The sequence below is a fragment of the Melitaea cinxia genome, chromosome 19, assembly GCF_905220565.1.
Source record: "Melitaea cinxia chromosome 19, ilMelCinx1.1, whole genome shotgun sequence".
Classification (NCBI taxonomy): Eukaryota; Metazoa; Arthropoda; class Insecta; order Lepidoptera; family Nymphalidae; genus Melitaea; species Melitaea cinxia.
The window spans coordinates 7,184,120-7,328,298 of record NC_059412.1 but is presented as its reverse complement, the minus strand read 5'-3'; the positions used below and the strand labels follow the sequence as shown (position 1 = coordinate 7,328,298).

Below are 144,179 nucleotides of genomic sequence, written 5' to 3'. Positions count from 1 at the left end.
GGAATTATATCACAGGAATATTTTCTTGGATAAATAGTGTCATGATCTACCTACATACAAAATATCAAAATCCATGCAGTTCATTTATGATTTTACTCTTAACCTACCTACTCGTAGTTATGTATGCAAAAAAATATCAACCTGTATATGGCACAGTTTGCTACTGTGAACGCCCGTGGACGCGATATCGTGCATATCGGTTGTCGACGGCGCGCGGACCTCGGGATGCAGTGAACTTTGACATTTTGCGTTAGCGGGACGTGAGAGGTTAAAAACCAAATATGCAATCGAATGCGAAAAATGGACGAACCATCACCCTGGAAGAGGTATAACCCAATTTCAAGTGGCCGGTCTATTCAATAATGCTTTTAAAAATGCAGCGACTATAGCCAACGCTGAGTCTGGCTTTAAAGCAACAGGAATATATCCGTTCGCAGATGATTTGTTTGATGATACAGATTTCGCTCCGGCTTCAGTTACTAACCAGGTTGTAGAAATAACTGAAAGGCCAGAAAGTCCTGTTCTGCAAAATAATAATATGATTGATAATAATGATAATATTCAACCCTTGTCAAGCTGTATCTCGGACAAACGAGATGATCAACCAACATCTGTTGACAACATAGTTTTGCCAGAAAGTCCTTCAATGCTACAAACATCTGATGCAGATTGTATAGAAACTTGTATTGATTCAGATATAACAATTATAAATGATGAAAGTAAGAACCAAAATGAAGTGACTGCTCGGTTTAATATGTCTGCTTGCCACGAGGCTAGTAATAATGCTTCCAGCAATAAAGAACAAGGAGATTTATCACAAAAAGATGATAACGATTTCAACGTTCAGAATATTGCTGATTTACAAAGAGATGACCCTGATTTGGCAACAACAACGGCACAAAAAGATGATCCAATTGTTACTGTGGCTCAATTAAGTCCATTACCGCGCATGAAAGAAAAGAAGAATAGAACAAGACCTTGCTTAAAATCAGAAATTATAACATCCAGTCCATATAAAAAGCAATTGGAAGAAAAAAAGAAATTGATGGAACAAAAGACACGCCATGTTTAAGCAAGTCAATTTTGATGATTTAGGTTCCCCTGGACCATCAGGTACTCAAAAGCGCAAAACACGCCTTACGGGTAAAACTAAAGCCACGGAATCGCAACCGAAACCTTCAACATCTCGATCACAATCTAAAAGAAGATCTCTGAAAGAAGTTGAAGAGTATTTTTGTCCAGTTTGTGATGAAAAATATGAAGAGCCTCTGTACGAAGACTGGATTATATGTATTATGTGTAGAAGATGGTTCCATGAAAAATGCACAGCAAACGAACCAGGCATGAGTAATTACGTCTTTATGGTATTTTGTTGTAAGATTTTTTTTTAAAGTTCCTGTTTTGATTAGATATTAGGTATTACACAAAGTTTTTGAGACTGATTTTCACCAATTAGAAATGTAAGAAAATGTTATTTTAAAAGCTGTTGAGACTTTTTTGTTTATTTTTTTTGTTAGATTATGATGTTACCTTTTATATGCTAGATATATAGTTATGTATATTTGTATTTTGTATATGTTTATATATATGTATTTATGTATATGTTTATGTATGTATAAACGTTTATGTCTCAATTTGTACACTTACACTGACACAATACCATCTCCTCTGCCCCTAGGTTGCCTGGAAGAGATTGCTTTTTAGCGATAAGGCCGCCCTTTGTGCCTGATGATACTCTGTTTAAGTTCATAATATGTATTATTTCTGTTTTGGTGTACAATAAAGTGTATTGTTATGTTATGTTATATAGGTTATCACATTAACTGCCAGAGTAATAATGACAAAATTCACAAAAAAATAATTATGCCAATTGATGTTATAGGTCTAAATATACATATATTAAATTTTGGGGTCAATCGGAGGCAGGGTTCCGTAGAAAATTAAAAAAAACTTCACGAGGTCACCGGTACCCTACATGGCGCACAGAAGTAATTATGTTGATTTCTGTTACCAAGGCGCCGTGCGGTCATCTCTCCGGGCACCCGCGCACCTCAGTCGCTTACACGCGCTATCACGGAACGGATGTTACGTTATGTCATTTTGCGATTACCACTTTCTTTTGTCGTACTGTTATATCCCATTTTACAACGCAGTAAAAGCTTCATAAGCATTAATATTATACACTGTATTTTTCCTATAGTTTTATCATTACTCAGCAATTGAATTATATTGTTTCTTCGTTAATATTATTTTTTATTTTAAAACAGTCAGTTAGACTCAGAGCCCCGAGTAGATCGGACATCAATTAAAGTTCGGAAGTCAATTATCCAACATTGTGTCCAATCTTTTTGAATAAAGCAGTTAGCGGTGTAGTATAGTTTTTTTTTAAAAAGACAAACAGGGTCGGCATCCTAACAAATTGGTGTCAGAAGTGGGATACCAGAGAAGTCTGACGACATAGAGTCAAATAACAGACGCTGGTATCCGAACAGAGCCACCCTTAATTTTTGACCGACAGTAAGACTTAACCAAAGGTTAAGCCTGCGTCAACTACAAAGGACGACGATAAGCCTCCGCTCTTAAGCGTGAGCCCGCTCCAGCCGCTCAAAGGACGACGATCAGCCTCCGCTCTTAAGCGTGAGCCCGCTCCAGCTACTGCATCCAGGACGACGGTCAGCCTCAGCATATCGTCTGAGCCCGCTCCAAGTCTCCGGGTCTCCAGGTCTAGCTCACCACACCAAGCGAAAAAGTTCCATCCGCTCCAGTTACAAGAGACGTCACCGCAACGCGACACCGGTTCCCACGCGACGACATGCGAGTGTGTATTGCCGTTTTCTTGTAAGTGTTTTGTGATATTTATAAAGTATTAAGTAAATCAAAAATTTTAAGAGCTAAAAGTGCTGAAATTAGTAAAGTTTTCTAAATTAGTGTTCTAAATCAGTGTTCTAAATCGTAATTATAAACTCTGAATCTACTTAATTTTATATTTAAGCATTTTAATTCTACCATTGTCATATTGTACTTATTGTATTTTTTTGTCCTATTATAAGCTCAGCATACCATAATAGTATTTCAAGCTAATGTCTCTTAAAGCGGAATCATTAAAAAGAACCGAAATGTCTGAAAAAATAACATTATCCTTTTTAACAAAATTTATCAAATCATATAGTGGGGATAGAGAATCACTCCCTGCATTTCTCACTAATTGTGAGAATGCGATGTCACTGGCTAATTCAGACCAACAACAAATTTTATGTAAATTCATATTATCGCAGTTAGAAGGTAAAGCTCAGATTGCATGCAGTTTAAAACATTTTTCAAATTGGACGGACTTAAAAACATTTCTAAGGTCTACATTCGGAGAAAAGAAACATGCGACTCATTTACTATCCGATTTACAACATTCTAAACAATTGCCAAATGAAGACGTAACAAAATATTCATTAAGGATAGAGCAAATTTTAACGCGAATACATTCAGATATCCATTATAGCTGTAAGGACGAGAGCGAGCTCCCAGGCCGTATAGCTGCTATGGAAGACCTTGCTTTAAATTCATTTTTATTAGGGCTTAACCCTTCAATTTCTAATATCGTCAGGTGTAAAAACCCTCTAACTCTCAGTGATGCGATACAATATGCAACTGACGAGGAAAAATTATTTAATTTATACAAAATTAATTCAAGACCTCAGAAACAGTGCTCGATATGTAATAAGGTAGGACATAGTTCCTCAGATTGCTATAAAAATAAAGAGCCTAAATATTCGCGAAAACTATTTCACATAAATCCAAAAAATAATTTAAATAGAAACTCTAATATATTTTATAATAAAACGTGTAATTATTGTAAACACGTCGGTCATACGATCATGGAATGTCGCAAGCGTCAATTTAATATGAAACGCCGTGTGAATACAAGCAACGTGCAACATGACACGTCAAATGCTAATTCTAATATTGCCGGTGCACATACATGTGAAAATGAATCACATAATTATATAAATGATTCTCAATCGATTAATCGTCACGAAGATTTAAATTAAAAAGGATTTTGGTTCCGTGTCTGCCAAAATCCATTCAAGGTCATAAGGACACGCCATATTCTAACTTTTCTACTAATTTTACTAAATCTAAATTTCAACACAAAATGTTGAATCCTAATACGAGTAACTCTACTAAATCCAAATCTCAACCAAAAGTGTTGAGTCATACTAAATCTACTAAATGTAAATTTCAACAAAAAATGTTGAATCCTACTAACTCTACTAAATCCAAATCTCAACCAAAAGTGTTGAGTCATACTAACTCTACTAAATCTAAATTTCAACAAAAAAAGTTGAATCCTACTAACTCTACTAAATCCAAATCTCAACTAAAAGTGTTGAGTCATACTAACTCTACTAAATCTAAATCTCAACCAAAAATGTTGAGTCCTACTTATTCTACTAAATCTAAATTTCAACTAAAAATGTTGAATCCCAACTTTACTAAATCTATATCTCAGCCAGAAGAGCCGAGTCCTACTATTTTTAAGGGCAAAACTAATCATTATAAATGTCAAAATGTTACTAACTCTAAGAATATATCATTCAAATCTAACTTAAATAACTCTAAATGTATGTCTCGATCAAATGAACTTAATTCTACTATTTCTAGTGGTAAAATTAATTGCCAAAATAATGCCCAAAATACTAACTCTAATATTAAAACTATGTTACATACATGTGACTTAAATACTAATTGCAAATCCAAACTTATTTATGAAATTAACAATTATAGCAAAAAGGTGTCTTTACCTCATATTTACTTAAATTCGAAACTTGCCTCGAATAAATTGTGTTTCCTTGTCGATACAGGATCATCTATCAGTATTATAAAAGGTTCCTGTCTTTTACAAATACCAAATTTATCAAATGAAATTGTCAAATTAAAAGGAATTAACAGTTCTGAAAATCCTGTGGAAACCTTAGGTACTTTTCAAATGGAATTTAATATCTCTAACGAAACATTTAAATATAAATTTCACGTAACAGGAGATAATATTAATTTAAATCATTATGATGGAATTATCGGTAGCGATTTTTGCAATTATTTTAAGTCAAATATTAATTATTATTCTAAATTTATGACTATAATGAATTATTCTATTCCGATTATCTATACACAGCCAACTTATATCATTCCGGCTCGTGCCGAAGCCGTTATCGAGTGCACTGTATCAAATTACTCGCCCGACTTATATCATAACAATGAAGCTCTCGTATTAAATCACACCTTAAGTGAAGGTGTTTATGTCGCTAATTGTATAGTAAAGGTAAAACCAAATAAGAAAATAAATCTTTCTATTTTAAATACAACTGAAAATGATATTGAAGTAAAGAATTATAATGTAAAGTTAACGCCAATTGAACGTGATTGTTTCGATTCGGAATCTTGTTTTAATATTAATTCTATTTCGACTAATAAATTTGATCGTGCAAATAAAGTTTTAAGCCTTATACGCTGTTCACATCTAAATGATGAAGAGCGAAAAGCTCTCTTAGAGTGTTGTTCTTTATATACAGATATTTTTCATATAGACGGTGAACCCTTAACCTTCACGAATGCTATTGAACACACTATTAATACAGGTGATGCACCTCCTCCTATTCATGTCAAATCTTATCGGTTTCCCGAGTGCCATAAAGAGGAAGTCGATTCCCAAATTCGAAAGATGTTGGACCAAGATATTATCCAACCTTCTATTTCGCCATGGAGCGCCCCGGTATGGGTAGTTCCGAAAAAGATGGATGCTTCTGGCAAACAAAAGTGGAGAATAGTAATTGATTACCGTCGCCTTAATGACGTCACCGTTTCCGAAACTTATCCACTACCTCTTATCACCGACATTCTTGACCAACTAGGTCATTGCAAGTATTTTAGTACTCTGGATCTTACAAGTGGCTTTCATCAGTTAAAGACATGTCCCAAAGATGCTCCAAAAACAGGATTCACAATAAGCACAAATTCGAGCATGTCTGGACACTACGAGTTTACTAGAATGCCTTTTGGGTTAAAAAATGCCCCAGCCACGTTTCAAAGGCTAATGAACACCGTATTATCAGGGTTACAAGGCTTACATTGTTATATTTATTTAGATGATTGTATAATATACAGTCAAAATTTACAAGATCACATGATTAAATTAAAACTTGTATTCGACAAATTTCGCCAATTTAACTTAAAGCTTCAGCCAGACAAATGCGAGTTCCTAAGACACGAAGTCACTTACCTTGGCCATATTATCACCGACAAAGGTGTTTCCCCAAATCCTGATAAAGTAAAGGCCGTTTCACAATTCCCAGTTCCTAAAAATCCTAAAGAAATTAAGTCTTTCTTAGGTCTAGTAGGCTATTATCGCCGATTTATCGAAAATTTCTCCAAATTAACTAAACCACTTACTTCTTTATTAAAAAAAGACGCCACATTTCACTGGTCTCAGGAACAACAGATTGCTTTCGATGTTTTGAAAGGAAAATTAATTAATGCCCCGCTGCTTCAATACCCAGATTTTTCTCAACCGTTTATAGTAACCACGGACGCAAGTAATTACGCCGTAGGTGCAGTTTTATCCCAAGGTCCTGTAGGTAAAGATAAGCCGATAGCTTACGCGTCACGTACTTTAAATCGTCCTGAAGGTAATTATTCGACCACTGAAAAAGAACTTTTAGCAATTTTATTCGCAGTCAAGACGTTCCGTCCCTATCTTTATGGTAACAAATTTAAAATTGTCACCGATCATAGACCATTAGTATGGTTATTTAACGTTAAAGATCCCGGTAGTAGACTCATTCGTTGGCGCCTAAAACTCGAAGAGTATGATTACGAAATCGTTTATAAACAAGGTCGCCTTAACTCTAACGCCGATGCGTTATCTCGCTGTCCCGTCAATGTTATAAATATTAACACTTTAAATAATTCTAGTTATGAAAAATATTTTAAGGATCAATTTACTAATAAACTTTCTACTTCGAATACTACAATTTTGGAATGCACAGAAGGATTACATTTATCTAAACAAAAAACCATTGTCTGTCCTGTCTCCTTAGATTTCGACTCATCGATACCTCACTGCGAAGAAATATTAGCGCAGTTAGAAAAGCCCGAGGACTTATTAAGTTCTGAACGCGAACCTTTTACAATTCAATGCGTAAATGATATGAATAAATCTTACTATTTTCTGTTTACTAAAGTTCATCATTATGAAGAAACTAAATTTAAAGATATTTACAATTTACTAATAAAACTTAGAAATAAAATTGTAATTGAGAATCCTGATATTACAGATCTCGCTTTATCCGACTTTTCAGATCCATTTTCTAAACTAGCTTATATTAAAATATATAACATGATTGCTTATATTTTCCATAACACTAATATTAAAATTCATATATATAAGAACCAACTAATTTATCCTACTCCCGTGGAAATCCCTAAAATTTTAAAAGAAAATCACGACTCACCTATTGCGGGTCACCCAGGGTCAAATCGTATGTATAATCGAATTAAAGCTGCCTATTACTGGAAAGGTATGCGCTCTGATATCGTAGATTATGTAAAGAAATGTCAATTATGTCAAATTAATAAACCATTGAGAATGTCCAATAAGGCTCCAATGGAGATAACTTCTACTTCCACTAGACCATTTGAACGTTTAGCTCTCGATATCGTTGGTCCCTTACCTGAAGCAGGTTATCAAAAATTTAAATTTATCCTTACACTACAAGATGATTTAACGAAATTTTCTAGTGCCTATCCCATGGTCACGGCTACCAGTGAAGAAATAGCCAGAAATCTTGTACATTTTATGTCCCTTTTCGGTTTCCCTAAAACAATTCTAACGGATTTAGGTACTTGTTTTACGTCTGAATTATTCAAAGAATTAACTCAAATCCTAAAAGTTAAAGCCCTATTTACTACACCTTATCATCCACAAACAAATGGAGCTCTAGAACGCACATATGCTACATTAAAAGAATATTTAAAATCATTCGTAAACGAAAACCAGAACGATTGGCATTGCTATTTATTTACCGCAATACTAGCTATTAATACTACCCCTCATTGCACTACTAATTTCACCCCTTATGAATTATTATATGGTCATAAACCTAACATTCCTAATTCTCTATATGAAAGCAATAATAATACTTATAATGAATATATTCGTTCTTTGCAATATCGAATGCGTCTTAGTAGGGAAAAGGCTATTCAAAACATAATTAACAGCAAAGAAAAATCTAAACAATACTACGATGCTAGTTCACGCGAAATTTCGTATAAAACTGGTGACTCAGTATATGTAAAATACCATCACCGACTCCGTAAGGCTCTATCACCGATATGGAAAGGTCCATATAAAATCATAAAAGTACACAATAAACATAATGTAACCATACAAATAGGTCGTAAACATGTTAAATATCACACAAACGAGATTAAGCCTGCTATTTCTACACCTTAAATTTATTCATTTTTAATATTTTTCAGAGCTTTATGCTATGGAAGCCGAAGCCACGCTGAATCGAGTATTATTCCTATATCTCATAGTCCTGGAATTTATTTTGAACCTATTACGAATATTAATTTTTATAACGATTATTGGAAAGTCATAACATATATAGACCTTATATCTTTAAATCCGTATCTCAATAAAATTGAAAATTTATTATACGATACCTTAAACCTTTGTTCAAAAATAAATACTGACGAATTTTCTCAATGTAAAGATTTTTCAAATCCCGTTGAAATTTTAATAAAATACAATTACATTAAACTACAATCTTTAGAGCATATAATAATTAATAATCAATCGTCAAATAAAGTTAAAAGATCTCTAGAATTTGGAGGGGAAATCCTTAAATTTTTCTTTGGTACTCTAGACGCAGATGACGCGAGAAAATATGACGCCGCGATAGAATCTTGTCGGAAAAGTGAATCAGAATTATTCAATTTGTTTCGAGATAATATTCACATAATTAAATCAACAATAAATAATTTTAACGCCACGATTTATAAATTAAACCAGAATGAGTTAAGATTAAATAACCAAATTAATAACATGAATGAAATATTTTCGCAAGTTACAAAAACTAATAATTTGCTTCTTCATATTTCTAGAATAAATAATTTGCTAAATATAATTGAAAGTTCCTTACTTTCTATTTCTAACTTGCTAGATACAACTGTAAACGCTATTTTATTCTCAAAGTTAAATATTTTGCACCCTAGTGTAATAAGCCCCTTAAGTCTTTATAATGAATTAACTAAGCATATTAATCAAATAAACAAACACTTACGCCCGGTTTCCGAAAGGCTGATCAACGCAGAAATTAACAAATCATCTGTCAAATCTCTTGTTAAGCATGAAATGAGTTGCTAAAAACAAGGTTAAACTAATTAATTTGTCATACTGTCAGTTGACATAGCTGTTAAATTTGACTTTGGTATCGTATGATAATCGCCATTTTGGGTTTCTGGAACGCGAATTAAGCTAATCATTGATCAAACGTCTGTCAAATTTAATTAACTTAAGGAAAACAATTATTTTCTACGTAAAACTACATTTTTCTTTAACGGTATATAAAACATATTTATAATCAAGTGTTATAAATGTAATATATGTTTTTTCTTAATAAAGTCTGCATTTTGGTCACGTTAAACTAAAAATTTTTGTTCTTTGTTGTAGGTTACACAGATGTCTATTTTTTGCAAAATCAGTCTATATTCTGATAATTTAATCCTTTCTTCTAAAGATGCACTCTTCATTTAATTTTCATAGTATTGTTTTTTTTTTAAAATAAATAATAAATAAATATAAATGTCTTATATACACATGGTCGTCTGTTCCTATGGTAAGCAACTTAATGCTTGTGTTACAGGTAACAGTCAACTATTATAACTATTTTCTTTGATGAATATACATAGAAATAATAGATATATAAATATATAAATACAAATATTACACCCAGACTTAGACGGGAATCGAACCCGCAATGCGCGGTACAGAAAGCAGGGCCACTACAAACTGGCTAGTCAACGGGCTAGTCACTTACACCCGATTTCCGAAAGGCTGATCAACGCAAAAATTAACAAAACATCTATCAAATCTCATGTTAAGTATCAAATGAGTTGCTAAAAGCACGGTTAAACTACTTAATTTATTCATACTGTCAGTTGACATAGCTGTCAAATTTGAATCTGGGATCGTATGTTAACCGCCATTTTTGGTTTCTGAAACGCGAATTAAGCTATAATCATTGATCAAACGTCTGTCAAATACTCGATCAACTAATCGGTGTATATCGGCGAATTAACTTAAAGAAAACAATTATTTTCTACGTGAATATAAATTTTGTTTCTTTAAAGGTATGTAAAACATATTTATAACCAAGTGTTATAAATGTGATATATGCTTTTTCTTATAAAAGTCTATATTTTGATCTTGTTAAACTAAATTTTTTTGTTTTTTTTTTTTGTTGTAGGTTACGCAGATGTCTATTATTATCACCAAGAAGAAAATTGTCAAAGTTCAATAAAAAATGAAAACACTTCTGTGCGGTCATTTCTATTATTGACACTTTTTAACTGTTATTTTTTAAATTTTATTAGTAACAGTATATAAATAATACTTAGGTAATTTAGAAAAAAGGTCATAAAAATTTAAATTTCAATCAAATCTATACTTATTATAAAAATAAGTCCCCCGGCCGCGTCTTTCTGTGTTCCTGTCTGTCCTCCTGTCTGTCTGAACGCGATAAACTCGAAAACTACTGAACGGATTTTTATACGGTTTTCAACAATAGAAAGAGTAATTCTTGAGGAAGGTTTAGGTATATAATTTATTATGCTTTTATGTAAATTAGCTGAAATACGGCGACAAATGTTGAAGAGGTCGCAAAAAATCTCGCCAAATGGGAACTTTCCACGCGAACGCCGCGTAAACTAGCAAAGATACAGTTAAGTAATGTACTAGAGAACTCAAAATCTATAAAAATGCTACAAAAAAGTCCGCGATAGCATATCTCTATCTCTTACGGTTGACTTACAATAACCACTTTTATGTTAACATTTTTAATTAAAAACATTACGTTATTTTCAAAGCTATTTTCTTTAGTTCGGTATTAATCCTTATCCAAATGAATATGTTAGTTAGCTTAGTCATTTAATGCAGATTAAAATTGCTATTTACACTAAATCAATCAGATGAATAGTTTTTGAGATATCGTTGTTAGAAGTAATTAGTAGCGAAACATTTTTAATGCTTGGCGAGCATTGAGATGCCTACGGCGAGTCCATCCCCTCTGCCCCGCATCGCTCGACCGCCTGCTCAAGCTATATAAACCGGGCGATGTAGCGCGCGATCCGCCATAGTAAACAGACTTTGGTAGCAACTGAACGCATTGCGTATATCGACTGTCATCGGCTTACTACGGGTATTGCTGTTCGGCATTAAATCTTGCTATTGGTTCCTATTATTATGCTATTGTTAGTTTTAATTAATTATTTTCATACTTAGTAGGTGGTGTAAGAAACCTTTCAGTTTACTTTCTTCTTTTCGTTTGGTTATTTCGTTACTTTTTAAATAACCAAGTACCTTACTTTTCCGTACTTGGTTGCTATAAATAGATTTTTGTAAATAATTTTCGTGAGTCTATTTAAGTTCATGTATATTCCTTAATTAATTATTTTCATACTTAGTAGGTGGTGTAAGAAACCTTTCAGTTTACTTTCTTCTTTTCGTTTGGTTCTTTCGTTACTTTTTAAATAACCAAGTACTTTACTTTTCCGTACTTAGTTGTTATAAATAGATTTTTGTAAATAATTTTCGTGAGTATTTAAGTTCATGTATATTACTTTTTTGTTACTTGGGTGTTGTAGGGAAGTTGTTGTAAATAAATATTATTTAGATTCATTAAACTGTTTCTATTAAGTACCTCTTTATTCAATTTCTTATTAAACTTAGGTAGATAATCATGCCGAGAAGAAGGCCAAATATAGGACGCAGTACGTCTGCTGCTAAAAGACTTCGTTTGAATCGGAATAGTGAAAATAATGAAGAGAGAGAACTGCGTTTATCATTGGACCGTGAAAGACATATTTCGCAAAGACTGCGAGAGTCTTCTGCGGAACGTAACGCACGTTTGTCGTTGGATCGTGAAAGACATGTTTCACAAAGACTGCGCGAATCCTCTGCTGAACGTAACGTACGTTTGTCGTTGGACCGTGAAAGGTATGTTTCGCAAAGACTGCGTGAATCCTCGGCAGAACGTGATTTACGTTTGTCGTTGGATCGTGAAAGACATGTTTCACAAAAACTGCGTGAATCCTCTGCTGAACGTAACGTACGTTTGTCGTTGGACCGTGAAAGACATGTTTTACAAAGACTGCGCGAATCCTCTGCTGAACGTAACGTACGTTTGTCGTTGGATCGTGAAAGGTATGTTTCGCAAAGACTGCGCGAATCCTCGGCGGAACGTGATGTACGTTTGTCGTTAGATCGTGAAAGACATGTTTCACAAAGACTGCGTGAATCCTCTGCTGAACGTAACGTACGTTTGTCGTTGGACCGTGAAAGACATGTTTCACAAAGACTGCGCGAATCCTCTGCTGAACGTAACGTACGTTTGTCGTTGGACCGTGAAAGGTATGTTTCGCAAAGACTGCGCGAATCCTCGGCGGAACGTGATTTACGTTTGTCGTTGGATCGCGAAAGACATGTTTCTCAGAGGCTACGCGAATCCTCTGCTGAACGTAACCTACGTTTATCTTTAGATCGTGATAGACACAATGCTTTAATGGAAACTGAAACATCTGAGAGAAGACAACTCCGACTACAAAACGATCGTATTCGGCACATAAATTTTAGGAATAATATGCCAACTAATGGAACACAAAATAATAATAGATGGTCCAATAAAGAGTACTCGGCAATGAATTACAGTACAACAATTGATTATCAAAATTATCGTATCGTTTGTATAGGTTCTCCTTCCATTGTTTGTCAATACTGTTCGGCACTGAGATGGAAAGATGAGTCAAAAGGTTTATGTTGTTCAAATGGTAAGGTAAAATTAGATGAAATAGGTGCTCCACCTGAACCTTTAAATTCTCTACTTGATGAAAATCATCCAAAGCATACAGAATTTATGCGTCATATTCGGCGGTATAATAATGCGTTCCAGATGACTTCATTCAAAAGTCAACGAGTAGTTGAAAACGGCTTGTATGGTACAGTCTATGGTTGAGTGAGAGATGACATGTGAGGGAAGGTTACGAGGGAAACCAAACCCAATGAAAGTCGATCTAACACTAAATTTATTCAGATTATTTTGAGTATATATAGGCAGAAGTACAGACGTCATTTGACGTCAATCGTAGCAAACAAATATCAATTTCATTAGAAATCTGCATAAGAAAAATAACAATTTCGTAATAAATCAGCTAAATTAAAGAGGTTACTAATTAGCAAAACAATCATATTGCTCAATGTGCGTTGACCCGTACATCCTGCCGACTCAAAGAAGAAAGATAATTTTGATATTAAAATCTACAATAACAATAATAACAATACAATTAAAATTTAAGTACCTAGATTTAAATAACTTATATAATAATCATCACTGCACTACTCTTTAATTGGTATGTCCAGTCGAACGAATCGCGGTCGCGCGCTCGGGGGAGCAGGGGCCTCCTGGTCTTCGTTCTTATCTGCTGCAACTGGAACTGCGGTCGTGGAGACGTCTTTCACAGCACTGCGCTGTATAATTTTGTTTCTGCGATATCGCATGGTACCGTAGAGACATCCCGCAACAATGATAGACCCTAAGATTATATACAAGACAGAGTACTGATGTATATCGTGTATACTGAGTGATGCGTTTTCCTGCTCCTTGAGGTTAATGATCTGAGACTTCATCCGGCGCCACAAGTCTTCATGATCCTCGGGTGTGAATAGTTGGAAATCCGAAGTATTTATTATGGAATTTAATATTGAATAATCGGCTGGGATCGGTATGTTTTCTTGGACCTTAACTTGGCTCATATAACTATTTTGAGTGAATATAGAGAAGGTGTCACCTTTTATTGTACAACCTTGACCGATTTGTAAAAGGCCATTCCCGGTCAGTGTTGTCAATACAACTCCAGTGTCAATGCAAAATATGCGCACTGTGCATTTCCCACAGCAGGAATAAAGCCACATGTTATTGTTATGTAACTTGACCCAGCGCACGCGACATGGTGCCTCCTTTGTTTTACATATTGTTGTATTGTGTATACTCAAGTTACACATTCCGCTGGTTATTTGTAATTCGTATATCGGCTTATCGAGAGCGCATAATAATTTGTTTGTCTGTATGTGGACACAATTTTCTACATCTGATTCTGTCAAGATGAGTAGTAAGTCCTTTTGTAGATTGAATGCAATGTATGGTGCGATAAATTCTACGTTATAATGCTGCTGAGGAAGGGTTATTACTCTATCCAGTTCAAAATTTTCCTTAATTACCAAGGGGATCTTGATTTCGATTATCAAATAAGAAGAACCAATGTCGCCGTTAACCTTCATTAGCTTATAAAGTTCTTTAAAATCGTTTTTATCGGCAGGCAAAGTCAGGTCATTCGGTATATGTCGGTATATGATATTTAATTGTTCTTCCAATTGTTCAGGCGGCAACAAATGTGCATCTAAATGACCGTTTGCGAGGCTTGTTAAAGTGTTTATAACGCTTTCTTGCAAGTGTCGTAGGTTTGATATAATCATAGCTGAGACTGAGGATGACAAAATGTGTAATTCATTGTTAGCTATCTTCTCAGTTCGATTACTAGCAAAAGAAAGATTCGTTAGACATTTCTGTAGTATTCCGAATTGCTTGTTTAATATTTCTTCATTCCTCTGAAGAATGTTATATTGCGCTTCTATGACACTTGTTTGATTTTTTAATAAGGATCGTAGAAGTTCCTCGTTTACAGAAAATTTGGTTTTGTCCTTTTCATATTTCTTATTACCTTTTTCATGTTTCTTATTAACACCCCTCTTATTCAGCACACAGGAGGAAACTTGATATTTTTGCGGAGTTTGAGTATTCAGCTGGATTGATGACCCACTGGACATGTCAGTCAGCGAGTTTGTAGACTGCTTATTAATGTTTATAGCATAGGCGTCATGTAACATTGTGTTATGACTCTTTTTACATACTTTGCATTTTTTCATTGACGTACATAAATTTTTGTTATGTGCGTACAAACAATTATGACAAAAGTTAAAATCTTCGATAATTCGATAACGTTCGCCCGGTGTTAATTTGATAAACTTCTCGCATTTGTATAAGGGATGTTTCTTGTTACAAATCGGGCAATTTGACATGTATGTCGCAACGCTTTGATATTCTTTATTTATTAATTTTCCATACCGATGTTCCTTTTGAAATTGAGGCTTGTAAGTCTTGTTATTAACTGATTTTTGTTGATTATATTTTTTGAATGATGACAACATTTCTCTATCTCTTATGCCACTTGGTTCTAAAGCGATGAATTTGCTCTCTAAGAAGTCCATTAGCTCCGAGAGTGAAGGTAATTCTCGTGGCATTTTCCTGGCTTCCTTGTAGTCGTTATAGGTGACTGTATCCAGCTTTTTTGTAATAATATGAACTAGTAATGGGTCCCAGGTACTTGTATCGATACCCAGGTTTTTAATAGCGTAGATACATTCCATTGACGTGTCGTAAATACGTCTAATCTCGTACGCTGATTGTTTTTGAGCGGCTGGCTGATTAATAAAGATTTCGATTTGTTTAGTAAATAACAATTGTGGATTGTTATATCTGTGTGTCAACAATTCCCACGCTGTGTCGTAGTTGTCCGCTGAGATAGTTAGATGTTGGATGATTCGTTCAGCATCTCCTCGTAATTTGCTCTTTAGGTGTTGCATCTTCTGAGTTTTTGTAATCAAATTGTTATTATGAATACTTTCTACGTATAAGTCATAAAACGTAGGCCATTGCGTATATTTGCCTGTAAACGTAGGCAAGTCGATCTGTGGTGTCGATTTTTCGTGATGAATGGTCGATGTGAGTTTAAGATTCAACGCCTTTTTGATTGACTTGTATGAATCTTCGTAGGCGTAAAACTCACTATCGTACTGGGTATCCGATCCTTGTAGGATATTATCTATTTGCAAGTGCAACGCGTCTATTGCGTTCCAGCGCGTTTGTATGTTGCGTAACTCGTCTTCCAGCTCCCATTTGTCTTGGATTTCATCTACTTTCAAGCGATTTATTTGTCGATGAAAAGCTCGGAAGTTTGTTCTTTGCAGTGACATCAATTCTGTTGCGTGACCTCGATCCGTCGTTGAGATCTTAGTGGCATTTGAACTTGTTGGCAATGTGAGTCTTGGCTGCAGCTTTGGTGTTGTCGGAATCGCAGGTGATTCCAGTGGTTTGCCAGCTCCTGGTGTCGGTGACACAGAAGTCTCCCTTGCTGGCGAAAATGACGCTACCTTGATGCGTACAGAATCAAAGTACTCTCTTGCCTGTACGTATTGATTTTCTTTAAAATAAGGATCAGTATCGTTATGGTAGAGCGACAACCGTTGGTCGTTACCTTGGAACTCGGCCCATAATTTGTCAAGGACATCGAGTCGCTCGTCCAAGTATTTACGGGTCTTCCGGGATACGGAATCTTTGTTGAAGTTCCTCTCTATCTTTTTTATTGCTTCGACAATTTCTTGTTGTCGTTGCAGGATATTTTCCATATTTATTTTTTAATGCTGACGTTGATGTAAAATTGATAGGACCGTCTTCAGGGGTCCAGGCCAATCTCTCAGTGGATAGTGCGACCTTGATTGCGCCTTCTCAATTTAACTGGTGGAACCCGCTTCTGGGAAGCCAGTCAACCGATTCGCAGTCACACAAATTCCACGTGAGCGTTGTGGCCACTGTATGTGGATTCTCCAAATGTCGATGGAAATCCGTAGAGTTTATAGTCTTGATTGACTGTTTTCTTGAGCGATTTCTCGAAGGAATATTTATTTTTTCTCGAAGGATCAACGACTGTATGTATCCTCGAAGTAAGACTGTTGTCTTGTAGCTTGCAGGTTCAGAATGACTGCGCAGCTTGTCAGCAGTAAGGCTGTATTCTCGAAGGACCAAAAAACTGTATGATCCTCGAAGAAAGACTGTTGTCTTATAGAAAGCTTGTATTTTGCTTGAAGTTGCTGTATTATCTTCCAAACGTCGATGGAAATCCACAGCTTGTCAACAGCAAGGCTGTATTCTCGAAGGACCAAAAAACTGTATGATCCTCGAAGTAAGACTGTTGTCTTCTAGCTTGTAGGTTCAGAATGACTGCGCAGCTTGTCAGCAGCAAGGCTGTATTCTCGAAGGACCAAAAAACTGTATGTATCCTCGAAGTAAGACTGTTGTCTTCTAGCTTGCAGGTTCAGAATGACTGCGCAGCTTGTCAGCAGCAAGGCTGTATTCTCGAAGGACCAAAAAACTGTATGGTACAGTCTATGGTTGTGTGAGAGACGACATGTGAGGGAAGGTTACGAGGGAAACCAAACCCAATGAAAGTCGATCTAACACTAAATTTATTCAGATTATTTTGAGTATATATAGGCAGAAGTACAGACGTCATTTGACGTCAATCGTAGCAAACAAATATCAATTTCATTAGAAATCTGCATAAGAAAAATAACAATTTCGTAATAAATCAGCTAAATTAAAGAGGTTACTAATTAGCAAAACAATCATATTGCTCAATGTGCGTTGACCCGTACACGGCTTCATGCCAACATTTAAAGTCCAGGGCCAGGTTTACCACCTTGCAGGTAGTCTTCTTCCACAAGTTCCTGACGACCATAAGTTTTTGCAGATATATTTTATTTCCGATCCTGAAGTTCAAGCAACGACTCGATGTAATATTAGTAATAGTAATTCAAGAACACCACTTGATAACTCTATAGTCAGGTCATTGCAAAACATGTTGCATTTGCATAATAGATACGTACAATCTTTTAAAACTGCAATGGAAAGTATCTCTCTCGATGTCCCAGATTACAATGTAGTAATTCATGCCAGCAGGGTACCTGACGGTGAACACCGTGGACGGTATAATGCTCCTTCTACCAGTGAAGTAGCAGTTGTCATTGCTGGACAACAATTTGACAAAAGGGATATCGTTCTTCGAAGCCGCGACGAAAATCTCCACAAAATTTCCGAACTACATCGTTCATATGACAGTCTTCAATATCCATTGATGTTTTGTCGAGGTGAAGACGGATACACAATTGATATTCCCCAAGTTAATCCTTCTACAGGAGACAGAGTACAGAAGAAAGTTTCATGTATGAATTATTATTGCTATCGTTTAATGGAACGCCATAATCATTATAATGTTTTACTAAGGTACGGAATGTTACTGAATCAATATGTTGTAGATCAGTATGCTAAACTAGAATCAGAACGTTTAGCTTTTATACGAAATAACCAAACACAATTACGCGCAGAAAATTATATACACTTACAGGATGCTTTACATTCTAATGAACACACGACAAACAATATTGGGCAGCTGGTAATATTACCGTCATCTTTTACTGGCGGACCAAGATACTTACACGAAAAAACTCAAGATGCCATGACCTATGTCAGGAATTACGGGAAACCTGACCTCTTCATTACTATGACCTGTAATCCTAATTGGAAAGAAATAAAAGATAATCTGCATTCCACCGCAACACCTCAAGACCGATATGACATTTTAAATCGTGTGTTTCATTTAAAAGTACAAAAACTATTACACTTAATAAATAAGGTAAACGTATTTGGTCCGACACGCTGTCACATGTATACGGTGGAGTGGCAAAAACGTGGGCTGCCACATATACATTTGCTTTTGTGGCTGACAAATAAAATCAGGCCCGACCAAATTGACACAGTTATAACGGCAGAATTACCAGACCAAGACGAAGACCCAACATTGTATGACATCGTGGTAAGGAACATGATTCACGGACCCTGTGGAGCTTTAAACCCTAACTCGCCATGCATGCATGAGGGAAAATATTCAAAAAAATTCCCAAAACCATATCAGAGTCAAACTTCAGCTGGTGATGATGGCTATCCAAAGTATAGAAGATTATCACCAGAGGAAGGAGGACGCAAGGCTGCTATTCGTAATTACGAAATTGATAACAGATGGGTAGTGCCTTACAATAAACTATTATTAAAAATTTTCGAGGCGCATGTTAATGTAGAACTTTGCAGTTCCGTGAAATCAATAAAATATGTCACTAAATACATCAATAAAGGAAGTGACCAGGCTACGTTTAGTTTACATTCTACAAATGAAGTAGAACAATTTCAATCTGGCCGCTACATTTGTAGTTCTGAAGCACTATGGCGGATTATGTCCTTCAATATTCATGAAAGAGCACCAACTGTCACACACCTCGCTGTTCATTTAGAAAACGGACAGCGGGTGTATTTCACTGAAAATAATGTAAATGACATTGTGAATAATCCAAGAGATACTACTTTAACAGCGTTTTTCAAACTATGTGCAGAGGACGACTTCGCAAAAACTCTGACCTACGACAAGGTGCCTGCCTATTATACCTGGAATCAAAATACGAAAAAATTCCAACGACGAAAGCAGGGGGCGGTAGTTCTCGGGTACCCTGGCGTGAGAAAAACAGATGCTCTTGGAAGGGTGTACGTGGTACACCCTAATAATGCAGAATGTTTTCATTTGCGGTTGTTACTCCACGTTATAAAAGGCCCTACTTCGTTTAGAAGTCTCCGCACTTTTGAAGGTGTAACTTACGACACATTCCAAGGGGCTTGCAAAGCTATGGGCCTCCTCGAAGATGACAGTCACTGGGAGAGTACGCTCTCTGAAGCAGCCATATGCTGTTCAACAAAATCACTTAGGTGCCTTTTTGCCATTATGATATCGTTCTGCCAAATCACGGACCCGCATCTTCTTTGGCAAAACTATCAGGAAAGTATGTCCGAAGATATACTGCAACGCAGACGACAAGAACTGTCATCAGATGATTTAGAGTACGACCAAAATATTTTTGATGAAGCTTTAAATGAATTAAATAAAGAGGTCGAATCTCTATCAGGTAAAAGTATAAAAGATTTTGGTTTTAACTTGCCGTTAAATTCAAATCTTTATGCAATGAACAACATCGAGGATTTACGAGAGACTGACTATGATTGCACCCAACTCTTACAGACAATTCAAGATGAACATCGCTTAAATCCAGAACAAAAAATTGTTTACGACCAAATATTGTCATCAGTTAATAGTAATGAAGGGAAAATGTTCTTTCTAGATGCACCCGGGGGCACGGGTAAAACATTTATAATTAATTTATTATTAGCAAAAGTAAGGTCTGACAGAAAAATTGCTCTTGCCGTGGCGTCGTCCGGTATTGCAGCCACACTTTTGAAAGGCGGGCGAACTGCACATTCCACTTTCAAACTACCTTTAAAAATTTGCAGTGACGACGTCTCTAGCGTTTGTAACATCTCAAAACAGAGTAAAACAGGTAAATTAATGCAGGATTGTAGCTTGATTATTTGGGACGAAGCTTCCATGTCCCATAAAGCATCAGTTGAGGCATTAGACAGGACAATGCGCGATTTACGCAACAGAAATTGCCCAATGGGTGGCTGCACCGTTTTGTTTTCTGGAGACTTTCGTCAAATTTTGCCAGTCATAGCAAGGGGGACTAGAGCTGACGAAGTCAATGCATCACTCAAAAGATCTTATCTTTGGCCACATATTACAAAATGTGAACTTAATACAAATATGAGAATTTTGTCCTCCAGTGAAGACAATAAACAATTTTCAAATAACTTACTTCAAATAGGTAATGGTGCATTTCAATCCGGAAATGTTAAAATCAATCTTAGTAACCTATGTGCTTTGGTTCAAAATGTGGAAGAATTGGTTGAGACCGTATATCCCGATATTACTAATATAACTACAAAGACTTTATGTTGGTTTAAGGAAAGGGCTATATTGGCACCTACTAATGAACAGGTTGATAAAATTAATCATTTAATTATTTCCAAGTTTGAAGCACCATCACAGATATACTATTCAGTTGATACAGTTTTGGATACCGCAGAGGCAGTACATTATCCAACTGAATTTTTGAATTCTTTAGTTCCTCCCGGAATTCCTCCACACAAGTTAATATTAAAAGTGGGTTCACCAGTGATATTACTTAGAAATTTAAATCCCCCAAAATTGTGTAATGGCACGAGACTCAAAATAGTTAAATTAAAAAACTTTCTAATCGAATGCACTATTTTAACTGGCTGTGGTACTGGTGATACTGTTTTAATTCCCAGAATACCGATGATTCCCTCCGAATTACCCTTCCAATTCAAAAGACTGCAATTTCCAATCAAATTAGCCTTTGGTATTACTATTAATAAGGCACAAGGCCAAACTTTAAAAGTTGCAGGAATAGATTTAACTGATCAATGTTTTTCTCACGGCCAGTTATATGTTGCCCTTTCAAGGGTGACATGTAAAAATAATCTGTTTGTGTTTACTAACAATCCGTCAGAAGTAATGGACGTTGTGTATAAGGAAATATTTCAATAGAAATATTCCTTATACACAACGTTTCAAGTAAAAAGTATTCACTTTTAAATATCCGGTGCCTACCTTACAGCTTCATCATCAACAATGTGTAGATATCTTTGTCATCACATATACTTCTTTATCTATACCTAAAACACTGGATGTGTCTATAATATGCGAGGAGTTATTTCAATTACTCTAGGCTCCCATCACCACATCCTGACCTGGTTACTATAGGACCAGCTGCAATGTTTACTCTTTCAAACATAATAAGAATTATCCAAGTCGATACACTGGCCTCGAAGTAATAGGGAAACATAGTCATTATTGGGGAGTTTCGACGATGATATGATATACCTAATCATCGTATTTTTAAAAACAGACAAACAAGTTACACATAAAAATACCAAAATCGTCATAGGTTTGCCTATAATATTTAAGAAGTTCCTGCGATTTCACCAGGATCCCATCATCAGATCCTAACTGGACAATGGGACCACCTGCATACGCACCATATATTAAAAAACATCCCTACGAATTGAGAACCTCCTCCATTTTTGAAGTCCGAAATCCACACGGGCGAAGCTGCGGGCGGAAGCTATATATATAAATAAAAATGAATGTTGTTAAGCGCATAACTCGAGAATGGCTCGGCTAATTTATTTTTTTGTATGTTCCTTAAGGCCCACGAAAGGTGTTAATACAAAAAAAAAATTTACTATTGACAGAACGAAGTCTGTCCGGGCAGCTAGTATATACATAAATATAGATTTATAGGAACGATTTAAAAAAAAATACTTATAATTACTTAATAACTAGAATTTAAATAAGCTATTATAATTATAATTACTTTATCATATTTACATACTCCTTCTGTTTAATTTTTTTTTTTTTATATCTAATGACGGATGTTTTTTTTTTTAAATCAGTCTATATTCTGATAATTTAATTTTTTCTTCTAAAGATGCACTCTTCATCTTTTTTTCATAATATTGTTTTTTTTTTAAATTATATTATGGTTTTTAGGAACTATTTTCTTTTTCTGTATATTCGTTTATATGATGCTTTATTGGATGTATCAGTATTATCAGAATTATTAAATAGCATCACAACTAACAGTTTCAGTAGGTTTTGATACATCACAAATATAAAATAATATTTAATTATAATGTTACATCACCACATGTTACAAAACGAATATCAAATCAAACTAATCGAGGACTGGCTAATTTTGCTGTGAATGACGTTTCAGCAACTCAAATTTATTTGACAGCCGAATTAAATCTAACAGTCGTTTAGCAGACCTATGCTTTGACAAACGTTTCAGAAACCGGGCGTTATTGTTTTTAGGAAGTATTTCCTTTTTTTTTCTTCCTTAGATGTTTGTGTGAAGCTTTATTGGATGTATCAGTATTATCAGATGTATTAAATAACATCACAACTAACAGTTTCTGTAGGTTTTGATACATCACAAATATATAAAATAATATTTAATTATAAATGTTACATGACCACATGTTACAAATCGAATGTCAAATCAAACAAACCGAGGACTAGCTAATTTTGCTGGGAATGACGTTTCAGCAACTCAAATTGATTTGACAGCCGTGTTAAACTAACAGCCGCTTAGTAGACCTATTATTTTATTACTTTGATAAACGTTTCAGAAACCGGGCGTAAGGCCAATAGATTTTGACGAAACTAACGAGAGGTAATAACTCGGAAAGGTAATCAAGTTTTGATAACATTCACAATATGACATTGACAGTTGTTTTTTCGAATTTCTGCTTGGTTTTGATGAGTACTGACGTGCGCCAGCCTCTCCAGCGTTAGAGGACAGTGTAGTGTGAGATAGTGCAGAGAGAGGTGTGCGGGCGGGGCACTGACCTGCGCGCGAGTACGTCCCGCACGCGGGCGGGGGGCAGTAGGGCGGGCGGCAGCGCCTCGCCGACGTGCGCCAGCCTCTCCAGCGTTAGAGGACAGTGTAGTGTGAGATAGTGCGGAGAGAGGTGAGCGGGCGGGGCACTGACCTGCGCGCGAGTACGTCCCGCACGCGGGCGGGGGCAGTAGGGCGGGCGGCAGCGCCTCGCCGACGTGCGCCAGCCTCTCCAGCGTTAGAGGACAGTGTAGTGTGAGATAGTGCAGAGAGAGGTGTGCGGGCGGGGCACTGACCTGCGCGCGAGTACGTCCCGCACGCGGGCGGGGGGCAGTAGGGCGGGCGGCAGCGCCTCGCCGACGTGCGCCAGCCTCTCCAGCGCCAGCAACGCGCCACACGCGGCCAGCGCGCCCACCCTCTCCCTCGCGGCGGGCGCGTTCCCGCCCGCCCAGGCCGCCAGCCGCCGCGCGCGCCGCTCAACGCACAGACCGCCGCGCTGGAATATAGCACGTGATTTATTATGAGTGACGGGTTGACAGTTTTTAGATGTCTCATTTTAATTTCAACGAACTGTGCACAATTAACAACATTAATGCAACCAATAAGTTCGAATACGAGTAGTTTTCACCCTGTCGTAGCGGTTCCGCAGCAGCGCGTCCTCCGCGCGCGCCAGCAGCTCGGCCAGCAGGTCCGCCAGCAGCGCGTCCGCGCAGCCGGGCAGCGCCGCGCGCGCCGCGTCCGCCAGCCCGTCCAGGGCGGTCGGGAGCGCGTCCGCCTCCTCTTCCAACTCCTCTGTTAACCAAGCAGGTTACCAACTAAGCGGGTTAGTGTGTGACATTTTGTGACGTACGTATATATGAAGAATTAGCAAAAACGAGTTCCAATATTACGCGTATAAGTAAGTATTATTTATTGATTTATTAATTTATATCTCGAACTAAATTGACAAAATTCGAACTTCAGGATGGTCTGACTTGTCTGACTAACGCCCGGTTTCCGAAAAGGCTGATCAAAGCAGAAATTAACAAATCATCTGTCAAATCTCTTGTTAACTATGAAATAAGTTGCTAAAACATGGTTAAACTAATTAATTTAATCATCCTGTCAGTTGACATAACTGTCAAATTTTTCAAACCACCATTTTGGGTTTCTGAAACACGAATTAAGCTATAATCATTGATCAATCGTCTGTCAAATACTCTGTCAACTAATCGGTTTATATCGACGAATTAACTTAAGGAAAACAATTATTTCCTACGTGAAACTACATTTTGTTTCTTTATATATATTCTTTATTGCACTAAGTAAATTTTACAATAGTCATAATAATAAAGGAAGTTGGCAAGGGCGAACTTATCTCTAAAGGTATGTAACTTTAAAGGTATGTAAGGTATGTAACTTTAAAGGTATGTAAAACATATTTACAACCAAGTGTTATAAATGTAATATATGTTTTTTCTTATAAAAGTCTACTTCTTGTAACAGTCTTTTTTAAATAATAAATATCTTATAACATACACACGATCGTCTGTTCCGATGGTAAGCAACTTTGTGCTTGTTAACAGCAGACTGTTATAACTAATTTTTTTTGATAAATATACATAGAAATAATACATATATAAATACAAATATTACACCCAGACTCAGGCAGGAATCGAATCTGCAACCCATGGACACCAACGGGCAGTTATAGTCAGTTATTGTTTTTAGGAACTATTTTCTTTTTTTGTTGTATCTTCCTTAGATATTATGCTTTATTGAATGTATCAGTATTATCAGATTTATTAAATAACATCACAACTAACAGTTTCTGTAGGTTTTGATACATCACAAATATGACCACATGTTACTGACTGTCAAATCCAACTAATCGAAGATTAGTTAATTTTGCTGTGAATGATGTTTCAGCAACTCAAATTGATTTGACAGCTATGTTAAATCTAACAGCCGTTTAGTAGACCTATACTTTGACAAACGTTTTAGAAACCGGGCGTTAGACTTTCCAGTTCAATTAAATATACATAATATTCATTCATTGATTGATGTTTCGAAACTTAGTTCATATTATTATAACAATAAGATTGTTTTCAGTTTGCAAATTCCGTTAATAACACCGGATAAGTTCACTGTTTATAAAAATATCCCATTACCGACTCCTCACGATGACTCACATGTACAAACTTTTGCGCTTATCCAACCTTCTGATTCTTATACCGCTTTAAGTGACGACAGAATACATTATGCTATGCTTAATAATTTAAATGATTGTAAATTTATTAACAGGTTGAATGCCGGAATCCCCGCGCGGAGTTGGCATGAAATCCGTTACAGTGCCGCCGACTCCGCGCGGGGGTGCCTAGCCGTTACGTTTCTAAACCTCAGTTTGCCGCCGGCATCGTAGGTGGGCGGTTGTTTCACGGTTGGCGTGAGCCTATAGCCTAGCGTACGTCGTAAAATAATTTTGGTTTTTTATTTGCTTATTTTTTATGAGAGCCATGGACGCTGAAACTCCGCGTTCATCATTTGGCAAACAGCGACGTAAACGCCGTCTTGTGTTTGTTTCATCACCCGAAACATCAGAAAATGAAGAGCCTGCAACGACCTTGGTACGTACTAAGTATACATTAGGAACTGAAATATCGAAAAATGAAGAATCTGCGACTACTACCTTACCACGTACTCGTAAATTAGGAAAGGAAAATACAGCAATTCCAGATTCTGAGATTACAGAGATTCTTGAACAAATTGACTCTGACTTTAGTGACTCGTCTTTGGATAACTATCAACCACATTCAACTGATTCGTCGTCTTCAGACTCTGAAAATACAGACTTTGAAGATAGTCAAGCCGAGTGCTCTGCCCCAGACGAACAGCCTCAATCGTCAGCGTCTCTCCAAGTTGAGCAGTATTTGGCATCAAAAATAAATGTTCCTGGACCGTCTCAAGGGCAAAGAGCGCTAGAAAGACCATCTGTACCTTGGTCAACAATAAATGAAGGTATGAAGACTTTTGATTTCCTGGAAACGGAAAACGTTGGTTTGAAAGTGCTGGTTTCTAATGAGTCAAAAGCTATAGATTTTTTAAGTTTATTTCTGGATGATGAATTTCTGACATGTATTGTTCGAGAAACTAATAAGCATGCTATTGATGTTTTGACGAAGCCAGGAGTTACGCTAAAATCAAGAATAACGGACTGGAAAGACACAAATGTCGCTGAGATAAAAGTATTTTTTGGCATAATTTTACATATGGGCATTATTCGTCTTAATCGTTTGACGGACTACTGGAAAACGGATCGATTATTCAACATTCCAATTTTCAGACAGTATATGTCGCGGAACAGGTTTTTGTTGCTGTTCAGATGCTTGCATTTTTCCAGCTCATCAGCTGGGGGATTGAGCAAAGTCGAGAAATTGATCGAACGATTTAATGACAAGATGAATTATCTAATATGCGCTCAGAAAGAATTATCACTTGACGAAAGCATGATTCTCTACAGAGGTCGTTTATTTTTTAGACAATTTATAAAAAACAAAAAACACAAATATGGAATGAAGCTGTACATGCTTACAGAACCCGATGGCCTTGTTCTAAGACTGCATCTGTATGGAGGCTCGGCCGATATAACAAGTGGAAAAGGCCACACAGAAAAGGTGGTGCTACATCTATTGAAAGATTTCCTAGGGAAAGGCCATTCAGTTTATATGGACAATTTTTACAATAGCTATAATTTAGCCGCGAAGTTGCTTACTCACAAGACTTACTGTACTGGAACTCTGAGAAAAAAACGTGAATTCAATCCTGAGATTGTGAATAGTAAAATGAAAAAGGGAGATAATAAATCTGTATTTCATAATGGCATTCACATTGGATGCTACAGGGATAAACGATACATTCCCTACATATCAACAGAACATGATGATGAAATGGTTACGGTGACCAATAAAAGGGGAATCTCAAAAGAGAAACCAAAAGCTTTAGCTTTTTATAATCGGTTTATGTCTGGCATTGACAGGCAAGATCAAATGTTGTCGTACTACCCGTGTGAAAGGAAAACGCTGCGGTGGTATAAAAAGTTCCTCATACATGTATTTCAAATACAAATTTTGAATGCCTACATTTTATACAACAGATTTTCTGGGAAACACTTGAATATGTACGACTTCAGGATGTCCCTCATAAATGAGTTATTACCTCCAAAAGAGTGTTCAGTTTCAACAAGCTCACTGGTTCCCACTCGTTCGGAACGTGTTCACAAATTAACTAAAATAGAAAATAAAACTGAAGAAACTAAAAAAGATGCACCTGGACACGTTCGAAAAATTAATAGAGTAAAACGAAAAGTTTGTCGGCAATGTACCGCTGTAAGAAAAATTCGCAAGCAGACACGCTACCACTGTGTTTTGTGCTTAGAGCAGCCTGGGCTATGTGATCAGCAGTGCTTCGATGCATATCATGCTGGTCGATTTACGACGAATTAAATTTTGAAGTTTTATTTTTTAATTTTTTTTTAAATTATGATAAGTTTTGTAATTTTATTACTTATTTCAATTTTCTGATTTTATTTTTTCTAAAAATGATACTAATTGGACACTTAAATTGACGTTTTGTTACTAATTATTGATTTTCTCAATTTTAATATAATTGCTAAGAATAGTATATGTTCATGAAAATCTTTTATTTCAAAATAAAAGCATTCTGTAATAATGTGTCATGTGTTTTATTTCAAAACTGATCTTAAACAGTATTGTTTAGTGCCGAGTGACTCCACGGGGAGTCGACTCCGCGTGGAGTTTCACGGCGTCGTATCTAGAAAAATGTTTGCGCTATGCCGACGACTCCGCGTGGGTACTTGTATATATATATAACTTATATATATACTATATGCTTTGTAACAATGTTTTTACTTTTTTTATATGTATAGGTGCATATTTTTAAAAAAAACAGTAACCGGCATCGCGGATACTTTTTTTTTATATGAAGCTAAATTCCGGCATTCAACCTGTTAATAATAACTATTCTATTTGTGAACAAATTACTATATTGTCTAGCATAACTAATCCTAATTGTGAATCGAAATTATTAACAGAAGTAACTCTTTCTTTACCTTCTGAATGTAACGCCAAGTTATTATTCGGCCAAATCGATATATGGCATAAATTAAAAAATAACAGATGGATTTATGTACAATCCGATATTAATAAATTAATAATAAAATGTAATGATGATATCACTGATCATTCTATTATTGGCACAGGCATTGTCAAATTAACTGAAAATTGTATTGGTTATTCTAAAACTATTCAACTAGTGCCAACAATTACGTATCAATTTTCTGTTAAATCAGCTATAGATATAAGTTTTGATATAACAAAAGACGATTGTTGTAAAAAGAGCATATTTAATAAAAGTTTACCATATTTAACGCCAATTTCTTTAAGTAAAATTAATTTAGATTCTTTGAAATACGCGAATCATCAGCTGAATAATTTAGAATTAGAATTAAATAATCTTCAAAATGAATCACATTTTATTAAATATGGCTCATACTATTCCGCATTCACGTATATTTTAATTGTATTCCTATTTTTATTCTTAACCTATAAGCTATTTAAGTGTTTAAGAAATCGTCAAGGTAAAGATAGATATTGTATACAAATATTTAACCAGTGTCATAATAAAAAAGTCATCGAAACATAGTTCTAAAATTACAAATTCAATTGAGATGACTGATATGTCAACTTCTGAAGAAGATAATAAATCGGTAAAATCATTACCAAATTGTAACAATTATGAACCTTATAAAACTGTAGGCAAGGTTCACTATTCCTCTGCACGAAATCTTAATAACTAATTCATGTTCTATTTTATTTGTCAAGTTTTATTTTGTTAATACTAAGAAATGAATTTTAATTACTATAAAATTTTAATTTCTATGTCATACTATTTTACTATTTCTACTATATCATTTTTATTAATGTGATTTACTAAATCCTAAATCTTTTGTAAAACGACTTGTTTTACTTATTTAATAAATGTTATATTATAATAAGTTAATAAATGTAATTGCTACATTTTACTATTTCGCTAAGCATACTATGTTATTTGCAAAATTCATTATTTTTGTTTAATACATGTTTTACATTTTAGTTTAATTTCTAATTTTACTATTTCATAAAAAAAAAACTAACATTTACTATTTCTTTTTGTACAATTTTGTTTAATTTTTATACAATTTTACTATTCAATTGTACACTAATTGTTTGTTAAATTTTACTCTGTTTCTTTTATACGATTTAATTGTAAAACTGTTCGAAGTTTTATGCTGTTACAAAATTATTTTGCAATATTTTACTAAAATTTTTATTTTCTATTTCTATATTTTGTAATGACTTCTGAACTCTAATGATTTTTCTATTTCGAAACTTCGCTTCATCTTAATTTAGAAAAAGCTCAGTCAAAAGGGGGGGGCTGTTATATCCCATTTTACAACGCAGTAAAAGCTTCATAAGCATTAATATTATACACTGTATTTTTCCTATAGTTTTATCATTACTCAGCAATTGAATTATATTGTTTCTTCGTTAATATTATTTTTTATTTTAAAACAGTCAGTTAGACTCAGAGCCCCGAGTAGATCGGACATCAATTAAAGTTCGGAAGTCAATTATCCAACATTGTGTCCAATCTTTTTGAATAAAGCAGTTAGCGGTGTAGTATAGTTTTTTTTTAAAAAGACAAACAGGGTCGGCATCCTAACAGTACGTACTTAGTAAACAATGTCCGAGTTAGATATAAACTCTGAGGACTTATTTTTTACCCAGGATAATTTATATGAAATTGATTTACTGAAAAAGTCATTGTTGGATAAAGTAGATACGTTATGTGATAATGTATACGATTTAGAGGAAGATTTGTGTACGGAGAGTGGGGATGAGAATATCTATCCCCCAAAAAATAGAAGGCGTCTTTATATAAGAAGCGATTCGGAAAGTGAATGTGATTCGGTGGAAAATTTTGTCACTCAAAATGTGGCTCTTATGTCGTCAAGTAGGCCACAAAAATGGAGAGAGCCAAGAGGATTCCAACCATCAGTGATTGCATTTACGGAGCCAACAGGTATTTATAATGATATTAATATAATAATATATCATTTATGTGCTATAAGTTTGTGTTTTATTCATTAACCAACTTAAAAAAGAAGGAGGTTCTCAATTCACCTGTATGTTTTCTATGGTTAATGCTCAACAGTCAAGAATATTTTTACTCTTTTTAAATAGTCTACTGCCTATTTATGTCCTTTTATAACCAAAGTACGGATTTGTTCTAGGTATCAAGAAACCGTATGATATTGAACTACGAAATGCAGACCCAGGAGCCTATTTTTCATTATTAGTCTCAGACGAAATTTTTGAGGAAATAGCTGTGCAAACCAACTTGTATGCTGAGCGACGCGAAAGCTCAAAGCCGTCATCGCGTTTGAATAGTTAGAAGCCAACAAACAAAAATGAAGTCAAGGCTCTTTTTGGACTTATTATGTACATGGGACTAATCAAACTCCCAAAAATAAGTTTATATTGAAGCACAGACAGAGTTTTCAAACAATCTTTTGCACCTTCGATCATGAGTCGTAATAGATTCGAACTGTTATTGCAGAATCTGCATTTCGTTGACAACGAAACTGCAGATACCACCGATAGAATCTATAAAATACGCAGTCTGATAGATACGTTAAATAACTCATTTCGACGGTACTATTCGCCTAAAGAAGTAGTTTGTGTCGACGAAAGTCAAGTGCCTTACCGCGGGCGATTGATCTTTAGGCAATATAATAAGAGCAAACGGCACAAATATGGAATAAAGCTGTTCAAACTGTGCACAACACCAGGTTATACTTGTAAATTAGAACTTTACGCTGTTAAAAACCACGAACAGCTGAATACAACGCCTAAAAACGTTGTCATGTCACTGTGTAAAGAAATACTTGATTTGGGGCACACCTTAGCTACGGATAATTGGTATACGAGTTTGGATTTAGCCAATGAACTTCTAGATAGGTATACTCATTTAGTAGGCACACTGAGAAAAAATAGAAAGGGCTTGCCCAAACAAGTTATTGATGCAAAACTCAAACCAGGCGAATCTGTAGCAATGGAAAACGAACGCGGTATAACAGTGTTGCACTGGAAGGATAAACGAAGTGTATTCATGCTCTCCACTAAACACTCTAAAGGATTTGCTAGTGTGCATAAAAAAGGAAAAGTGATTCGAAAACCGAAGATGGTTATAGCATATAATAAAGCAAAAGAATCTGTAGACGTGAGCGATCAGATGAGCGCGTATTCATCACCATTGAGAAAAACCATAAAATGGTATAAGAAATTAGGCATCGAATTAATTTTAAATACGGCTGTGGTAAATGCCTGGATCATGTTTTGCGAAAATATAACTCAACAAGGAATTGTAGAATTCCGACGTCAATTAGTGGAATATCTAGTAGACTCTGGTAAAAATGAAACCGAAAATGAATCTATTTCTAAGACACCAAAAAGACTAAAACATGCATTAAAAGCAAAGGAAGGCAAAGTAAGGCAATCCAGGCGCTTCTGTGTAGAATGCCACAAAACCAGTGTCACGACGTTTGGATCAAGACTTGCTAAAAACAAGGCAAAAAAGTGGCAACCTATTGTCCTGAATGTCCTGGACTAACCCACTATTGTCTTCAATGTTTTAATAAGTGCCATCGGTATTTGTAATTGTAACTTCATTTTCATATATATTGTTTCCTTTCTTTTTTTGTTTTTTTTTTTTCAGATTAGTGGGCGATTTTATACTAAAAGGTAAAAAAGTTTAATTTTACTACTCGTTTTATTATTCTTCCCATACCATTTATAAATACGTTTGAATTTTAAAAAAATGTTAATTTCTGGAATTTTTGACGTTATTGTTATAGGTTTATCTTTAATAATTAAAAATATTTTTACGTTACATAGAAACCATGCGAAAGTATTACTCCTGAGCGCCATTCCGGTCACTTACTAATAGGAAATCTATAGAAAACGCGTCCTACGGCGCGTAAATAAACTCTGAAAACAGGTTTACCGTGAGGTCACCGGTGTCCTACGTGGCGCCTTGATACAAGACCGCCTCCGGTCACCGGTGCCCTACATGGCGGTCAATGTGTTATAGATTCAAAGCTTTATCAACAAGTCTGGAAAATTAATAAAAAAGTAACTTTGAGACTGACTGCTAAACTTAAGATCTGATTGCCATATTATTTGTAAGAAGCCTTTTGTTAATTGTTTTAGATAATTTCAAGTTTTAAATAGTATGTATCGTCTGTTAAACGTTATAGTTAGAAGAGTATCATGTTATGTTTGTTTTTTGGGGTGTAGGGCAGGGAGTGAGTAGGCTTAAGGGTGCGGCGATAAGCTGGCTTGCCCCTGTCAAGTCTGTCATACGCGTCCACGTCGCCCTCAGCTCGCCGACGTACGGGCTTGGGGGCGAACCCATTCCTGGGGCGTCAGCTCCTCTGGAGTGGGTCGCACACCCTGGAAATGCAGCAGTCATAACGGGCGCCGCAACTACCATCTACCCCGGACTGCTGTAGCCAAGTATGACAGGCCATCTGCCGGGTATAGTAGGTGACCCGGTAGATCAACTACAATTGCCTACCTGCGTGTGTCCTGCGCAGTCGATCGCCGTACGCAGGGATGAAGGAGTCCTGGGGGGCTGAGTCGAACGGAGTCTGGGTTCGTTACCGCGGGAGACAACACGCCCTCTTTGGTCCGGATTTCAGGCTAAACGGTAGGCCCGTAGCTAGCCACTGCGGGGAAATGGACATGCGTAACTGCACGGATGAGCCGGGTGCTTTACGCTGGCGAGATGGGGTGGGGTCCTCTGGGAGGACGCGGAGACCGGCCATGCTGACGGGGCAAGGGTGTTCGGAACCACTGGGGGCCGTGGGATCGCGGTCACCAGCCGGGCATCTGTAGCTCCCGATGTCGCGTTTGGAATCCAACCTACCACATCTATATCTACTGCGTAGCCCCGGTGTCGATACGGCATCCCCAACGTTGCGGGCTCCATGGAGGGTAGGGAGCGCAGTGGATGAAATTTCTTTCTTATTAAACATGGACAACAATAGATCCAAACCCTCACAGGGACCTGAAGGGAAACCGGATGGTACCACACTGGTGGCGGGTACCGCGAATGCGGGGCCGTCTACCAAACACCCATTACGGGTCCAACAAACACAACAGGGGTGCGGCACCATGAAGTTGGGACAGCCCTCTTTCACTAGCGGAGGCAAGGCAGCGAAGTCGACCTTGACCTCAGCAAACACACACACACGCGGGGGTGGTGCCACCAAGGTGGCGCCACCACACACAAAGCGCAGGTCCGTGGGTGGCCGAGGGGAAACCGGGAAACCGGAGGAACCGAGGCCGTCCACGTCGACGGCGCCTTCAACAGGCGCTATCCTCGACGCCGACAGGGCACTGGGGCAACCCGGAGCCCGGTCGGCAGGAGAGGTGGCTGCCCTAAAACGCTTTGACGAGGCGTGGACCCTGGTCGACCGCCGACAAGCCAAGGGGAAACCCGGCAAGTCGGCGGGACGTGCAGGGGGTACAGGGTCCTCCCAACCAGGGAGTGAACCTAAGCCCCGGCGCATGAACAGGAAGCTACGCCAACGTCAGAGGAGGCGTGCATCGAGGCGGGAGCCCCCAAGCGCGATATAACAACCCAAGCCGAAGAACCCAAAACCAAGGGGTTCGTCAAGTTCGCGAAGGAGGCGGCAGGTGGCCAGGGTAACCAGGCAACCGGTCGCGCCCAACGCGGCAAGGCGCAGGCGAAGGGTAAAGCGGGCAATGGATGTGCATCCCAGGTACCGGCTAAAAGGGCTCGCCTCGACGACTCTCAGTCACCGAGGGGTGGTCCCAAAAAGCCGAGGCTGGCTGATGGTACCCATGTCCCCTACTCAGCGGCAGTGCAGTCGGACTTACTGGTTGCGGTGACAACTGTGACCGGAGAGCACCTGACTGCACAGGCCGCAAATGAAGTACAGGTCCTTCTACAAGAGCGCCTTCTCAAGGATCTTGTAGAAGCGACCGATGATGAACCGGTGAACCCTGTTTTTCAGGGTAAACCGATATACGCCGACGGAGCTCTGAAACTGTGGTGTGAGAACCGCGAAACCGTGGGGTACCTCACACGTATAGTTTCGGAGCTCGCCCTGCCCACGGGCACCAAATTAATGGTCAAACGGCAGTGCGACCTTGTCAGGCTGGTCCGCTGCGGCGTCCTCCTTCCGGGTGAACAACCGGACATCTGGAAGGTGGGACGCGCGCTGCGGCTCCAGAATGTGTGGGCCAAGGTAGACAGCTGGATCCTCCATAAGGTTGACAGACAGGACGGTAACACGTTCCTGATCTTCAGCGCTCCTGAGGACGTGGTGCAGACCCTGGTGGAACGTGAGCGCCGACTCTGCTATTTGCTGGGGTCGGTGTACGTGAAGTTCCAGGGTCCGAAAGGTAAATTTACCAAGCACCTGCCAACGGAGCATGACGACCTCATGGAGGATCAAAACAACGGAGAACAGGCGAAGGGTGAAGGGTCGGGAGCAATCCCGGCTATCCCCGAGCCACCCCCTGTGAGGCGGTCGAGCCCCAAACCCCAGACCGAAGAGGCAGTGGTCGTGGAGGAGCTGCTTCTGGAGTCGGAGGAGGGGGCTTGCCTGGCAAGCCTGGACAACCTGGCCATAGGGGAGACAGTGATGGAGGAGGCAGGGGTGCTGTCTGACGATGGCTTACCCAGCTCACCCATCCTGTAAAGTCCTCCAAGCAAACCTCCACCATAGCATGACAGCAACGGCTCAAATGCGAAAATGGTTGGAGGTTAACACAACAGCCATTGCACTGATCCAGGAGCCGTGGGTCAGGAATGGCACTGTATGCGGACTCCGGAACTATGGAGGTAAGCTAATTACACATACAGGCTCGGAAAACAGCAGGGCCTGTATTTACATCACCAACAATATACAGGCGCAAACATTAACGAGATTCTGTTCTAGAGATGTGTGCGCCATACAGCTGCATAGTACGCAAGACCACAGCCTGCCGGAGATGGTGATCGCGTCGGCCTACATGCCGGAGGCTGATGCGCCACCGCCGCACGACATGGCACGGCTGATAACATACTGCGAAGAGGCCAGGCTGCAACTAATTATAGGCACTGACTCCAACGCACATCACACCCTATGGGGAATGAAAACAACAAACGAAAGAGGTAAGCTCTTAGTTGAATATCTGATGACGACAAACCTACAGATCATGAATGTGGGCTCTGAACCCACTTTCGTGAACAGACGTAGCAGGACAATCATCGACCTAACTCTTGCCACAGAAGCGGCCTCCGAGACCATCTCCAACTGGCACGTATCCGATGAGGCATCGTGCTCAGATCACAGATGGATACGCTTCGATGTGCAGGTAAATACAGTTCCAGCAACCCCTAGGCGTAACCCACGCAAAACTGACCGCGTGCACTACGCTGAGAGACTGGAGCAGCTGCTCAGTGAGCAGGCATGCCCAGACCGGCTTGTGGGAACAGAACATATAGAACAGCAGGTAGATACGTTGACTAGCAACATTATAGACTCCTACCAAACTGCATGTCCCTTATCATTGCCACCGGAGAATAAAATAATCTGGTGGGGGCCTGAACTGGAAAGACTCAGGAAAAAGGTAAGGCGACTTCTAAACAGAGCAATGAATACATGCGCCGATCTGGACTGGGACAGGTATAAGAAAGCCAAGTCCAGATACAAGAAACGACTAAGGTACAGAAGCACCGACTCGTGGCGCAAATTCTGCAGCAGCGTGGAAACCTGCGAACAGGCCAATAGGGTAAGGAAGGTCCTAGCTAACCAATCCAGCCAGCTGAAGGGCTCCCTAAGAAAGCCTGACAACACCTTCACGAGCACGCCGGAAGAAGCAGAGTGCATCCTGGTTCAGACACATTTCCCAGGGTGCCACATCATGCAGTCGGTGGACTGGCCCGAGGAGGACGTAGCCCCAACAGAGGAGCATTGGGAATATGCACTCAAGGTAGTAAGCCCATCAAAAGTCAGATGGGCTATCAACAGCTTTGACTCCTTTGAAATCCCCAGGGTTGGACGGGGTCTTCCCGGCACTTCTAAAGTGGGGAAGTAACCGACTGATCCAGAGGCTTACCACTGTTTTGGCGGCCTGTTTAGCTCACAGCTACGTGCCGAGGCAGTGGAGGGAGGTAAAGGTAATCTTCATCCCCAAACCGGGAAAAAGTGACTACTCTGAACCCAAATCCCACAGACCTATAAGTCTTACATCTTTTCTGCTGAAGACTCTGGAAAGGCTGTGCGAACGGGATCTGAGAGAAAACGCCCTAGCTACAGTACGCCTACATCCAAACCAACATGCGTACAGCCAAGGTAAATCAGAACAGAGTCAGCTCTACATGCAGTGGTCAGTAAAATAGAAGAGGCCATTGAAAACAAAGCTATGTGTCTTGGCACCTTCATCGACATAGAAGGGGCCTTTGACAAGACTAACTTCAACAGCATCTCGTCGGCCCTAGTTAAGCACGGGGTACACCCGATGATGATTGACTGGATAGGTAACATGCTCAGAAAAAGAGTCATCAAACTTACATCAATTGAGGCACAACATGCACTGGTAGCCAGAGGATGTCCACAAGGAGGGGTGCTTTCCCCATTACTGTGGAACCTAGTGGTAAACGACCTTATAACCAGACTGAACCAGCACAACTACTTCACGATCGGGTACGCTGATGATATCGCTATTCTAATCAGCGGCAGAGTCAGCAGTACCGTGTGCAATGTTACACAGCAGGCGCTACGAATTGTGGAGAGATGGTGCATAGATAACGAACTCACCGTCAATCCTGGAAAGACGGAACAGGTAATGTTTACTAACAAACGGCAATTGGGGAGCTACAAACCCCCTAGACTGTTCGGTACGGAGCTACAGTTCAGCTCGGAGGTAAAGTATCTAGGAATTATTCTAGATAGCAAACTGAACTGGAGCAAGCATCTCAACAGCAAAATTGACAAGGCTACAATAGCCTTCTGGCAGTGCCGCAGAATGATAGGTAAGAAATGGGGTCTATCCCCAAAAGTCACTCTGTGGCTGTACCAGTCCGTCATCAGGCCAATTATCAGCTACGGTGCTGTGGTTTGGTGGCCGAGAACCAGACTAATCACCGGTGAAGCAAAATTACAACGACTTCAAAGGCTAGCTTGCATGGCGACTACGGGCTGCATGAGGACTACCCGACAGCCGCCCTGGAAGCCCTACTGAACCTGCCGCCGCTGCACCTGTTTATCCAACAGGAGGCGGGAGCGGCTGCGGTAAGACTCAGGAAGCTAAACCTTTGGAGGAACGTAAAGGTAGCACATACAGGAATACTTGGCGAACTGGCAAACAGGGAACCGCTCGTCGAAGCGGTTACCGACAGGATACCCAAACAGTACGTATTCGACAAAAAATACAGAATACAATTACACGAAGACCCAGGTGAAGGCCTCAACCCTAGAGAGTTAAGAATCTTCACAGACGGGTCGAAAACATCAACAGGTACAGGTTCTGGGGTCTACTCAGAAGACCTGAATATCCACATCTCATCGCCATTAGGAATCCACAACACCGTCTTCCAGGCGGAATGTATGGGAATCATAATGGCAGCAACAGCGATCAAGTCTAGAGAGGTACAGGGTTTTCCAATCCGTATACTTTCCGATAGCAGATCGGTCCTGCAAGCCCTACAGAGCGACATTATGACATCAGGGCTAATATACGAATGCCATCGAGCTCTGACGAAGGTAAGTGAAACAAACACCATTACCCTTCAATGGATAAAGGGACACAGTGGATCGCGAGGCAATGACGCGGCCGACCGACTGGCGAGGAATGGATCGGAGATGAGGGTCCACGGACCCGAACCCATTCTGCCTCTGCCATTCGGATGGCTGCGCAGCCAGCTGCGACACAACACCAAGGTAATGCACCAAGAATATTGGACAAACCTAACTACCTGCAGGCAGACCAAGGAAGCTCTTCCGACGATCAACCCAGGATTGTCCCGCAAACTTCGCGGTTATGGAAGAGCCCAGCTCCGACTACTGGTCGGGGCGCTTACGGGACATGCCTTGCTTAACAAGCACTTACACAATCTAGGTGTTACAGACAGCCCCCTGTGCAGAGCGTGCCTGGAGGCAGAGGAAACGGCCTCACATATCCTGCTGGAATGCGGTGGTGTGGCGAACTACAGGGCACTACACCTTGGGACACCGAGGTTGCTCCAGGAAGTCGTCGGCAACGTGAAGGGTCTGCTAGGCTTCCTCAAGGAGCTTGGCTGGCACGAATAGTGCCCACCAGCCGATCACGCAAAAAAGGCGCATCAAGACGTCGAGTTGCGGAAAATAGCCCGTGTACAACATACACATACATACATACATCATGTTATGTTTCGATAATTGAAAAAAATATTTTATCATGTTATAAGTAGACTGCTTTTAACATAACTTTTTGAAATGTTTATTATTAAAATAAGTTTTTTTATTGATGAATATCAATCAGATATAGATTTGTCTGTGTTTGATTTTAATAAAAAGAGCTTTCAGACAAAGAACGTTTACAAATTATTTGATGCATCTGTATGCGTTTTTTTACCCGCAACGGGTACTCGTACCCCAAAGGGCTGCGTACGTTTACCCAAAAGTTGAGGTAAGAGTACGCAGAAGGAAAAAAATAAAATTGCTAATTATGGATTAACGGGAACCAAAATGGTCCCAAACTCTTCATTTACATAAGGTGTAATGCGTGTGCTTAATCATAAAATAGAAGGCATACTGCGTACGCCAAAGTCCCTAAGTCCATACAATGTGCTAAATGCTCATTTAAATGTACTGAAAAGTTTTCTTTTGAAGAAAGAAATGATTTGTGTCGTCATTATTACAGTTTGGACTTTATTTCTAAGAAAAACTTTACTCTTTCATGCCTAAAAATTTAGCCAGTAAGACCAGAAAATAGCAGAAAACCTCCAATAAAAAATATCGTATGACCAGCAAAAAATACTTTTCTAGAAAGAATCATGAAAATATTCAAGCCTGCCTGAATTTTTTTCAAAGCAACCTTATGTATTAGTGTAGATGTTATTACTGATGCTGTAAACAAATCAGACTCACTTGGAGTTTATAATAGTGCTGATCAACGTGAAAAAAAAAGAACCGCCTAATAAAACTAACCCAGAAGACATTGCATTTGTCCAACAACATATAGAATCTTTTCCTGTGATGGAGTCTCACTACTGTCGTAAAGATAGCAAAAGATATTTGGCTCCTGATGTAAAATCTATGAATAACATGTACAGATTATACCAAGAATTATGCAAAGATTCAGGTAGGATAGCAGTTTCATCGTTTATGTATCGTAACGTATTTAATAAGTCGTATAATTTTAGCTTTTTTCAACCTAAAAAAGATCTATGCACTATTTGCGTAAAATATGATAAAGCTGAGTCAAAAGAAGATTTGGAAGAAGAATACCAGGAGCATTTACAAAAAAATATGTCAAGCAGAAAAAGATGCCGACAAAGTTGCGCTAATACAGACGAGTCGTTTATGTCTATTACCATGGATTTGCAGGCAGTATTACAGAATCCAAGTAGAGGGGAAAGCATATTATATTAAATGGGGAAGTTAGTGCTGTCTGTATAAATTTACTATTTATGAAGCAAAATTACCTAACAACGCATACTGTCTGTGTTGGAGCGAAGTAAATGGTAAAAAAGGTAGTTGTAAGATAGGTACGTGCCTTTATTATTTTTTATCAAAGGAGCATTTTTTTCTGATACCTGCAGTGGGCAAAATAGGAATCAAAACATTTCAGCACTTTTGCTCTGGGCTGTTCAAAAAATTGATCAACTTGAATATAATTGAACAGAAATTTTTGGAAAGTGGCCATACTCATATTGAGGTCGACTCCATGCATGCAGCTATTGAAGCAGCGTCTAAAAATAAAACCATTAATAGTGTGAGTGAATGGAAGAACATTTTTACAGCCGCTAGGAAGAAGAGGTCGAAAATTATCACAAAAGAAGAGGTAAAGCAAACAATAGAGATTAATAATTATAAAGTCAGAGAATTTAAGTTCAATGAGATGTTAGACTTGAAAAACCTAAGCGCTGCTATAATAAAAAACAAAAATAAGGATATTATGAATGAAACTTTAAACTGGCTAAAAATAAAACGAATTAAATACATGAATGAAAGGCGACCTAAACCTGTATTAGAATTATGATATGTCTAACAATTTTCAAAGTATTGATATTTCGAAGAATTATATCAATACACCAAAAACCAGAGCAAAACGATATTCGAACCCACCTTCAGTTAATTTACCTGAAATAGAGCTTTTATATTCTACTCGTATTCCTATAAGTATCACAAAAAAGACGGATCTCATGAAAATCTGCAAAAAACTTATTATACCCGAAGAACTCCATGTGTGGATACGAGATATGAAGACCCACAGCCAACAACCGGCTTTTGAGAGGGAGGAGGAGTAATAAATACTGTTTTTTTTTTTGTTAAATTTCTTCAAAATAAATTGTTTAAAATACAAAATATGTATTATTTGTTTGGGCGAAAACCCAATAAGTCGGTACCCTACATAAGTTATATATTTTTTATAAAAAAAATTAACCACTTTAGAGACTTAAAAATATGTTTTTATTTTAAAAGAATGTATACGCTTTTAAAACAAATATTAATTTTAATGTTTTTAATTGAATTTAAATATTTATTTTTGTTCTTGAACCTTTAACATCAAATATCTCATAAGTAACAATTTCACACTTATTGGGTTTTAGCACTATACCCTCGATATACGTAGGCAAAATGAATATAATGATATAATAAATCTGTTCTTGTTTTGACCACAGCAGTTATCCAAATAAAATTTGAAATCAAGATCTGGGCCTTCATAATGCCATATGCCATGTGGTTCCTGTGTATTTCAAAGAAAGCAGTTAGATGGTTATCCCGCCAACTCTGCCAACAAGACTGATTTCATCATCATCATCATTTCAGCCTATTACAGTCCACTGCTGGACATAGGCCTCCTCAAGTTTGCGCCAAAAATGGAGTGAACTCATGTGTTTTGCCCATAGTCACCACGCTGGGCAGGCTACCGCAGAACTGGCTTTGTCGCACCGAAGACTTGTCTTCGGCCTGTGTATTTCAACGCCTGCAGTTGGATGGGTATCCCACCATCGATCAGCTTTTTAAGTTCCAAGGCGGTAGTGAAACTGTGTTATCTCTTAGTCGACTCTTACGAGACCCACGTGAAGAGAGAGGGTGGCTATATTCTTAATACCGTAACCACACAGACTGATTCAATTTAGGTAAATAGAGGCCTACAGTATTTGTTTAAGTGTTTATTTATTTAAGTACATTAAGTGTTACCAAAAAGTTAAAATTATTATTATAATAATTTAAGTTTAAAATTTGAAGGCCTTATAATGTTATTACTTTAAGATTTGCTATATAATTAAGAAGTGTTTTATTTGATTTAAATATTAATTTAATTTAGTTACATTGATCTATGAATAAAAACAACAAATTGTGTTTTGTTTCTTTTAATATAAAGAAATGAACATGTAAGGCTGTTAAAACTGTTCTTTTATATAAGTTATTAGGTATAACACTCTGAATTTGATTTAAGATTTAAGTTCTTTTAAAACTAAAGTAAATATTGTTAATTACATAGAAAAATAAAAAGTTAAACAAGTTTTCATTTAATTTTGTTAACTGAGTAATATTGGGTTTGTTTATCTTTTATTTCATACCTAAGAAAGTTAAAGAATAAACCAAAATTACTCACTTGTCGCCACAAGAACGATTATACACTATTTCATGCAACAAGAGGCTTAAAATTAAAGTGTTCTTCTATCAAGTACAGAGAAAAATATATTTTAATCAAGGTATAAGTTAGTGAAAAAAGTATTGAAATGTCCGGGGTGAAAGCTCCAAAGTCCGGGGAACTTACGCTTTCGGTCCTGATGTAATAAGCGTATATTTTTTTGAATATGTGACACCCGTGTATTTGGGATGACAGATATTTTGAACAAAACGCATTTAACAATTAACGCAACGAATTGCTTAAATGCACAAACTTTCTAAATATTAGAAATTCAATAAAAAAATAGTTAAACACATAATCTCTTACAAATTACTCAAAAAAATTGACAAATATTTTTGTCTATAAATCATCTAAATGGTGTCTATGGATTACCTTCGCTTAGCGTTGGGCGTTATTTAACGTAATCGGTTTCAGTAACTAGTTACGAAGCTAATAACCATGTACGTAGTTTCGCCGATACGAATGTAACGATTATTTTACGTACGCAGTTTTTCTACGTACGCAGTTATATCAAAAACTTGACACAAGGACCGGCGCATAAGCGTTTTACCTAATAACGTAACAGGTTACTAATATTAATCATTACAATACGCAGATACGCTTACGCGTAGGATAAAAAGAGATGGCTATAAGTACTATAGATGCATCTTTGTTTTAGAATATGCTCATGGGATTTTGTACGCATTTGACTATGAGCTTAAGTTTATTTTAATACGCACAGTTTTTTTTAAAGAAATTTTAATTTCGGTCGTTTCTTTTTAAATATTTTCGAATTTACTATTTAGTATTAAGACAGTTGACGAGTGATTAATTATTAACGATTAATGTTATTGTCTCGTGTTGAAGTATGTACTAAAAAGTATGGGTTTTTTGTTGTATTTTTAATTATATGTGTGTATGTATTTCGAAAAATAATTAAAAACTGTACATAAAATCAAATGAACTTCTAAATACGCCTGCATCGATTATTGTCTATACAAAAATCAAAAAAGTAATTTAAATAACATGTTTTGCAGCCAGTCGTAAGCCTGGATAAAATATGAAGGGAAGTTAATTTTATTATACTATCCATCAATATTAACGTACGTAACGGCATTCGTATGTGTTACAAGTTATAACATATAACTACTTCATAACCATAATACAAACAAAAGTAATATAACGTAGCCATCCCGTACTGATACAGAAATAACTAGTTACGAAAAATAAGCAGTTTTGAAACTAGTTACGCGTATCCGCGAAACTACGTATAACCGATAACACATAAAAGACGTTACGACCATGGAGCATAGAGATCCATGGTTACGACCCACGACTACCTTCGCTAGAGAATGAGAGTTATAACCATAGAATATACACCTATATACGGTTATACTTATAACCACAAAACAACATCACAGATGTTCTGTTAGTCCGAAGTTATTATAGGGATGTGAAAAATAATCGATTTTTATAATAATTAGACAATTTTTATGTATTCTTATCAATCGGTTTTTAGTATTCTAACATCGAAGCATGCAAAATAGTTATTGCAATAATTTTATTGGAACTTGACCTAAAATAAAAGGTCAGCCGAAACACTAATTGTTTTATTTTTATTTTTTCAGTAACTGATAATTTTATGGAAAGACAAGCTAAAAATTCTCATTTCATTACAATATAGAAGCCAGAAGCTAAGGTACTAAGCAAAAGTCCCTAAAGATGACGGTCTACATGTTGGCCTCAAACAACTCAAAAGTAAATTTAATAAGTGACGTATTACCTTAAGAGTATATATACCATTTGGATAAAGGAAATTTTACAACAATTTGAAAAGTATTATACGTATTTTTCTTAGTAACACTACTCAAAAAATATATTTTTTTTAACACCAAGCAAAACAGATACTTAACTATTTGAAAAAGTACCGAAGAATTCACGCAAAATAGGCGCATTAAGGCGTCGAGTTGCGGAAAACAGCCCGTGTTTATCAACATCAACAAGTACCGAAGTTATTTACGAAACGTATATATAGCTATATTTTTTTAAATAAGATTACCGTTTTCGAGAAACAACCAACTAAAAAAAAAACAAATTTTTTATCGTTGACCTTGAGCTACCTTTTTAAAACACATTGAATCTATGGCGACTTTTGACTTTTTTTGTACTGGCTTAGCCAAAACAATGATAATTATAATAACCTACCTATACAAAAATCGTGTAATACTACATTTTTTAACACAACATTTTGCGACGACGACGACGACGACGACGGCAGTCGCGGGTTCAATATCCGTTCACGACAGACATTTGTATCGGCCATATAGATGTTTGTCGTGGTCTGGACGTTGTGCTTGTGCATTGTGTGTTTCCGGACCCCCAACACAGGAGAAAATCCTACTGGGGGCCGTTGAGTGTGAAGCGTTTATATAATTATTATTTTTAGAACATTAAATGGCCGCCTTTTTAGTGATGTACAATTTAAGTTTTTCTTTATCCGATCTATTATCATCGATTAATTAAAAAAAGAACGGGTTCTTGATTTGTTGAGATTAAAATAATTTAAAAAATATTTTAGGGTAGCTAACTAAGTCAAAAGTTGACTTTTTGTATCTTTAATCGCAACAATACACGTCTAGTTCTACGGTTTTTAGAAATATAAATAACAATTTCAATAATTGTGTTTGCAGGCAAACGAAGAAAAACCGACTTCAATTATATCGACAAGTAATACAACGTAGGTAGACGAAAAAATTGTCGAGTAAATACGCATTATCAAAGATTACCCTAAAAATTGTAATCAGATCTCGATGAAATTTAAATGTGACAACATGATTAACATCTGTTTTCGATTAAATCGAAAAATCATCAAAATCGGTACACCCAGTAAAAAGTTATGCGGATTTTCGAGGGTTTCCCTCAAAAATTCACACTTAAGATATCTCCTTTCCAACAAAAAAAAAAAAGAATTATCAAGATCGGTTCATAAACGACGGAGTTATCTCCGAACATACATAATATATATATATATATATATATTATATATATATATTATATATACATATAATATAATTGAGTAACCTCCTCCTTTTTTGCAGTCGGTTAAAAATTAAAACAAAACGCTATAATAAAAATCAAAATTAAAAAGGAGAAAATAATAAATAATTTTAAAACAGATACGGATATAGAAAAAGAAAAACATTTATTGTATTCTTTCTCTTTATCTATTTCTAAACAGAATTAATTTAGTATAAAAGTTCCTATATGATATTTTATGTTGTTTTGTATCATATCAATATAATTTCTAATTACGGATTATATATGTAGCAATCTGTGGCTTGTATTGTGATCTGCGTTGTCTGGCTCTGGCACATATAAAATATTGCCAGTTTCGTAAAATCCGTTAAAAATCTGAAAATTTACAAGTAATAATTTTAAGTTTTTTTTTGGTTATTCAGATTTTGCTTGATACATTTTTCTGTCTTATTTACAATATCGACGACTCCAGATAACGCATGTTTAAGGCCAGTTTTCTTGCTTATAAGACTCCTAGAATTTTCTTCACCAATCAAAAGCGCCAGACACATCTCACTTTTTATCTGCTGTGATAATTTACGGGTTACAAAACCTGACATATATTCTAGAACACTTTTTGTGTGTGTATGAGTGTGTGTGTGTGTGTGAGTGCGTGTGTGTGTGTTGTGAACCCATGTGTTGCCCATAGTCACCACGCACCGAAGACTGTTTGGCCAATACAATCTAAATATTCAATGTATCATACAGATCGCTGTCATCTTCTGTGATTTCTGCTAATCCGGTTTGCAATAAGTGATTTATCGAAGTTATTGGATTTGTGCTGGAGCATGTTAGTATGTTCATCTTTTAATTTGTTGCAGTGATATACAGTACCCAAACACTCCACCTTCTCTTAATTCATCTCTATGATTATTTTTGACATTTTTTTTCTATAATTTTATTTGTAGAAGTCTGTAAAATAAAGGTATGTTGTAAAAAAGTATGTATTTTTGCTATGTAAATGAAAATATTATTATCGGTTTTAGCTTATAGTAACACATCAATATTCAATGTTTGTAAACAAATAAGTCAGAATAAGAATACCCTTTATAGCCCTCGTCACTGTAACAGCGGCTGTCATCTAGGCTGTAACGATATTTACGCTTAGAGAATTGCACAGCAGGCTCCATGTATAAAATTATAACTTTATAGCCTCAAACCCAATGCAAACCAGTAGCATAATCTTTCACTGTCTTCGAAAATATTATTTTGTAACCAAACACTGTATATTAACCAACAAAATTGAAAAAAATTGTTACTAACCTATGTAAAGTCAATGTCGGTTGATTATCGTGCACTGCGCTGTTTTATACAACACGAAGGCATAATAATAGTCTTTAAGCAAAGCCCTAACACCAAAAGCACTCTTGTTTTTATGTGTAGGTACTTTTCGATAAAATTTATAAAAATACCACTAGCGAACACCGACTCAGAGCATATCTACCGTGATCTACCACAGAACACGTACTTAACATTGGCGGCACCGGGCACGTTCAACCATAAGTCAGACATTACCATGGACCTTGCCATGGACGTAATATTCATGACATTCATGGAAATTACAGAAAAATGTTGCCAAAATTCGAAAAGACCAAATACCTATTATTTACTTTTTATGAAGCATCATTCAATAATTGCTTCGTTAGAACGAGACAACACGATATTTCACAGTTGGTCTTACACCTTCTCAGAAACTTTTACTGTACAGTTGAAACTGAACTCACTTACGCCGTAACAAACACGGACAATACACAAGACATTTATCAACATCCTCATCCGTATGTTTTTGGCTGTTTTGTTAACGTTTTGTATCACATCTGACTATTTAGCCTGTTTTCAAAATTAAATTCTAATTAAAATTGATTAAATAAATTTAATTAAAATATGTAATAAGTGATGTTTCGCGTTTAGTTGTGTTTTAATTTGAAATTTAATTTGTCATTTTAAGATTTGCGTAATAGAAATAAAAACAAAAGTCACATTGTATTTAGGTTGTTTATTTATAAGAATCTAATTTAAAATGTCAATAAAACAATTATTTAAGTAATCAAACATCGGACGGAGATTAGTAATATACAATTTAAAGTAAACTAAATTTATAATAAGAAATTCTCGAAAAAAAACATAATGGTATATATATTGGTATATAAATAAAATAATATAATTTTTTTTCATAATTCAAATCAACAAAGGCTTAATCCGAAAAACATTGCTTTGCAAAAAGTTAAAGTTTCTAACAATACAAAATAACAATGATAAAATTCTGGTTTTTGATAATTTTTCACTTACATGACTACGGCATTATAAAAAGGACATAAACGAAATAAAGACCAGAACTTGGACGGATAAATAACTTAGGATGTAGAAGTATTTCATACTTTATCTAATTTTTTGTCTATAGACCTTTTGACAAACATTTTACACTTATATTGAATTGAATACATACAATACATATTTTAGAGTAACATAACGTAATACTTTCTCAAAATAATACATTGATGGGAGAGGCAAAAGTCAAGGCACATATTATTAGAGGCACAAATTTCAATTAATAATAAATATTTTACAATAAAAAAAAAATTGTTCCCTTTAAATAATCAATTAATAACTAAATTAATGTGATGGTCTTGGAAAGAGCTTGGTGGGTTTCTCTTATAATATGAACATGTATTTACAATAATCTAGTTATAAACTAAACTTTAAACCTATTTATATTGCATTTGTGTGTATAATTAACGTCAAATTATTTCATAATTTCCATCAAGCATAGTGACTTGAAAACATTTGCATAATTATATGAAAAAACTACATTTATTGTTTTATTTCCTCAAAAGTCAATATCAATATCGTAAAAAAAATTAATCAAGACAGCAGTAAACCAATAAAACACGCTCGAAACACACTTTAATTAATAGGCACATTTATATTTACATAATCCATGGTTTTAAAACGGTACCTTAAAATGATATTACGAAATTTTATTATGAATAAAAATAAACAATCAACGTGAAAACGTGTAGAAATATTTTTTTTATTCTTATAATAAACACTTTGTGCTTGTATTTATGTACATGTGTACAACAAAATATATTTAGACCTACGTTTAAAACAACATATACATAAAAAGGTGGTGCTATATTTATTTATTATTACTTTTCATTTAATTACACGGTTTGTCGTTCATCTTTGAGTTTTTTTAATACATGTAACTTAATTTTGTGTGAGAAATGAACAAAAAGATTTAAATATTTCTAAACCTTTTTGAAGTAGGTAGGTATGTTGATTCTTATGTTGATGATACCGATACCGATACCGATGTGATAAGCTGCCGTAAAATATTACATAATTTACGTAAAACTGTGTCATCTTATACTTACAATAAATTCTACTACTTAGAACTTAATTTAATGGAATTAATACTTAAATTAATACTTACATCGAATATAATTTAAAAGAAATTGGATCTTTCACGAACTTACATTTAAATACTAATGACTATTTTATACTTTTGTTAATAAATGAAAAACAAGTCTCGAGACGTGACTACGTGTGTCAAAAATTGTTTTTTCTTAATGTTTAATTTTAATTGATATAAATTTTTATGTTGTAGTTTTGTTCAGTTTTTATTGTGTGAATATTTTGTGCTTTTTAATTTTATTTTGTTACATTTGAATTGAAATTTTAAGACGACGAAAAATAGGAAAAATGACACGAAATCATAAGAATAAAAAAATTAACATAAGTCATAATATCGCTGTGAGTACATAAATTTACTTTTTTTACCAATACTAGCCGTTATAATCACACGAATATGAGATTGTTAGAAGAGAGAAATTATTTGTTTTATATTTTTTTATTAAAAAAATTGTGATATTCCTCAGTTTGATAAATGGTAAGCTTGAGCAGTTATTTAACATTTAAAATTCTTTTAAATATGTTTCAAACAGCGTGTAAAGTTTTCTTATAGTTAAATTAAATAAATTTATGTTTAAATTAATAACAGTTGATATTCTTGAAAGAAAATGTGTTGTTTAATTGTGTAATAGGGAAATATCTAATAATGCAATTTATATAATTATGTCTTTATGTGACCGGCTTTTAGAAGTAGTAACAATATGTAGTGTCTATGTAATTTTTTTTTTGTATAAAGTCTATATTAAAATCGTTATTGTTGGTTAGTCATTTGCTTTATTAATTTTGTCATTTAAACTTTTTAAAGATTATTTAACTTCATTTAGTTTTTTATATATAACATGTAACATGTAAAGATAGGGTTATTTACTAATTAACACTCGTCATCAGTGAATTGGGCTAATATAACTTACATACTATAAGAAAAAATGTCTGTATATGTATATATATATACACACATCATATTTTTAAGCTTATTTTTGTTACAGCAAATTCAAATGACAATCACGGATACTTGTAGTCCCTTTTTATATTCAAAAAACGTTTTTATTTTCCTAAATTGTGAATATGTTCGAAATTGAACTGGTCATAATCAAATTGAATTGTTTTCTTTAAAATATGAATCGGGCAGATAGTTATAGACCAATACGTCAATCTTGCATATATATGACATACAGCAAGCGGTATAGTGTAGGATGGTACTTAAAGCTACAATAACTATATTACACTTCAGTACTGTGTGTTTGTATGCGTACCTTTTTCTGACTACCGTTCCTATTTAATGGTGGTGAGTGACCCGAGTAGCCGGGGTTCTGTATACCCATTCCCCCCGGTTCCCCTTCTCTTGGCCTTGGTTTCTTTAATGAGGATCTTAGAGGCGATCTCGTGATAGTACTAGCATCAGATAAGCCGGTTAGGGTAGTCGCCGTTGTGTTCATAGAGGCAACACTGCCATGACCGTTTGTGCTGTAGGGTTTCCCGGAGGCATCTGTCATTGATATACCTGAAATTTATTAGTTTTTCGTTATTTTATGATATTAAATGATTGTATAAATAATAAGCCCAGTAGTGGGATATTACAGGCTGCTTTCAGGTAGCTTTTATGTTCTAAATATTAATTTTTATCAGATAATTTTGTACCGAATTGCAAAATATATATAGGTGGAGATTGATTGGACATACCCGACTAAGCCTGCTTGTCAGTCAATTTAATAGTTTTTTTTTTGTTTCTAATGAAGGCTTTACACAGAGATTAGATATCATAAGGTTAGTGATTTTGACGATTGGAAAAGTATTTGTATGGGTTAAATAACATAATATCATTAATACGACAAATTAGGGAGATATCGCACCCTTAATAAAACAAAGATGTAACTCAAAAATCGCAATTTGTGGGAATTGGCGTTTGAAGTTTAGCACTTTTTCCGCATTGTGTTTGATTAAAAATTACCAATTATTTGTAATGCTTTTAATGACTTTTATTATTGATATCAGTAGTTTAAAGTACAGAGATTAATAGAATAATAGAAAAACAACTGTGTTAAAATCTATAATAGCTGTAAAATGGAGATGAAAAAAAAGTTCCGACTTAAATCTCTTTATGCCAAAAATTACTTAATATTTTAGGTAGTATTTCAAAAAAATTCTCTTTGGTATTAAAACATAACAAAAAGTTTTAAAAATAAATCACAATGTTTCGTTTTATGATTATTTAATTGTAATTATGATGCTGTATGTACTAATGCATCATTTTTTTATAAAACGAAAACTGAAATTTATCACCTTTTTTTTAAATTAAACAAATTTTTATTAATCTTTCGATATTTATATATCTCTTTATGGCTACAAATATTGTTTTTTAAACAAAACAAAAACTATACACTATTATAAGAATTAGGTACAATTAGTCTCTAGTACTGTGTGGCTACGGGTACTGTGTGGCTACGGTACCAAAGAATATAGCCACCCCCTCTCTTCCCGTGGGTGTCGTAAGAGGCGACTAAGGGATAACACAGTTCCACTACCACCTTAGAACTTAAAAAGCCGACCGGTGGCGGGATAACCACCCAACTGCTGACTTTGAAATACACAGGCCGAAGACGGGCAGCAGCGTCTTCGGTGCGACAAAGCCAGTACTGCGGTCACCAACCCGCCTGCCCAGCGTGGTGACTATGGGCAAAACACATGAGTTCACGCTATTTTTGGCGTAAACTTGTGGAGGCCTATGTCCAGCAGTAGACTGTATAGGCTGTAATGATGATGATGAGTCTCTAGTAAATATCTCCTAAAATCACAAATAATTACTAACCACAAATAATCTAATATATAAAATTCTCGTGTCGCGGTGTTTGTAGTTAAACTCCTCCGAAACGGATAGACAGATTCACACGAAATTTTGTGTGCATATCGGGTAGGTCTGAGAATCGAACAACATCTATTTTTCATACCCCTAAGTTATCATATATGGCAAAACAACGTTTGCGGGGTCAGCTAGTAAATAGTATAGAAAATCAGCAGTCTCTTCTTTCTTATATTGTCTATCATCTTGTTTTTGCTCATTGTTTGAATTATCATATGATACACATATATCACCCTGACCTTTTTTTGGTTGGTGAAACCCTAAGTTAAATACCGTCGCAATCAATATTTTCTGCACATTTGAATCGTCTCGCCATAAGACTCGACGAATTCCAGCCACTAGAGCAGGTTGGGTTTCGAAATGACTACAACACCGTAGACCACATCCATACTGTTCGACAGATTATTCAAAAGACAGAGACATATAATCAGCCGCTGTGTATGGAATTTGTGAACTGCGAGAAAGCCTTCAACTGTGTCGAGACCTGGGCTGTCCTGGACTTTCTGCAGAGATGTCATATCGACTGGCGATATATCCTGGTACTGAGATGTATGTACGACGCAACGACGATGACCGTTCATGTCCAGGACCAGAGAACAAGACCTATTTCTCTGCGGCGTGGGGTAAGACAGCAAGATGTAATATCACCGAAACTGTTTACCACTGCGCTGGAGGATATCTTTAAGACCTTGAACAAGGCATCAATGTCAACGGTGAATACATCTCACCTTCATTTCGCCGACGATATCGTCATCTTTGCGGACACGTTAGATGAGTTAGGCCAAATGCTAGCCGGTCTAAACGAGTCCTCCCGACGTGTCGTTCTCTGTATGAACTTGGACAAAACGAAAGTTATGTCTAACAACCAAGTCATACCGAGACAGGTATCGGTCGATGGTACCCTTCTCTAAGTTGTTCAGGATTATATTTACTTAGGCCATACTATCCAACTAGGCCGCAACAACTTTGAGAAGGAGGCCGATAGGAGAATTCGGTGGGGCTGGGCGGCATTTGGCAGGCTTCGTCGAGTCTTCACTTCGAAGATTCCGCAATGCTTGAAGACAAAAATCTTCGAGCAATACGTCCTGCCTGTGTTAACATTACCGAGCCGAGACATGGACACTGACGAAGGGACTGGTCCACAAACATAAAGTCCCTCAACGTGCAATGGAACTGGCCATGCTTGGGGTTTCCCTCAAAGATAGGATTAGAAACGAGACTACCGCGAGAGAACGAAAGTAACCGATGTAGCCCACAGAATTAGCAAGTTGAAGTGGCAGTGGGCTGGTCATCTGTGGCGCAGGACCGGTGGCTGTTGGAGCAGACGCGTCCTGGAGAAGAGATCGCGTCTTGGCAAACACAGTGTGTGACGTCCTCTGGCCCGTTGGACCGACGATCTACCTAAGATTGCCGGTGTAAGCTGGATGAGGATTGCGGAAAACCGGGATGTCTAGCGCGAACTTGGGGAGGCCTATGTCCAGCAGTGCATTGCAATAGGCTGAACTGACTGACAAATATTTGGTTTATTATTGCAGTCAGAGTCAGAAGAACTTTGATTTTCAAACATAAAATTTCTTCTGTTGACAGGCTTATTAAACAACGTATTAAAATCTACAGTGCATCGTCGTCACTCAGGTCGACGTCACTTAGATCTGTGTATTGTACTGGAGAAATATTGTAAATGGCCACACTATTGTAATTTCGTCGCTCTCTCAGCTGAATTTGCTCATATTTTGCTCAGTATTTTGTGGTGAATTGGTGTAAGACGTCTTTTCTTCACAATCCGTTGTAAAGTTTTGTGGGGCAGGGTTTTGGGTAGGCATTGAACTATTGGAGCTTGAAAAACTGGATGAAGATGAGCTAGAAGAGCTTGACGATGATGAGCTAGATGAATCGGAACTAGATTAAGATGATCTTGAAGACGAACTAGAGGACTGTAAATGGCTAGTATTATTTAGGTGTCATTTTTCTCGTCAACTCATAAGTGACAGTAAAATATTGCAGTTTGCTCTGCAGTTACATTTTTGGCCTCTGGAGATATATGTATTTTGTTGATTTTCCTCTTCAACCTGCATAACTTCTTTAGTCTAAAATAACAATAATTCATAACACTGTAGTATATTTTAAGGATGAATAATAATCATAATTATTTAACGTCAAAATAGCAGCATTGTTGAATGACAATGATCTATTCAGTCGTTTTGCCATAAAAGAGTAACAATCATCCATCCATACGTCATCCTCATAAACTTTCACATTAATTACAGTAATCAGATGAAAAAAAATTATAACTTATTACACTATTATTATATTACTTAAAAAGCCGACCGGTGGCGGGATAACCATCCAACTGCTGGCTTTGAAATACACAGGCCGAAGACGGGCAGCAGCGTCTTCGGAGTGACAAAGCCAGCCCTGCGGTCACCAACCCGCCTGCCCAGCGTGGTGACTATGGGCAAAACACATAAGTTCACGCTATTTTTGGCGAAAGCTTATGGAGGCCTATGTCCAGCAGTGGACTGTATAGGTTGTAATGAATGATACACTATTATGTTTATCTTATAACTTTTACGCTCGATACGCTGAAACTTAACAAAAATTGTGAGCTCTAAGACGACTCCGTTTTCAAAACCTATACAAATAAGCACAACAGTTACAAGTTATTCTTAACTTTTACACGAAAAGGGAATTAATGTTGAAAGTTTTTACTTATCTTTCGTCATTCTAAATAATAAAAAGAAGTAAACAAAAGTGACTTTTATAAATAGCCTTATTTATTACAATAAAGTGATACTTAACCAATTACTCCAACAACTAAGGCTTATATTTCAATATAAAACTGAAGTGTTAGGCGTTAACTTTGTAAAATTTGTCAATTTTTAAAACAAAACCGAAGTAAATCCAAATGTTACACATCATTATCAAATGCGTTTTCTGAGAGAATGAAGTATAACAAAAATCATCTTTTTATTTTAAATCCCTTTTAATCTAATATCGAATTATTTGATGTTACTCAAAACGGCAGCACTTTAATCTCCGTTCACTGCCGGTGCATCTCTGAATCACGCCACTTTATAAGAACTGACTTGTCAGTTCCAGTTCATAGAAAAGAGAGCAACAGTCGCGTATCTCTCTGTATCTTATAGTTAAAACGCCGGAGTCGAAGTCTACCTATTCTTTACGCGACGAAGACGGGTTTTCTTGTAAAATCTCCAAATCCACAAATTTTGAGTTACATCTTTGTTTTATTAAAGGTGCGATATATATATTATATATCGCACCCTTAATAAAACAAAGATGTAACTCAAAAATCGCAAATTGTGGGAATTGGCGTTTGAAGTTTAGCACTTTTTCCGCATTGTGTTTGATTAAAAATTACCAATTATTTGTAATGCTCTTAATGACTTTTACTATTGATATCAGTAGTTTAAAGTACAGAGATTAATAGAATAATAGAAAAACAACTGTGTTACAGTCTATAATAGCTGTAAAATGGAGATGAAAAAAAAGTTCCGACTTAAATCTCTTTATGCCAAAAATTACTTAATATTTTAGGTAGTATTTCAAAAAAATTCTCTTTGGTATTAAAACATAACAAAAAGTTTTAAAAATAAATCACAATGTTTCGTTTTATGATTATTTAATTGTAATTATGGCGTTGTATGTATTAATGCATCATTTTTTTATAAAACGAAAACTGAAATTTATCACCTTTTTTTTTAAATTAAACAAATTTTTATTAATCATCTCATATTTATATAATCTCTTTATGGCTACAAATATTGTTTTTTAAACAAAACAAAAACTATACACTATTATAAGAATTAGGTACAATTAGTCTCTAGTAAATATCTTCTAAAATCACAAATAATTACTAACCACAAATGATCTAATATATAAAATTCTCGTGTCGCGGTGTTTGTAGTTAAACTCCTCCGAAACGGCTAGACCGATTCACACGAAATTTTGTGTGCATATCGGGTAGGTCTGAGAATCGAACAACATCTATTTTTCATACCCCTAAGTTAAAAGGGGGGGGGGGATTAAGGGGTTTAATAACATATATGGCAAAACAAAGTTTGCGGGGTCAGCTAGTAAATAGTATAAAAATCAGCAGTCTCTTCTTTCTTATAATGTCTATCATCTTGTTTTTGCTCATTGTTTGAATTATCATATGATACACATAGATCACACTGACCTGTTTTTGGTTGGTGAAACCCTAAGTTAAATACCGTCGGAATCAATATTTTCTGCACATTTGAATCGTCTCGCCATAAGACTCGACGAATTCCAACCACCAGAGCAGGTTGGGTTTCGAAATGGCTACAACACCGTAGACCACATCCATACTGTTCAACAGATTATTCAAAAGACAGAGACATATAATCAGCTGCTGTGTATGGAATTTGTGGACTGCGAGAAAGCCTGTGTCGAGACCTGGGCTGTCCTGAACTCTCTGCAGAGATGTCATATCGACTGGCGATATATCGTGGTACTGAGATGTATGTACGACGCAACGACGATGACCGTTCATGTTCAGGACCAGAGAACAATACCTATTTCCCTGCGGCGTGGGGTAAGACAGCAAGATGTAATATCACCGAAACTGTTTACCACTGCGCTGGAGGATATCTTTAAGATCTTGAACAAGGCATCAATGTCAACGGTGAATACATCTCTCACCTTCGTTTCGCCGACGATATCGTCATCTTTGCGGACACGTTAGATGAGTTAGGCCAAATGCTAGCCGGTCTAAACGAGTCCTCCCGACGTGTCGTTCTCTGTATGAACTTGAACAAAACGAAAGTTATGTCTAACAACCAAGTCATACCGAGACAGGTATCGGTCGATGGTACCCTTCTCTAAGTTGTTCAGGATTATATTTACTTAGGCCATACTATCCAACTAGGCCGCAACAACTTTGAGAAGGAGGCCGATAGGAGGATTCGGTGGGGCTGGGCGGCATTTGGCAGGCTTCGTCGAGTCTTTACTTCGAAGATTCCGCAATGCTTGAAGACAAAAGTCTTCGAGCAATACGTCCTGCCTGTGTTAACATACCGAGCCGAGACATGGACACTGACGAAGGGACTGGTCCACAAATATAAAGTCCCTCAACGTGCAATGGAACTGGCCATGCTTGGGGTTTCCCTCAAAGATAGGATTAGAAACGAGACTACCGCGAGAGAACGAAAGTAACCGATATAGCCCACAGAATTAGCAAGTTGAAGTGGCAGTGGGCTGGTCATCTGTAGCACAGGACCGGTGGCTGTTGGATCAGACGCGTCCTGGAGTAGAGATCGCGTCTTGGCAAACACAGTGTGTGACGTCCTCTGGCCCGTTGGACCGACAATCTACCTAAGATTGCCGGTGTAAGCTGGATGAGGATTGCGGAAAACCGGGATGTCTAGCGCGAACTTGGGGAGGCCTATGTCCAGCAGTGCATTGCAATAGGCTGAACTGACTGACAAATATTTGGTTTATTATTGCAGTCAGAGTCAGAAGAACTTTGATTTTCAAACATAAAATTTCTTCTGTTAACAGGTTTATTAAAGAACGTATTAAAATCTACAGTGCATCGTCGTCACTCAGGTCGACGTCACTTAGATCTGTGTATTATACTGGAGAAATATTGTAACTGGCCACACTATTGTAATTTCGTCGCTCTCTCAGCTGAATTTGCTCATATTTTGTGTTGAATTGGTGTAAGACGTCTTTTCTTCACAATCCGTTGTAACGTTTTGTGGGGCAGGGTTTTGGGTAGGCATTGAACTATTGGAGCTTGAAAAACTGGATGAAGATGAGCTAGAAGAGCTTGACGATGATGAGCTAGATGAATCGGAACTAGATGAAGATGATCTTGAAGACGAACTAGAGGACTGTAAATGGCTAGTATTATTTAGGTGTCATTTTTCTCGTCAACTCATAAGTGACAGTAAAATATTGAGTCGGTGTCATCATTTTCGTCAGCTCTGCAGTTACATTTTTGGGCTCTGGAGATATATGTATTTTGTTGATTTTCCTCTTCAACCTGCATAACTTCTTTAGTCTAAAATACCAATAATTCATAACACTGTAGTATATTTTAAGGATGAATAATAATCATAATTATTTAACGTCAAAATAGCAGCATTGTTGAATGACAATGATCTATTCAGTCGTTTTGCCATAAAAGAGTAACAATCATCCATCCATACGTCATCCTCATAAACTTTCACATTTATTACAGTAATCAGATGAAAAAAAATTTATAACTTATTACACTATTATTATATTACTTAAAAAGCCGACCGGTGGCGGGATAACCATCCAATTGCTGGCTTTGAAATACACAGGCCGAAGACGGGCAGCAGCGTCATCGGAGCGACAAAGCCAGCCCTGCGGTCACCAACCGCCTGCCCAGCGTGGTGACTATGGGCAAAACACATAAGTTCACGCTATTTTTGGCGAAAGCTTGTGGAGGCCTATGTCCAGCAGTGGACTGTATAGGTTGTAGTGTGTAGTTGGTAGTAAAACCTATACAAATAAGCACAACAGTTACAAGTTATTCTTAACTTTTACACGAAATGGGAATTAATGTTGAAAGTTTTTACTTATCTTTCGTCATTCTAAATAATAAAAAGAAGTAAACAAAAGTGACTTTTATAAATAGCCTTATTTATTACAATAAAGTGATACCTAACCAATTACTCCAACAACTAAGGCATATATTTCAATATAAAACTGAAGTGTTAGGCGTTAACTTTGTAAAATTTGTCAATTTTTAAAACAAAACCGAAGTAAATCCAAATGTTACACATCATTATCAAATGCGTTTTCTGAGAGAATGAAGTATAACAAAAATCATCTTTTTATTTTAAATCCCTTTTAATCTAATATCGAATTATTTGATGTTACTCAAAACGGCAGCACTTCAATCTCCGCTCACTACCGGTGCATCTCTGAATCACGCCACTTTATAAGAACTGACTTGTCACTTCCAGTTGATAGGAAAGAGAGCAACAGTCGCGTATCTCTCTGTATCTTATAGTTAAAACGCCGGAGTCGAAGTCTAACTATTCTTTACGCGACGAAGACGGGTTTTATTGTAAAATCTCCAAATCCACAAATTTTGAGTTACATCTTTGTTTTATTAAAGGTGCGATATCTTGTCGTGATTTGTATATTAATGTTGTGTAAGAGAACTTCGGGACGCAGTATTTCACTCAATTAGTACTATATAAGATCATTTATTTTTAAATAAAAAAATAATCGCTGTGGCGTTTATTTTGTACCGTCGTATTTACCTCTTCCTTCTTTAAAACCTGGGTTATTTATCGTAGTACTACGTTCGTTTTCTGCCAATGGATTTGTCGGGTCGCCCCCAACTCTTCTTGAGAATAATGTATCGTACAGCGACATTATGAACAACGCTGAGTTTATCACTATGCATACTATCTGTAAATCAGTGATATGTTTTAATTAGCAATTTTATTATATGTATATATAATTTTAATACGGTGTAGAAAACATTGTTAAGAAATAATTATATAATATTTTAGTTAAAAAATATTTTATGACTATTTTAGTTTAATAGTTAAGAGTTAACTTTTTTTGCAAATAACTAGATATACAAATATAAAACTTATAGCAATAAATCAATAGAATGCCAGTAACATTTCCCTTTTGAACCACAAATCAGATTCTTTGGGAAAGAATGAACCAGGCCTTGTCAGAAGTGTAGATTATGTAACGGAAAATGTTTAAGTATGTTATTTTGTACCTGTACGTAGAAAGCTTCGCCTCTAACGAGATAAAATCCCCTGTCATCGCCCTGCACAGCGAATAAGCCGGCTGCGGCTATGGACAGTAATGCTGAAAAAGTACAATTTTTTTTAATGTTAATTATATTTAACTAAACAGAATACAAGTGTCATTTCAGTTGTAAACCTATCTAGCATTTATAACAGATGTTTGATTTTTTGCATTCATCATTAGCCTATTACAGTCCAGTGCTGGACGTAAACCTCCTCCAGGGAACGCCACAAGACCCGATTAATATTATGTATTAATAAATAATGATTCAGCAAAATGATGGAAACCGCCCGCCTCAAAGATAATTTCATATTCTAGTTTTTATTAGAAACGAGAAAGTGATTGGTTTAATAAGTAAAGGAAAACATTTGGTAATTACAACAAAACGGTGAAAATAATAGAAAACATTTGGTGTACATGATAACAACCGGGACCGACGGCTTAACGTGCTCTTCGAGGCACGATAGGGAGACCTCCAAGGACTGCATAAACACCTAGACCACATCAAACATCTGTATGGCAAATAAAAATGTTTGTCATGTGCGGGGATCGAATAAGCAACCGCCAGCGCAACAGCCAGTGCTGTGACCGTTGCACCAACGCGAACAATAAAACTTAGTTTAATTTTTACCCCGACCAGTAATCGAAAACGCCTCAGCCTGTAATATCCCACTACTGGGCATAGGCCTCTTTCCCCACGTAGGAGAAGGATCAGAGCTTAATCCACCACGCTGCTCCAATGCGGGTTGGCGGATATATTCCCTACTATGAGTAACGATCGCTATCAGGTGTACATGATAACAACCGGGACCGACGGCTTAACGTGCTCTCCGAGGCACGGTGGGGAGACCCACTAGGACTGCACAAACCTGTATGGCCAATACAAATGTTTGTCATGTGCGGGGATCGAACCCGCAACCGCCAGCCCAACAGATACAATCCAATAATAGTAATCGAAAAGATAAAATTAAAAAGTACTTCCCTTTCACAAGCGAGGTAGGATGGATATGATGAAAGAATCAAATTATTATATTACTAGAAATTACACCGAAGACAGTTATTTCACTCCAAACTAATAGTAAAAAATAATGTTCCTCACTTGCTAGAAGCGACATAGCCAGCTTCGTCATCACAAGATGGGTGTATTTGAATCCAACTTTCTCTTTCGACGATATCATGGCCAATTGCAGTACTGATAGAATGCAGAATATTCCCAAGACAGACACGCCGACAGACGCGACGACTCCTGCTATATACACCGCCGCTGTAACAAAAGATTTAAAGAACAATAACTAAATGTTACTATCAAAAGGTAAAAATAATATTTAACACATCAATAAGTACCAATAGGGCGAGCGGTTGGAGGTTTCTTTATTTAGTTACGTATTATAGGTAAAAACTGTTCATGCTTCAAAGATAGCCTTCTTTGCACCATTAAGATTTGGTACTACATCTTATATTTTTATTATATATTTTTTAGAAACAAAGCTAAAAGATGGCCGGACTTTTACCTATTCAGCTGTTTCTTTCAGAGAACCCAACACAATTAATCGTTTCACAATAAAAAAATACTTGTTACGACTTCAACCGGTGGTTCGGAAACAAAACAAACAAAAACAGTTATATTACCACAATCATCCGTATGGTTTATACACATACTCGTACTTATCTTGAACAGAGATCACAACTGCGAGTGGAAGTGTAACAATTTCCAACACTTGCTTGTGATCAGTATGCGTCTGATATTTAGAAACATACACGTATTTGTTTATTAGTGTGAGAATAATTTGAGCAAATGCTTAGATTTTTGTTACACGATACTCTCAAGCAATGTAACATCCTTCGACTTGTTTATTCTTCTATCATCGGTACGCGAAAAGCGCGAGGAAGAAAATCGTAATATGTTCTAATTTCTGCATTAATATTTTTACATATATACGGGTCATTCGTTAAATGCAAAAAATGACAACTAACTGATAGATTTAATACAAAGTACCTGGGTGACCGAGCTTAGCTCGGTATTTTTAGTAAATCGTGTTTCTTGGAAATCATTATTTATAAAATATGAATAATATTTTTCAATTTAACATACATCATTTAATAAAAAATAACGAGTGCAATTAGAAAAAGAAAGAAAAAAATAATAATCGATCTGGAAATCTGAGGATTTGAACCGTGGTCTTTTCGATCGCGACCGGTCGATTTCCCATCTGAGCTATTACAAATTTACTGATAGTTGTGAAATTTACCTTCGTATTTTTTCATTGTTTGAAAACTGGGATAAAACGACATTTCCTAAAAATAAATCCTAGCTAGATTTATTTACCTCACCCGAAATTCCCTGCATACTAAATTTCATGAAAATCGTGAGAGCCGTTTCCGAGATTCAGATTATATATACCTATAAGAATTGCTCGTTTAATACTATAAGATAATTATGAATAGATTTGCGCTACTGAGACAGGAAAATTGAATGACAGACCCTGAAAAATCTGAGTCATTCGTAGAAACTTCCCTTCTTACTCACAACTCCACAAATTATTTATACGACCGCGTATCCTGACGAGTGAAGCTCATGCATACGAAATTATTACAATTGTATTTCGATACATTAGATGTGGTTGGCAGACAGTTTTCGATTTTGTCGTGGAAACAAGTGGTTTTTTCTACTTTTATATAAATTATAAGTGCAAGCGTCGAAATTTGCGTCAATGAAAAAAGTATGTGGAGAAATAATTAGCATTGGCTAAGTCTCTAACTTATCCGCCGACCCGCATTGTAACAACGTAGTGGATTAAACTCAAATCCTTCTCGTATATGGAGAAAGAGGACTATGCCCAGCGGTGGGCTGTTATGATTATAATAATAATTTTATTTTACATAAATGTTACAAGCTACAAATCGTGAAATCTCTAACTTATTAACATTTAAATTTTAAAAGGCATTTTTGTCATTGCTACTTTGGCGAAAGAATATATCAATTCTAATATATTTAAATATAACTTACGTACTACTAAAAATAAATTAATTACAAACTCTGTTCTTGAAAGTACTCTTCATTTGTATTCATAGTAAACCGTTTTATTCAGATTAAATATATTGATATCTTCTTATTTATAGTAAACACGTGCTATAATAATAATTTACATTTTTTCTGGCACATTAGTCATCTTATAAAATACATATCTTTTTCATAATTATTTCAATTTAATTTTCAAGAAAAGAGCAAAAGCGCTATTAAAAATGGAATCTTTTCTTAATATTAAATGAAAGCAAAAAATCTTACATATAAAATTCTTGTGTCACAGTGTTAGTTACCATACTCTTCTAAAATGGCTGGGCCGTTTTTAGGGAGGAAGATTAAGAGGGTTAATAACATATACGGCAAAACAACGTTTGCGGGGTCTGCTAGTATATATGATAGTAGGTTATATATGATACGAAAGTTTAAAAGCAATGTGTATGTAATATTTTTTTTAATTAAAAAATTCCGTTAGTAAAAAAAATGTCTAAACAACGTAATTTAACATACTAAATACACATAAGTCACATAACAAGATAGTAATGTAGGTACTAAGTTGTAATTAGTTAAACTATTTTGTAACCAAATCACGTTCAAATGAATACACACAAGTATGAGTGACAGTAAGTGACTCAGCCTTGTAATATGACCTAAATATGTAATAGCGTAATATTTTACATGTAAAATATGAACCTAATTAGGTACCTAGTATAAAAATTTAACAACTTAATAATTTAGCTATTTTGTAGGTACTGTATATAGGTATTAATAGTAAGAAAAGGTCGAAATATTAACGAGGCAAGAATACATCATTAACCAAATGATTATAATATTAACGTTGTTTTGAAATATGTAAATTAAGATTTTCAGATCTACCCGATATGCACACAAAATTTAATAAAAATCGGTCGAGCCGTTTCGGAGGAGTATGGTAACTAACATTGTGACACGAGAATTTTATATATAAGAAGTAGTATATAATTTACATTTTAATATTAAATTTTATTATTCTAATAGATTTCGCTCATTTTTTTGCGAAAATTTGTAATTATCTTTAACTGATTCTCGCCTTAAGTACGACGCATCAGTACTCAGTTACTAAAAGTAATAGTTTAAATTATTATCAGTATTCAATCTGTTCCTAAGGTAGGTGAATTAATGCCTAGTGGGGTCGCCGATAATCGGAAGACTTCGGCCGGCCGGACGACACGACCCCACATGTGGGTGTGGGTGGCCTTGTTGTGAGCGAGGCCAGCCCCACTATTGTGCCGGGGCCCGGAGGTTTCATCCGGGCCTACCGCTGGGGCGAGGTGGCGAATGCTAGCGCGACCCCATCTCGCCCCACCCAGGCGGATGACTGCTCACACCTGGTGGTTTTTTAGTCAGTAAGAGTCTGAAATAACCCTCTGGCGCCCCCGCGCCGGAGGGTATCCATGATGGATTTTACCCACCAAAAAAAAGGTGAATTAATGCCTGTGTTTTAGGGAACAGCCAACTGACACAAGTTCATTTTATACATGTACCTACGTATATATAATGCGATGATAACATCCCAAAACTTATCATATGCCCCTTTTTTCATATAAGAGAAGAAAAATACATACTTTACACATATATAAATATTACACCCAAACACTAGGTTGTAATGAAACCCACTAGAGCGGAAACCAGGGTCACTACCAACAGCGCCTCTGCTAGTCAATTAGTAATCATCAAATCAATTGTTACTGTCGTTTATCGTCAACGCGTAAAACGCATTTTCCTCCACCGTTTCATGTGTATAAAATTGTACAGAAAATTTATTTCATTCTGTAACAACATATGGCATTACAGCTGAAAAAAACTGCTACAAACATGAAAAAAGACAACTTATACAACTCTGTACATTGACTGACAATTTTTATATTAAATTAACCGTGGTAACATTGGCTTGTTTGTAATGGCGTCACGAAAAAACAACTCATCGCATAACAATGGAACGGCATTGAAAAATTGCATTAAAGTAATTGTTTCTCACATCTTTGCACTTTGAATCGCACGAGAAGTCGTACTTTACCTATTTAATAAAACGTCATACTCTTGGATATTACAAATATTGATTTTGACTCCCAGGAAACGTATATTATAACTATAAACTACATATAGTTATACTATATAAATAATATGTGTCGAAAAGCAGAGTTAATTATTATTTATTAGTGACGTCAAACTATCTATAACTTCCTGAGTGTCAACTGTTCTTGAATGTCAACAGGGTCGTACGCAGGGCTGCTGATATTATCAACAACATCTGTATCAAAACTGAAAATAGTTGTCTACAAATTAGATTTTTATTAGAGATGCCAAAACGTCGGTCTAGTAACCAGTACCAGTCTAGTAGCCATTACGTCAAAGAGATAGATATAATACTTCCTAGTTTAGACAGTATTTGCACAGATTCCATAGTCTTCAGTAATCACTTTATTAGAGACTAGCCGACCCTTACCCACTTCGTTGGGCGTTAATTATTTTTTTGGTGATGCAAATATATAGTAAAGTTTTCACCTCGCTCGCATTTCTTCAACTAATCGTGCAAATAATATAAAAATATGGCTTATATCACTTCTGAATAGTGTATCTTTTTGTTAGTGAAAGAATTTTCATGATCAGATCAGTATTTGCGAAGATTACCCTACACACACAACAAACAAACAAAGTTAAAGTTTAACCTCTTTATAATATTAGTATAGATAAATACGCTACACAAAATATTCGCGAAAATATACCATAAAGTACAAGGTCAAAACTGCCTCAGAGTTGTGCGCGTGCTGTTTGTTTAGTTGAATTTATTTAAAACGAGATGACCAATTAAAAATGAACAACATATACAAACAAATACAGAAAAAAATCCGCTCTCTTTATTAATATTCTTTGTATATAATAATCAAAATACAAGGTTGCAACGCTGTTTTTGACAACCCTAAGAAATAAAGGACGCTTGAAGTCCCTGCGGTAGGTGCGTTTTTATCGGCAACACGGATTGACAATATCGATATACTAACTTGACAAGTTAGAAAGTTAGTCAGCTTTACAGACCTGTTGATAGGATCTCTAGTGATAACAGGGTCGAAATTTGAATTTGAAATTTGAATCGCATCAGCGCCAATAAATAACAAATCGACATTTTCGATCACCTGTAAATGTTGAACATTCAACAACAACATTTGTTTTTAAAACAAATACTTAACATATAACGCATTCTTACGTTACATTTATAAAAAACAACACATTGTAATTAATATGATGTAATGAACTTCCACGAAGGCAATTGTGTCACTTTTATGAACATATATGTAGTGGCGTCTATACTGTAGCATAACATACTTTAATGATTAGATTATTACTAATATAATTTAGTTGAAGATTTATTTGTTTGTTTAAGTCTGTCTATTTCAGGTAACAAGGCCAGTTTGGAAAGTTATGATTCCGGAAGACAGTGCATTAAAGTTTTTGAAGAAATTAAAGGCAATAATATCATCACCACTAAGAATTAAATTGTAGTCGTAATATGTCAAAAAACAAAAGTTCAGAAACCAGACATGAAAAAAAACCCATGAACAATAAAATCATAAGGATTTTCTCGACTTTGTATGCTTCAAAACAAAGCCTGTTCTTTAAACTTACGATTTATTAATCTATACAATATTCGTGAGCTTAAAATCAAAGCTTGTTTTAAAAAATAAATAGATCAATCAATGTACATAAAAAATTAAGAAAACGTTGATTGTCTTTTATTTTGCAGTATTTAATACAAATAATAATTATAATATAAATTATAATTAATATTAAACATATCAATGTTATCAGTTTTTTTATTATATCTTCTTCAATTATAACCGCTTTTGTACACCTAACATGCGTAACAGAATGCGGTTCGAGAGCAAGTGTTATGCTAATGATATTAGGATGTTATTAAATAGTTTTAATTTTTAATAGTGGACTGTTACTTGTAATAAAAACTAGTTAATGATTAATGCAATGACTAATCAATTAAAAAACGTTTATAATTTTGTATAAAAAAAAAACCAGGCGTCTTGCGTAAGAATAATTTACTACATTCAATTATTACTCAAGTATTATTCTCATTATTTAAGTATTACTTATGAGCATTTTTATATTGTATGTTTTAAATGTAATTCACTTATTACGTGTATTGAATGAAAGCCTAGTTTACTGCCGCAGTTTCGCTGACGGAAGCTCGAAAATATCTATTTAAAACAACAAATTCTTTAAGTTGAGAATAAATAAAAAAACATCATTTAATAGCTATCAGAGGGAGGAGAATCTGGAGGCAAGCAGCAGAAACGTGCGGAACACGACAAACATCTCACGACATCATCACGTATTGCCTTACAAAATATTTGTCACGTGGGATCGAATCCACAATCGCTAGCACATCAGTCGTTATCATATTAACAAAAGATTCTCATAGAACCGATCTTTGCCGTCACAGTTCATCTGCCACATTTGTGTCTCAAAATATTAAATAGAGTTCATACTATAATAAATGTAGTTTTTTTTAAATTAAATGCGGAACTCGTAGAAATTCCGCTGCGCAAGAAACGCTTGCTGATTCTTTTCTACAGAATCTACGTTTCGAATCGTTCGTAGTTTAACTTTTAACTTTAATTAAATAAATAAAACAAATACGAAGATTTAAAAATGCATTTGAGGCCTACTTGAATAAAATAATTTATATATATATATTTAATGTATGTTCGGGGATAACTTCGTCGTTTATGAACCGATTTTGATAATTCTTTTTTTGTTGGAAATTAGATATCCCTGGTGTGGTACCATGATAAGGAAACAGAATCTGATGATGGGATCTCAGAGAAATCGAGGGAAACTCGAAAATTCGCACAAATTTTTACTGGGTGTACCGATTTTGATGATTTTTAATTTAATCGAAAGCCGATTTTTATCATGTGGTCACATTTCAATTTGATCGAGATCTGATTACAACTTTTGGAGTAATCTTTGATAATGCGTATTTACTTGACTATTTTTTCGTCTACCTACGTTGTATTACTTGTCGATATAATTGAAGTCGGTTTTTTTCGTTTGCCTGCAAACACAATTATTCTTATACCAGATTATCGCTATTGTTATGCTGACACTTTTTTTATTTAGGCGATGTTATAAACATATTCCATCCATACCATAGACAGGTAAGTCGGCCATAAATAATAAATGTTTTTACGGAATAACTAAGTTGAAAAGCATTCATGACATAAAACAGATAAAATTGTTGCACGTTTCTTGAGCCAGTGACTCACACTGCCGTGATGTTTTATAATTATGGTATTAGATAATTTATTATTTATAAATGAAAACAATTTATATTTAAGATAAGAAATTGTAATTACGGGTTATTATTATTATTGTAAGAATTTTATTCTATTAATTCAACACCTTTAATTGATTACCTAAATATACATAATTATAATTTTTTTTTGCTAGAAAAATATTATAGCTATGTAAAGATTTTCATCAAAACTTTCTAGATTTATAATTTAAATAACTAGAATTGAGTTTGCTGTGATTCCCACAAAATAATTTAAGGTTTAAAGAGCATAACTCCGTTAAATGAAATTCGTTATATTATTTTTCTTTTGTCTCTACAATCAACTGTTATATATAATTCCTAAAAGATTCAACCTTCAAAACGAAACAAACGAAATATTTAAGATCGACGAAATAATCCATCACCAATTTAAAATGTAGAGAAATGTCAAAGAAGTTCATTCATTTTTACTCGACAGACATTTGACAATCTTTTAAGTATTTGTGGTTGTGCAAGTACTGTTTAGAAATCAAAATAAAAGAGGGAACGAAAAATTAAGATCAATAACTGAAGAAAAAAAAATGCAATTTTTTTATGATGTACAATATTACGCCAATATAACATACATATGCCAATCATAACCGTAAAAACTTTAAAATAACATTATAATGATCACACATAATCAAACATAAATTGGCTGCTGTAATAATTTTAATTATTTTTATAATTAGTTCAAACTTAATATGGCAAAAAGCGGAAGGAAAATTGAAATTTTCAAACAAGCAAGAAGTAAAGTGCAAGACAATGCCATTCCATATACGACGAACAATTGGTACCGAATCTCTAATCCACGGAACACCTGTTGTTAGTTCAGTAGGTGTTACAATGCCTGGCGCGTTCAACACTCCCCATATATGTCACGAGACAATGTGACTTTTAATCGTGCTATGGAATTGTATTTAAATCGTCTCAATCATAAAGTTAAGTAAAGAGACATATCGCTCGACCACAAATCCCGACCTTGGTACAATGCTGAGTGCGCCCATGCTGAAGCCCTTAAAGAGTCTGCTTACAAAGCTTGGGTACAGGTCCGCGATGCCAAAGCTGGAGCGCGGGGGGTTCGCACGAGGAAGAAAGCTTTTAATTCAGCCACCAAGTCCTGCAAACGGATATTACAAAAGGCCCGATTCGACCATATCCGTCGTATAGGCGCTAAACTTGCCTCCTACCCCCCTGGTAGTAAACAATTCTGGTCTCTGTCGAAGGCAGTAGAGTCCAATTTCTGCCGCCATACATTGCCTCCTCTGCAGAAGCCTGATGGTTCGCTAGCTCACTCGGCAGTGGAAAAGGCAAACTTGTTTGCATCTCTCTTTGCGAGCAATTCGCGTCTTGACGCTAGCTCTACACAACCACCATCCTTGCCTCGATGTGACTCTTCTATGCAAGAGATCACGATCCACAATAAAGAGGTCCGTAGAGTTTTGCTGAACCTTGACGTGAATAAGACTAGTGGACCTGACGGTATACCTGCGCGCGTCCTAAAGGCCTGTGCACCTGAGCTGTCTCCTGTTCTCACGCGCCTGTACCGCCTCTCTCTTCAAACTAGAACGGTGCCAAAATCTTGGAAGCTGGCTAATGTGCAGCCAGTGCCCAAAAAGGGTAGCCGAGTGAATCCCTGCAACTACCGACCAATCGCCATCACCTCCATGCTCTGCAAAGTCATGGAAAAGGTACTTAACAGCAAGTTGCTGAACTACCTAGAGGACAATGAACTCCTCAGTGACCACCAATACGGCTTTCGTCAGGGGCGGTCTACTGGAGATCTTCTGGTGTATGTCACACACTGCTGGGGCGAAGCCATTGAGAAACATGGTGAGGCACTCGCTGTATCACTAGATATCTCGAAGGCCTTCGACAGGGTTTGGCACGCAAGTCTCCTTAGCAAACTTCCTGCTTACGGCATCCCTGTTGACTTTTGTAGCTGGATTTCAGACTTTTTGAGTGAACGGTCGATCAGAGTGGTCGTGGACGGCTGCTCCTCTGACCTGATGGATATAAACGCCGGCGTCCCTCAAGGTTCTGTTCTCTCTGCAACTCTTTTCCTGCTCCATATTAACGACATGCTACGACCAGGCATTGTTGGATACGCAGATGACAGTACGATTGTTGAGAGATATTTGTCCAGCGCAAAAGACAGCAGGGACGTAATACGTTCTCAGAGAGAGGCCATGGTGGAACGAACAAATTCAATACTGGAGCAAGTATCCCAATGGAGTGATTGCAACCTGGTCACGTTCAACGCCGCCAAAACGCAGGCCTGTTTATTCTCCACCAAACGGAGTCCTTTCAACTTGACTCCTACTTTCCGTGGTACACCTGTCCCTGTGTCCGATACCCTCGACCTCCTTGGCATAGAGTTGAATTCTAACCTCAACTTTGGCAATTACATTGAGTCCAAAGCGCAAACTGCGGCCAGAAAGCTTGGCATCTTAAATAAGGTTAAGCGATATTTCACGCCTAAACAGCTTCTTACGCTATACAAAGCTCAAATCCGATCGTGCATGGAATATTGTAGTCACTTGTGGGATGGCTCAGCTAAATATCAACTCGCCACACTGGACTCAGTGGAACGCAGAGCCAAGCGGCTTATCGGTAATGCCAGTTTGGTGAAATCTCTTCATACTCTGGCTCACCGAAGAAAGGTTGCCAGTCTAACGGTCTTTTACAGGTTGTACTTTGGAGAGTGTGCCCTGGAGCTGCACGAGCTCATACCCCCATCTCCTTTCTTCCATCGGACTTTCAGACGTACCGCAGGCTTTCATTCCTACCTGATTAATATACCTTTCATACGTACAAAGCGCTTCGAATCATCTTTTTTAATGCGCACAGCCAAGGAATGGAATTCCCTGCCGGCGTCTGTATTTCCGAGTTCATATAACCCGAACATATTTAAAGCGCGAGTGAACAGGCTTCTTCTGGGCGAACTCGCTCCATCTTCGACCTCGTCTGTGCTCTAGAGCTAGACTGAGGTCAAGAGTAAGCCCATATCGTAATAAAAAAAAAAAAAAAAAAAAAAAAAAAAGTTCTAGTCTGGTATTTTGGTTTTTAGAGACTAAATAGTCTACCCGTAATTCAGTATGGTCTTTAGATGTTTATGTATTAATTCTCTAGTTTAGTATGAAATAATTTTATAAAGTAAAGCTTACAATAAAAGTAACAACAAAAGAAGAACAAAAGTATAAAGAACTTTTACGAATGCGCAAATAATTAAGCATTATAGTTTCTTTTACACAAAATTGGTTGCTGAAAAGATAAAAAATACTATAATTCTAATATTTAAAATTAAGAAGACCCGTAAATTAAATCAAATCGATGTAATGAAATTGGAAAATATTCACGGTAAATGTGAAAATACTTCTACGAATTTATAAAATTTTAAGTGAGGTAGGGCACAGCAGGAAATATTCTGCTCAAATCTCAGGCAAACGGCCTGACTGGGGAAGTGCCTCGACGTTACAGAAGATCACAGCTTAATAATACTGCTTTCAAGCTGTGTTGTGTTCCTTTGGTAACTATTGTGACCAGATCTCCTGGGGAAGATTGAGGGTAGGGTGGGCCAACGTACTTGCGATGATTCTGCTGTTGCAGGCGTCTGTAGGCCACGAATCACTTATCATTAGGTGAGCGGTATTGATTCCGAATGAAAAATAAATAAATTAAATAAACGTGAATGCATTGATGCAGAAGTGATTTAATTTAGTTATTAGAAACTACCAATAAGCACAATAAAGTGCAAGTGGTGAAAGTGATGATCGATTTGCAACATTCCACGCTAAGTCCGTTATAAGCCATTTATAACTGAGAATTGAGTAGTGAAAAATACAGAATGCGTAAAAATATTCTATGGGCCAATGCAGATAGTAGTCCGACACTTAACGGTACAAATCAGATAACAGTGTTTGGCATCTTTTTTGCGATTCATCATTGAACATTAATTTATCTGTCTCATATTTTTGTTCGTAACTGTGAAACCAAAAGTTGTTTTTTTTAGTTAAAGTGATACACGCTAAGCGAGACAAGCTATTTTAGCAATTGGTGGAATTGGACTTAAGGGTTGTTTCCTTCAGCCTTTGTCGATAACGCTATTTGATGGAACACTGTATCCAACAGATAAAATATTTTAATATGTTATTCCTTTTACCATCTAGTTCAACTATTTTATGAGCTATTTCTAATTGCAAATATGAATCTAAAAGTTGTAGTTTACTAAATAAAAAGAAACAAGTTCTACTGGTTTATTCTTCCTCTTGGTGTTAAAATTTATTCGTAACTTGTATATAAACTAATATATCCACAGCTTATGAACGTTTTTATAACACCCTTAAAATTTAAAATTATTTATACAAATGAATATATATTCTTCTTCAGCAGTCGAGTAAAAACTGGTAGACAATTTTTTGATACGCCGTTTAATAAAGATAAACTCCGATGTGTTTTCTTGTTACATGGTTATTTTAGACATTTCATAGATATACTAGTCAATGATATAAGATTTAATACAGCTTTAATTCACATCGTGATAAAAAAAGAAGCCTGAATAATTTTAAGTCATCACATGAATTATAAAATACCACTTCTAAAAATATTTTAACCTATTTTCTAGCTTAAAAAGTATTTTAATAGTTTTTGATTAATTATTATATACTTATTATGAACTAAATATTCGTTAGATTTTGTTTTCGAGGCAGTTAAAGTCATATATTGATAAATTAATACGAAATATAACAATACTGAAATAACATACAACCCCTTTACCCTTCTCCTCTTGCTAAATAGTCTTGTAAAGCCATGAAACTTAACGAACCTCAACACTATTTTTTTATATAAAGGTTTCATTGATATAGCAATGGGATGATGATATTCACAATAGCAATGGGATATAAATACAAGTAAACTAACTGTTTAACCCCAAGTAGCTTGTTATATTTTGAAAATTTCGTAATACAAAATCGCCTCTGTGTATTACGGATCTCCAGTGTACATTATCTCTTGGTTTGATATCTTAATCTATCAATGCTATTCTTAGGTTCTGACGACTGTTGTCGAGATCGAATGCACCAAAATTTTGCAATTATAATACTAACAAGTGGTAGTGACACTAAACTAAATATGTCACCGTGCAAGCGCGAATGCTTGGGAATGCATAAACTGAGGATGCTTTGAAAACAATGAAAGCGTTACACAAGTAGATGGTTAAAACAATGTCATTGTTCAAGTATAACGCCCACTCTGAAGCACTAACTCTAAATGCGGTTAGCGTTTACTACATAGAGGTAATATGAGTATTGTTCAATGATAGGGCACTCAATATTTACGAAAGAGTTGCTTCTTCTATATTTAATCTAACAAAAAAAAATTTTTTTTTCAAAAAAAATTATATAGTAAGACCATTAAAAAAAAATTACAAACAAAAGTTACAAGAAAAAAACAAAAGTTTGCAGTATCATTTAGTAACTACAATCTTGTGTGTTCCTTACAATAAAGAAATACGGTAATTCCGTAATCTACCATTTAAATCATTAAATATAGTGACAATTTGTCTTACACCTGTTATTTAGACTTTAAATCTTTATGTGAGAACGTAATATTATCTCTATATTCTCATAGACACCACTTAGGATAATAAGCTTAATGTATATATTTTTTTATTTTTCCGTTTTGCGGAAGAAATAGAAAGCGTCGTGTCGTTAGGAATTTACATATTTTATAAGCTTTATGTAAAATTTATTGTAACTGTTATTCGTCTTGTATACATTGGGAGAACGTTTTTAGTTTCCTGTATAACTTTCTATCGCTAACAATATTTTTGTAATTAAGTTTATGCTTCACTTTCACAGATTTTGACAATTTTTCTTATCTATGAATATATTTTGCAGTTTAACTTTGTAGAAATTAAGGTTATTAAAAACATTAACACATTTCTGCCATTCTAAATAAAATGAATCCGATTTGAATTAAAAGTATTGGTTTAATTTGCTTCAGCATCTTGATATGTTATACATGTAAACATTTTTCTACTATTTTATTTTTGGAATGTAATTACTAAATATATTATACATGTTTACATTTCACAACTTAAGAACTGAATATTTAGAGGTTATGAGGTTATGGTACAAATAATGTCCAAATAATAAATAGTTACAGGCTCGAAACCTATCAAAAGTACGCAAGCTAATTTAAAGTGTAAGTATAAACAGGGTATTTTCTATACAGATGCAGATTATGTTTAGATTAGTTTACAGTAATTACAACTTTTAAAGAAATAAAATTCTTTTTACTGCAATTTTTTGAATATTTTTGAAGTTAAACTGCTTTAGGCGCATGAGGGTAAATTTTTTACGGATGAAACGGCAACGTTTTTGTCGATGGCGCTGGAACGGAAATCAAACCTTTAGATTTGTATAAATATGTATAAACGAAAATTAGTTTGCCAAAGATGCATGAATGATAGCGCTATAGGTGATAGAGTTTATACTACATACTTACAGCTTTATGAGATATTTGAAACCTACGATTGATTCATGATTTTCCACCATTGTTAATAATAATAATAATAATTAATAATATAATTATAAAAATGGTCTAACCTTATAAATCGTTTTAGCAGTATTATATAAAGGTAATCGAAAAACTTGTCAACAAAAACACCTAACGTTCGTAGTATTCCACTTTGAAACACAAAACGAAACAATCAACCTAACACATTCCACTCTTAAAAATAACTGTAATTAGTTAACACGTCTATCAGTAAGGTAACTATGTACGTAAAGTGTATGTTTAACCGTATAATATAATTACGTAAGAGACATACCCTAATGTGGGCCCAGCCTTTCTATTAAGGGTAAGTCTATTCAGTAGGCAAATTAACTAATTTACTTACCACTAATTTTCAAATTGACGACCGTTTGATACAGTGGTAACAAAAGTTCTACTATCACTGACGGGTTCGCTTACTGCGAATACGTACTCTTTTTTATACGAACAAATCTTTTTTTCTGTTCATATTTAAATGTTATCCAAAGTATTGGCGTATAGTAGGAAAATTATACGCCAACGCGTAATAGAGCAGATTTGCAGATTAAGTTTTAACCTTTTTTTATAAATAAGAAAATCTTTGCTCAGCAGAGAGACAATTGTTTTAGTAAAAACCTAAAAGGAATGATCTATTTTGTTTTGATGAAAAATATTTTTAGATAATTCCAAAAGTGCGGTTACTTGGTTACTTTAGATATAACGCTTAAATATTCCAGTACCTATAGCTTTTTAGGTAAGAATTACTATTCGCATTACACGTTATATAAGTACTACGCGAGTACCTACGTCATATATCCAAGATAAAAAATATAGTTAACACGATAGTCATCCTTTAAAATTATAATGTTTTTAATTTACATTGAAGGATTTTCCTAAACCAAAACTATACTTAATATACGGGGAACACAAAGAACAGTATTGTAAAATAAGCGATAGGATCTGCAATTTAATCAATCACTTTTATTTAATTAACAAACCAACCAGTTCGAATGTAGTGAAAGATGCGACCAGACTGCAATTTCCTTTTTGCCTTGAGATAAACCTTAGAAATCGGAAGAGAGACCGAATGGACTGAATATTAAACTAGTATACAGTGAATAACTTTATTTAGAAACGCGTTACTAACATAAATGCGAGAAAAGGCATCAATTTCCTGTGTGAAAGATTGCAGAAAGTATTATAGTACTAAACCGTACCAAAAGCGTTTAAAAGTTTAATTAAAATTTTCAAACATAATCACGTCTAGAGGTCATGAGAGTTTAGTAGTCTCTTTTTCTTTTACTAAATTCTGTAGCTATGTTTTAGTTCTCACGTAGATTACCATCTTAATTTTTATATATATTTTTATTCTACTTTATAAAACTGCCGCAAAATGTTTTATACGTAGTTTATAACAATGACTTCTCTAATCGTTTTGTGATTGAATAAATTAATAGTAAGTAGAATAATTTAAATCACAAACCTGTTGTAAGCGTATCAGTATTTTATTAAGGTTTTTCTTTTTCTTTACTAAAAAATCTTCGACTAATGTGACATAAATATATTGTAACTAACTGTACCCTGCGCGCGTTGCTACGCTTTTTTTATTTTTTATTTTTGTCGTATTTGTCGTACCAACTCAGAAACCTTTTTGGGCTCAGCCACAACACTTTGCTGAAGATCATGACATGGTCAAATGCATAGTTTACGATTCTATAAATGACATACAGACAAACATTTATTTTTACATATAGATTGTACGAATAATACTATAATTACACTTGTTGTGTAAATTTTTAATTCAATTCCTTAAAGAAGATTTAGTACTTATGTATGTGGAGCTATTTAGTTATTATCAATAATTTTTAAAGCTGACATACATACACAATAAAATTATAACTTTATACAGAACAGATACATGAAACTATATCATATTATATATTAATCTTCTTTAGAAATAACTTTTTTGTAACTTGTTTTTTTTAGTAACTGACATCGTTTTTTTTTCTTTTATGCAAAACTTGTCCTGACAATAACGAATGCAAAAAGAAAAGTTTCATCCAGTTCGAAAGTTATGCGCATACATAAATATATAATATAATAATCAGAAAAGTATAAAAAATTATATCAAAAACAACTTCCTATTAAGAGGAAAGGGTACCGAAGAGACTTTTCAAAAATAGGTATTTGAATAAAATGTTTCTGTCGCGCTGCATGCCGCTACCGCGCCCCGCGCCATCTCCGCCCCGTTTTTTCTATGTATGACTGTCGTTTTGTTAGTGTGCGTGCGCCGGCTATTCAGCTATTAATTGTTGACGATATTTTAGTATTCGCATCTTTCGTTTGTGATTGACTACGAGTACATATAGCGCATAGTGCTATTTTTCTGAATTTGGCTTGTTTTATTGAATTTGTTCTGCATTGTATTGCTGTGACTCGGCTTACTATTATTGAATTTCGTAAACTACTTATTATTTATGTTTTATTATTTTGAATTGGATACTCTTTGTGACTTGATACATGTCTATATTTTTGCGGGTAATTATCGAAATACTTAGGTACTTTATTTATGAATTAGGTATGTAATTACATGGTTGAGGTGTGTGTAAGAATGTGTAATGAAATACATACATAATTATACTGTATACATGTAGTACATAGTATAAGTGTAAGTATAGTATATATATGTAATGTAGTACATACACAGTATAAAATGTTTGCCTTAGTACCTATATAATTTGTAATATCTCATGTTTGTCGCAGTTATTAATACATGGGTATAGGTTATATATATTAATTAACATATAATTGCGGCGATATAACAATGGTTAAAAATAATATTATAAATAAAAAAAAAAAACAAGAAAAGCCGCCTGCGTGAAGAACAACTATTAGAAAGTCAATTGAAAAAGCTGGAACAAGATAAAAATTCAATAATTACACAAAGATAGCTAAATAAATTACACCAATTTCAAACATTATGTACTGTACACTTACAAAAATCATGATGGCGATTTTTTCAATTATTATTTTATTTATGTTTTTAAAAATTACGTAATCGATTGAATTTTTTTAAAGAGTGGTTGATTAACATGACATAACATAACAATACACTTTATTGTACACCAACAGAAAATAATAATACGTATCAGATTGATTTTTAACCGACTTCCAAAAAAGGAGGAGGTTCTTAATTCGACTGTATTTTTCTTTTTTTTTTGTATATATGTTACTTCAGAACTTTTGACTGGGTGGACCGAGTTCGACTTGTACGCAAAGGAAATAATTGTGTTTGCTCGCAAACGAAAAAAAAACCGACTTCAATTACATCGACAAGTAATACAACGTAGATCGACGAAAAAATAGTCAAGCAACTACGCGTTATCAAAGATTACTCGAAAAGTAGTAATCAGATCTCGATAAAATTTATATGTGACCATATGATAAACATCAGCTTTCGATTAAATTAAAAATTATCAAAATCGGTACACCCAGTAAAAAGTTATTACGGATTTTCAAGAGTTTCCCTCGATTTCTCTGGGATCCCATCATCAGATCCTGGTTTCCTTATCACAGTACCAAACTAGGGATATCCCCTTTCCAACAAAAAAAGAATTATCAAAATCGGTACATCCAGTAGAAAGTTATGCGGTATAATACAACGTAGGTCGACGAAAAAAGCGTCAAGTAAAAACGCATTATTAGATATAACTCGAAAAGTAGTTGTTAGATCTCAAATAAATTTAAATGGGACCAATTGGCACACACCACCTTTCGATTAAAACAAAATTTGTCGAAATCGGTCCACCCGGTCAAAAGTTCTGATGTAACATACATAAAAAAAAAAAAAAAATACAGTCGAATTGAGAACCTCCTCCTTTTTTGGAAGTCGGTTAAAAAAGCCGACTTCAACTACATCGACATGTAATACAACAAAGGTATAAAATATAGTCAAGTAAATACGCGTTATTAAAGATTACTCAAAAAGTAGTTATCAGATCTCGATGAAATTTAAATATGACTACACGATAAACATCAGCTTTCGATTAAATTAAAAATCATCAAAATCGGTACACCTAGTAAAAAGTTATGCGGTATAATACAACGTAGGTCGACGAAAATAGTCAAGTAAAAACTTATTATTTATATTACTCGAAAAGTTGTTGTTAGATCTCAAATAAACTCAAGTGAGACCAAATGACACACACCACCTTTCGATTAAAAAAAAATTTGTAGAAATCGGTCCACTCAGTCAAAAGTTCTGAAGTAACATACATAAAAAATACAGTTAAATTGAGAGCTTCCTCCTTTTTTGGAAGTGGGTTAAAAATAGAAACCGATTTTACACGTCTATAGAATTCCTAAGTCGACAAGCTTGAACAGTGAAAGATTTAGTATAAATGAAAGAGGAGTGAGAGGGAAATTCAAGAAGTAAGCTTTCCTCAGAACGAAAACTGCGTTCATTGGAATCACTAAGAAACTTAAATCGTCGTTTTAGATAAGCAGGTACAACAGGATTAAAAAGAATAGAGTAAAGTAAGTTGAGAATATATGTATTCCCGAAGTAGGGAATTGGGTGCCACTCAGGGCGTAACTACCGCCGTATCAGCCGTATCAATGATACGGGGCCCCCTATTTACAGGGCCCCTAAGGTGTGTAAGCAAAAATTAGTAAAATGCTATCCACAATGTCACTTAATCTTGTGCTTCCTGGAAAAAAGAATAAAAAAACTGTCATACATACCTATAGAGTTTTAACTTCAGAAATGACTGAAGTCTGAAAAGCAGTCCCCTTTTATCCGAGTCAAGCGTGAGCCCAATTGTTGATAACATTCTGTATCGTTTATTTCGGGATTCAGTTAATCATTATGAACAATGAATTAATCTTTTTTATATAAGAATGGGGCACACAAGCAGACGAAGCCATCTGATTTATAACGGCTACCGTCGCCTATGGCCTTTAGAGAAAAGATGTAGACACTAGACGCTTTAAAACCCCCAAATTTTAGCAAGGTCATTCCACACTTTGAATGTACGCGGAAACATTGCGCACGAAGCTCGCACATTGGTTGCAAACCACTGGTGGATAAAATTAGCACCACTAGACTTCTTGACATCGAAATAATGCAGAACACGACAAACGACACTGCTCATAGTGCACATTACGCATCGCGTGTTCGCACCGTGGAATGTTCGGTGGTGCTTTTCCCTCATCGTCAAGAGTTGAATTCGACGCAAAAAGAGTGCAAAGAATTTCGCTTACTTTTTCGCATAATATGCCAGAGAGCCTTCAGGTTCGCGCAATGATGGAAGTGTAGACTAAAGAAAGTTACCTTCGACAGCTTTTGTAAGAAACAAAAGGCATGGGTTCCATTTGGAAAGCCCAATAGTCTCTCGCCAATTCTGCTGTGTTTGAACTTTGCCCTAGCGATTTACTACCTGTAAGACCTGGAGGCAGCGTTGAATCTCTTATTCAGGTTATGCGCCTGTGAATCCCCCATATAGATGCGGAAGATTCATAGGAATTCACTAATAGTATTGGCCTCACAGGCTGAAGCGAACGATCCCCCGCATCTATTGCTGCAGGTCAAGGCTAATAACTCTCCAGCTTGGAACTACAAGCTCTTTAAATTAACCTAAAATCCGAAATTCAAAACATTCATTCCATTAAAGAACTCATGGAATTATTACTGATAAAATTCAATAGCGTTGCATCCAATTTTCCGGAGGTATTAACTTGATGTTTTTCAAAACTAAAACTGATAAAAAATTACCTAAGGATTTCGATGGAACAGGAACAGCTACAGCAGACTACACTCACTATTGTCTATTCTAGGAGGAAGTTATAACTTATAATCAATAAACATTTATTTTAATTCAATGCAAGCATTTTTTGTGAGAAATCTTTACCCATCATTTGCCGGCCCCCCCACTAATTTTGATACAGGGTCCCAAGGTTCCCGGGGTTCCAAGGAATGCTACGCTAGTGGGGCCACTTGAGTTTTTTACGCAATTCAGAAATATGATTCTATTTGCGAAGTCCAAATACGAATCGCATAGGTACATAGAGTCGACCAAATTTAATAATCTGCTCCTCAGTAATGTCAAGAAAACAACTAAGCAATTTTTTACCGATGAAAAAAAACAGAGGAGGTTCTAAAGTCGCTACGTACCTATATTTATTTATGTTTGACCATGCATAGCTTTTTACAAAGTATTCCAAAATTGATAAAAAAATATATTGGAAAGAATAAACCCCGAAGTTGTTTTTCGCCTAGGAGGCGAGGAAGAAGCGCGGCTCGCAGCTTGCTTGGCATAGGCATGGGAAAGAGCAGTCCTAATTTTTTAAACTTTCTTATTGTATTTTTTATTAGTATAACGGTAATAATAATCATAATATACTTTTTTGAAATCCTTGTATTGAGCCCTTTTGATACCAAAAACAAACAACACAGTTATTTACCATAATTATCATTGTTATTTGTTAGCGAAACCCTTCGTTAGCCCAGGTTTGCACAGTGTTACAATAAAAACCGCATATACAAATACGGTTTTATTGTAGTTATGAAAAGAGAAATTATTTAATTTTGTTAATACGAATTTTAGAAAATATCGACTAAAAATAACATCACTAGTGTATCGATATAATTGTCGACTATGAGGCATCACTTCGCTGGCGTATATACGTATTGCTTTGACCCTTCCCTCCCCCAGACCTATCCCCCAAAAAGCAAGAAAGGGACAACTGCAGCTCAGACCGTTTTAGGTATATAATTTTTGACCAAAACAGTGTTTCGTAGTCGACTGTTTTCTCCTCAGAACATGGCAATTTTTTAAAAAATTTTTTTTTAAAAAATAAAAGAAGACTTTGGCTATGCCCCTATGTTTTCATTTTGTTGAAAATATGCATATATTTTTTTTAATGAGTGTCTGAAAATGTACAAAAAATTATGCAATATTTCGAGTTTTTGAAGTCTCCTAATTCCTATGATAATAAGAATATGAAAAAAATCAAAACATAGGGGCATGGTCATGGCAGCAAAGAGTTCTATGTCACAAAAATATTTGATCTAGTGTCATTATCCAGGGAGAAAACAGTCGACTACGTTTGTATGGAGAAAGACCCGGTACCCTTTCCTCTTAAATATTTTCACTACGTGTGAAATAATTATACACCCACAATCAAATATATAAAAGTACTGATAAATACGACAGTCACGCATGTCAAAAATTTAAGGCTGGTTCGTTAGCAAATGTATATCTACGAGTACCTATATGTGTTAGCAAATGAAAGTGATAAGACAAATTATGTCAAACTTAATTAAAATATTTATATATGTACATTTGTAAATACTAGTGTTAGATTGATTTTGTTAAAACTCCTCTTAATAACAATTATGTTTCTGATTTGACTCAAATTATATAAATACATGCTTGTAACAGTGGTTATTCATCCGCTATGCTCCAATCGTTCTTCTAAATGGAGAACGAGGCCTATACCCAGCAGTGGGATGTTACAGGCCGAATTGTAACAAAGAGTCTTCATTCCTTGATTGATTTTTATCAAGAAATGTTTAACGGTAAGAAGTACAACGTAAACAAGTTGGTTGTTGGAAAAATAAATCTCTGAGATTGATTTCTAGCCCTCTTGAATGCGAGAATTCTAATACTATGAACTCTTCTAGGGGTTAGTGAGCTTATAATGTGAAAAGCTTATCAACAACTGGCAGATACGTTAGCGGTACCGATTCAAAGCCTGACAAATTATTTGCATATATACAAATGTTTGCTATGGCCCTGGGCGTTTGTGCTCGTGTATTGTGTTTTAAGCCTCACTAAGATGTAGAATTAATAATTTAAAATGTGATTTTGTGGGGAACGTTAAGCGAAAATTATTAAAAATTTATTCACTGATACAAAAGAAGATATAATTAATTTAGTTACTGGCATTATTAACAAAAATATTTTAATTTTGACAGTCATTAATTAACCAAAATTTATTAATTTTGTTTAAGTAATTAATGAACGAAAAATTTATGTAAAAGATTCAGGGGTTATTAAACTTTTAAAAAATAATGCTTAAAAGGATGAACCTATTTTAACTAAATGTAATATAGTGATCACCATTTAACTAAACGCTTCTTGTTTATGTTGTAACTTACGCACCTAAAATCTATTATATCAAAAATTTATTAAGTTGATTAAGTTTTTTTCAATTGTTTTCTTTATTGTTAATGAATCATTTTTTTTCATCCTGCTACTTAAACATTTTATAGCCGTAGTAATGATTTCCCCAGTGAATGACCCGAGTAGAAATTTTTTCGTCTTCCTTAGAAGGACCGGACCAGGCATGCCTGATCCTGATCAGGCATGCCTGGTCCTAGCCTAGTCCTGACTAGATAAGGCATGTAACGCAGATGATTGGTCTGGACCTGATCAGGATGAGATGAGATTTCCTGATCTGGACCCGATCAGGAAATCTCATCTCATCCTGATCAGCCGGTTCGGTCCGGTCCTTTTAAAAAACACGAAATTCTTGATAAAATTGTTTAACAAAAAAAAGCGAATTGATATTATAAATATATTACTTAACATAATTATTATGATATTTATTTCCGTTTATTTTTTCCAATGTATTATTTATGTTTATACTTTCAATATTAATTATTTATATTTATTTTTATGTTATTAACAAACTATTATTATTAATTAAATTTTATTTATTAACTTCTAATAATTAACTACTAATTAACTATTTTCTATTACTTACGACTGCTCAACTGTATAGAAATGGACTCCCTGCTAGACTGTCCTGATAACTGTATATATACCAATTGCGCTTAAGAGCCATTTCACAAAAATCGGTAACAATCCGCGAAATTGTAATATTTTGACGTCGTTAATCTCAGTGTTGGATGCAATAATGTAATTTATATTATTGAAATATAATAGAGCAACCTTTGTTCTAATCCATAGTCAGATCAGAATTTTGATTTATATTATGTGTATAAAATTATTAACCTTTTCATCAGCCTCCTCCCTGGGTAAACGGTCGCAATGTATACTTTGAAGTCCTACTTTTCAATAACCTCTACGTTGAAACCATTTTAAAAAAATATCATAATATGTGGAATATAATTTTGTTGTCCACTATCATAGATTTTTATTCCATTTGTATCTCTATTAAACGATAAAAAAAATTTAAAGTTACGAATATTTTCCAAATAAGTACAATTTTAAAAGCGATATTTCTCTTAGAAAACTAAGAAATTTTAACGAACTATCTTCATCAAAGTAAACTTACATCATTAAGGAATACAAAAAAAATATTTAAAAGATGTAATTATTTTTAATACATTTTATATTAAATAATAAAAAGATAGTATATATTGCCACGCATCAAGCCCGGTAAATCAGTCGAGCGCTAGCGCTCTTAGAGGTAAGGTCCACGCCAAATTCTGCGCAGCCGTCTCTTTCGCTCACACGCGCCAAGCGCCTGTTGTTATAGCGGATAAAACGCATTTGATACTTTCATAATAAAATATAAATAAAATAAACATATTACGAAAATAACTGTAAAATAATATAATGATAATTTCTGTAAACAAATGTATAATTTAATTTTCTTTTCTCACACTATCAATACAAATAGGCATTTCAATCTGTTTGTCTTGTTATTTGTTAATTAATATGTTTGTCGGTGTCGATGTCATTAAATGCTTTTTTATTCATATCGTAAATATTAGATTCATTCGTAAACTGAAAAAACTAAATCAATTTAAAAAAAATTGTTTCATAAAATTGATTTTTTTAATTTTATTTTAAATTTATTGACTGTTGTTATATAACATACTTGAAATTTTTAACAAATTAATTATGTAAAAAACATTTTATACCATAGTTATAATTTTTATTATACATCAGAAAATGATCACGATGGTCTTTTGGTTGTCACACTATACGTACTAGCACAAAGATCGCGCGGCTCGTACGACTCGCGCGATGCGACCAAATTTACCTAAAATTGCAGAGCGTAAAATTGTGAAATGGCTCTTAAAAACATTACTAGCGCGATTCAAGCTCAGTTCACGTAATTTCTTTCAGGCTATCCTGATCTTGACCGGACTGGGTCCTGATCCAGTATGCCTTACCATACTTGATTATATTTTACATCAGGCTATCCTGATCTGGACCGGACCGGATCCTGATCCAGTATGGCTTACCATACTTGATTATATTTTATATCAGACTATCCTTCCTTGTCTGGACCATACCTGGTCCAGACAAGGATAAGGATAAGCTTGCCAGATCTGGCATGCCTCATTCTATCCTGATCCGGTCCAAATACATGATCTGGTGAGCCTGACTTTTTTTCTAGTCGGGGATTTGGTAATGTCATTATCAAGATTAAACGAAACTTGTCCATACTTCTCAATCATCAATCTTTATTTATCAAAAGTAAATTACAGACTGAAAATTCGCTAAATGTAGTCGTCTAACTTGTATTTAGTATGTCGTCTGTAGCTAAATGAATTCCGCATTTCAATTTGCCGTTTGATGCGCTCGAATGCCGGACGTTTTGTGGAAATAATCGATATGAAAGAACAAAGGAGTCGTGATAATGCAGTCGATGGTACGTTTCCTTCCTTTATTAAAGAAATCCTTCTTATTGTTGCCTATTACCATGGTATTTGTTTAATCACTACTGTAAACTGTTTATTATTAGAGTAATGTGATTTAAATGTACGTTATAAGAAAACGTAATCGTATCATAAGGTCTACTTACTTTTTTATATAAATATTTATTCTAATTCAAGACATATATTTTCACCAATGAACATATGTACGTAAAAGTAAAATTATGTATGTCTCACGTGACGATACAAAACAAATGTTAAAAATATGTTGTGTGTATTTGAATAAAATTTTAAAAGTTCATACGTTACGCATTCATTCAAAACTTTTTATTAGCCTTGACCGACTTCTGATGTTACGGTGAAATGATACAACTGATCGTTAAAAAAGTTTTGATATTTTGTATTAATTTCTATCAATATCTTAATCTTGACTAAAAAATAATTATACCGAAATCGTTTTTACAAGGATTCTAAGACAGATTTCCTGTATCTGTTATGATAGTGGATTTCCTAATACCTACTACTGTCCTAGATAAAAATACTCCTAACAAATTATATTCAAACACACGCAGTAGAAAGTATTTTATTAAATCTTACTATTTCCTACGTAATATTTTGTATATTTATGATTTTCAGAACAACTTATGTTTAAAATTTGTTTACAAACTAGTTGTGCTCGCGACTTCGTCCGCGTGGAATAGTGACTTTACATGTTCAACGTGTTTCTTTAAATTGCCAAAACTTTTTTATTTATGAACCGATTGACAAACAGTAAATATTAAGCTAAACTTGCCACTATATATTAGTAAAAACTACATCCAAATCGGATAAGTCGCTTCTGAGATAAGCGTGCAAACGCACAGACAAACAGACAAAAATTCTGTCAATCCTGTTTTGGGTGCTTTTTGCGTTGATAAAGGTCCCAATAATATTTTTTATATCTCAAATGTACAAACAGCGACCCGTTAACTTTTTAATATATGTATTGATGACACGCTCAAATAATTAAACATGAACATATTTATTATATTTAAACCCTACAAACTGAGTCTTTTATAATTTTTTGTTTTTAATTATTTAATGTTAAATAAAAAATTATGTACTATAAAACTACTAATACTCGTACTACGTTATGGGCACATAAAAACTGTTTATATTGCGAAGTTAATTCAACATTGACGCCTCGCGGAGACTACTTCAAGTCGTAAATTATGATCGAGTGATGTTTTACATTGCATAATAAATTGACTATCAACGTCATACGCGCATCACGCCTGATCTATACTTTAAATTGATGCTACGAATAGATTTATGTATAGGAAAATTTCTCTTTATATAACCTGATTTGTCTTTTGAAACATAAGTTTTTACTTTCTGTATAAGAGGCTATTATTAGACATTAAATCGCTTAACGATTAAATACTTATAAGTAAAGTTTTTTGACATAGAACGGTATCCAACGCATAAAAATTTAAGACATATTTTTTCCAAATTTGTTTCACCTGTCAAATACCTTTTTTAGTACATAATAATAAACATACAATCCCAGACTCTAGCTAAGTATTAAGTCATCTAACTGTATCTCATGATTCCCATGGGATAAAAATCAGTCCGTGTTATTCTGGATTATATTTAACACGCTTCATCGCAGTCGACTTTGTAGTTTTTGCATAAAAGAGTAACAAACTCCCATCCACATATTATTCTTTTTAATTTACAAGTAACTAGTAATAATAATCTTATGGCTCGAATATCTTGAATTGATACCTACCAATTGGCATTTGATAAATAAGACCGAAGAATTGAAAAGATAAAAAATATGAAAACAACGGTCAAAGTATCGTATTAAATTTACTGGAACGACACTTTCAAATTGAAACCCGTCTATTATAATTTATAGTACCTTTGCTTCAAATTCATTACATTTTAAAAATGTTTAAGTCGTAAATAATAAAACTTTCGTTGTATAAAAATCAGGTTAAAAGCCATTAATCGTAGCGCAATGAAAGTAAACAAATAATAATTTGAAACGGATACATGTAGGTACCATATTTTTATTATGATAAAAGCAGCGCTTGATTGATTTTACTTTGTACGCTAATGTAACTATCCCAGTGCCAGAATAACCAAACGTTTTCAAAACATAGTATCTTCCAGACAATACTAAAATTTCGCAATTTCATACATGGAATAGAATTTCTTTAGCTCCTAAACGAAAAGTAAAAATTGCATCACTAGTAAAAATTTTAAATCAGTACCTTGTTTTGTAGTTTCATCGAGAATAATATTTTCCTTAATTAGCACTATAAATAAGAGTCGTATAACGTTACATTAAACGAAGATCCAAATTGATATGAGAAAATTTATGAAATGGACCCTTTTACTTGATTATATTCGATTAAATTGCAGTGGGAATCGTGCAATTTATAACAATAAATAAAGTTAAAGAGAAAACTTGGATCACGACTTACTCGACGGTCGGAACTTCGAGACGTCCGTGCCGCATTTCTCTCTGTAGTACAGCAGCCTCTTGCAGAGCCGCCATGGTCCAAAGTAGCCTTGGTCGAAGTTGGGATTTTCTACTGTAAACAACAAGAAAAAAATATAAGATTAAACTGAAGTTTTTAAGATGTGAAGTCCATATGTAAATAAATAAATATACAAATTACATAATATTATTAAGATGAAGAATTTATTTTAGCGCCTCAATTTATACCTATTACGACAGGTGTTGAGACGAAAAAATAATAGAAAAAAGCAGGACATAAATTAATGCCAGTGAAACATTTTATACTTAAAGAGTTTAAATGTAAAAATGCTTTGATAGCACATTACTTTATAATAATTTTATATACAAAATTGCATATTGACAAATATTCCTATATTCATTTGTTTAACAAAGGGCGGAATCATTAGTAGGGTAGAATGAAATAAACTGGGACGCATAAAGCACGGACGCATAGTCCTATCGATCTGTATAATGTAGACGTAGGTTTCGTTACAAGAAGTTAAATATGAATCGGTCACGAAAATAGGGGAACGGCCTAATAAAAGTTTTTAGAAGCTTTTATAAATAGCTGGCAAATCCTGCCCACGCCCCTTATAATAAAAATCACGACATAATTGTTAGGAGAAAATAGGTCGTGATCTTGTATATTAGAACAATTGATTGTAATCACGAATTCATTTCAGTGCTAAAGTTCTTTCACCGAAAATTACCTAGCTAAAATACTGGTAAACCTATAATATCCCGTAGAAACTACTAGTAAAATATTAGTGTTTATCTATTTCTATATAAATTATAACATTTTGTTAAGTTACAGGAAGTGTATATCTTATGTTATAGACATAAAAAAGCGTAATATTTAGGCTCACATAAATTGAGTTAAATGACAATAACACAATCAAAATAGCTAAAGTCTTCTTACAACTTAAAGCTATTCGAAGCAAGTTTAATATTAATTCCACAAATCGTCGTAGGTGCAATAATGAAATAGTACTGATTGTGTAACTATATATTGAGCTTCTGCTTTTGTAACACAATAAAAGAGAAACATCATTCGTTATATGTGTAACCGTAATTCAAAATCATACTAAAGGACATTAAATTAAAACAATTATGTTAAAATTGAAACAGGTAACAGGCTGTAAAACATAACGCTACAACTAATACCAGCAAGGTAGCAAGCCATAAAAAAATATTAAATATCCTGACACTTACTCTATTTATATATTAACAATTCTACGCGTGAAACAGTATTTTTAATTGGTATTATTATTTTGGTACAAAATATTTAATTTATAAATATTTAATTTATAATTATAAAGTAAGTAATATACTAAAGAAATAAGGCGTGGTATGTGTGAATGTTTTATGCCATACGGCTATTTGGCTGCGTTTCTCAATAAAACCTTGGCATAACTAATGAACTTTGGCATAAAAAACAGAAAGTTCTCATCGTTTTAAATAAACATTTACCATACAGTTTTACGAGTTAAAGGAAAGGGTACACATATATTTAAAGAAAGAAAGTAATCCTTACAGGAAGATAAGGCGGAAGGAACTTCCCGTATACTTTTCTTACTACGCAATATATCTATGTACAATCTATATAAATAAATAAAATTTGGGTATCTGTTTGTAATATTACAATAACAGCTTTTTACTAAATGCACATAGATGTATAGACGGTACATATACAAAAATAAAATTTGTTACAATTTTTGTCTGTCTGTTTGTTTGTTCCGGCTAATCTCTGAAACGGCTGGACCGATTTTGACGGGATTTTCACTCGCAGACGGCTAATGTAATAGGAGTGAATTAGACTATTTTTATTTTAGATTTTTTTTTGATAACTCTGCTAACTAAAAAATAACTTTTTTGTTAAATTCCACGCGGACGAAGTCGCGGGCACAGCTAGTACTATCATAAATTGTCTGTTAGATTTTTAATAATATAAACGTTAAAACGCGTAGCGATGATCACCGGCCGGTTGCCAAGTGCCAGACAATATGCCATCGGTCTTCTACGTCAACATTGAAACATACTAAATTCTTCTAATTAGTCTACATAACTTACATTACTACAAAAATGTTTGAAAAAAAAATCTCTGTATTAAATTAACCAATCGACTTTGAATTCAAGCTCTACGATTTTGTGCGAAGTTCAGAAGCTTCGTTACTATGCTGTATTGAGTAATATTTAATTAAACTTGTTACTAAATCAACTGATAGACATAATACCATATCGTAAAACTAAACAAATGCCTAAGCTACTACTTTTATTTGACTTTTTGTATAGTGGTTAGAAAAAGTATGTGATTATAATAGAAGTGGTTTAATTTGATGGCCATCACTTGCCACCTGTTAACACGTATGTATTCAATTGAAACGTAGGTTGTCATCATTGTAAACAAAACCGCAAAGGCTTGTAGTACATCACTGTGTTTCGAAGTTGATAAGTACATGTGTTCTCATGAAGATGGTCAGAAGGTCAAGCTAAATGAAATAGTATCCATCACGATTTCTCATCTACACGCTAATGTGATTCATAGTACATTGTAAATTGGATATTGGTTAATTTGGTAACGAGGAGTAGTTTTAAGTTTGCAATTACATGTACTCATATTTATTTCATTTCATTATTTTATCTTCCGTTGCTAATTACAGATGAAGGATTGCGTTCTTTGAACTCTTTTTATTTAAGGAAAATACGTATAATATATTATAAAAAAACAACGAAATTTCTCACGCTTATTGTTAAGAAAACATGATTTTTTCTGCTTTTGAAAATTTTAATATAATGATTCTACAACAAAATTGAATATGACAATTACAAATTAAATAATATGAACCAAGTAACTTCAGCACAATAATTGTTTACTCGCACACGAGAAAATCGATTTCAATTACATACAACGTAAGTAGACGAAAAAAATTAACAAACGCACTAGTCGACATTACGATTTTTCTTTTCAGGGTTTCCCTTGATTTCTCTGGGATTCCATCATCAGATATTCTTTCCAACAGAAAAAGAATTATCAAAATCGGTTCATAAATGACGAAGTTATTCCCGAACATACATTTATATATATACGATTGAATTGAGTAAGCTCCTCTTTTTTTGAAGTCGGTTAATAAAATAAGAATTAAACTTGAGGCTAAGTAAATAACTAAATAATTTATAGGTACTTATATTTTAAACTTGGACTGGATGCTGTTTAGTTATCTAATATTAACTAATTTTAAGCATTATGTACATACATACTTTAATACAAAGGATTTTTATTTTAGTCGTGTATATTGAATCATAGTTTTACATGTTCAATGAATGACTAAGTCGAACGAAAAATAACTAAACCTTTAGTGTAATCTTAAAACTCATTAAATAGATCATCTTTTAATGAGGTATGAAGTTATAAGGAGATAAACAAACCAAACCAACACTTTACGTGTTACCTCAAGACTAATTTACATACATATTTAGTAAGGATTTGTTCAGTATAGTATTTTATGTTATTCAACGAGTCTTTATCCGAACTAACTACCGTCTATATTAGAATATCAGAAGAATATCGAATCCATTTTATCTTTTAAAATTTTTACGACAGGAAATACTTAAAAAAAAAAAAAACAAAATTAATAATCATAGCAAGAGTCAAATGTCAAGTACCTGTGCAGCTAATTTTATCTATCTGTCCCGTAAGTCGACGTCAAGCCGGAACCGGGGAAAAAATCTTGGCTATGTATTTTAAAAATTACAGGTATTTATAAAAAATCGATAAAATCTACATCCTGTGACGGTCTTTTAACTTCTGTTGCTACCAATTCTAACTTTTTTTTAATTTTCTTTTTATTATGTAATCCTGAATAATGCTTCTGAAAATTGTTGCTTAAAATTTACAACCAACTGCTCCAGTTCAGTAGGAAATGTAATATTTTTTCCAACCAAGTATTCAAAATTAATACTTTGCCCAGTATTAAATGACTGTACTGAAAAAAAAATGTACCACATGAGCTTGGCAAGTAACTTCAAAAGTTGGCGCATTTAATAAGAATTCGAAAATGATATAGCTCAGCAAGATTATTTGTTAAATTATGGGAATTTTTTTTAAAGAAACCCAGTTGTAAATTAATTTTCCTACCCTGTCTAAAATTATTTTTGTGTAACCAAGGCTTTCCTCAAGCCTCTTTGTTACTTAAGATTCTAGTTTGAGTGAAACGAAGGGAACCATTTGACGAAGTATGAGTGAGACAGATATCCTCTTTTCTGGTAGTTCAAAATCACCACGAGCCATAGTAATGTTGACTCAGTGTATTTGCTTTAAAATTAGGATTATCATTCTTTTTTAGAAAAAAATTAAAAAATTAAACATCGATTATTTGGATGCTAAAATTTATTAAAATCACAAAACGTCTTAAATTAAACAAAATGCCCTAATTAAAAATCAAGGATGAAACTTTTACAGCAAATGCTCAAACTGCCTTCCTTCACTCGTAATGCACGCTCGGCATCTTCTTATATATAAACGCGTCACATTGTTTGTTTGTGATGGACTCCTAAACTACTTAAACGATTTCAATCAAATTTGCACAAAGTGTACAGTTTGATCCAACTCGAAAGATAAGCTACATTTTATTTTGATATATGTAATTATTATATTTAAGAAAAAAAACAATCAGGCGGTACAAAGTTCGCTAGGTCAGCTAGTATGTATATATCATAGATCAAGTAAAAAAAAATTTAATTTAATGTAATTTTTTACTTTATCTATGGTATATATATAATCTCTGTGTTTCATGATGTTTGTCCGGACTAAGCACCAAGACCACTGGTCTGATTTTAATGACATTTTGCATAGATATGGAACTTTGTCCAACTTAAAACAAAGGCTATATTTTATTTCGATTGCTGACAGCGAATTTTTATTGCAAAATTAAAAATATATATATATATAGCGGTACTAAGTTCGACGATCAGCTACTATAGTCAGGCTAACGAAATTAGATACTCGATTTTTTGCATACTTTTTAAATGACAACACTGTAGGTTCTGTAGGGTTCCCACCATCTGGTATATTACCTCTTTAATCGGGGGAATATCTAGCCGTAACTCACTAAGATTTAAATATAAATAATATTAAAACCAATGTAAAACCGTAATTAATCCAATAACATACTCGGCAACATAAATCTTGTTATAACATTGACAAATTTCGGCGATTTTAAAAGAGATTGGGAAGAATCGGAATCAGAGTATGGTAATACTTTAAAAGAAAACAAATAAACAAGATGGTGCGTCTTTGAAGTTGCCAGAATGTGTTTTGTTTTAAATATGCCGCGTTTTTTCAGTATCTACTAACTTAACTACTCAACGACGAGAAGGGTTGTTTATTGCTTGTTAGGTTTGAGCACAGTAAAAGCTGTGTGGACTTTTGACTGTTTATTTGTAGCTGAAGTTTTAAATACTGGTGGACTGTAAGCACAACGTAAAAAAACTGTATACTGTAATTAGTTATGGCTAGGTTTGGATAACTAGTAATAGCTAGACTCTATTAACGACGAGAAGGGTTGTTTATTGCTTGCTAGGTTTGAGCACAGTAAAAGCTGTATGAACTTTTGACTGTTTATTTGTAGCTGAAGTTTTAAATACTGGTGGACTGTAAGCACAACGTAAAAAAACTGTATACTGTAATTAGTTATGGCTAGATTTGGATAACTAGTAATATAATAAATTTTCCTGAATAGTAACAGTGCTTACCTAAAGTTATTGAAAAAGTAATTCAATTACAATTATATATTATAAATTACAAATAATAATCTAACAGAAAATTATAGATACAAGTAAATCTTTTTAAATAGATAGCTCGAAACTAATACAAAATTTGTTAAGTTCTACTAAAATTAGACTGTAATTCTTTTATAAATATTATTACAATACTTATTTCAGAGAAATTTTTTAACTTCACTAATCTTATAAAAAGTAAAGATTCGTTTATTTAACGATTCCTTTATTTACAACCAATTGTATGTTTATAAAGTAGAAATCGTGATGGTCGGTTAGAGTTAAATAATACTAATGCGACAGTAATGTTTGGTCAATTTAGGTTTATTTGATCTGGTAACTTTTAGGTTTATATGTTTATTGCAAGTAATTTTCAATCCATTTTTTTTCTAAAGACTAATGGTTATAAGTAACTCTTTTAAGTATACAGCAAAACGGTTTAAGGTCAGCAAATCGTGCATCGTATTTTTAGACAAAACAATTTTTCGAATTTTACGTGTCCTTCTCGTATTTTAACGTGAATTAGTTAACAATAATTTATGTTTCAAAGATTTCAAAATTAAATACATATTATATTTAAAAACGACGTCATTATTATATAATCTTTACCACTATTACAAAATACCCAAGTCGAATCCAGTGTTTACTTAATCGCGATAAACCTAAATTTATTGTTACATCAATTATTTTCAAATGTTAAGAGGAAAGGGTACCGAAGAGACTTTTCAAAAATAGGTATTAGAATAAAATGTTTCTGTCGCGCTGCATGCCGCTACCGCGCCCCGCGCCATCTCCGCTCCGTTTTTTCTATGTGTGACTGTCGTGTTGTTAGTGTGCGTACGCCGGCTATTCAGCTATTAATTGTTGACGATATTTTAGTATTCGCATCTTTCGTTTGTGATTGACTACGAGTACATATAGCGCATAGTGCTATTTTTCTGAATTTGGCTTGTTTTATTGAATTTGTTCTGCATCGTATTGCTGTGACTCGACTTACTATTATTGAATTTCGTAAACTACTTATTATTATGTTTTATTATTTTGACTTGGATACTCTTTGTGACTTGATACATGTCTATATTTTTGTGGGTAATTATCGAAATACTTAGGTACTTTATTTATGAATTAGGTATGTAATTACATGGTTGAGGTGTGTGTAAGAATGGGTAATGAAATACATACATAATTATAGTGTATACATGTAGTACATAGTATAAGTGTAAGTATAGTATATAGGTATATGTAATGTAGTACATACACAGTATAAAACGTTTGTCTCAGTACCTATATCATTTGTAATGTCTCATGTTTGTCGCAGTTATTAATACATAGATACCTATAGGTTATATGTATTAATTAACATATGATTGCGGCGATATAACAATGGTTAAAAATAATATTACAATTAAAAAAAAAAAAACAAGAAAAGCCGCCTGCGTGAAGAACAACTATTAGAAAGTCAATTGAAAAGGCTGGAACAAGATAAAAATTCAATAATTACACAAAGATAGCTAAATAAATCACACCAATTTCAAACATTATGTACTGTACACTTACAAAAATCATGAAGGCGATTTTTTCAATTATTATTTTATTTGTGTTTTTTTAGTTAGGCAAATTACGTAATCGATTGAATTTTTTTAAAGAGTGGTCGATTAACATGACATAACATAACAATACACTTTATTGTACACCAACAGAAAATAATAATACGTATCAGATTGATTTTTAACCGACTTCCAAAAAAGGAGGAGGTTCTTAATTCGACTGTATTTTTCTTTTTTTTTCTGTATATATGTTACTTCAGAACTTTTGACTGGGTGGACCGAGTTCGACTTGTACGCAAAGGAAAAAAAGCCGACTTCAATTACATCGACATGTAATACAACAAAGGTAGACGAAAATATAGTCAAGTAAATACGCGTTATTAAAGATTACTCAAAAATTTGTTATCAGATCTCGATGAAATTTAAATATAACTACACGATAAACATCAGCTTTCGATTAAATTAAAAATCATCAAAATCGGTACACCTAGTAAAAAGTTATGCGGTATAATACAACGTAGGTCGACGAAAATAGTCGAGTAAAAACGTATTATTTATATTACTCGAAAAGTTGTTGTTAGATCTCAAATAAACTCAAGTGAGACCAAATGACACACCACCTTTCGATTAAAAAAATTTTGTAGAAATCGGTCCACTCAGTCAAAAGTTCTGAAGTAACATACATAAAAAATACAGTTAAATTGAGTGCTTCCTCCTTTTTTGGAAGTCGGTGAAAAATAGAAACCGATTTTACACGTCTATAGAATTCCTAAGTCGACAAGCTTGAACAGTGAAAGATTTAGTATAAAAGAAAGAGGAGTGAGAGGGAAATTCAAGAAGTAAGCTTTCCTCAGAACGAAAACTGCGTTCATTGGAATCACTAAGAAATTTAAATCGTCGTTTTAGATAAGCAGGTACAACAGGGTTAAAAAGAATAGAGTAAAGTAAGTTGAGAATATACGTATTCCCGAAGTAGGGAATTGAGTGCCACTCAGGGCGTAACTACTGCCGTATCAGCCGTATCAATGATACGGGGCCCCCTATTTACAGGGCCCCTAAGGTGTGTAAGCAAAACTTAGTAAAATGTTATCCACAATGTCACTTAATCTTGTGCTTCCTGGAAAAAAGAATAAAAAAACTGTCATACATACCTATAGAGTTTTAACTTCAGAAATGACTGAAGTCTGAAAAGCAGTCCCCTTTTATCCGAGTCAAGCGTGCGCCCAATTGTTGATAACATTCTGTATCGTTTATTTCGGGATTCAGTTAATCATTATGAACAATGAATTAATCTTTTTTATATAAGAATGGCGACTAAGGGATAACAAGGTTCCACAACCACCTTGGAACTCAAGAAGCCGACCGATGGCGGGATAACCATCCAACTGCTGGCTTTGAAATACTCAGGCCGAAGACGGGCAGCAGCGTCTTCGGTGCGACAAAGCCAGTACTGCGGTCACCAACCCACCTGCCCAGCGTGGTGACTATGGGCAAAACACATGAGTTCACGTTTTATTTTGGCGTAAACTTGTGGAGGCCTATGTCCAGCAGTGGACTGTATAGGCTGTAATGATGATATAAGAATGGGGCACACAAGCGGACGAAGCCATCTGATTTATAACGGCTACCGTCGCCCATGGCCTTTAGAGAAAAGATGTAGACACTAGACGCTTTAAAACCCCCAAATTTTAGCAAGGTCATTCCACACTTTGAATGTACGCGGAAACATTGCGCACGAAGCTCGCACATTGGTTGCAAACCACTGGTGGATACAATTAGCACCACTAGACTTCTTGACATCGAAATAATGCAGAACACGACAAACGACACTGCTCATAGTGCACATTACGCATCGCGTGTTCGCACCGTGGAATGCTCGGTGGTGCTTTTCCCTCATCGTCAAGAGTTGAATTCGACGCAAAAAGAGTGCAAAGAATTTCGCTTACTTTTTCGCATAATATGCCAGAGAGCCTTCAGGTTCGCGCAATGATGAAAGTGTAGACTAAAAAAAGTTACCTTCGACAGCTTTTGTAAGAAACAAAAGGCACGGGTTCCATTCGGAAAGCCCAATAGTCTCTCGCCAATTCTGTTGTGTTTGAACTTTGCCCTAGCGATTTACTACCTGTAAGACCTGGAGGCAGCGTTGAATCTCTTCTTCAGGTTATGCGCCTGTGAATCCCCCATATAGATGCGGAAGATTCATAGGAATTCACTAATAGTATTGGCCTCACAGGCTGAAGCGAACGATCCCCCGCATCTATTGCTGCAGGTCAAGGCTAATAACTCTCCAGCTTGGAACTACAAGCTCTTTAAATTAACCTAAAATCCGAAATTCAAAACATTCATTCCATTAAAGAACTCATGGAATTATTACTGATAAAATTCAATAGCGTTGCATCCAATTTTCCGGAGGTATTAACTTGATGTTTTTCAAAACTAAAACTGATAAAAAATTACCTAAGGATTTCGATGGAACAGGAACAGCTACAGCAGACTACACTCACTATTGTCTATTCTAGGAGGAAGTTATAACTTATAATCAATAAATATTTATTTTAATTCAATGCAAGCATTTTTTGTGAGAAATCTTTACCCATCATTTGCCTGCCCCCCCCACTAATTTTGATACAGGGCCCCAAGGTTCTCGGGGTTCCAAGGAATGCTACGCCAGTGGTGCCACTTGAGTTTTTTACGCAATTCAGAAATATGATTCTATTTGCGAAGTCCAAATACGAATCGCATAGGTACATAGATTTAATAATCTGCTCCTCAGTAATGTCAAGAAAACAACTAAGCAATTTTTTACCGATAAAAAAAACAGAGGAGGTTCTAAAGTCGCCACGTACCTATATTTATTTATGTTTGACCATGCATAGCTTTTTACAGAGTATTCCGAAATTGATAAAAAAAATATATTGGAAAGAGTAAACCCCGAAGTTGTTTTTCGCCTAGGAGGCGAGGAAGAAGCGCGGCTCGCAGCTTGCTTGGCATAGGCATGGGAAAGAACAGTCCTAATTTTTTAAACTTTCTTATTGTATTTTTTATTAGTATTACGGTAATGATAATCATAATATACTTTTTTGAAATCCTTGTATTGAGCCCTTTAATTTGATACCAAAAACAAACAACACAGTTATTTACCATAATTATCATTGTTATTTGTTAGCGAAACCCTTCGTTCGCCCAGGTTTGCACAGTGTTACAATAAAAATCGCATATACAAATATGGTTTTATTGTATTTATGAAAAGAGAAATTATTTAATTTTGTTAATACGAATTTTAGAAAATATCGACTAAAAATTACATCACTAGTGTATCGATATAATTGTCGACTATGAGGCATCACTTCGCTGGCGTATATACGTATTGCTTTGACCCTTCCCTCCCCCAGACCTATCCCCCAAAAAGCAAGAAAGGGACAACTGCAGCTCAGACCGTTTTAGGTATATAATTTTTGACCAAAACAGTGTTTCGTAGTCGACTGTTTTCTCCTCAAAACATGGCAATTTTTTTAAAAAATTTTTTTTAGAAAATAAAAGAAGACTTCGGCTATGCCCCTATGTTTTCATTTTTTTGAAAATATGCATATATTTTTTTTTAATGAGTGTCTGAAAATGTACAAAAAATTATGCAATATTTCGAGTTTTTGAAGTCTCCTAATTCCTATGATAATAAGATTATGAAAAAAATCAAAACATAGGGGCATGGTCATGGCAGCAAAGAGTTCTATGTCACAAAAATATTTGATCTAGTGTCATTATCCAGGGAGAAAACAGTCGACTACGTTTGTATGGAGAAAGACCCGGTACCCTTTCCTCTTAACTCTACGACGTATAGAATCTTAACAGAAATTATAATCGTGACTGGAACCGCGTAGCCTGTGTACTTAAGTATAAGACATTTACAGCATCTGTGAAACACGAACTACGTCCATGAACTGTTTAGTGATAACAGGAAACCGGTCTTGATGATTCAAGTGTTACAACTTTGTGATATCACTCGAAAATTGCTAAACATTTGCGTTCAGTCAATGTAAGCGCTTCTTGTATCAAGCCTACGTCGCGTTCAGGTTTTTATCTTTCCGCATTTATATGTTTTCCTAGTTTGATAGGCTCTTGGGTACATAATAAAGCAGTTAAAACTGAATTATTAACTTATACTTAATTCAGTAATGCATACTGTATTTTTTGATTCAAAGATTCAAGTTTTTGATCAAAGATTTTGTCAATTGATGGATTCTACTAAAAAGAAGTATCAAAATCACGATTCAGCCTGTAACAATCCACTGCTGGGCATAGACTTCTGTCTCTTTGTAGGAGAAGGATTGGAGCTTAATCCATCATGCTGATCCACTATTAAGACAACAACCGGGACCGCCAGTTTAACGTGCTCTCCGAGGCACGATGGGGGAGACCCACAAGGAAAGACATCCAAACCTGAACCAAATATTTGTACAAATATAAATATCCATACCGAGCGGGAATCGAAGTCGCAAACCACCGGTGTTTAGGCGTCTACGCGCAGCATTTTCACCAGAACGATTGTTCAACAAAACACCTTTGTTATTTTTATTGGTTACATAAAAAGCTAATTTAAACGTTTGTTTGTGACTATATCACCTAATCCATTCACGAACATTTTAAGTATAATTACTCACTTTCCTTTTATGACTCAAAACGTTAGTTCAAACATTATCTATGAGTTGTAGTTACGTGATGTGTAAACAAAACGACAAACTTCTTAAATCTTTTCAAACTAACAAATGAATAGGGTCGCGGTCGTGTTTTTTACGCAATTTTGGATTCGTACCTTTAGTTTTGTTTTAGAACTGTTAACAAGAATAAAAGCAGCAGTATTTTTGTCCTGTTACGTGAAATATGCAATTAATAATTTAACGATTGTGTTTCCCAGAACATGAGAATTTACAATTTCATATTAAAATTGATGCTTGTATGACGTTGCTAGCTATTAAGTACTATGTAAAATCATCACTTTCATATTCAACATAGTACTTGTAACGAGCTAGTTTTAATACGTTCGAACGGTACCAATATTACAGCAATCTTGGTGAAATAGACTTTAATATGATAGCCGAAAGGTTGAAAATCTTTATAACAGTTACTAGGTAGTAATTACTCGCACGTATCTAGGAAGAATCCGTTGAGAGGCGACACATTTGCACCTCATTAAAGTTGACTCACGTGTCACGTGTCAATTAACCGACCTTGCTTGGATCAAAAATGACCTACATTTGAATATATGTCCTGATCTTTTCGAATTATGTTAGTCATTTTTCAAATGAATGACTAGTGATGGTCAAATGACGCATGAAATCGTAAGGGCTTTGGGTTATTCGTCAGCTCAGCCTATTGCACTGCTGGACATAAGCCTTTGGGTTATTCGGTAAAGAAAAAATATTCGAAGTAAGGTAGGGTACAGCAGGAAGTATATTGTTCAAAATCTTGGATAATTTCACAAGCAAATAATACCGCTCGAAAGTAGTATTGTATTCTGTGGTGGCTAAGGTAGCCAGACCCTCTGGGGACGCGTTGTGTAGACTGTGGTGTAGGGTATGATATGATATACCCTTGGTGTTGCAGATGTCTATAGACTAGGGTAACCGCAGTAGGCTTCAATCAAGCGGACCGAAGGACATGTACTCACTTGGATGATTGTTCATTTCTTACGATTTTTAAAAATCCTACTCGATATTTGGTTTAACATTAACCCTATCTTTTTTTTGTTAATTAGAAATGCATATAAATCAAAAATAAAGTCTGGTTATTTTATTAGTTAACTTATTTTTCGTAATTATTTCTCGTAAGCCATAGCTTCGCATTTAAAGCAATATAATAGAAAAGCTAGAAGAAGATTATAATTATAACGTTACTGCGTAATATTTTATGAGTATTAAACTTGGAACAGATGAAATGAATACAGAATAAAAGTTTTGAGACAACTAAATACTCGTACATAGAAGAACGAAACGGTATGGAATACCAATCAATAGTATTAAACTGTATTAAGACTTTAATCTTGCAAATATATTATCCGACAAAAATAAAGTAGTGTTTATAATTATAAAGGAACTTTTTTTGTTATTCGATTTACATTTAATAATGAACCAATGTCATTGAAGATGCCAAAAATAAAGGATGTATTTGGGTCGCTATATTTATAACTGTGAAAGAAGATGAATATGAGTGTCGACCTTGGTGGGTTTTTTTTTTGTTAGGTTCACTAAAATTACGGAACATGTGGGGAACAGAGTTTCGTATACTGAGTCTCAATTTAAATCCTGTCCCTAATTTTCATTCAGGTTCGAATAGCAAAAAATACGTATTTAACAAATGATTTGTTAATACGTCTAGTTATATCATTAATTAAATAGTATCGGAACTGTCTCAAATAAGCATGAACATGCGATCAGAGATAGTTTATAAGATACTGCGAATCAAACGATACGAGTACATATAAAGTTATGCATAAAATCATAATATAATATAGTCAAACAACATATCAAACCAAACAAAGTAGAACTGGTTGCGCAAGTGCGAAGACAGCGAGTTACGAAGCTGCACAAATATTTAAAAATATTCGTGACTTAACTACGATTTACTATTCGAAGTAAGCGATCTGTTACAGCACTATACAATAAGTCGTTAAATAAACGATAAGTATTTGCCGTGTAACATTCATTTACTTATGACCTAGATTAGAAACTTAGTACCTAGACTTGTTTATTAAAACGTCAACGCAAAAATTTTACTGCATGCACAAAGTTCGATTTAGGTCTTTGTGTGTATTATAAATATATGGATTATATTACTTTATGGATTATTTTAAGCTATTATGTCGTAAAATTTATGTTTTTTTTTTGTTGTTAATTAAATTAAGAAATATCTAGACTAAGACACAACGCGAGAACAGATAGATACCGTTTAAACATATTCAATTCCACTAATTTCATTCTCTTCTTCTATTAATGTTTCAATGTCTTACAAATTGTAAAAATAAAATAATTGTTAAACATCGCATTTTTGAAGTAAAACTTCTTTACATACGCTTTGAGTCGGGGAGTAAGCTGGTGAATGCGTGACGACAGTGTGACGAAAAGTGAGATTGGGCGAGGCAAACGGACTATATTATATTGTGCAGGCTGTTGTTAAAGAAATTTTACCTTACTGGTCTGAAGTACACTCGTTTTTTTAAAGTAACAAGCGATCCAAAACGTAACAGTTCAGACTACATTAAAAATTCCAGTATCAACGACTTTTACATTATCATTCATAACCAAAGAAATAAAATATTAAATCGATAACATAAAAAAACGCAACTATGAAATAAGAAACCGATAGTTTTAATAAGTTTTTTTTTTTATACAAAAACGCCACGAATTTGGTATATTACATTTCTGATATATTTTTAATACAGGTGAGATATTCCTGGACCACGACAACTTTATACAAAAAAATTTGAGACGTAATTCTAAAACTTATATTACCTCTTGAAACAACATCCTTTCCAATAAGCACATGCATTAGAAACTTGAAAGTAAATCGAGCTTCAAATAAGCGGTAATAGGAATAACGAAAAAAAAAAAAATACATTAGAACAATTCACAAAACGTTTGTGGATAGAAAGATAAACTGACACGAATGAAAAAAAAAAACGTGTTAATGTCACTGAGCATGTTGCACAATTAGCATACATGTAAACTGTATATATCGCAGACAATGATTGCCTAAAGCTAATCCTGAGGCGAGAACTACAATAACGCTGTACTAAAACACTCATTCGTAGGCTTTCTTTTCGTGGCGTCTAAGGCCGGGGTCATTGTCTGTCACTCAAGAAACATCATCGTCATGCTGACCACTGATGAAACGATACGCGTTCGCAATCGAGTACAACAGTAATTCCATTGTTACACTCATATTTTATCCGAAACACGTTACAGTTACGTCATTAAAAAAACTTTTTTAATCGCAAGTTTTCGCCCTTGAATTTACTCAAGAATTCTCGTAGAGGTCATTTCTCACAAGTTTAAACGAAAAATGTCCACTTATTCGAAATTATCTTCAGAAAAAAGTCTATTATTATGTACATATAATTAGGACGTTGTTGTAATTTAGATTACAAAGAGATGTCCCAGTCGATAGAATTCGTAAATTAATATCCAATGGCAAAGATACAATTTGAGATACCAGTTTTTTAGTTCAGCTTTCAAGTGCAAAATTTGTATTTTAAATATTCAGATTATTTGAATGCAGAGGATAAATATTTTGAATATGGGGATTACCTGACTTTAGAAATCTAAACGTGTATTAGAGCGGTGTCACTTAGTTTATCTTAAATTCGGCTTATGGTACTGCTGTCCTAAAAACTTTACTGTATTCTGTAAACGCTGTCTATTGTCAACAAATTAATAAATAAATAAGAAAAATTTTGTGCCAACGTAACATGGTATAATATTATTTGGCGTATTATATTCTGACCAGTATAAGTTGTAACAAAATATAATGATACGAAGTCCAATGTGAATGATATAAACAGATGGCAATAAACATACCCGTTTGTTAAGTATCATATTTGAACAGAGGTAAAACCGCAAGGCATATTTAGTTGTGCCTAAAGTAAAAGTAATTTACGTTTGACCCAAATTTAATACATAAAGACTAAAGTGTTCATTAAAAAATATATCAAAATATCATTCAATATTTATATTGTCTTGATTAAAACGTAAAATATCAAAATATTTCGACACGGAAGAATCTATTTGAAGTTTAATTAACCTGTAGTGTAGAGATTTCAATTATTTTCTCGCTCGCAAAAAAAGTTATCATTCTTTGATAGGAATTCTTAAATATTTTTATTTCTCTTTTATCTTTACGTTTTCTACGTTTTTTTATTTATTTTTTTTTTTTTATAACGCTCGTTCTAATCATTATAATGGTTTATGATCACTCAAATCGGTTACTATGGAGTAAATTATTATGTTTCGTTCGCGTACCGTTAGGAGCGTGGATGTGAAGTAATAGACTCGTTTCAAAGCGTAATTATTATCTTTTAAGAAGAAGCAATTGTTACTTGCTATCAGATTTAATTGTTAGTTATGTATTTAAACGACTTTAAATCGTATACATTTAAATGTTTACGATTAACTAATATTTAAAATATTAGTCGTAGGTATTTGGACTGAATTTTTGTATTTATTATTTATTTAGGATTGTACAGTTCAAGGAAAAGTAATACCATTGGTTGGTATAGTTCTAATGTAATAATTTAATTGTTTGTTACTGACAAGTTTATAAATACACAAAAAAGTCCACATTTCTGATGTTGTAGCAATATCGGTATATTAAAGTATAAGACCTATGGGAGCTAAAATAGTTATCTCTACTAATATTATAAATGTGAATGCAAGTTTGTTTGTTACGCTTTCACGCGAAAACTACTTAACCGATCATCATTAAACTTTGTACACATATTCTTGAAGGTATTAGATGTTACATAGAGTACTTTTTACTAAAAAAATTCAATGCGAGCGATGTTGCGGGTAAAAGCTTGTAATAAATAAATAAATAAAATATTGATATTGCTAAAGCCATATTTTGTGACTTAAAAGCGCACCCATGACCCGAAGTTCGTGTAACAAATGATAATCTTGTAATAGCAATTTTCAATACTTTGTATTTATTGAAATATTTTTTTTTAGTAACGATCATGAAATTATTACGTAAATACATGTAATCATTAATGTAAATTTTATTGTAAAAAATACATACCCAACATGTTAATGATGTAAAATTGTTTAATGAAACGAGTATTTTTTTGCTTAAAAAGAAATTCCATTCAGTATAAGAACTAATAGAAATAATCTTCTTAAAACTGTTTGTAATTTATTTTGTAGTTACAATATTCATTATACTAAGCGTTAAAATAACATTCTGTTTAACGTTACAGTCTATTTTGAAGAAACTTTTCTAACTGCTCCGTATAAAAAGTTTTGTAGGTACTTGAATTTGCTAGTAGTTGAATGATTGTGTAGCGTATCCACATTAAGTATACACAAACTTTGTTTTTTTTTTATTTCGTTGATCGGTTTTTAATTAAGTACATAAAAGTATTTAGGAAATTTAGTATTTTAGAAAATAACAAATACCGTAAAATAAAATAAATCAAAGAAAATAATAATAATAATTGAAACTATTAAGTGAAATAAAAAACATATGTCTTTATTTATTTTTGTCGACAGTATAAATAAAATAAAAATAAAAAAGCCTTTTATTTCTTGCTTTTTCATATTACAATCTTAATAACAATGTACATGTGTCGACAGTATAAAATTACATAAATAATTTCAAAAAGTTTACTAGTAATATTTTAGTTTCACAAACGTCATATACAGTCGTGTGACTAATATTACGTCACTTCCGTTATATATTTTTCTTTTATGGTTTTAGTATCACATTTTTTTTTAGTTCCATCGCCCAGCCAAATTTCAAGCCTGCCGTAAGGAACTTCGTTCCAAAAATATTTTTTGATAGTTATCAAGAATTTGTATTTTGGTTTCTTCTTGATAATTTATTGTTTTCTAATGTTTTCGCGAATTTTATGAAACAACTGTTGTTTCATTATATCGAATTGATAATTTATGTTTTACAATTTATTAATTGTATTATATATTTTGCTACGTAAACGTCTTTTTTGTGTGTGTGTGTATATAACTTCATTGTTTATGAACCGATTTTGATAATTCTTTTTTTGTTGAAAAGGAGATATCCCAAGTGTGGTACCATGATAAGGAAACCAGGATCTGATTATGGAATCTCAGAGAAATTGAGGGAAATCCTCGAAAATCGTAGTGACGACTAGTGCGTTTGTTATTTTTTTTCGTCTACTTACGTTGTATTACTTGTCGATGTAATTGAAGTCGGTTGTTTTTTTGCGAGCAAACACAATTATTTATTTTATTATTCTTTAATAAAAAGTTAGTGGAGACATCGATTTTAGTATTACTTCATACTTCCTTCGTTAAATAGCTCATTCGCTAAAATAGACAATTCAATATTTAACAATTTATTCGTAATCATTTCATTTTGAGATCATTATCTTCTAAGTAAAAAGTAAAACACACAGACAAAGCCGCGGCAGCAAATCAGCAACACGTTAAAATAAAATATAAAAAAAAACTTATTTGTCGACTATAGTAAACGTATTTACACGTATAGTATATAATTTATATCAATTTAGACGTTGAATCTTAATGTGATAAACATTCCACGAAAGTCAACAAAAAAACAACTCTAAGTTTGCATACTTGTATCACCTACGAGTTTTGTCACAAAGATCTCGAAGGTCAATGCACCGTTTGGCAGGCGGGCCACATTTTAAAATGCAACACGAGTTTAGGTACAACAATATGTTATAGGATAACTATCTACATCTCGCTGTTTCATCCCATTAATTTACGATACCGTGTGAATGTCGGGATAAAAAGCAGATTATGATTTTTCTGGATCGCCAGGTATCTACATAGGAAGTTACATTACAATCAGTTCAGTACTGGTTGTGTGAAAGAGTAACGAAAATAAAACATCTTTAAAAATATTCGCATTTATAATATTAGTAGGACATGAATGACATTTTTTTTCAGTTCGGTCGCCCAGCCAAATGTCAAGCCTGCCGTAAGGAACTCCGATAAAATAAAAAAAATATCCAATGTAAATTTGCGCGTAAATACATTTTAATGATTTATTTTTAATTATGTAGATAATCATCCTTACAAGAAACCAGAACTGATTTTAAGATTGCTACGATCTAACAAACAAATGAAACAATCTCTTCAACCTAAGTTAGGAAACATATTATTAAGTAATACGTTCTTACTTACATATCGCATACTTTAATATAGTCACATGAGCACGCACTTCAGTCTATCGCAGTCCACTGCTGGACATAGACCTCCACAAGTTCACACTAAAAATGGCGCGAACTCATGTGTTTTGCCCATCGTCACCACGCTGGGTATGCGGGTTGGTGACCGCAGAGTTGGCTTATGCGCACCGAAGATGCTGCTGCCCATCTTCGGCCTGTGTATTTCAAAGCCAGAAGTTGGTTAGTTATCCCGCCATCGGTCGGCTTTTTAAGTTCTAATATGGTAGTGGAACCGTGTTATCCCTCAGTGGTCTCTTACGATACCCACGGGAAGAGGGGGTGGCTATATTCTTTACTGCCGTAATCTTACAGCCAAGTCACATGAACTTTGCTATACAATTTATCACCTTACGAAGTTCCAACGGTAAGAATGTAGTTGTAATTGTTTCATTGACCGTGAAACCAGGTAAACAATACAATACATCATTCCTATGTATGCGAATTTTTATTCGCAGTTAGCACTACGGTCTCTTTAAACGTAGGTTTAATTATTTCACCATTTTTTTTTTATACAACTAGGTTGGCAAACAAGCGTACGGCTCACCTGATGATAAGCTATTACCGTAGTTTATAAACGACTGCAACACCAGCCGGCCTAGCATGCGCGCCACGACAAAATTTTGTCTACCCCTTTTCTCGTATTATCTCTCTATGTCTACAGTAGCTAACATGCGTGCACGCGATACTCTTCTCGTTACGTCAAGAAGAGATAATCATTAAATTTTAGTGATCTGTGATATTTATCTCTACGGAAGCTAACATGACATCGTAATTTTGTCGAATTTTGTCGTTTTAGGAAGAGAAACTTCTCGTCTTCAATATTATCGACGAGAAAGACGATAAATAAAAAATAAATAAAACCGGGTGCCTATTTTTTGTATACCATGGCGTTTCCCTATTATAATTATATAATTTCGGTATACGAAGAGCGGGAAATGCGAAAAGTCGAGTGAAGTGTGCCATATAATGACACAAAAAACGTATTTGCGCCCTGTTGCTTCTTATTCTAAATAATAATAATAATAATAATACTTTATTTCAGACCAAAGTATAAGTCCATATTGGGTTAGTACAACAAGACAAGACAACATTCAGAATAAAAAACAAAACAAAATTATATTAAAAAAATCAATAACTAAAAATAAAATTAAATAGAATAAAAGTAAAAACAATAATCAAAAAAAAAAATTCAAAAATTCAAAAAATTTTAAAAATTAAAAAAAAAAAAAAACAATGCGTGATAGAATTACAATTATCTAATGTGCGACAAGATATAAAGCACAACACGAGCATATTGTTTTACATATATAATTAAATTCATTTACTTACGCCGTTTTATTTTCCATATTAGATTTTTAAAATTAGATATACACTTTTTATCTTAGCCAAAAGGCCGAGAACATTGTTAAATAAAACATGTGTCACTCGTTTGAAATTGGTCAATAACCTTGTAAATTCAACTTTACGACATAAGATATAAGAATGATATTCAGTTGGGATTATGGTTGATAATGTTTCTCTACTCGACAAGGTGAAGTCTTCGGAAGAGAATTTTGTCTCTCGTAGTGCGCATGTTAGGGTAATCGAGAAAATACTCGATGTAGACATTAACTCTCTCTCTCGTCAAGAGATATCTCGTTGTATGCATGCTAGGCCGGCAGAAGCATCATTAACACGTTGTCGACCCTTTCCGTTTTGTTTTTTAATATTAAAAGTTTTGTTGATATTAAAAGTTCTCCATACTATTTAATAGAATGGATTGATGGACTTAAGTAAACCAGTACAACACATAAGTCTTTTTTTTGCAAGGAAGGATGAGGCTCGGTATTATTATGATATAGCCCTTAGTATACAATGGTATTCGTACAATAAAAAATAAGCTGTTATTGGTATACTGTATGATATTATGTCAAATAACAATCATATAAACAGTGTTTTACACTAAATTGACTCGAGTGGTTTCACCTTGAAGTATCATCTGATCAATTGATTATTAATACAAGAGTTTGCAAAACGTGTATTTAACAATGAGACATATGAATTAATTATTTATCTTTATAATATTAGCATACTCTGTACGACCGCGCGTTCTATTAATGAAAATAGAGATAGGATTTTTTCACTGCTTGTTAGCAGTATTATTTAGCCATGGTCTTGGTAAAGTTGAGTACTTCTCTAGACTGGCTGCTCAAGACTTTGAGCAGGATAAATTTTTATTTTTTTATTTATTATCCTGCCGTGCTCTAACCTCAATGGGCATATGGAATTGTAAACATATTTTTACGGAAAATTATTATGCGTGAAAATACAAAAAAAAAAAGTTTACGTTTTCCATATATCTGACAATAGAAGACCAAATTGTTGTAACTATAAAATAGTTTACAATCCCCATTCGAAGCTTTAGAAAGGAACATAACAGTACATAGTTTTAAGTCTACTCGTCTTTGCCCTACTTAGTTGAGTTCAACTTCCGTTCGTAGGGTCCGGTTTTTTGTGCGCTTACTTTTTTAATAATATATATACAAACAATTTGTACAGATAACAGGTTACTCTGTTATGGCTTACGGCCTTTGTTCCGATACTAAATGCAATTTGTACGGTATTCAGATTGTTGTTTTGATAAATCTAAGTTTTAATAAGAGTATTACGTTACAGTGCGCACTTTAAAAGTTTTAATCGTATCATTGACTTATTTTAGTATATTGAACGAATTTAAAATTTTAGCTATGTCGCTAATCAGCTTAGGGCCTGTTTCATCAGTTGTGGATAACGGTATTCGACAGATGATATCCAAACAAATAAAGTTTCAAATGTGTGTGTTTTAATAAAGTTTTAAGGTTTTAAATGTTCTTTTTCACCATCAAATTCCACTTTGAGATAGGTATTTCTTTTGCAAAATGAATCTAAGAGCAAAGTTATGGGTAATAAAATATATCTACTTGTCTAACTTTCCACAAATTTGGAATATATAATAGCGTTAATTACGCTGCATCGATTGAAAGAAGAAAAAGGCACTCAGCCGATGATTTGAAAGAAATATTTGAGGATAAAAGCCTCATTTAACTCCATGTTATTCGCACCCGAAGTTGACGAAATCGAACGAAAATGATAAAAAGGTATATGTATCGTATTCAATGCACGGCCAAAAACAATATATTCAGAAACTTCATATATTTTTTTCATTTTTACACGAAAAAAAAAACACTGTTCTCGATGTCGTTATGGAGATATTCGTTAACTTTTGACGTTTCAGTAGCGTTCTGTGAACTGCTGTTCAACTCAGTACGTCCACCATATTGGATAATATCAAATTGCGTATTAATTTTATTAAAAATCGTAAATTATTAAACAAAATGACATAATTTTTTCATCAAAAATATAAAATGCAAACAGAAATATTCGGCATTGACATTTCGACACGAAAATTAACCTTAAAAAATAAATAGATGTACTGCGGATTTGATCTTATTATATACATCCTTAATTGCAAATCAAAAAATGTACATTTTGTGCTAAAAGCAAATCCCAATTCTAACCAAAAATACTGTATGACAACAATTTATTATGTTCGTCTGTCCGTGTTACGATCGCTATTTATTTAAATGTACAGCTTTTTCATGAACGCACATCTAATAATTACTAGTGCACACTAAACTTATCACATCATTTTCTTACAAAACAAGTGTGTTTGTAGTTTTTTATCACATAACTACCATTTATCTAATAATAAGTGGAACAGCATTTTATTTATATATATCAACAATTAATTATAAAAAAGCATACAAATAGTGAGACACCTCTGCTTTTCTGTGATATTGTAGAATTATAAGAGCAGGTTTTTCTTTAATGGAACGTCTACGCTTCCTTTTTTTACATACATATTTCTTGAAGAATTGGGAGCAGATACGTTTGCCACTCATCCCAGGTTATTAACGTGAACAAGACAACGACAAAAAATTAATTTAACTTGTAATCATGAAAATGATCCGATCTTGATCATTCATTCAAATAGCGCTGTTTAAAAATATATCCAGTTAATAAAAAATAAAAAAGCCTAACCAAACCCAACGAAATAATTATCTAATTACACAATAAAAATTGCCTTGATTACCTGAAATTCACATGCCTATCACAATGTCGAGGCAATGCGATAAGTTCAAATTATAATTATTATGTATTCCGCCGACCTAAGGGGGCAACCATTAATTACGTGAGCTATTTTTCGATCAGTTTAGACACCTCACAACTGGCAATTTATTTGAAGTCCAACTTTCCTTTTTCTATAATAAGCTTGTCACCACAGCCCCCACCAATTGATGCTGCTGAGCACATCTTGATAGAGGTTGAGTTGGCTCACACAAAAATGTTATTAGGTGTATTCTATAGCCCATCACTTAATGTAGACTACTTTACTTCTTTTGAACAGACTATAGTGACTTATACTCCCTCATATTGTCATAATATAATTATGGGCGATTTTAACACATGTATGGTAAAGCGAGATAGAAGATCTGAAAGACTCAGTACCATCCTTGATTCGTGCAATATGCAGCTGTTGCCACTTAAACCCACACACTATTTTCCCGGTTGTGTGCCTTCACTTTTAGATCTGATCATGGTTTCTGCTCCAGAATTTGTTTTCAAATTTGGACAGTGTCCCGCGGAGGGTTTCTCGTACCATGATTTGATATACCTATCTTATAATTTACGTCCTCCTAAACAAAAGGCAAGAGTATTGATGCAGCGGAATTTTGGTAGAATGAATTCAGATAGTTTACTATTAGACGCACGTGAACTGAACTGGTCCATAATTTATAGCGAAACGGATATCGACAAAAAAATAGAAATATTTAATAGCCTACTAGCTAATTTATATGACAAACATGCCCCAGTAAGACCTGTTAAAATTAAGCATCTTCCTGCACCTTGGATGACCAACGAGTTAAAGTTGTTGATAGCCAAAAAGCACAGGGCTAGGGCAAAGTATAGGAAGTCCAATTCTGATGAGCATCGTGAGAGATACGTAAAAATACGCAATCGCTGTAATATGATGTGTAGGGATGCGCAAAGACGTCATATTCATAAATCGGTTGAGAACGGCAACCCAGCAAAAGTGTGGAAGTTTCTTAAATCACTTGGAGTTGGTAAGCAAACAAGTAATTATCACTCAGATATTTCTTCAGACGAACTAAACCGACATTTTGCTTCACCTGATTCAGACTTTGACGCCAATACAAAGGCTTGCACACTACGCCATCTTTCCCAGCTACCAGCTCCTAATCATCCTCCGTTCTTTTTTAGTCAAATTACTGAATGTGATGTTAAGAAGAACATATTATCCATATCGTCTGATGCCGTTGGTTGCGATAACGTTAGTCGTAAGATGCTGGTACCTATCCTTGATGTAATTCTCCCTGTTCTCACGCATATTTTTAACAGTTCTATTGATTCTGGCATTTTTCCCATTACTTGGAAGGATGCTTACGTTATTCCTTTACCCAAAAAATCTAATCCTTCTACTGTTACTGACTTTCGACCAATTTCTATCCTTCCTTTTCTTTCCAAAGTCTTCGAACGCATAGTCCACTTTCAACTTACTTTGTATATGACGAAAAATAATCTTCTTAATCCACTTCAATCAGGGTTTAGAATAGGACACAGCACGACTACTGCTCTTGTCAAAGTCACCGAGGACATCAGATATGGCATGGATAGCAAAAAGCTTACTGTTCTGACTTTATTAGACTTCAGTAATGCTTTTAATACGGTAGATCATGACGTACTTCTTAGTATCATGTGTTCACTTAACATATCTCCATCAGTGATTGACTGGTTTCGTAGTTATCTACAGAGGCGCCGGCAGAGAGTAAAGATGGCAATAGATCTTTCCTCTTGGTCTAATTTACCTGCCGGTGTGCCTCAAGGTGGCGTCTTATCACCTCTTCTATTTGCCATTTTCATTAACAACATCACGAATAACATTTCTTCTCTCTACCATTTGTATGCAGATGATTTGCAGATCTATGCTCAGTCTGACCTCGAAAACTTGCCTGGGGCTATTACTATAATTAATAAAGATCTTGCTGCTGTAGCTGAATGGAGTCGCTGTTATGGTCTTAAATTAAATCCAGTGAAATCGCAAGTTATAGTATTGGGTAGTCGGGCTTTTATTTCGAGGATTGACTGGGCTTCTTTACCTCCGGTGCTCATCAATAACACTTCCATACCATATAGTAAGTGCGTTAAAAATCTTGGCGTTTACATGGACGAGAATATGAACTGGACAACGCAGATTAAAGAAGTGAGTAGAAAAATGTTTTCAACTTGGAATTCGTTAAGACGCTTACAATACATGCTACCGACTTCTACTAAAATTGCACTCGCGGAATCTCTTTTCCTGTCTTATCTCGACTATGCCGATGCGTGCTATCCTGACCTTACTGAACAACAACTGACAAAACTTGAGAGGCTCCAAAATTTAGCTATTAGATTCGTATTTTCTTTGCGAAAATACGATCACATATCCGATTTTCGTAAAAAGCTCAAGTGGTTGCCAATCCGCTTTCGCCGGAATACTAGAATGCTGGCGCTGCTTTACTATGTGCTTAAAAGTCCCCGGGCCCCTGAGTATCTAAGAGAAAAGTTTGTAGTGCGTGAATCTGACAAGGCACTGCGCTCGAATGATACAACTACGCTGTATATTCCTATCCATCATACTGCTTTCTACAATTGCTCTTTTACAGTGCAGTCAATAGTTCTGTGGAATGCTTTGCCTAAAACTATTAGGGAGGCTAAAACTCTTACATCATTTAAGAAGCTACTAAAAGATTTTTACCTAAATTGTTAGTGAAAAGCTGGTCTGTGTTAGTAAGTTTACTCGTAGTTATTCGTAAATGTGCTGTCGATAATTATTCAATATTATATTTATGATTAACTATTATCTACTTCATAATTAATGTAATAGGTATGTATTTATTTGTGTATATATTTTACGATAAAGCATAATGTAATGGGTATGTATTTATTTGTGTATTTAACTGTTTATATATTTATAATATATACTATTTATTTATATATTATATTTATAATGTAATGGGTATGTATTTATTTGTGTATTTAATTCTTTATATGTTTATAATATATACTATATATATATATATATATATATATATATATATATATATAATTGTATTATTATTAGAATGTAGGATCTACTTTGTTTTTTTTATATTTTTGTTTTGCCTTTTGATAACCCTACTCTTTTTATTTTAAAATCTCCTCTACCCCAAGGTTGTCTGGAAGAAATCGCTTACCTAGCGATAAGACCGCCTTTGTGCATAGTATTGTTTTGCAAATTTTATTTTTAAAGATGTATGTTATGTAATATGCACAATAAAGTATATTTCTTCTTCTTCTTCTTCTTCTTCTCACTTAGGTGAGATTTGCTTGGAGACACCCCCCTTCTCTTACGTGAGATTGACGTGAATATAATAGAGATTGACGGGACATAAGCTGCTCAAGTACTTATACTATAGTTAAATTATTTAATTAAATAAAATTCAAAGCAAAAACTAAATGATTGTAACAGCCATGAGATTTATTTTAGCAGGCAAAATGAAAACTCAAAATATTTTTTTTGCCCTTAATCTATATAAAATCTGTAATATTTAAATAGCCGCTTTTTACTAAATGCATATGGATGTATGATGATTTTTTTAAAATTTTTGTCTGTCTGTCTCTTTGTCTATCTGTTTGTTCCGGCTAATGTCTGAAACGGCTGGACCGATTTTGACGGGACTTTGATTGGCAGATAGCTGATGTAATAAGGAGTAACTTAGAGATTTACTTACTTTTATTATAGAAATTTATTATTTTATAACTGCGAACTGAACAATAACTTTTTTGTTAAATTCCACGCGGAAGAAGTCGCGGGCACAGCTAGTATATATATAAAAACTTCGTATCACGATGTATGTTCCAGATAAACTCCGAAACTACGGAACCAATTTTTATCAAATTTTGTAAACATCTGTAATTTGGTCCATCTCTGAATACCTATAGATACTTTTTATCTCAATTGGACATGGTAGGTAGCGCTGCTATCGGTATGTAAGCAAACAATTTTGGTAGCTGTTTTCCGATCAGGACAACGTCTGCCGGGTCCGCTAGTATTTTATATTTTTTGAAGTTGAACTGAGATTTTCGATTTTCCTCCCCTTGGCTTAAATGAGATTTGGTGAGATTTCATTTGACCCCCCCCCCCCCCTCCCCATTCTGAACTTACGTAATAAATGGATGTCCCTTAATCATTATCTATATAATGCTACTAGCTGACCTGGCGAACTTCGTATCACCTTATTTTTTTCTGAAATATAATAATAACATAATATATCAAAATAAAATATAGCCTATCTTTTAAGTTGGATCAAACTGCACACGGTGTGCAAATTTGACTAAAATCGGTTAAGTAGTTTAGGAGTCCATTGAGGACAAACATTGTGACACGAGAATTATATATATTAAGATTTATTACTTGGTCCATAACATATATAAGAAATAATGCTATACAAAAGCATATACATTTTCTGAGCGTGACATTTGAAATTTTAAGTATGTCCAGCAAGTTCTGATATGCTAATAGGTTTTGATATGATAATAATGCTCTAACATGCTGCAAGAATAGTTAATATATATATATATATATATATACTAGCTGACCTGGCGAACTTTGTACCGCCTTCTTTATTTTTTTCTTAAATATAATAATTAATATATCAAAATAAAATATAGCCTATCTTTCAAGTTGGATCGAACTGCACATGGTGTGCGAATTTTATTATAATCGGTTAAGTGGTTTAGGAGTCCATTGAGGACAAACATTGTGACACGAGATTTATATATATTAAGATATATATAAATGAAGGTTTGTCTGTATGTCCTTTTTACAATCGTAAACTATGCATTTGATCACTTCATGATCTTCAGTTGGTACGACCAAAAAAAGCGTAGCAACGCGCGCAGGATACAGCTAGTTAATAATAAATTTGCTGTGCAATCAGTGTATTTGATTTGAAATTAGTTTATTTGCGTACAAATTTTTTTGTCTATCAACTGAGAAAAAAATACAAGGTACTTTTGATGTTATTTTTCGAAATATGTTAGTTTTGATAAACCCATCGCTAACAAGTACATAAGACATGTAAACATCGTGTAATGTTTACATATACCTACGTAGAGGTTTTCGCAACGGCTATATACCTAATAATATTATAACGACGCGTTTTGATGCCCGCTGTTAAACGTTACATATTATAAATTATTTAATACTAGCGGTCCTTTATTAAATTACACTTTTACAATTATACTAAAATACTATAACTAAACTCACTTAACAACTAAATTATAGTATTTTACAGTTTCTCAAAACACAACATCGCAATCGTAAAAAAAAGCAAACTCACGATAATATTGAGACTCATACGAGAACAAAGAACAATCGCGTTGTCCATACTGATTATTATTTAACGAAACGAAATAAAAAAGTAACGTGTAGTATAATACGAACAAAAATATTCTTAAATATTAGTTTACAAATATATATATTAGTTCTACGCATTGAAAAGAAAATAGTTCTTATTCCGTTACAATAGAATACAATTTCACACGGGACTAATATATTTTATGGCAAGGTTAGATGTTCTAGACATCGACAGCTGAGGCTTGTCTTGTGGTCCTCTTTGAATTTGATCGAGATCTGATGACTAATTTTTAAGTAATCTTTGATAACGCGTATTTACTTGACTATTTTTTCGTCTACCTACGTTGAATTACTTGTCGATGTAATTTAAGTCGGTTTTTTATTTCGTTTGCGAGCATTATTCATCATATCTCGATCAAATTTAAATAGGTCTCAATAGGTACAAAACAAGCCTCAGCTTTTGATTCAAACAAGAATCGTCAAAATCGGTATACCCAGTGAAAAGTAATGTGGTATAATACAACGGAGGTAGACTCAAAATAGTAAATTAAATAGGCATTATAAGATATAGCTCCAAAAATAATTTACAGATCTCAATTAAATATAAATGGGACAACATGCCACACACCACCTTTTGATTAAAAAAAAATCAAAATCGGTACACCTAGTTTAAAATTCTGAGGTAACAACATTTAGTATATCTAATACCAATATACCTTATTCTAAGCAAGATATTGTAGGGGAGGGTCAGGATGAGCCCCCAAATGAAATATCTAGGGCTCATCCTTGACGGAGGGTGGACCTTCGGCCTACACTTCGCTATGGTGGGAGCGAAGGTTGTGAAGGTGGCGAGTGCACTGGGCAGACTCCTCCCGAACCTCGGAGGACCCAGTGCCATCTGCAGGCAGCTTTATTCCGAAGTCTGCCGGAGTATGGAGACGTACGGTGCCCCGGTTAGGCGGATCGCCTCACTGCGAGGAATAAGGCACTGCGGTCGGCGCAGAGGATGATCGCGGTGAGGGTGATCCGGGGGTACCGTACGGTATCATGGGTTGCAGCTACTGCTCTAGCCGGCGACCCCCCGTGGGAGCTCGTGGCGGAGGTCCTTGCCGAGACCTACTCATACGTCTCGGGTAGGAGGGCTCTCGGTGAGAGCCCCACGTTGGACGGAATCCTACGGGTACGCTAGATGGGCCAAGAAGCGCTAATGCGGATTAGGGGGGAGGGCCTGGCGGAGCAGCCGTATGGCACACGCGTAACGGCTGCCTTGCTCCCGGTCCTTGAGCAGTGGATGCGCCGTAAGCGCAAGCCCCTCACATTCCGTCTGACACAAGTTCTCACCGGGCACGGCTGCTTTGGTGAATACTTGTGTCGGACGGCCCAAAGGGAGCCGACGACTGGATGTGACAATTGTGGCGCGACGGTGGACTCTGCAAAGCACACCTGTCTCCTGCGAGACAGTAATGTCCCAGAAGGAGAATGACGAGCGGATGAAAGAGGGGGCCGCCGACGAGGCCTCCGTCCGCAGGCGACAAACGGGGGTGCGTAGGAGGCTTGCGAGTACTTAATGCGCTTCCAGTAACGCGCCTGTGCCCGTGTCGGGCCGGGATAGGACTCCGGTCCTGCTAGACATGACGTCGTCGGGATTGTTCAGTGGTGAGCCGGACATTCCCCATGGAGGAGAAGTCTGGCCTTTTCGCCGAGGCCAGCCTGTCACTGGAGGGATCCTGTTGCCTGCAGATCCGGGACCCTTCAATTAAAGCGGCTGAAGGCTCCCGCAGGGGTTTTGGTCGGTATTGCACCCCCAAATGCTGAAGCCGACATACGGTCTAGGAATTCCTACCCGGGCATCCTGGATATCACCCGTAAATGGGTTTCCCTGCGATACCCAAAAAAAATCAAGATATTGTACCTAACATTGAACAAGTAAGCATTCAAAAGTTGCCTTTTTTATTTTAAATCATTGCAGCCTATTACAGTCTACTGCTGGACATAGGCCTCCACAAGCTCGCGCCAAAAATTGAGTGAACTCATGCGTTCTGCCCACAGTCACCACGCTGGACAGGTGCATTGGTGACAACAGGGCTGGCTTGTCCCACTGAAGATGCTGCTGCCCGTTTTCGACCTGTGTATTTCAAAGCCAGCAGTTGGTTTTTAAGTTCCATGGTACGGTCGGCTTTTAAGTTCAAAGGTGGTAGTGGAACTGTGTTATCCCTTAGTCGCCTCTTACGACACCCACAGGAAGAGAAGGGGTGGCTATATTGTTAATGCCATAATCTCACAGCAAATTTTAAATATAGTTTTCATATTTTTCAATTTTAAATTTTTCAGTTTAATAATGCAATCAATATACTAATGAAAGACAAACAAGACATTGATATCCATAATTAGCGAGTAGGTGAGATGAACTTGAATTATTCTTGGATTCTCAAAGATGTTGTGTATCAAATGATCAATGAACCTCACAAAAATAATATGTTTATAATCAGTTTATATTGATGATAGCTTTGTCTTACTATTTTAAAGTATAGAATTTTAATATAATTAAAATTAATACTCTACTCTTCCAGTTGTAAAGCAAAATTCTGTATCTTGTGAATACAGTAAAAATCTAATGCTAATAGAACCGTCATTTTGAAGTTAGATGGGTTAGGGTTATTTTTTTTTTTGTAATGAAATTGTTGATAAACGGTCTAATTTGGAAGTTAGATCGGTTAGGGTTATTTTTTTTTTTTTTTGTAATGAAATTATGCCGATAAACGGGCAAATTTTGAGCTTAGATAATTCAATGGTTCTCAATCTAAAGCCCTACCAAATAAATAAAACTGACAATTTTAATGAGATTAATTCATTCACAAAAAATTATTGTACTTAAATTTTCTAAACTACCAATGGTTTTTACAATGAAACAAATTTAAATGTTGTTTTTAGTACTTACAGCTATAAAAATGACCCCAAGTCGGTAATCCAACTGCAACTGCTCCAACAACAAAGCAGATAAAACCGAGTACAACGACAGCTATAGAATACAGTGCCTTGCCGCTGGCCATGACTACATGTTAGCCAAGCTTGTAAAACCTTCTATATATCATCAGGACTTATCACTCAACCGACCCAATGATCTGCACATCTAGAACAATAGTTATTTATTAATAGATTAAAAACGAAACTCTTGTTATTTTTTCTAAGAATAAATTTAAAAATAATTAAATAATAATAAAAATGGGCTCACAAGTTAAGGTCTAGTTAAAGTTATAATTTTCATGTAATTTTATGGATTCCCATTAGAATGACTTGACTAGTAATAGAATTTCTAAGTAATAAACGACAAAAAAGTAGGTAGACTGAAGAAATTATAAAGTGCTTGTTCAAGCATACACGTACAATAACTATTGCTAAATTACAGTTATTCAAATGTTACTTTTACTCACGTTTAATTCATAAGGTCCTGATGTCGAGGAACAAATCATTTAACAAGTAACAATCGATTTACAAATAATATACACTGAACTAACATCTCTTTATAGCGGCTTTATATATGCACGTAACAATTTTCGTTTTCACGTGAATGCACAAGCAGTGTTCAGTTGTTCACTCGCAATTCGAAATTCGAACCTACGACAGACACACCTTCGGTTTCGAAGTACGTCGCTTTGTATAAATATAATAAATAATTAACTAGTGTCTTTAATAAAAAATAAATAATAATCGGTATCACGTCTTTATAATATTAAACATACTTTTAATATGTACAAAGTCGCACTACGCCAACAATGAATTCTTATGAGATCCACATCGAGATCGCACTTTTGCCGCGCGCGACGTAAAATTGTTACTGAATGTGATCAGTAAATAAACTGGTTTTTTGAGTTGATCAGTTGACTCTTTAATGTGCCATAGATAAAATAAAACTTAACTCAAAGTTAGAATGTTTTCACGTCACACTAATGTCAAACTCAACGTCACCTGTGTCATGTATGTCATGTCTGTGTCTTAAACGATTACAGATAAATTAGATAAATAATACACAGACTAGTAATTCATTTCAGATAATAATCGCTTCCAATTAGAATAGTGCCAAACGAGGACTTGGTAACAATAATGATAACGTTACCTCTGCCGCCACTAAATAAAGATGTTTTTACCGACATCTCTTAGATATTGCGGCTCCGTGCAACAATTGATCAACTCGACGCGCGGAAATCCCTACACCGCACCGCGTCAAACTGCGCGGGGGATAGATAAGAGCAGCAATAAGACGTGGTAGCTTTATGAGCTAATATAACTGTAATAATGTTTAAAATAATTAACTTATTAATAAAATTAAAGTTTAAAAATGTACTTTGCCATTAACATTGTTTTTAAAGAAAGTTTGATATTTTAACCATTATTTAACATATAATGTATACTTGTACACCTATGCTGACGCTAGACCTTTCCTTTGCCCTAAGGTTGCCTGGAAGAGATCGCTTTTTAGCGATAAGGCCGCCCTTTGTACCTAATGAATATATTATCAATATTTTTTCTTTCTTTGATATGTATCATTTCTGTTTTTGGTGTACAATAAAGTGTATTATTATGATAACATAAAGAATACGTAGAGTGTTATTTTATTATCATCCAACTACCCGCAGTTGAAGAGTAACGTGATTGACTCGACTCTTTCCTACATAGGAAGAAATAAGGCTTTTGACCAGTAGTGAGCTATTACAAACAGATTTAGTTCAGTTCAATTTTCATTTCAAATGTTTCAGTTACGCAAACCTTTTTGTGAATATTTTTAATAATGCTTTTTATTTAATTAATTATAACTTGATAAATTTTGTTTGATATTAATTTGTTATTTGTTGTTTTTATTTCTTGATGTTTTTTTTTTATATTCGCAAGAAATACAGTACAATAAAAAAATTGCACCCGTCCAGTTCGGCCGGACGAAAATTAATAACTTCAATTTTTGAGTTTTTTTTTTAAATTTTGTGTTCCTGAATACAAGTTCTAATTTATTTATAGTCTAGTAAGTAATAGTTAATCAGCAGTCCGGTCACCACATATACTGAAACAATATCTGAAGCTTAAACTAAATTACTTTGGTAACGTCATAAAAACTCTTTCGAGGTCAGTCTATTTTAGTCACCACCCAAGTAGATGAAATTTCTCTTCTGTAACGCACGCTTGTTTTAGTTAAATTAGAACAGCATTAAATACCATAATATTAAAGCTTAAGCTATTATGTATACAATACAATAATTTTTACAGTGTACTTAAGTGAAAGTGATAATAGCGTTTTTATTTTTATTTTTAAATATAATTTTATTAAATAAAATGTTTATTCATGTTTTTATGTCATTTTGTTTGTTATCGAACGCTTGTAAGTTTTAAGTTTCAATAATATTTAAATATTAAGTTTTTGTTATTTTTGATAGATTTTCTTTCTTATTATTTTTTTTATTCTCGTAGTTGCTGACACTAGCGGCGTGGAAAGTGTATGTAATTGATATATATATAAATATTTGTAAGTTATATTTTAAATTTAAAAAAATTTCAAGTAATTTTTTTTCTTGTATAGACAACGACTTCAGGGTGCGGTGATGTTGGGGATTGTATAGATACTCAGAAGTGCGAAGATAAATGTGGTTGTGATAGTTCAGCTGCGTAAGTAAAAATAACAACTGCTATTTTACTATTTACTGTTGATATATAATTTTATATCTTATATATCATTAAGATAATATTTTAGTTTTGATAATTGCTATTAGAAATACAAACTTTATTAAAAGTCAGCTACCCTAACAAGCTCTAATATCTCACCTTATTAGAAAAGGATACTCTTACACTTTAAGTACTATTTATATAACAGTACAGTTTTTAAACAGTATTAAATTTATTGAAAGAAATATTTTTTTAATTTTAGGGTATTATTTTACAATGAAACTCTAGGTGAATGTGTTGTGAACGTGAAAGAACTCTTACGTTCATTAACGAAAAAATATAATAATGAAGGTAAAGTATATCTTATTGCAATTCAAGTCAAACATATAACTGCTTATATCAGTATTTCATTATGATAAATTTTTTTTACAGAAAAAATTGAAAAAGAAGTTCATAAAGTTTTTCAAGGGATATTGTTTGCTGCGATATTATTTGCTTCTTGTGCTGCGTTGTGTGTATTTTCAGCTTGTATTTACTGTTGCAGAATCAACTACATGTAAGTATATAATTGAATAAGTTATAAGGAAATTATTTAAAAAGTAACATTAATTTATAATTTGCATAGACTGAATAATAATTCTTTTATATAGGTACGTATTGAAATTACTTAAAATGATTAAATTATAGATATAAAGGCATGTGAACAAGTTTACCTGTTCACAAGGCAAGTGAAACAGCTTTCTCGAGTTGTGGATAACGCTATTTGACGGACGACGATACAAAATAGACTTTGATAGCGGGAGGTAGAATATTGGGGCAGTAGGACCTATTTTTCCTCATTTAAGAACTTGATCTTTAAAATTAACATATGCGAACAGGGATATCTCCTAAATATTGTATAATTCGATGGTAAAAAGAACAATGAACCAAAAACTTTTTACCGTCGGATACTGTCATCCGTTAAAGTAGCGTTATACTCAACTAGTGGAACAGGCCCTAATTGTAGTATTGTACATAACATGAGGCATCCATATAGCTGTAATCACAATAGTTTGTAATGATCGAAAATAAATAGCAATTAATAAAACGTTTTTGATATAGTTTTATATGAAAAAATTTACCTTTTTCATCTCTCAATACCAATATAAGCCGTAATAAAATTATTGTAAAATTTAGCGACCCGTTAAAGTTATTTTTCAGAATCACATAAATTAAAAAAAAAACGTTAATTACAGTACCCAGTTATAAATATCGACATTTGAAAAGAGACAATCGGCTTATTTAGACTTCGTAGCGCGTTGTAGTTCAAGATCCCAGATTCCAGAGCTTTCTTATATTTTCTGATTGACAAAATGTAAAAATATAGTCATACAGAGTTGCTAAATTTTTTGTACGGATTTTAAAATATAAACTAACTAATATCTTGCAATAAATACTGCCGACCAAAGGTGATTATAGATTAAATTAATGTAAAATAGCTAATAAATATCATTTTTACGTACATATAGCAGCTAATATAATACATTTATTGTATACACTTACACTACTTTTATATATATGTCAGAGATTAAAAAGAAGAAGGTATACTTTTCGGCTTGAAGGTATATTTCTCTTTCTCATGATCTCAGAGTACTCACTCGGTCTACTGTGGGCATAAGTGGGTAATGTTGACACAAGTAAACACAACTAATGATATCACCAAATTATTATAACACAGGAATCAGTTAACAGAAAGGTAACGTAGTACGGAAGGCGGGTAGTTATTAGTTAAGGGGGCGAAGACTAACTTCTTAGCATTCGATGGATTCACGGTTCACCGTGCGGGTACCGAGTCCATCGTGTGGCAGAGGGAGTAACTCAGAGCAGTGCCTAGGACTTGCGACCCAGGTGTAGGTTTAAGGAGGCCCCCTTTGCAATGCGCATCAACGCTCACCTTCACTGCTCGAGTTATACGTCCCGCCTAGCCAAATTAATCGTAATAGGTAATAATTAATTCGATTGCACAAATTAATTATTGAATGAGTCTAGGTTAAGCTACTAGCAGGATACAACAAGTGTATCGTGCCAAGCCAGAGCCAAGACTGCCTTAGCCGAGGTGACACCGTTCGTTTTATACACGTCAGAACAATTCGAGTAATATAATAACTGAGGGTAGGTGACAATCGAACGATGTGCTAGGTGGCGCGTCGATCACCCCACTACTCTAACAGCTAATAATTGACAACTGACATTATCTGAATACACCCAAGTCAAACACTTGACGTTCCGTATTCATACTCTGCGACATATATATATATATTGTCCTACGGATTAATGTGCATTTTTACTACCGGGTACTGTATAACATTTATTGATTATGACAAACGTAAAAAAGGCGCAATATTTGTAAATTAGAACATCATAATTAAAAATATTTTTAACTTCCAAATTCCTAGCATTTTTTAATTCCCTTTATAAATGATTTTTAAATCACACAATTACATTTTTAATTAAAAAAAACGAGTGTGCTTTAGAACACACGACAGAAGTAAAACTTCTTTAGCAAAAGCCTTCCACAGTAGGCCTGCACTGTCTTAGATATACGAAACGTAACTGGTTATGCTTTTTTACTTCCCGTGGGTGTCTTAAGAGGCAACTAAGGGGTAACACAATTCCACTACCACCTTGGAACTTAAAAAACCGACCGATGGCAGGGTAACCATCCGACTGCTGGCTTTGAAATACACAGGCCGAAGGGGGGCGACAGCATCTTCGGTGTGACAAAGTCAGCCCTGCGGTCACCAACCCGCCTGCCCAGCGTGGTGACTATGAGCAAAACACATGAGTTTACGCTAAAAATGGTGTGAACGTGTGGAGGCCTATGTCCAGCAGTGGACTGTAATATGTATATGGTGAAATGAAGATAATGAATTGGCTACGAGAGGAAGAGAGAAAGAAAATATATGCTCGCACCTCTCTTGCTTGTTTTTACTTCAAAAATCTTTTCAGAATTGTATGAATGTAACGATTGTTTTTGTTTTCATTTTAGGGACACTCGTTTAAAAAACGATGTTGATGCATTGGCGCTTAAAATGAAACGAGATTTCCGGTTGAAAAGGTGCTCTACTAAAAAACCAAGAGATCCTGCGTCAGAGAGTTGTAATATTATTGTAGAGGGTGCAGGTGTTTATGTTGTATGATTTTATTTAAAAAATTAATGAATGTTTCGGTAACTCAATTGTATATTTTAATTTTAACATTCGCATATTTAACTATCGTACACTTGTATAGTCAATATTATAGTTTCATAAAAAAAAAAAATGAAATCGAAAAGTTAATGAAATTAAAGTAAGTATGACTTGGTCAAATATCCTTCGTTTTTGTATTTAAAGAAACGGATATGACTGAGTGAGTACCTAACATCTAAAATCTCTGATATCCATAGTGTATACACTAAGTACAGTTAACATTTTAATATAGGTATCTTTCGTTTATAAACACATCTTAATTTTTATGTTGGTATAACAATAAACATATTATGGTATTTTAAAAATTAGTGTTTTTCTAAATTAAGATTTGATAATTAAATATCAGCCTATTTTTACAATCCTTAAAATTACATTGACTCGACCACATGGATCACTCTTTTGGCTACGTTCTACTTAAGACCATCAACACCATCAACCAAGAAAGCTGAAATTGTCGTTCCACTAACGTAAAAACTCGCAATACGGTAGCATGATAAAAGCATGTAGCTGTGGGGGTTGTGATTAAATATTTCGCATGGATTGGAGTAAAACTTAATTCAATATGGATTCCCGTGAATTTTTAAAGTCCGTTCTAAGTATAGTAGTAATAATAGTATGGCGTCGTCGCCTGTCAACAGATTTTCATTGTAATATGAAACTTTGAATAGTTACGAGTTTTATAAAGAACTCACTATAGACGGGGCCACGGTCGCTTAGAACCGTATATAAAAATCATTATAATTATTAAAAATTTCGATCTACTGGGTACATCGTTATATAGCTTAATTGGCTAAAACACCGACACGGTCAGTCGGAGATGTAGGTTCGATCCCCGTGGATCGGATCATTTTCGATATGATATTTAAAATAATATATTTTTATATAAAAACTAAATAATTGTGTTTGCTCGCAAACGAAAAAAAAACTGACTTCAATTACATCGACAAGTAATACAACGTAGATTGACGAAAAAATAGTCAAGCAACTACGCGTTATAAAAGATTACTCAAAAAGTAGTTATCAGATCTCGATAAAATTTATATGTGACCACATGATAAACATCAGCTTTCGATTAAATTAAAAATTATCAAAATCGGTATACCCAGTAAAAAGTTATTACGGATTTTTGAGAGTTTCCCTCGATTTCTCTGGGATCCCATCACCAGATCCTGGTTTCCTTATCACGGTACCAAACTAGGGATATCCCCTTTCCAACAAAAAAAGAATTATCAAAATCGGTACATCCAGTAGAAAGTTATGCGGTATAATACAACGTAGGTCGACGAAAAAAGCGTCAAGTAAAAACGCATTATTAGATATAACTCGAAAAGTAGTTGTTAGATCTCAAATAAATTTAAATGGGACCAATTGGCACACACCACCTTTCGATTAAAACAAAATTTGTCGAAATCGGTCTACCCGCTCAAAAGTTCTGATGTAACATACATAAAAAAAAAAAAAAAATACAGTTGAATTGAGAACCTCCTCCTTTTTGGAAGTCGGTTAAAAAAAAGTATTCCTCGAGTAAATTATCGATTTCTAAAATAACATATTCAACGAATATACTAAAGCAAAGTATAAATAGAAAAAGCAAAGTGTAAAAAAGTTAAAATAAATTTGTTTTCTATTTTAAAACCCTTTGAAAATTTTATTTATTTATTTATTCATTTCACTACGCAATTCATTGATAGGAAAAACAAAAACTAATACAAAAACAATCTGACCGATTTTTAAATAATTACAATTTTAGGTTTAGGGAGTTTTGTTATTAATTTAGGGACTTTTGTTAAAAGCTTTAGGGAAAAGTTTTTTCAAGAGTTGGGAGCACTGTTCCATTAATACACTGTCCGATGAACGAACTGACAGTTAAAGATCGATAAACAATAGCAATAAATTCACATTTTCAAAACATTGTAATCTTTAGAATACTATGTTTATATTCATGCTAATGATATAGACTTATGAGGAATTGTCACATGTTTTTACGGGTAAGTACAATCTATGTAAGAAACTAAAAATAAAAATATGTGTACACTTGTAATTTCATTAAAAGAAAACTTCTAGTTACTTATATTCTGCTCTTTCAGTTTTATCTTCTATGTAAATGCAATTTCAGTATGGATATGAGTTTGCTTGAGACAGTTATTACTACATTCGGTGTGTTATTGACAATGGCTCTGTTGAGCTGTCTTTGCTGCATATGTATGAAATTCAGGTAAGCTGTTTTATCTACATATCAGTAGTATTAACCTTCTTTTTTACTACAGATATACATGAGTATATGAATTAAAAAAAAAAAAAAACTATTTTACATCTAATAGTATCTGTATCAATCATCTTTTAATATTAATTTAAAAAAATACTTATTCATAATGTTTTATGACAAATTCTATTTAATTTTAAAGATAGTGTTACATATAAAAAGTTATTATAAATACAAATGTTGCTGTTTTTTTCCGTGGTGTGTAAGACAGCCAGAGCTTCTGGGGAATGTTACTTAGGGTTTGTAACCACTTGCAATATATCTTATATGCGCTTATTATTTATTAAGTAGACCATACACTTGTTTGCTAATCATGGACTTAAAAAAAAAACAGTATTATCTAGATAAGATATATATTTATATGATTCTATTTTATAAAGCAAATGTATTTTTTGGCTAAAAACAGGTTTTTATATAAGTATGTAACAATAGTAAATTAACCCTTTTTATAATTAAAAATCAAACATAGAAATAATGAAAATACTTTAATATATTCATAATTCACCTGTACCATAAAATTTAAATATTTTCACAATTTTTCCAGTGATTTAAAACTCCAAAGATACATCATGGAAATGGCTAAGAGAAAAGGGATTCATATTGATGTTGAAAAATTAGATCCAAACCGCACCCGATCACCATTGGCGAATGAAAACTGTACAATTATAGTTCCCGATGTTGCAATCATACTGTAGTATGTTAAAAGGTAGCTGAAAATAACTAATTTTGTGTTCTTGTTCAACATCAACGACTATTTTGAGGAAATATATACAATAATGACTTTTTAATAGTGATAGAAAAATATCAATTAACTTCAATACGCATTGAAACTGCCCATTAATCAACTTAAACTCTGTTTTTTATAAAAAATACTCCTCGCATTCTTATGGTCATCTATAAAATACGTTTGTAAATAAGGGGCAGGGGAAGAGTGTTTTACGTGATTGAATATAACCCAGGAGAGTGGCCAAAAAAATCTTACACTTGCACTTCATTACTTAAAAGTACATATGTAAAAAAAAAATACAAAAAGAAAGTAAGGGGTTCAAATAGTACAATTTTGCGTGACATATTTTATAGATGGCCCTTAAGTAAATAAGTATACCAACGATATAATAAGATTTAAAATTCGAAATGTATGGTCTGTATTGCCTTAGAATGTGTATTATTAAGAATAGACGAGAAATTTGAATTTATATAAGAATCTAAGTAGAAAAGCGTTATGCAAAATTTTGAAAAGAATCTCAATGTCAAATTTTTTTACCTATTACCTTAGTATTATGAAATAGTCTAATTGTAGCCTTACTCTTAATGTTATTGTTTAACTGTTTTGCACTAATTTTTAATAACAGACTTAGGTCTTGTTTCATCAGTTGTGGATGAAGCTTATCCTGCACATGGATGTACCTATAAAGTTGAAATCAATAGTAAATAGGATTATGTATCATAAACGTTTATCCATTGGACACTTTCATCCATTGGATACAGTTATCTGTCAAATAGTGTTAAAACAACCTGTGAAAGAGGCCTTTACTAGATTTATTTGAAATTAGGTTAAATTAACTCCAGTGCTGCCATCTAAAAATTTATGCTTGTCCAGTTATATGCCATATTTGAGTCATAGGAGTCTCATTCGTCATTGGATCTAGATATTGTATTACATAATTATAATTTAAAAAAAGTCATAATGATCTCATTGTAATATAAGATATTTACTGTTCATCATTAATATTATTCAATATTTATTATTTTTTTTTAATTTTCAAGCCATTTAGAATAGTAAAAATCCAACCAGTATTGTAACAGTATTGTATATAATAATGAAATATTACTTTCTTTAACTGTACAATGCTTTTTTATATATTTGATTGATTACTTTAGCGCGTAACATCCCACTGTAGGGCATAAATTTCTTTCTTCACACAGGAGATTATTTATGCACCCACATGTGATATTATTTATTTTTTGTAGGTTGTTGCGTATAATTAACTAATGCATTTCAAAATGCACAAATATTTTGTTATTATTAGATAATTTATATTTAATGCAAGTATACTTCTACATTTTATATGACATTGAAATCGTTTGTGCTATTATGGCAATACAGTGAGCTATTCATCAAAATGAATGAGTAATATAAGTGTGTAAAACATTATTAAGAATAGCCATTTTCTATTAACTGTTATTCTTTATATTGTATAATATAGACATATATACATGAACTTATATCGCCAAATAACCTATTTTAAAATAGATATAGCTAACTAGGAATGTTCACCTATAAACAAGGGTAGAAATGTACTTGAAAGCAATTTCTAACTTTGTATACTATGATTGTATGTCATGATGAACTCACCAACCTGAATTAAAAACCTGTTTTGTATATTTTATTAATTTGTTTGATAATATACCAACAGTAACTTGAAATCTTAACGAAATTTCAAGCACTTAACCGGTATTTACAGAATTATTTAGCTGATTTGCTGTTTTGCTTTGCTTTAGGGTATAGCAGTCCCTCCCCAAGTTCGCGTTAAACTTCCCGGTTTTCCGCAATCTTCGACAACTCTCCACTAGCCATCTTACATAGATCGTTGGTCGTGGTTTCTGATCCTATCTTTGAGAGAGGCTCAAAGCATAGCCCGTTTCATAGCACGTTGAGTAACTTTAAACTAGTGAATTAGTCCCTTCGTCAGGCGCAGACAGCGTCTCGACACCGTATGTAAAATAAGCAAGACACATTCCTCGAAGACTTGCCTTCAAGCATTGCGGAATCTTCGAAGTGGAAAATCGACAAAGCTTTCTAAATGCCGCCGAGCCCATCCGAATCCTCCTATCGGCCACCTTCTCGAAGTTGTTTCGGCCTAGCTGAATAGTATGCTAGGTAAATATAATCCTTAATAATTTCAAGAATGGTCTTTCTCGTAGTCCACAAATGCTATACACAGCGGCTGATTATACTGTTCAGTCTGCCGTACAATATAGATGTGTACGGTGCTCCAGACATTTTGAAACGCAACCTGTTCTGTGGTTGGAATTCGTCGAGTCTTATAGCGAGACGATTCGTAACGACCCTCGAAAACAACTTAAAGACGTGGTTCAAAGTGAGATGGGCCTGTAATTCTTCAAGAGAGAATTATCTCCTCTTTTGAAGAAAAACAACCACACTCCTGGATCATGCTTCCGGCGATTGCTGTACAATTGTAATTTTATTGCCCAAGTCATAATTAGATACAGTTATTTAATTTTATAATTTTATTTTTATATATTTACTTCAGTGATCCAATATACACATTTACGCATCATTACATAGTATAAAACGAAGTCGCTTCCCGTTGTCTGTATGCTTAGATCTTTAAAACTACGCAACGGATTTTGATGCGGTATTCTTTAGTAAATAGAGTGATTCCAGAGGAAAGTTTATATGTTTATACGCCCCGGCTTCGCACGGTTGTATATTACATGCATAATATACAACCGTGCGAAGCCGGGGCGGGTCGCTATTATTATAATATAGCAAGTAATATCTTTCAATTAATAATATTTGTAGTACTTTACATGTAATCTTTTCTAAAAGTGTATAAATATTTTCTTTAAAGCTATCATCTTAACTGTTGTATTGTGCTTCTATTACAGTAGACTACCTATTTATTAAAATCACGTACTCGTGTAAATGTTAGTATTTAATAAAGTTCCTAATGTATATCATTTAATTTTACTATTTGAAACCATGAATTATATTTGCGTATTCGTATATATACAGTTATTTCTCTTCTTCTAGTTAACTTATTTATTTTTAATATATATTTTTTTGGAGTATTTTAAGTAAACAGGAGAATTTGTTAATTGTTATTGTTGAATTTCTTTCAAGTTTTAGATATTAATTAAACTTTGTACCATATAAAATTATTTTTATTTGCTATTAAAAGGTAAACGCAAATGTATTTTATGGTAATTTTTATTAGTATAAGATGAAATATGAGAGAAATTAAAATTAAGAAAAAAATATGGTGTTAATTGGATATTCTAAAATGCTTTAGTTCAAGCGTAAATTAATGTGTTCTGATATCGACAAATTTTTATACGATTAATAATATTCTATTGTTACATGTTATAGTTGTATAATGGTGTATTATTATAGTCTGTTTTTTAACAAACGAGTACCGAGTATGTCTATTGCATATTTCACACTCCAATTTTATTTATTTGTATAGATTAAGTGAAAATGTTTACCTTGTACACCGTACCCTGCTGAAAATTTTATGGGCTATCTGGATCCAGATAGCTCAGATAAAACAGATAAAAATTGTATGAATAGTGCATGAACATTTTGGAATCCTTGTTTTAAACACAATAGTTTAGAATAACTATCGTTTTTTATTTTTTATTTAGAATTTTAAGCAGGGTAGAGACATGAATTCCTATTGAACTTGATATTGTCTGGGCAATTTCATTATGTAATGTATTACAATCAGAATCTTTAAATGATTAAACAAATTGTATTTTTGTTTTTCTGTAAATTGCAAATGGCGCTTACTACGCTAAACTTACAGTAAACATGTTCGTCATGACACGCTCAAACAATATCGTCTATAGTCTGTTCAACGAGAAGAGATACCAAATGTAAACAAAGCCCATCATTTTTTCGTAATGACGACGGAACAAACAAAATGTAGTCTATCTCTTTCTATCTTGTTTGTTTGCTATCTGCTGCACGTCTCTCTGCAAGGTCGAACGATATTTTAACTGGCCTTGAAAACAATCGGACAGCGTACGGCCCTTGGAATTTGTATTATTTATTTTTATTTCATTTCGTATCCTGAAGCGCTCAGGTGATTTTTATATTTCGATTATTATTATTTAAGAAGTATCAAATCTTAAATACATAATTATATTTAATTAATTATATTTAATTCAGTAATTACAAAATATAAATATATTTTACATTTAAAATTTTTGTGTATGTAAAAAAAAGGTTACAAAACTCTGCATAGTTGAATGACCTCGCATTAGGTTTGTTTACATTTGGTATCTCGGCTCGTTGAACGCACTATAGTTCACTTATTAAAACTCGTGCTACGCGCAGCTCGTAGTCGCTGAATCAACTGAGTGTGCATGTAACTACAGCGTTTGTGTGAAACAGCCTCTTTGTTGATTATGTGGACCAATAACGCAATCAAAATTTTCGGTACTAATTTGTTAAAAAAATAGACTATTATTAAGCGTATTCTTATTCTATTTCAATTGTAATCAGTATTTAAATATTTTAGTCATTTAATGTGTCAGCTATTTGAACATAAGGATGGATGCTGATGGATGCTTTGGATAATGTTAATTTTTGGTGTAATTTTACAGTCTACAATGTGAGGTTTAATCTAGCATAGTGATGTAGCGCCATTCAATACATCATTTTTTTAATACTGTTGTACCTATATTCTTGAAACAATGTCAATTGGATTTGGTCTGTAATATTTCACTGCAACTTTCTTCATGTAGGAAAAGATCGGAATGTCGGAACTAAATCCGGTCTGGGTGTTAATATGTTTAATGTGTCAACAATTAGTATAGACCATTATTTAATTCATAATTTGTACGACTTAGATTTTTGAAAACGAGTTTAAAATACGCTTTATAAAGAAATATAACTTAAATTTTCTAGTAGAAATGCTAATGTACTTTTAATTTGGAACTATGCAACATATTGTGCGTATATTATGATAGTTCAGATCTGCCATGTACCTTAACAATATGAGATAATAGTCAAACCTAAAGTAAAATTATATCTAATAAAAATAGTAGGTAAATAGTAAAAATATATACGCACACCTATTACCAAATTACTAAATATGTAATCTCAAGTAGTTATAGCGGTAAGTTCTAATATAAATATCACTATCTGCGCAATTGTTTTCCCTGCTGTATACCTGTGTAAGAAGAAATCAATTGATCTATAATGATTTTGATATTTTGGATAAATACTAACATAAAATAAATAACAAGAAATTTGTAACATAAACAATTTTGTCTCATATTTTGAGTTGTACGTTTTTGTATTTGATGTAACAAATTTTGGAGAATTAGAGGTATACTGAGAGAGATTATAACATCTACGTCCTGTAATAACACCAGATGCGGTCGAAGCTTTGACTGCTCATACCAAAAGGGTTCAGTTGTTGAAATACTGTCAGTGAGTGGAGGAGAGATCTCAGTACCTCTACTTTATAAGAAGTAAGGTAATTTACGGAATACTAACAATATTAAATCCAAAGAGGTTTTCTGTGATTTTTTTATAGTAACTATTAGTTATTGATTTTTCTTTTATTTATTAAATTTTTGTTGTATCTTTATTTAATAGTTATTTTAACAGCTATGAAAGATTTTAACACTATCCAGCCAAATACGTTGAGGTATAAATTAGATCGATAGTATAAAGTACAATTACCCTCTGTTATATATTACTATATTTTTTTGATTATGATTTTACTTTTAATATTTAAAATTCAACAAGTACATAATCTTTATAAAAATGTAAATATAACTTCTAACTGTACAGAGTATTTTTAGAATACATTTTTCTAAATACACTTTACCTCTTGAACATGATGAAAAATGTGCCTACAATAATTTAAATATTCGTCGTGTACTACATAATACAGTTTATATTTTTAATTTTATACATTCTTTTTAAAACTTTCAAATGTGGAACTTTCCACTCTAAAATAAATGTATAAGTCTGTGACTGATGGATGTTTAATACTTATACCTATTTAATAATAATTGTAATAATGCAAGTGAAATAAATACATGAATATTTTTCGGATTTTTCTTTTCCTGTTTAGCTAGTGTTATGGTAATTGGTTTTTTATATCTTGTAATTTTTCTTATATAATATTGAATCAATGATATGACACACTTTAGTCTTGATACTCTATAGTTTTCTTTAACATTATTTAGGTACCGTTAATGTCAATTGATTCGTAACGTGACGTACTTAAATACATTGGCATATATGATATAGTCTAGCCAATTAAAATGAAGAAGATAGTTTGCTAAAGTTTTAAAGGTTTTGAGTGAAGATAAGCAAGTATTAATTTCCCAATTTAGAAATACAAGAAAAACGTAGTTGCAATTTAAATACGACTAAACCGCGGCTTTTTGACCGCTGCTGCCGAACCCAAGTTATTTGTGTTTATTCGTTAACCGAATTCTTAAACTTATAACATAACATTTCATTTAGTTACTGAAAAATATGGTTATAAACTTTTCGCCATCTTGACTTGATCGAAAAAAGTTTGAAATAATTTCAAACCTTTTTTTCGTCAGTAGGTACGTGTAACGTAGAACGGAATCAGTAACTTTTCTGAAGCTAAAACTTCTCTCATCTATTTTATCTACTAACAGGGAAAACTATACGTCTTATTCGTTATTTAACTTCAGTTCTTAATAACATGTAGGTACGAGTAACAGGTCTTATAGGTATAACAGAGCTAAAATGAAATCGTTCTCTACTAAAGCATTTGAGATTTTGTTGGTAATAAACAAAACAAAATCGTCATAAAATGTGTAAAAAATCTGTAATGTGTGTAAAAGTTAATGTTAGTAATAATAAAGTTTTTATTGTTAAAATTGCAGATAATAATAATTGTGTTTTCTAGCAAACGAAAAAAAACCGACATCAATTACATCGACAAGTAATAGGCAAAATTGGTTCATAAACGACGAAGTTATCTGCGAACACACAAAAAAAAAATATATATACGGTCGAATTGAGGAACATCCTCCTTTTTTAAAGTCGGTTAAAAATAGAAAAAAAATATACGTAGTAATAAAAAAGGTGCTACGCTATTAAATTCAATCAATGTTTGAATATTTCTGATTTTTTTAGGCAAAATTAATAGTGGCACAAAAAATTAGGCTCCAAGTAATTGAATGGACAGCGTATGTGTATGTAAATAATTGTGTTTGCTCGCAAACGAAAAAAAAACCGACTTCAATTACATCGACAAGTAATACAACGTAGATCGACGAAAAAATAGTCAAGCAACTACGCATTATCAAAGATTACTCAAAAAGTAGTTATCAGATCTCGATAAAATTTATATGTGACCACATGATAAACATCAGCTTTCGATTAAATTAAAAATTATCAAAATCGGTACACCCAGTAAAAAGTTATTGCGGATTTTCAAGAGTTTCCATCGATTTCTGTAGGATCTCATCATCAGATCCTGGTTTCCTTATTACGGTACCAAACTAGGGATATATCCCCTTTCCAACAAAAAAAGAATTATCAAAATCGGTATATCCAGTAGAAAGTTATGCGGTATAATACAACGTAGGTCGACGAAAAAAGCGTCAAGTAAAAACGCATTATTAGATATAACTCGAAAAGTAGTTGTTAGATCTCAAATAAATTTAAATGGGACCAATTGGCACACACCACCTTTCGATTAAAACAAAATTTGTCGAAATCGGTCTACCCGGTCAAAAGTTCTGATGTAACATACATTAAAAAAAAAAACAGTCGAATTGAAAACCTCCTCCTTTTTTGGAAGTCGGTTAAAAATAGTAACTAATTAAAGGTACGAAGGTTTCAGTAAATAATAGTGTTTGCTCGCAAACGAAAAAAAAAAAACCGACTTTAATTACATCGACGAGTAATACAAACGTAGATCGACGAAAACATAGTCGAGTAACTACGCGTTATCAAAGATTACTCAAAAAGTAGTTATCAGATCTCGATGAAATTTATATGTGACCACATGATAAACATCAGCTTTCGATTAAATTAAAAATTATCAAAATCGGTACACCCAGTAAAAGTTATTGCGGATTTTCGAGAGTTTTCCTCGATTTCTCTGGGATCCTATCATCAGATCCTGGTTTCCTTATCACGGTACCAAACTAGATATCCCTTTCCTACATTTCCGACAAAAAAATAATTATCAAAATCGGTACATCCAGTAGAAAGTTATGCGGTATAATACAACGTAGGTCGATAAAGAAAGCGTCAAGTAAAAACGCATTATTAGATATAACTTGAAAAGTAGTTGTTAGATCTCAAATAAATTTAAATGGGACCAATTGGCACACACCACCTTTCGATTAAAAAAATTGTTGAAATCGGTCCACCCAGTCAAAAGTTCTGAAGTAACATACAAAAAAAAAACAGTCGAATTGAGAACCTCCTCCTTTTTTCGAAGTCGGTTAAAAAGGAGTCATACAGATAGACATTGTAATGCATAAGTGTAAACGAATGTAGGTAAACTTCCTGACGTTATTATTTAGTTCAATATCTGTAGTGTCTCAAGTAATACCTACTTTGAACTAAGTCTTTGTCTTATGTATTGTTCTTGCTATAAATCTTTCAAAGCAAAGGTTTATAGATAAGACAAATATAATAAAGACTTATAGCTTCGCTTTTACAATGTAGTGTTTGTAGTAAGTTGACGACAAGTTATATGGGCTATAAGAAAATCGTAAAATCGCTACATACCAATTATTTAAAAAAAAAATTAACGTTTTTCGATTCCGATCTCGAAAAACGGCTGATAATAATAGATATAGTTCTAAAAGTAGGTCTCAGTCAGTGGACTGCGATAGGTCGAACTGACTGACTGACTGAGAAGTGGCTGGACATAGGCCTTCCCAAGTTCGCGTCAGACATTCAGGTTTTCCGCAATCCTCACCTAGCCTTCACTGGCAACCTTACGTAGATCATCGGTCCAGCAGGCCAGATGACGTCCCACACTGCGTTTACCAATATGCGGTATCCTCTCTAGGACACGCTATTTTTTTACGTGGGGAAAATCCATCATGAATATCCTTATGTCAGACTCCTACTGACAAAAAAAAACACCACGTGTGAGCAGTCGTCTACCGTAGTGGAGCGAGATGGGGTCACACTAGCATTCGTCACCTCGCCCCGGCGGTAGGTCTGCAAGAATCCTCCGGGCCCCGGCACAATGGTGGGGATGGCCTCGCTCACAACAAAGCCACCCCTCAGACATGTGGATTCGTGTCGTCCGGCCGGCCGAAGTCCCTCGACTATCGGCGACCCCACTATTACGAGGGGGTGAGGTGGTGAGCAAACCTTCTCCTTCTTGCCCTCGTACGTCTGCGCCGGAGTGGGTCAGCGGAGACGTCATTCTCCCTGGCCCGCTCCGCGGCCTGCTTCTGCATCATTACCTCTTCGCAGAAGGAGACTGCTGCCTGCCACGATCTTTCACTATCGAGCATGGCTTTTACGACGCTCGGCAGTGAGAGATCCCCTTCAAGGACCTCTGAAAGCGCGCGCCGCTGCGAGTCCCACGCGGTACACCCCTCCAGCTTGTGGAGCACCGTATCTTCTGGCGCCCCACATTCGTGGCAGGCTGGAATCGCCTCCCGTCTCGCGATTTGGTGCAGGTACTTACCGAAGCACCCATGTTCGGAAAATATTTGCACCAAACGGAAGGTCAGCGGCCCGAATCGCCGCCTCACCCACTTCCGAAGGACCGGCCTGACCGCGTCCACCGTCACCGTCCCGGGGTCCGGCGGGGCCAGGTCCTCTAGGACATGCCTGCTCCAGCAGCTATCGGCCTTACGACACAGGTGACCAGGCCACTGCCACTTCAACTTCCTAATTTAATGCATTAATTAGGCCTCAGTAGGCTTTGGTTAGCAAAAATCATTTATTGTTTTCTCATAAGTAGAACTTGAACTCTTAAAAAAAACTGCGCTACAAAATGAAATACAAATTTATGAAATACAAACGCGCTTACTATAGGATAAGGAATAAGGCCATATATAATATTAAATTAAGTCGTAAAAATTTCAAGAATCGGTTCTCGAAAATTCTTATTTTAAGTGTCTTTGAAATAGAAAGAGGGAAACAGATTAGTTACAGTTTTAAAACTTGTTATTTTAGTTTAACTATAGTTAGAAAACCACCAAGGGTTTGGTATTCTCAGTTTTTTTCTTTTTAATAAAAAAGCATACATTATTATCAAAATATACCTTCTTGATCGCTATAGAATATTTGTAGAAATGATTTTCGATAAAATATTTTCGAGTATACATCTTTACTGTACAATATGGTACTCTACGTCAAATGAATAATCCTTAGCTTATAAGGATACCTTATTTATTCGAATAGAAAATATTTACTCCGAATGTATGGTCATTACTTTTCGTTACACTGACTCCAGGCATCTTAATTGGGTTCTGTATAAATATTCCTTATTTATCTTATATCAATTCGTAACTTCTTATATTTATTTTGGCAAAAATTGCCCATAACCAGGCTGTAATCTGAATCCATAAATCTACTCTAATTATCCTCATTCTTGAAATCATTACTTCAAATTGTAATTAATCTTAGAATTTGAACTCTCGTGTACGCTATACGTATTTTACGTATATTACGTACATACGTATATTAAAAGTTATTTACCTAAATATTTGATAGTTATTTGAGTAGATATTCCAACGGAAGGTTGGCCTGTCGTTAGATAAACTTTAGGTAGTTTGTAATTCCTTAAAACCTTTCTTAAAACGAAAAGATTGTAAGGAAATATTAATCAAGAAACCGAAGAGTTCATTATAGTAGAATCTTCAGACCAAAAGTAAATAATGATAAAATCATCGTATAGAACGAATAATAATAGAGGATATTGTCAGTAGTGTCACGTATCGTAAAAATCCCTCGGGATTATATTCGCATCACGATGGCTGCCACTACGAGATCACTTGTTGGCACAATAGAACATTTTGAGGGTTCTACGTATTTTACTCATTTTCTCGTTTCTTCGTCAGTAAATATTATGCAGATGATTCGTAATATTCCATTAAATTAGGACTAATAATGCACTGCCTGTAATACTTTTATTTTCATGGCTAAAGATAAAATCCCTACATATAAAAAAGTCACAATCTTCAGCGAGCCAAACAAGGGCACCTCACCCAAAGTAAGAGAAGAGTTGGAGCTAATTCAGAACTTTAATCCATTGCAAATGCTAAAAATAATATTAATTTTGAAGAAATTTAGCACTTGAGAACTGTTAACTCGTTTTTGATCTTACGGCTATTTAGTACAACGCATTTGTACATACAATATCATCATTATCACATCAATTCAGCCTCTTGCAGTCCTCTGTTGGACATAGGCCTCCACAAGTTCGCGCCAAAAATGGCGTGAACTTATGTGTATTGCCCATAGTCACTACGCTGGGCAGACGGGTTGGTGACCGGCTGGCTTTGTCACACCGAAGATGTTGCTGCCCATCTTCGACCTGTGTATTTCAAAGCCAGCAGTTGGATGGTTATTCCGCCATCCGTCGGCTTTTTAAGTTCCGAGGTGGTAGTGGAACTGTGTTATCCCTTAGTCGCCTCTGATGACACCCACGGAAAGACAACAAGCACACAGCCAAGTTGTTTACAGACTGGCGTAAAGCTAAAATTAAACGTCACACTAATTTAAACTAAAGCATATTTTTAATTTTATTTGATCCATTATTATACTGTTATGGAACATTCTTTTCATTTCTAATTTTTAAAATGCTTTGAAACATAATTGTTATAAAATTATGTTGTACATTATGTTGTATATCTCATCATTATACACTATAGAATATAATTCCAACTTTTCTTTCTTGTATTAGCCTCATATTAATTAATAGTGCAAACTCAATGTCTGGATTAGAGTAAATTTTTCCTAATCTATATCACATATAAAAAAACAATTTTAGATATTTCATTTCAAGTACACAGTACAATAGTAGTTTAAGCAATATATTTTGAAGTAGTGGAGTATTTGAGACAGTGTAATCCGAATCAAAAACTTTACGTACAGAAACGTGTCGTGGAAGGCAAGTAGGAATTCCTATTACACGCGAAATTTCCAATTTCCTCCTTCAAGTCTGCTTTCATTGCTTTTCAATGGAAAATCGAAGTTCGATCGACTGCTTTAATTGTTCCGTTAAAAACAATATTTTCTGTAGTATCGATTTCGTTAGAGTTATAGAAAAATTATTTTGTTTTGGTATTTTTAGTTATGGGTTAATTTATTAAATTATGTGTCACAAATATTTTTAAATCTATCCATTAAGGTTTATAGTCATACAGTTAATTTTTATTCTAATTTGTTTCTTTTTTACACGACATATAATATTTTTGTTCATTTACTACTGTTTTAAGGTTACAAAAAAAAAACAAAAATATTCATTAAAACCTTAGCCTAATACCCACTTTTACATTAGGTACATAAGATTCGCTGAAGATAAAAATCTGTTCAAGAATTGCTTTTTTAACAGTCTTATTTGAACTTTGCTAAAATACTGAAATGTTTGTTATATTGGGATTTTTAAAACTTATTTTGTATGTATTTTTCGTTTCTGGTGAATAACCGTTTAAGTATACTTTTAATTTTAACGAAATTTTTATAAAAAACTAAAAATCTTCTTTGTTAAGTTTTATGAAAATGTGGACAGTATTGAATTTATTTTTTATTTTTAAAATATTTTTTATCACAATTTCCACGTAATGATTGTCTGTTACATATTCACAACCTTGTTTCTACATTACACTCCTTAAAATACCATAATTGAAATAACATAAATAAGCTCATCGTCTTTTAACATTCTTTAATATACGAAGCATTTGTGTTTGAATTTTCTTGTCTAACTTTTGTATGATTTATGATGATCTGTACAAAGTTTTGCGTAATATTTTGTTATTCAGAAGAAACTAATGTATTAGTTTCTTTTGAACTTTTCCGTATGAAAGCTTTAGTATTTTGTAGATATTTTGACTTATTTGGTTTATCACTATGTACTTGTTCTAGTACAAATATATTTTCGATATAATTTAAAAATAAAGATACAAAGAAATGTATTGTAAATTTTGTAATGTAACAATATCAATCTTTTACAATCTTTTATATTATTATAGTTCTTACCTCTGCGCAGTTCCAAGCAGTCTTTTTTTGGAACAAAAATATTAAGTATAAAATATTATATTATTATATATTGAATATAAAAATTGTAATGGAAAAAGTAACAGTCTTCCGTGCTGCATGTGTTTATAAGTAATCTTAAGAAATATTTTATTGAAATAATATTTAAAAAGATACCACAGTTCATTTCTATAATCGTAAATTGAGATAAAGTTTAAAAGATCGTAAAATGCAATATAGTTCGTGCTGAATAAACGATTCTATCCTAAAGCAAATGAAAATTAAACCTACATTCTTGGTAATAGAGTACGCTATTCTGTTATGTTATCTAACACTATATATAAATTAATTTAGAGTCAGTCGTATAAGACGGCTTAGTTCATGAGTATAAGAAATTTCGTTACTGAGTTACGGTTATTAGACTTGAATTAGGCCTGTTCCTAATTTTGTTGTGAGATGTATTTATGTGCGAGGCTTGAAATAATATTGCTGACAGCAACATAAAAGTTAACATGAATCAACTTCTTAACCATCTTATAAGTTGAGTAAGATTTGATTACTTTAGCTTCTCGTTGATGTTACAAAGAGAATAATAAGCTATTATATTATATACATACATAAACAGTTATGAAATTATTTTATATTCAAGGAACAATGAATATTGAAGTAAACATCTAAATGGCACTTGTCACAAGAGTTATGGTAGTTAGATTACTTACCGAGTTGGTAATTTCTCCACATTATAGTAATAAAACTTGTGTAGATTGTACTGTGCATTGTGTGTAATTGGATGCTGTGTGGCTACGGCATTAAAGAATATACCCCTCTCTTCCCGTGGGTGTCGTAAGAGTCGGCTAATGGATAACACAGTTCCACTACTACCTTGGAACTTAAAAAGCCGACCGATGGCGGGATAGCCATCCAACTGCTGGCTTTGAAATACACAGGCCGAAGACGGGCAGCAGTGTCTTCGATGCGACAAAGCTAGCCCTGCGGTTTGGCGTGAACTGTTTGGAGGCCTAAGATAAATATAATATTAATATTATAATTAAGATAGATTTGTAGTTTCTTTGCAATTGAGCCATTCTGAAACTGCTTATCTATTGTAATAATTACTTTAAACATTAGAACGCTACATTATCCAAGTCATAAAGTCTTCTTCTTCTTCTTCAGATTAAAATGGCTTTCAATAGTGCGTAATAATATAAAGTAAGTGCGTAATAAGTCATAAAGTCTATATATCCCTTTAAAGACTCATATTTAAAAAAATACGTATATCTTAAGGAAAAAACGGCGAGAAACGTTTGGTGACACATAATTTTACGATTCCTCTTTAGTGATTGATTTCATATCCAGACTTGTTTTTATTTCGACATAAATGATCACCTACATTCATCTTAATGTCGCAGATGATCAGCCTTTACCACAAACGCGTGGGAGTTGATGAATGAAAAAGGAACCAATGAATGACCTACAAGATAGTTTCGTGTATTTAACTGCTATTTATAGTTATCATACGTTGTAGAATAATTTGCATTTAAAACAAATAAATCGTTTAATAAGAGAGTTGGAGTGTCTAAATAGATCTATTAATTTAGTCCTTCAAAAGAATATGATTATGTATACATTACGTCTTTACGTTTATCATACTTATAAGACTTTTATATTCATATATACCTATGTAAATATTTTGCATAAAAATTATTTCGTATAATCTTAAAAATATATAACATTAAAAAATATTTTAGTATAATTTTTTTATTTATAATTTATTATAACACACTAACTGTGCCCTGCGCGCGTTGATACGCTTTTTCTTTGGTCGTACCAACTCAGAAACCTTTGTGGGCCCATGCACAACACTTTGCTATATATATGTGTGTGTGTGTGTGTATAGATTACATGAATGCACACTTCACACCAATTTATTGAACGATGAAATGGAATTGCCTTGTGTCCATAAAATCATTTAAAAAAATGTACAGCTATTTTCGAAATCATATAATTATATACTACAACTAGCTGTGTATACACGATACATATACCAAGTATATGTATCATGTATATATCCATATGCATTAAGTAAAACGCGATTATTTTAATATTACAAACAGACACTCCAATTTCATTTATTTGTATAGTTATAGATATATTTTTAAGAAGAATGATGGATTTAGGATAGTATCTATCTGGTATTTGTAATGTTTTTTTTTGTTTTTTTTTTTTATTTCTTTACTTATTCTACATAATACATTTTTAAATATCTTCATAAAAAAAAACTATCGAAATATGAAAAAATAGTGCTCATCCACTGGCAGGTTAAGGCCTAGGCTGCTGGTAGTTACGGCTTCAGGGTAGGAACCTTTTCACAATACGGGCCGTTTTAAGTAACGCTGCCATTTAGTTTGTTTTCAAGTGACGCAACAATGGGAACAATAAATTTAATTATTGTTCAGTCTACATTCATATGCTGGTAATCTTGTAGGCAAGGTATAAATACATATATTTAATTAATTTTTCTTGTTCCGCCTTTACACTTACACTCGGTGAAGTGTAAAGTGTATCATGGGATGTTCATTTTTTTATTCAACAACATTTTTCTTAATTCGGTCACTACTCTGTTTGTGGCCCAGATAGTTTTAATTTTCATATTGATCGTTACCAAAAATATAAATATTAAGGCCAA

The 144,179-nt window shown here is 34.3% G+C and overlaps 5 protein-coding genes across 5 annotated transcripts; 4 read left to right on the top strand and 1 right to left on the bottom strand.

Moving 5' to 3' along the window:
* Positions 1–18,885: 18,885 nt before the first annotated feature.
* On the top strand, positions 18,886–21,669 carry LOC123662699. The gene is made up of 2 exons (XM_045597503.1): positions 18,886–20,599; positions 20,924–21,669. The coding sequence occupies exons 1-2, from the start codon at positions 18,886–18,888 to the stop codon at positions 21,667–21,669; spliced, it is 2,460 nt and encodes an 819-aa protein (XP_045453459.1).
* Positions 21,670–31,147: 9,478 nt separating this feature from the next.
* Positions 31,148–32,233, top strand: LOC123662698 (piggyBac transposable element-derived protein 1-like). The gene has a single exon (XM_045597502.1). It carries the CDS (start codon positions 31,148–31,150, stop codon positions 32,231–32,233), a length of 1,086 nt encoding a protein of 361 aa, XP_045453458.1.
* Positions 32,234–47,539: 15,306 nt separating this feature from the next.
* Positions 47,540–120,306, bottom strand: LOC123662697. The gene is made up of 8 exons (XM_045597501.1): positions 119,856–120,306; positions 119,363–119,554; positions 117,500–117,514; positions 87,649–87,759; positions 60,720–60,884; positions 59,589–59,680; positions 59,101–59,263; positions 47,540–50,473 (listed from the first exon to the last, which is right to left on the bottom strand). The coding sequence occupies exons 2-8, from the start codon at positions 119,472–119,474 to the stop codon at positions 50,193–50,195; spliced, it is 939 nt and encodes a 312-aa protein (XP_045453457.1). The 5' UTR covers positions 119,475–119,554; positions 119,856–120,306; the 3' UTR covers positions 47,540–50,192.
* A 1,425-nt stretch (positions 120,307–121,731) lies between these two features.
* LOC123662623 lies at positions 121,732–125,605 on the top strand. Its single transcript, XM_045597438.1, has 6 exons — positions 121,732–121,792; positions 121,882–121,907; positions 121,991–122,076; positions 122,336–122,424; positions 122,506–122,629; positions 125,102–125,605. Exons 1-6 carry the CDS (start codon positions 121,747–121,749, stop codon positions 125,250–125,252), a joined length of 522 nt encoding a protein of 173 aa, XP_045453394.1. The 5' UTR covers positions 121,732–121,746; the 3' UTR covers positions 125,253–125,605.
* Positions 125,606–127,053: 1,448 nt separating this feature from the next.
* LOC123662838 lies at positions 127,054–128,357 on the top strand. Its single transcript, XM_045597631.1, has 3 exons — positions 127,054–127,288; positions 127,388–127,515; positions 128,108–128,357. The coding sequence occupies exons 1-3, from the start codon at positions 127,262–127,264 to the stop codon at positions 128,256–128,258; spliced, it is 306 nt and encodes a 101-aa protein (XP_045453587.1). The 5' UTR covers positions 127,054–127,261; the 3' UTR covers positions 128,259–128,357.
* The last annotated feature ends 15,822 nt before the right edge of the window (positions 128,358–144,179 follow it).

What these genes read in the sequence shown, in the direction of transcription:
- LOC123662699 (XM_045597503.1), top strand. Translation starts at nt 18,886, where the DNA reads ATGTATACGGTGGAGTGGCAAAAACGTGGGCTGCCACATATACATTTG. An exon ending in CTCAAAACAGAGTAAAACAG is followed by an intron (nt 20,600 to 20,923) that starts GTAAATTAATGC and finishes TACTTCAAATAG; the next exon opens with GTAATGGTGCATTTCAATCC.
- LOC123662698 (XM_045597502.1), top strand. Translation starts at nt 31,148, where the DNA reads ATGAGTCGTAATAGATTCGAACTGTTATTGCAGAATCTGCATTTCGTT.
- LOC123662697 (XM_045597501.1), bottom strand. Translation starts at nt 119,474, where the DNA reads ATGGCCAGCGGCAAGGCACTGTATTCTATAGCTGTCGTTGTACTCGGT. An exon ending in GCGAAGCTTTCTACGTACAG is followed by an intron (nt 59,264 to 59,588) that starts GTACAAAATAAC and finishes ACTGATTTACAG; the next exon opens with ATAGTATGCATAGTGATAAA. An exon ending in AGGAAGAGGTAAATACGACG is followed by an intron (nt 50,474 to 59,100) that starts GTACAAAATAAA and finishes AATAAATTTCAG; the next exon opens with GTATATCAATGACAGATGCC.
- LOC123662623 (XM_045597438.1), top strand. Translation starts at nt 121,747, where the DNA reads ATGTTTATTCATGTTTTTATGTCATTTTGTTTGTTATCGAACGCTT. An exon ending in ACACTAGCGGCGTGGAAAGT is followed by an intron (nt 121,908 to 121,990) that starts GTATGTAATTGA and finishes TTTCTTGTATAG; the next exon opens with ACAACGACTTCAGGGTGCGG. An exon ending in GAAAAAATATAATAATGAAG is followed by an intron (nt 122,425 to 122,505) that starts GTAAAGTATATC and finishes TTTTTTTTACAG; the next exon opens with AAAAAATTGAAAAAGAAGTT.
- LOC123662838 (XM_045597631.1), top strand. Translation starts at nt 127,262, where the DNA reads ATGAGGAATTGTCACATGTTTTTACGG. An exon ending in ATTGTCACATGTTTTTACGG is followed by an intron (nt 127,289 to 127,387) that starts GTAAGTACAATC and finishes CTGCTCTTTCAG; the next exon opens with TTTTATCTTCTATGTAAATG. An exon ending in TGCATATGTATGAAATTCAG is followed by an intron (nt 127,516 to 128,107) that starts GTAAGCTGTTTT and finishes CAATTTTTCCAG; the next exon opens with TGATTTAAAACTCCAAAGAT.